Source organism: Entelurus aequoreus, linkage group LG02 (assembly GCF_033978785.1).
Source record: "Entelurus aequoreus isolate RoL-2023_Sb linkage group LG02, RoL_Eaeq_v1.1, whole genome shotgun sequence".
Lineage (NCBI taxonomy): Eukaryota > Metazoa > Chordata > Actinopteri > Syngnathiformes > Syngnathidae > Entelurus > Entelurus aequoreus.
This window is the reverse complement of record NC_084732.1, coordinates 45,075,626-45,219,804: the sequence shown is the minus strand read 5'-3', so window position 1 is coordinate 45,219,804 and position 144,179 is coordinate 45,075,626. Positions and strand designations below refer to the sequence as shown.

The 144,179-nt window shown below is 40.2% G+C and overlaps 7 protein-coding genes across 19 annotated transcripts in view; 5 read left to right on the top strand and 2 right to left on the bottom strand.

Moving 5' to 3' along the window:
- prtga (protogenin homolog a (Gallus gallus)) overlaps window positions 1-35,761 on the top strand; it is a 65,478-nt gene extending 29,717 nt beyond the window's left edge. Inside the window, exons 8-18 of the mRNA XM_062027574.1 lie at window positions 5,697-5,861; window positions 6,479-6,784; window positions 7,347-7,535; window positions 16,884-16,979; window positions 17,052-17,238; window positions 17,327-17,454; window positions 18,361-18,531; window positions 28,563-28,742; window positions 28,821-28,944; window positions 29,024-29,165; window positions 30,370-35,761. Of these exons, the coding sequence (XP_061883558.1) occupies window positions 5,697-5,861; window positions 6,479-6,784; window positions 7,347-7,535; window positions 16,884-16,979; window positions 17,052-17,238; window positions 17,327-17,454; window positions 18,361-18,531; window positions 28,563-28,742; window positions 28,821-28,944; window positions 29,024-29,165; window positions 30,370-30,885 (2,204 nt within the window). The 3' untranslated portion in view covers window positions 30,886-35,761. The remainder of the gene's footprint in view (window positions 1-5,696; window positions 5,862-6,478; window positions 6,785-7,346; window positions 7,536-16,883; window positions 16,980-17,051; window positions 17,239-17,326; window positions 17,455-18,360; window positions 18,532-28,562; window positions 28,743-28,820; window positions 28,945-29,023; window positions 29,166-30,369) is intronic.
- Window positions 35,762-52,064: 16,303 nt separating this feature from the next.
- On the top strand, window positions 52,065-70,255 carry ccpg1 (cell cycle progression 1). Of its 2 annotated transcripts, none has more exons than XM_062027542.1 (10): window positions 52,065-52,208; window positions 52,666-52,737; window positions 57,301-57,421; window positions 57,550-57,632; window positions 57,701-57,875; window positions 63,448-63,765; window positions 63,830-63,906; window positions 64,410-64,535; window positions 67,081-68,300; window positions 68,594-70,255. In XM_062027542.1, exons 2-10 carry the CDS (start codon window positions 52,678-52,680, stop codon window positions 68,772-68,774), a joined length of 2,361 nt encoding a protein of 786 aa, XP_061883526.1. In that variant the 5' UTR covers window positions 52,065-52,208; window positions 52,666-52,677; the 3' UTR covers window positions 68,775-70,255. The 2 variants fall into 2 exon arrangements, with proteins under 2 accessions (XP_061883526.1, XP_061883519.1); XM_062027535.1 differs by lacking the exon at window positions 52,065-52,208 and adding an exon at window positions 52,469-52,488.
- On the bottom strand, window positions 69,498-74,184 carry pigb (phosphatidylinositol glycan anchor biosynthesis, class B). Of its 2 annotated transcripts, XM_062027555.1 has the most exons (13): window positions 74,112-74,156; window positions 73,807-73,904; window positions 73,595-73,718; window positions 72,381-72,497; window positions 72,193-72,298; window positions 71,997-72,127; window positions 71,783-71,923; window positions 71,655-71,706; window positions 71,290-71,501; window positions 71,126-71,190; window positions 70,851-71,061; window positions 70,613-70,790; window positions 69,498-70,533 (listed from the first exon to the last, which is right to left on the bottom strand). In XM_062027555.1, the coding sequence occupies exons 3-13, from the start codon at window positions 73,603-73,605 to the stop codon at window positions 70,420-70,422; spliced, it is 1,338 nt and encodes a 445-aa protein (XP_061883539.1). In that variant the 5' UTR covers window positions 73,606-73,718; window positions 73,807-73,904; window positions 74,112-74,156; the 3' UTR covers window positions 69,498-70,419. The 2 variants fall into 2 exon arrangements, with proteins under 2 accessions (XP_061883539.1, XP_061883532.1); XM_062027548.1 differs by having other exon boundaries at window positions 69,499-70,533; window positions 73,807-74,184.
- A 421-nt stretch (window positions 74,185-74,605) lies between these two features.
- LOC133634907 (uncharacterized) lies at window positions 74,606-75,348 on the top strand. The gene is made up of 2 exons (XM_062027564.1): window positions 74,606-74,759; window positions 75,078-75,348. The coding sequence occupies exon 2, from the start codon at window positions 75,128-75,130 to the stop codon at window positions 75,302-75,304; it is 177 nt and encodes a 58-aa protein (XP_061883548.1). The 5' UTR covers window positions 74,606-74,759; window positions 75,078-75,127; the 3' UTR covers window positions 75,305-75,348.
- A 2,738-nt stretch (window positions 75,349-78,086) lies between these two features.
- rab27a (RAB27A, member RAS oncogene family) lies at window positions 78,087-107,694 on the top strand. Of its 3 annotated transcripts, none has more exons than XM_062027518.1 (6): window positions 78,087-78,199; window positions 97,287-97,455; window positions 101,899-101,984; window positions 102,074-102,177; window positions 103,919-104,042; window positions 104,453-107,694. In XM_062027518.1, the coding sequence occupies exons 2-6, from the start codon at window positions 97,303-97,305 to the stop codon at window positions 104,646-104,648; spliced, it is 663 nt and encodes a 220-aa protein (XP_061883502.1). In that variant the 5' UTR covers window positions 78,087-78,199; window positions 97,287-97,302; the 3' UTR covers window positions 104,649-107,694. The 3 variants fall into 3 exon arrangements, with proteins under 3 accessions (XP_061883502.1, XP_061883496.1, XP_061883509.1); XM_062027512.1 differs by lacking the exon at window positions 78,087-78,199 and adding an exon at window positions 78,540-78,717; XM_062027525.1 differs by lacking the exon at window positions 78,087-78,199 and adding an exon at window positions 91,156-91,237.
- Window positions 107,695-107,881: 187 nt separating this feature from the next.
- On the top strand, window positions 107,882-121,826 carry vrk3 (VRK serine/threonine kinase 3). Of its 6 annotated transcripts, none has more exons than XM_062027467.1 (16): window positions 107,882-107,990; window positions 110,545-110,717; window positions 110,866-110,991; window positions 111,903-112,001; window positions 112,071-112,223; window positions 113,320-113,472; window positions 114,143-114,289; window positions 116,747-116,796; window positions 117,179-117,245; window positions 117,403-117,487; window positions 117,830-117,929; window positions 118,002-118,094; window positions 118,174-118,306; window positions 120,791-120,908; window positions 120,997-121,055; window positions 121,127-121,826. In XM_062027467.1, exons 1-16 carry the CDS (start codon window positions 107,971-107,973, stop codon window positions 121,261-121,263), a joined length of 1,713 nt encoding a protein of 570 aa, XP_061883451.1. In that variant the 5' UTR covers window positions 107,882-107,970; the 3' UTR covers window positions 121,264-121,826. The 6 variants fall into 6 exon arrangements, with proteins under 6 accessions (XP_061883451.1, XP_061883483.1, XP_061883489.1 ...); XM_062027505.1 differs by having other exon boundaries at window positions 107,898-107,990; window positions 110,570-110,717; XM_062027491.1 differs by having other exon boundaries at window positions 107,973-108,105.
- Window positions 121,827-121,928: 102 nt separating this feature from the next.
- LOC133634793 (rho family-interacting cell polarization regulator 1-like) lies at window positions 121,929-141,694 on the bottom strand. 4 transcript variants are annotated; one of them, XM_062027455.1, is made up of 18 exons: window positions 141,538-141,693; window positions 137,307-137,394; window positions 137,079-137,212; window positions 136,923-137,001; window positions 136,793-136,816; window positions 135,888-135,941; window positions 135,645-135,794; window positions 135,472-135,535; window positions 135,352-135,395; window positions 132,764-132,889; window positions 132,477-132,625; window positions 131,315-131,423; window positions 127,812-128,375; window positions 127,219-127,733; window positions 123,317-123,407; window positions 123,149-123,239; window positions 122,961-123,067; window positions 121,929-122,926 (listed from the first exon to the last, which is right to left on the bottom strand). In XM_062027455.1, exons 3-17 carry the CDS (start codon window positions 137,168-137,170, stop codon window positions 122,991-122,993), a joined length of 2,229 nt encoding a protein of 742 aa, XP_061883439.1. In that variant the 5' UTR covers window positions 137,171-137,212; window positions 137,307-137,394; window positions 141,538-141,693; the 3' UTR covers window positions 121,929-122,926; window positions 122,961-122,990. The 4 variants fall into 4 exon arrangements, with proteins under 4 accessions (XP_061883439.1, XP_061883433.1, XP_061883432.1 ...); XM_062027449.1 differs by having other exon boundaries at window positions 121,930-123,067; window positions 137,307-137,370; window positions 141,538-141,694; XM_062027448.1 differs by having other exon boundaries at window positions 121,930-123,067.
- Between the last annotated feature and the right edge of the window lie 2,485 nt (window positions 141,695-144,179).

Below are 144,179 nucleotides of genomic sequence, written 5' to 3'. Positions count from 1 at the left end.
GATTGTGAACGATAGGCAACATTTTTAAAAAGTGCAGTTCTCCTTTAAGAACGGCAGACTTTATATGAAGTACAGTATACACTTTTAATAATAGGGATGTTAAACGTTATTCAAGTCTGTCTGCTTGTCTGTAGCATCATCGCCATCAGTCAACAAAACAAGAATGGCGGATAGCTACGGTGGTTAAGAAAGGTCACAGCAAATGTAAACGCGACAAGACATTATCAAAAATTACAACACAACAACTTATTTTTATATTAATATTATATTATTTCATGTTGGAAAAACAAAAGCAGAAGTAGCAGGTAAATCTACTGTTAAAATGTTGGTTACTGTACTTTAATTGAACATTTCTTGAAGAAAAAAAATGAGAGCAGAAAGAGTTTCCTCTTGTCAATTCAATCTAAAGTGTTGGTTGCACTTTATTCAAATAAGATGTGAATGCATTGGCCCTTAATTGTTTTTTAATATATTGTTTGTGTCCATATTTCATTTATACCTAATTCCTTTACAACAGGAATATAGGAAACTTCACTTGTTATGTCTAGTATCCAGTATTTATTTCACAGTCACACTGTTTGATTTTTTTTTCTATTGCTAAAAAGTTACTGAACCATTTACAACTAACTGAATTGTTTCGGATCGTATTGTTCTAAAAAAAATTATATCATACATGAATCGTATCGGCAACCACAGATTCTGAATGGAATCAAATCATTTTTAAAACAAATTGTTACACCCCTTTTGATAATGCTATGGATGATATCCACTCGGTGCAATGGATGCGGTCCCTTCCAAGGTTTCTTGTTGTTCCCATTGGAATTATTTTTTTCTTGCCCTGATGCGGGATAAGAGCTGAGGATATTGTTGTGGTTTTGTGCAGCCCTTTGAGGGATTAGTGATTAAAGGCTATATAAATAAACTTTGATTGATTGATGATACTTAACATACTAAGCTGCAATGGAGGTTATTATTATTAGTTTGAGTGATCGGCTCCACACTGTGTATGAAGACACATAATTTGCTGTTAACTTATCAGCCGTAGGTCTAAAAATTAATACAACTTAAAGGCCTACTGAAATGAATTTTTTTTATTTAAACGGGGATAGCAGATCTATTCTATGTGTCATACTTGATCATTTCGCGATATTGCCATATTTTTGCTGAAAGGATTTAGTATAGAACAACGACGATAAAGATTGCAACTTTTGGTATCTGATAAAAAAAAGGCTTGCCCCTACCGGAAGTAGCGTGACGTAGTCAGTTGAACAAATACGCAAAGTTCCCTATTGTTTACAATGATGGCCGCATGAAGTGAGAGAGATTCGGACCGAGAAAGCGACAATTTCCCCATTAATTTGAGCGAGGATGAAAGATTTGTGGATGAGTAAAGTGCAAGTGAAGGACTAGTGGGGAGTTGAAGCTATTCAGATAGGGAAGATGCTGTGAGAGCCGGGGGTGACCTGATATTCAGCTGGGAATGACTACAACAGTAAATAAACACAAGACATATATATACTCTATTAGCCACAACACAACCAGGCTTATATTTAATATGCCACAAATTAATCCTGCATAAAAACACCTGCGTGTTTGTTACGCTAGCTCCTAGCTCCTCTGCTAGCTCCTAGCTCCATAGAACACGCCAATACAATTCAAACACCTGATCAACACACACAATCACTCAGCCCAAAAGACCGTTCACCTAACCCAAGGTTCATAAAGCTTATATATTTTTAAAAAGTTACGTACGTGACGCGCACATACGGTCAAGCTATCAAATGTTTAGCAGCCAAGGCTGCATACTCACGGTACCTGATATTCAGCTGGGAATGACTACAACAGTAAATAAACACAAGACATATATATACTCTATTAGCCACAACACAACCAGGCTTATATTTAATATGCCACAAATTAATCCTGCATAAAAACACCTGCGTGTTTGTTATGCTAGCTCCTAGCTCCTATGCTAGCTCCTAGCTCCATAGAACACGCCAATACAATTCAAACACCTGATCAACACACACAATCACTCAGCCCAAAAGACCGTTCACCTAACCCAAGGTTCATAAAGCTTATGTATTTAAAAAAAGTTACGTACATCCGCAAAAAAAAGTTGCGCACATACGGTCAAGCGATCAAATGTTTAGAAGCCAAAGCTGCATACTCACAGTAGCACGTCTGCGTCTTTGTCATCCAAATCAAAGTAATCCTGGTAAGAGTCTGTGTTGTCCCAGTTCTCTACAGACGTCTGTGTATCGAAGTCAAAAGTCCTCCTGGTTAGAGTCTCTGTTATCCGAGTTATTCCATCTTGACTGCATCTTTCGGGAATGTAAACAAAGAAGCGCCGGCTGTGTACTGTTGTTGCTGACTACGTTCGAAAAATACGTCCATTTCGCACCGACAACTTTCTTCTTTGCTTGCTCAGCTTCCTTCTCCATAATGCAATGAACATGATTGCAACAGATTCACGAACACAGATGTCCAGAATACTGTGGAATTATGAAATGAAAACAGAGCTTTTTCTTATTGGCTTCAATGTGGAAGGCATACCCGTGTTCGCCGGGCTACGTCACGCGGATACGTCATCCTCAGAGGCGTTTCGAACCGGAAGTTTAGCGGCAAATTTAAAATGTCACTTTATAAGTTAACCCGGCCGTATTGGCATGTGTTATAATGTTAAGATTTCATCATTGATATATAAACTATCAGACTGCGTGGTCGGTAGTAGTGGGTTTCAGTAGGCCTTTCAGGCAGATGGGATTTGTGTTTGTCATTGGCATTAAAAACTATTAATTGGTCACATACCTTTTTAATGAAAATTGGCTAATTGATTGGCACATCCCCAAAGGGAATATTAGACTAGAATGGACAGCGTGGCGCAGTTGGGAGAGTGGCTGTGCCAGCAATCTGAGGGTTATTGGTTCAATCCCCACCTTCTACCATCCTAGTCACGTCCGTTGTCTCCTTGAGGAAGACACTTCACCCTTGCTCCTGATGGATCCTGGTTAGCGCCTTGCATGGCAGCACCCGCCATCAGTGTGTGAATGTGTGTGTGAATGTGGAAATAGTGTCAAAGCACTTTGAGTTCCTTAAAAAAGGTAGAAAAGCACTATACAAGTATATACCATTTACCATTTTAGAATATCATATTCTTCTTCATCTACGACATAATGAATATGAGGCAGCTGAGTAATTTCCGTTACTGCTGTCCTGTCAGGCAGAGGTCACATAAAGAAAAAATAAAGAGGAAAAACCTCTTTATCTAGACAAACAGGATTAGTCCTATTTAGCTGTGGACTTTCAAGAATCAGGGCCCCTTCCTTTGGCTGATAACATTAAGAATGCATAGAAAACTATTCAAAAACTTGTATGGCAGCAGAAAAAGCCTTCTGGACTTCCAGCCTTCCTTAAAACTATTTCTATTGACAGCAAGAGTCACAGTGGAACAATGCTGCATCTCAGGGAACGAGAATCCACTTCCTCGTTCAAGAGCTGCACTTAATTAGAATTCAACTAACTTCAGTTGGCAAGGTGAACTGGGAAAAAAGAAACACCTGCTAGTTGTAGTTGATGAGGAAGTCAAAATAAAGTGTTTTATTGTTAAATCTGTCAGGGATTTTACTACTTCAGATTAATATTCGCTGACAACTTCACAGTCTTTGTGTGAGAATAGCTGTGAGAGAACAGCAAGCAGTCTGTTCTGCACCTGAGGCTGCAAAGCCTCGCACTAAATAGAGGCTTTATAATAAGAGGAGAAACTAATTAGTCTACTTAAAGGAGTTTCCAAAAGTGCATGTCCTGGGAAGCCAGTCAGAGTGTGTGAATTGAGAAGGAAAGCAGACTTTGTTACTCTCTTCCTAGGAGTCATATGTTTTGTCCTCCTACTGAATGCCTATTTCATATGAAATAGGCATTCAGTAGGAGGACAAAACATATTAAGTACCATGAATTGATTAACGTGGACCCCGACTTAAGCACGTTCAAAAACTTATTTGGGTGTTACCATTTAGTGCTCAATTGTACGGAATATGTACTGTACTGTACAATCTACTAATAAAAGTTTCAATCAATCAATCAATCAAAGTGCTCAGTTTCGAAAATCAAATAACATTTTCCTAAGAAGACAAATGCATCCATTCTGTAGCTTTGCTCATTGGCTAATAATGATTTAACCTATCAAGCATTAGCTTCACAAATACAGACAAAACTGCAGAAGGTGTATGATTTACACAGTAGAATGGACACATTTCTCTGTACTGGTGATTTGATTATCATGTTGTGAACTAGAGACACTTACACACCATTATGGATGGATTCCTTTCACATTTGAAGCAATAATGTACCAATTTCCAGTTCCTGGGAATCAATACCAGTACTCAACAGTACCAATTGTTGGTACTTTTGTTTGTGTCAATAAATGTTAATTGTCTAATATTGAAAAAAATATATTTTAAAGGAATTTCAAAAAATTAGCTGATTACAATGACTGTGCTGTCCAGTTGTAGCGATGTAACGATATAAAAATTTCGTATTACAGTTATCGCGACCAAAATGATCACAGTTACAATTATTATTACTATATATGATTATTGAATGTGCTCAAAAAGCGCTTATACACCCCCTAAAATTGTTTGACCATGTTTTTTTGTTTTTTTTAAATAAATAGACACAGTTAGAAAACCCACTATTTTGTACGTTGGTATTTATTTTGATTCACTGAAAATGTGCACAATTGAATATCTTAGTTGCTTGGACAGTAATGTGTTTATATGAGGTTTATCTCAAGGAATTCAATTGAATGACCTGGATGAATGAGAGCATTCATAGACATATATAAGTTTAGATTCTTAAAGACGTTAATGTATCTTGTTTTAATGTTAGCATTTAAGCTAGCGAGCTGGCACCAGTCAGTCCGTGAGTTTATCAAAGTGCAGGTATCAATCACTGTTTTTTGATCATTTTAACTTAAAATGGTAATACTAACTGTCAAGAGTTTTACCGCGGTTATCATTATTACACTTTATCATTACATACGTATCTATTTCTTATCTTTTGTTTTCTTTCTACATTTCCGAGTCGCATTTGCAAGTTTTATGTATTAGACTTCACATGCAGTTGCACTTCTAAGACGTTAGATTGCAGAAGGGTTCCGTATAAGTAGGCTTCGGTGTGTTGCCGAGCTACTGTAAGAAGGAGTCTTTGTCATGAAGCTGAATGTGCCGGTCTAGTCTTATGTTGCGTGCTATGAAGTCGTCAATACTGTAAGTGTTGTATTTACTGTATGTAACGTGCATCTTAATTGTGGTTTTCATTACCAAATTTGGAGGTGTTTAAGTTGCAATATAAAATTTCTAATGCTAATCAGTAGCATGTATATGGCAAAGTCAATGTAAATTAGTGTCAATCTAGCGCGTCTTGAAAAAGTGGATACTTTGGCATTGAAAATTGTAACATCACCTAGAGGCAGTTTGACTAAGTGCTGCTTGAATGTTTGAGCCAGTGTTTAGTCTGCAACCAAACATGATGTCACACGTGCAAAAAAGTTATCGAAATATGACACCGTTTGATTTTACACAAATCAATCCCACGTGGTACTGGCAGAATTATTTTGGTGCCTATAAAAGTACTGAATTGGGTACGCATCCCTACACATCATTCTAACTCATTTCACTATCCCCTAATTTGTCCAGGATTAAACAACGAGGAATACCAGGTTGTTATTGGAAACGATACCACTCGGTATATTATTGATGACCTGGAGCCAGCTCGCAACTACACCTTCTACGTTGTGGCCTACATGCCCATGGGAGCCAGTCGCATGTCAGATCACATGTTCCAACACACGCTTGAGGACGGTGAGGAATATAATGATAATGTCCTTCAACATGAGTGATACCTTTTCATGCAGAAACATAACCATGAGAACAGAAATGCCATGGTGTTTGACTTTCATGTTTGTTTACAAGATGTTTTACTGCAGTTAATGAGTGTTGGTGTTGTTGACATAAAAGGGGGGATGGAGGGCTGCAAATATCCTTGTGCTTTTGTGTTTCTCAGATTTGTGCACACAAGCTAATTTATAGGTGTGTTTGTGTTTAAGCCTAATTCTCCTGCTGTGTTTTTCGATTCCGAAAGAACCTCATATCAGCTCAGTCTTGGCCTGTCTATTTAAAATTTTCACAAAACCATCCATACAGTAGCTATGTATATGTATGTATAATGCCACGGGTGTGTGGATATTTCTTTCATGAGCCAAAGTTCATGTTTTGTATTCAAAACCATTACAGGTCAGGATTTTAGCAACAACTTTAGCTTTGGCGCACTTAACTTGCAAATGTAGTCTCCTGTCCATGCACTAAGAACTAAAAAACAATGCCTATTAATAATCAGCTTTTCAAATGAATTCATTTTATTAGTTGATTTATAAATTGTGTGATCTGTTGTTAATCTCTTATGTCTCGTCCCTTCCCAGTTCCCCTGCGTGCCCCTGAGCTCAGCCTGACCAGTCGCAGCCCCACGGACATCCAGGTGTCGTGGCAACCCCTCCCTGACAAGCTGAGTCGGGGTCGGGTCTCTGCCTATCGTTTGTCCCACCGTACCAGCACTGAGAGCTCAGTCTCTCAAATGGAGTTACCTGGAGAGATGACAAAGTACCTCCTAGAAAACCTGAAGCCTGACACCAACTATCTCCTGCGAATCGCTGCCGCCACCAGCATAGGGTGGGGTGAGCAGTCGGCCTGGACCTCTCACCGCACGCCAAAGGCAACTAGTGGTCAAGGTACAACATAAGGAAAACATGGCCCACAATACATATCACACAAAAATATGTATTCCAAACTATTAAAGCAACACTGAATTCCTCATTTCTGTCCAACGCTCAGTTTGGACAGTGTAATCTTGTTAAGGCATTGCATTTGTTCCTCTGAAACCTTTGCACTGTACTGTAAGGGGTCATGTAGGGAGCTATTCAGGCCTCTGGATGGAAAAAGGCTAGGTACACATTTAGAGCTAAAGCTTTAAGGTGGAGTAGTGGGTGTGATTTGTTTTTTCCTGCCTATCTCACTTTTGTTTAAAATCAGGTGTCTTTCGATTCTTTCAATCGTCTTTCCTAAAATAGAGACATTGCTCCTGTGCCCTCAGTGTGGTCGTGCATGCTGTGTATTAAGTGTGAAACAGCTGGTAAACATCAAATGAGAGTTTCACATTTCAAAGACTCTAAAAAGGAACAGCTTCCTGCAGAGAAAAAGATTATGTCATTGTGCTCATAAAACAACATATTTGCTCTCATGTTGAATGAAATGTAATCATTATTTTTTTTGGGGTGATTTTCATCTACACAGTTCCTTTGTCTCCTGAGCTGCATTTGGAGCCCTTGAACTGCACCACTATTTTGGTGCGCTGGCGACTGGCACAGAGGAATTCGGCCAGTGTGCAAGGCTACAAACTGTTCTACCATGAGGAGAGCCAGTCTGAGAGTGCCCCGGTTCAGCTGCGCGCCTCAGATCATTCACACACCATCGGAGGCCTCGGTGAGTTGGGCTGCTAAAGTACTTCGACTGAATTTACTACATGGTTGCAGTGACACAATTTGGATATACATTATCCATCCATCCATTTTCTACCGCTTGTCCCTTTTGGGGTCACGGGGGGTGCTGGAGCCTATCTCAGCTGCATTCGGGCGGAAGGCGGGGTACACCCTAGACAAGTTGCCACCTCATCGCAGGGCCAACACAGATAGACAGACAACATTCACACTCACATTCACACACTAGGACCAATTTAGTGCTGCCAATCAACCTATCCCCAGGTGTAGGGCTGGGCGATATGGCCTTTTTTTAATATCTCGATATTTTTAGGCCATATCGCGATACACGATATATATCTCGATATTTTGCCTTAGCCTTGAATGAACACTTGATGCATATAATCATAGCAGTATGATAATTCTATGTGTCTACATTAAAACATTCTTGTTCATACTGCATTAATATATGCTTATTTTAAACTTTCATGCAGAGAGGGAAATCACAACTAAGTCAATTTAGCAAAAGTGTATTTATTAAACAGTTATTAAGCAGTGGCACAAACATTAATGTCATTTCCAAACAGAAAGTGCAAGATTGTCAGAGACATTTTAAAACAAGCTATAAGTGCACTTTTGTGCATGATGACACACAAGATATTTCAATAAGTGTCACAAAAAATGAGCTGCATATCAAATAGTATATGTCCTACGGTGTTGATGTGGAAATAGCTGCTTCGGCATTTAGTTGGTGTGGTACCGAACAGAGATGTTGACATGATGTAAAGACATATTCCCGCTTGAAGCCAAACCACCGTCAGACGATGGACTCCGTGCTGTTTTTCTTGGGAATTAATTATTCCTCCATTTGTTACCAGATTTGCACCTTCTTTCTCTCGTATTACCACTCAAACCACACCGTTAGCTGTTAGCATCACAGCTAACGTTACCATGTCACTACCTCTCGCTCCGCGGGAGCGTGTGACGTTGCTCACGTGACAGTATGTGACGTATGTAAGAAAGTGCGCTTGTTTTAAAGTCTCTGTGAGAAGGAGAGACAGGAAAGAGTGAGAAACGCGTGCAGTTTAATGCCCCGCAGCTAAAAGCAACTGCGTGAGAACGTATACTCGAATATCACGATATAGTCATTTTCTATATCGCACAGAGACAAACCCGCAATAACCCGCAATATATCGAGTACGGTATATCGATATATCGCCCAGCCCTACCCAGGTGCATGTTTTTGGCGGTGGGAGGAAGCCGGAGTACCCGGAGGGAACCCACGCAGTAACAGGGAGAACATGCAAACTCCACACAGAAAGATCCCGAGCCCGGGATTGAACTCAGGACTACTCAGGACCTTCGTATGTCAGCATGAAATAATGAAAATGCATGATGCAGGATATGCTCAGATCACAACCAGGCCTATTCCCAAATGTGAATACAAATCTGACATGTATTGTATATTATTTATGAAATATTCCCTGTCAATTCAACCTGTGGTCAGCAAAACACAGGGATCAGTGACAAACACATATAGTTGCCCATACAACACAAATATACACACCGGCTTTAAATCTACATTATATCGAAAATAAGCACCTAAACCTGTAGTGCAAATCCAGCCTTAATTTCTCTTGGGAACATTGAGCTTTGGGTGATACTCTGACTCACTGTTTTGAGTTTGGTGGGGCACTAACCTGTGTACTGTACATACATACCACAAGAACTATACTGTTGGGTAACACAGACGGAGAATTCATTAAATTCTGTTTGTGTCATACAGTCCAATAATTTTGTTTCAGCTACACTGCTACTGTTCTTATTTCACTACAGTAAAATAATGCAGTGAGTAAATGTCCCCCCTTCCCTCCAGACACACGCACATATGTCAGGTATGGGGCTATATGAATCCCCTTCCTACCGTATAACTGCACCCCATCATACAGCATGACATTTCTTAAATTTGGCCACTTTTTGAGCTATGTGATATGTCATAAGGGGTAAATGACAATGTGCCTAACCTTGCGGCGAGAGAGTGAATGCCCATGGAGCTGGATTTTATGTGGCTGGCAGCTTTATGGGGGATTAATTGGCAGAAGACTTGTCCCGTGTCAAACAGAGGTTTGTTAGGAATGGGACAGAACAGCATTGCTTCCCATTTTCATGAACGCTGTGCCGGATTGTGTGTGTGTGTGTGTATGTATGTGTGTGTGTGTGTGTGTGTGTGTGTGCGCGCGCGCGCGCGTCTTTTCAGCAGTTGCTGGATAGTGTTGGGAGCATGTCACAGCTCCTCTGGCCCTTGAGGTCACACATTCATTTAGGCTTTTTTTTTCTTTTTTGAGAGAGGGGGTAAAAGTCTCAGGCGATGCAGTGGACAACTGACCATCTGTGGCCACAGGGGGTCAACCAGGTGGTTAGCAGCTGACTTGTAAATCAGACCGCTTGATGCTTGAACAGCATCCGAAAGAAAGACGAGTAGGCACTATAAATTACTTACGGTGTTAAGCCAAACTGTTGCTGACATTTCATTTAGTTCTTTGGTTTTAAGATATTATTATTTTTAGTGGAGTTGCGAGTCATGTTTTACTAGCCACATTCATCCATGTAAGCAAAGCAAAAGACGTAACTAAGGAGTTCCTTTCATCTGATGTATTTTTGTAATTTTCCTACACGGCGCTCACATGATTGCTTTGAATGATTATTGCACGCATGTATGAAAAGCTCTTCATTGCCACTTTTGTGACATCAAACCGAAGTTGCTAAAAAAAAAATTCCTCTTTGGTGGCATTTTAAAGTACGGCGTTTAGCTCAAGCCGATTTACTGTGTTTTATGAGCGCTGTGAGCAGAGTTGCTGACATCAAAGCCTCTCATTGTGTTTGGCTTTCAGAGTCTCAAAGCTGCTTTATTGGCCAAGACTTTAAGGCAGTGCAAGCCTATCACTGGCCAAGCTGTAGGCAAAACAATGAGCATGTCTTGTGGGCTATCTTGTGCTTCTGAGGGGTTGTTTCTCGTGATTCAGCTGCAAGTGTGGTGCAAAGGAGAGAAGGTGTAAAAACAAAGCATCTGCTCTGCTGTGAGGCAACAACACAAACTGTGCTAGTGAAAGTCCTACTGTGTTGGGGTACTCTACTAACAAATTTTAGAGTTTTTCTAGTTATTACCAGTTGTGGGGGAAATAATCGATTTTAAGATGCATCGCAATTCGGACATGGGCGATTGTAAAATCGTTTAGTACATAATCGATTATTTATTCATTGTAATTTTGCCACACCTAGTGTGTGTGTGACAATCATGGGTACTTTAACTTTAAATAAAGTATGGCAGACAGTTCTAAAATTTGGCTGACCGCAGCGGCCACCTCACCGAAAGATCCGACCAGCTCCTTATTTTAGGGCACTTTTGTTCCAGTTTCGCACACATTTTTTTAAATAAAAAAAATGTTTTAAATAAAGAAATGTAATGGTAATTAATTCAACTGTTTCTTATTACAAATGCACTGTTTTTAAAAGTTGCAAGTGATGAATGCTTATTCAGTGAAACGAAACGAAAAAAAACTGCATCAACATACATGAATTAAAGATGCATCAATAATCGATTTTCTAATTAAATCGTAACTCTTGAATCGTAATCGAATCGCAACGTTCCGAAAGATTCCCACCTCTGGTTATTACTTTGATTTAATGATGATTAGTGTTAATTAGTAATATTATACTTTATGTAATAGTATTCTCCTTATGAAGAATTTCAATGATATTATACTGTTTTTATATATATTGCCCAAAATGAGTAAAGGTTATTGTGTTTTCCCAAGACTGATTTACAAATGGTTTAAAGATATTGTAGCATATATGACTTTGGCAAAATAAAAACAGCTGGAAGCCATGCATGTTGTATTGTACAGTAGTATGTCAACTTACGAGCGTAATTGGTTCTGTGACGGAGCTGTTAAGTTAAAACACTTGTGTCTAATATCAATGCCACAAAATGACATTTTAAATTATTTTAAATAATTTTAATCAATGCTTGCCTCCCCAACAGCACAAACAACTGCAGTAGTTTTATGAACTGTAATTATAAGGTGCAGCATGTGGTCTTCTACGGTATCTCTTTCCAGCTGTTTGTCTGTCAAACGCATGATCAGCAGCTTCTCCATATTTTTATTGATATATATCACGTTTAGATATTATTTTAACATCCTTGGTTGACGTTAGACTCCTCCTGCTTTAGCATGGTGCAGACTAGCAGAGATACGCCGTAATTGTTTCGCCATGTTAGGGACACGCTCTGTCATTCTTTTGATAGATGAATGGATGGAAGGATGGATGGATGGATGGATGGATACTTTTTTCATCTCCAAGAGATTATTATTTTTTTCTACTTCTCAGCACCGTCCTTCACACTCACTTCTTTCTTCCCATGGTTGTAAAACAAAGCTATGTCGATCTCTAGGTACAAGCAAATGCTAGCGACAAAGACCAGATGTTTTCTAGTCGGCTCTCACAGGTTTCACTGTGGCATTCACAGTAACTACTCCAACTAATGACAGGGATGCAACTTAAAGCATAACAATTAGCCGAGAGACAGCACTTATCTCAAAACACTCTTAAGTTGAGGTACTACTGTATAGGATCTGCACATACTGTATTTTATTGTTTCCAACTAAAGTTGGCTGAACACACAGACTTTTCAAAATGGTCTCGGGGAAAGTCTATTCCAGAGTGCCGTAGAGAGGGGTATAACCGTTAGCCAAACCTCAACAACAGGAGGTTCAATGTGTTTTTAGTTCTGATCGTGGAACACTGCACCAGCTCTACACCCTTACCATGCACAGGTGCTTTGGGAACATGGACAAGGGATTCGACCATGTACCTCTCACGGTGGTGCTCAGGGAGTATGAGGTTCCTAGCTCACCACTGCATGCCATTCTGTCCTTGTACAACCAGAGCAGGAGCCTGCTCTTCATTGCCAGTTTAGCCTGTTGACGGTAAATGTTGGTGTCCGCCAAGGCTGCCATAAGGCATCGCTGCCCTTTGTCATTGGCTCTGTTCATTATTTTTATGGACATAATTTATAGGCACAGCCAAGGTGTTAGGATTTCAACTCAGCTATTTCTGGATATTGTGGTCTGGATGGCTTAATCAAGCTGTCCTTTTATGTGAAGATACCAAAGTACGTATTTTGTACATATTTTTTTACCCTTTGGTGAGCTACTCAAGCTACTCGTTTGAGGCCCCTGTTGTAGCGTGAGCAGATGTATAGTACATTGTGTCTGTGGCTACCAAATGTTGCATTTTAATTTGCTAATTTGAATGTCCTTGCTTGTACTGTAAATAGGATTTTCCAATACATCTAGCCGGGGTTGTTTATTCTGGCCGTCTCTTTGCTGTCACTGCCATTGATTTCTAAATGATCAGCTACAGTAAAATCAAAGTGGATGCTGCTGAGTCATCTCAGCTCTGTGTGTTCAGCTGTACAAGGACACTGGCTCTGAACTACCTGGTAAAGGATCACTTTTGACAATCCCAGTGATTGAAAGCACACCCCGATGGAGAGGAATGTACTCCACAGGCTCCGCTCGGGTGTAAATTTGACCCTAACTTGTATGTCTCTCCTTTAGCTGGCCTGTGAGAAAAGTTCTTGTACCTCTTATGTACCAGGCAGCGCTGTGTACACATACTGTATGTAGGCATTTATCTCACAACAACTCATCTTCCGATATACCCATTATACATACCTTGATTGTTACTTACTGAAAATGCTTGCATTTGAGTGTTTGTTTTGTGTGTGAGAGAGAGTGGGGGTGGATGCTGGGCCGTGGACTCATGTGGGGAGTTGATATTTACGGCCCCTGTTCAGGTCAGGCTTGCTACGGCCTGGGGGGGCCTTTCGCCGGGCATAACAAAACCTCAGGGGCCAATGGGATCAGCATTTTGGCCGTTAAAAAAAAGAAAAGAGGGTGACCAGTAATGGCCCGAATATGCCCTTAAATACAAACACCGTGATTTATGAAAGTCAACCCTTGAGAGATTTACACCAGTGGGAAGGACAGGAAAATTCTTCACTCAAGGAATGTCAACGAACTGAAGAATGCAGCATTCTTAGAATACAATCTGTTCTAACCTAGCCATATTAATTATTTAACCTGTGTCCAACACTCCATTACAGCAGCACTGAAGTTTATTGGACTGATAGCCAATTACTTCTTTGTTGCATTAACAGTTGTGAAAAGGAAGCCCAAATGCCTCACTAGTAGTCATTTGATTTAGCCATGATCATTAGTGGAAAAATACAGTTAATTTTAAATCTGTAATGTTATACTATTATCGCAATTAAATATAATCACAGTAAAATATAATTACAACATTTTTGAAAATGTTCCAAATACGTTTTTTCAAGGTTTTAACAAGTAACCTTTAAAAAAATGTGGGGGAAAAAAAACTATTGTTTGTTTCTTATTAGATTTTCATCTAATGATTAGAAATAGATTTAGTTAAGTTGATTAAAAATGTGGTTCATCCCCAGGCCTCAAACTTGCATAATGACATAAAATTATGGTGTAATTAATTGCAAATGCAAAGTTTTGGAAACGTGTAGTAGTTAGCGATAAACTTTCCATCCATTGATCCATGCATTTTCTATACCGCTTACTAGGGTCGCGGGTAAGCTGGAGCCTATCCCAGCTGACTTTGAGTGAGAGGTGGGGCACAACTTAGACTGGTCACCAGCCACATGCTAACCACTAGGCCACCGTGCGGCCCTAGTTAACTATTTAAACTATTTGAATAGCTTTAAATTACAGTCTATTTTTAAAGGGGTCATATCATGATTATTTTTCCATTTTTTTAAACATTTAATTTTGGTCTACATAACATGTAATAATGGTTCTATGGTCAAAATTTTGCACAGATTTTGTTTTACAGACCTATCCTCAAGCCAATTTTTGGCTGCCTTCCAAAACGATTCGTTTTGAAAGGTTGAGTTGTTAGATTCAAATGAGGCCCTTCTTACCACACTCCCTCACGCTGACTAGCCTTTTGTCCCCGCCTTGGCAGCCTTGTTTACTATAGTAGCCTAGTTGTTTTTTGTTTTGTTTTGCTAAGACTGTATGCAATATGGACACTGATGATCGCCAACCCACCTAATTTTTATTTGTTCGTTGTCGGCTGAAGGAGACGACACGGCGTACACAAAGTAATGAAGGCTGGTTGGATTCTTCTGGTACGAAACGCTGGCTAAGGTTAACCTTCTACCGTGTCATTATCTCTCCAGTGCTATATCCTGGACGTATACATGTGTATATTGACAATAAAATGCTTTTCTATTCTACATCATATTAATACTTTTCCTTCACTGCTGCTTCGAAAACCTGTTAAACAGTGGAGGCCCGAGTCGGCTAATACAGTTAACTATGCTACGGGCTACATAAACGTTCGCATGGCTCTTTTTGTGAAGGTCTGTGGTTGAAGCCGGACTAATCTTTGCACACTCTGAGCAACTTTTTGACACTTGAAAGTACATTATCACGAATCATAAAAGTTAAAGTAAGGCCCTTTTTCATTTAGATGAGGCTGAAAGTTTGTGAAATGTCTTGTGCTGGTTAAAGCCAACCAACAACATAGCATTTTCCTTCATTGGGTTTCATCGTGGACATGATGTTGTGACACAGCCGGTTTTACATAAATTAAAATAGGCTGAAGTGCGCAAGGATGTTTGAGTAAATTTCTACCAAATATGGATCTCTGCTGATGTCACATATGGCAACAGCGTCACAAAAAGTGCAAATTCCAAAAGAACAGTTTAGAAGAAGTAGGAAGGAAGGCAAGATTGTTTTATAAATATCTCTGCAATGCCTCCACAATTTGATTTAAAGTTTTTGGAACTTACGCTGATCCCAAATATACATAAGCAGGTACCAATAAGTAAGAAATATTGGTTTTGCATGAAAGGGCCTCTATGAACTTTCCATTTATTGAAACTTAACATACATTGAAAAATTGTGTACTTTAATGATTTTGAGTTGAACTCTATAAACTAATGACATTATTTTATTACAGCAAACTTTAATCAAAAAGCTGTTTGGCAAGACACAGTGTGCCTGTTCCATGTTTATATAGTAAAAAGCATCTTACCACAACCCAATGAAAACTGACCCACAACACATTTGAAGTTGCGACCCTAAGTTTTGGAAGCTCAAGTATAACAGCAGATTTCTTTGGTACTGTAGGTTCAGGGTACGCTGACATACATCACTGTAAGTTTAGCATATATTTAGACTCTCAGTAATGTTGCCCTGTTTTTCCACTCACTTCCTGTGCTTGACCCTCCCCCCATTCCAAGAGAGCACTACATCCCCTCCTTTTGCAGGATTTAGCTTGCCCAGATTCCATGTCAAAGGTCATGGCCCAGATGTCACCGCTCAGCCCCCTCTGCAACCCTCTGTCGTAGATCCTCTCTCGAATAATAATGGCAGGTCCATTGTATTGTGGGCCTTGACTTGAGATACACGCTATAAGCTTCTTCTCTTTAGGGGTGGACAATGGATCCCAAAGAGCTTTGGATAACAAAAGTTAACTTTTTACTCTACTTTTTTTTTATATACTCCAAATATGCACGTGTTCTACTCAAACACATTTGCTGTTGTCTCCATCATTGTGTCAAATAGACATTTAAGGGGACGTAAAAAGAATCCTGAGAGTTGATTATTAAACATTATTCAGTGTGATGCACTGCCTTTCACCACCACTGCCAGCCACAAAAATAAACAATAAGTGTCTCAATTAAGCAGTTGAGCTTGCTGATGTACCTAATGAAGTGTCTAATGCTTGTTGTACGGTAAATCCGCAAAGGATGTTAGTTTCCATGTTCTACGTAAGTCGGACCCTTATCCACATATTTAAACTATAAGGGACATTTGGCGATCTGACCTTTTATTTTAGACTATGGTCTAAAAGGTCACAATGGCCTGGTGTTGACCTCCACCGATGTCCTTCCCAGGGGATTTAGTTGGCCTACTTCACCCTCCAAAACCTTAGCTCTGAATAGAAGTGGTTGCTGACCACTGAGCAGCAGAGCTTGACCTGGGCTGGGGAAAGAACCTTCTTTTTTTGCACTCTAAAGACGGGTGTCAGAGTGATGGATCTGACCCAAGGTCTTATAGGGCTGAGCATCTGTCACCCACACACCCAATCATCACATCCAAACCCACGCTGACCATAGACCCACACGCGCAGGATGAAACATAATTAATCTTTAGTGATGACAAGCAAAAATCTTTGTGGATCTTTATTGACATGTGAACCACCAGGTGGAGTGACTATGACATTATGCCATCTTCCCTCCCTTTAAATGTAGACCCAAGAAAAAAGTACCATGTAAAACTTCTGGCTTACAACTTCATTGGAGATGGCTACCAAGCAGACCAAACCATCAGCACTCCTGGATGTGTCTGTGAGTTGTCTCCCCTTGTGTTGATTCAAAAAGTTGGGGAAACCAAACTTTACCTTTTTAATGCATCCTCAGCCGTTCGAGATCGCCTTGTGCCGCCTCCACCACCTCCACACAATGTGTACGCAAAGACCAACAGTTCGTCTTCTGTCTTTCTTCACTGGGGCCGACCAGCCTTCACGTCCAGCAATGCGGTCAACTACACCATCCGCTGCAACCCTGTCGGTCTACAGAACGCCTCCCTGGTGCTCTACCTGCAGACGTAAATGACAACTCTAATTATTTTGCCACAAATACTACACATATAAAAGGCTACATTATGTTTATTTTTTCATCTATCTTTTATTCAGGAATGAGCAGAGCCTTTTGGTACGAGATCTAGAGCCCAACACCAAGTATGAATTTGCAATCCGGCTTCATATTGACCAACTGTCCAGCCCCTGGAGCCCTGTGGTCTATCAGACTACCTTCCATGAGGGTGAGTCTAGCCTTGCTATTTACAAATCATTGTTATTTTTTATATGAGGGATTGCGTGACTTTAGTTTTAAGTTTGATTAGTCACGGCTAATAGTCAATTTGAAATCTCCTGTTGGGTGTTCTGCCCATTTTAAAAATGTATCCAACATGCTAGTTATCTCGCGGGCATGTGCGCCATTTACCACGCCACTTCTGCTGTCTGGTGAGTGTCAGGGACCATGCAGCAGGCTGCATAAACTTGCATCATAGCCGCAACGCATTGCAAATGCTCTCAGTGGAATCTTGTGGGGGCTACTTCTCCCAAATCAATGCAAAAGAAATTAGGCCTACTGTGTACTGCCAAAATCACGTGATTGACGACAAGTCGATGTAAAAAAAAAAAAACGACATTGTGGCTTTTAAAATTTACTGTCTGTGCAACCCTTACTGTATATCAGGTGTCAAAATCCAGCCCTGCGGGACTGATCCAGCCTGGAATTTCTGCAAGTTACAGCAAATGTGCAATAGACGTTCTGCATATTTAAATCCTGAAGACAGTACATTTTACTAAACGCTAAGTATATGTAATACAACAGTCAGGAGATTTGGGTTCAAATCTACGTTTGGGCATCTCTTTGTGGAGTTTGCATGTTCTTCCCATGCAACATTTCTTCAAGTACTCCAGCTTCTTCCTGCAACCCAAAAACATGCGTTGTAGACTCTAAATTATCCATATGTGTGAATGTAAGTGTGAATTGTCGTTTGTCTACATGTGTTCTGTAATTGACAGAATTCAGCTAATGAGGACAAGGGATATAGAAAATTAGTGAATAATTTAGTTAAACAGCCCTAGCCCTTGGCGTGAGCTACAGTAGCCTGATCGTTTGCTGTAACTGTAGGATTGACCCTGTCACTGATCTATTCTAGCTCCCACGTTGCCTCCCACCAACGTGAAGGTGACGCTGATCGAGGAGAACACAGCCCTGGTGTCATGGAAACCTCCGGAGGAAGCGAATCTGGCTGTCACACGCTACACAATCCTTTACGCCTCCAGAAATGAATGGCTGGCAGGGGAATGGCAGGTGCTGCAAAGAGAGGGTAAGGATGTGTGTGTAGCGAGAGAAAGAGGTGACCCAGGCAGACAAATACATGAATCCATTCACACAAGCTCTTCTCCAGTGATAGACAAATAGTCCATTGGAAATCACTAACTCATTTCTCTTTCTTTACACCCCCCCCCCCCCCCCACCACGTGACCGGTTTAGTTAGCTGTATTTGCTGATGTAATTACAGCTGCTTTACTTTACTTTTCAGTTTATTTACACCAAAGCTTTTGAGCCATAGCAACAAGTAGTGTAACTCCATGGCTGCAAAACATGAAATGACAATGATGTAATTACTTCATATTAAGTCCAACTAGTTCAGAGAGAATAAACAAAAATGTGAACATAGAATGTTGTTGAGCTCAGAATACATATAAGTAGATACCCACCTGTACTCTTCTGGGTAATAGTTTAAAAGTGAAGTGGGTCACAATGCCCCTCCAGCTCCTCACATCAATCTAAACAGCTGCACATCCCCTCTTTTTTTTGTGGTGACATCTTATTAGTGTGGTGGGTTTCTTTTTTTTTGCGTGTTTTTTTCTCTTGCAGACACCCAAAGGTCAGCTAAAAGGTGGAGAATAATACTTGTGATGGGTAAATGACACCTCAGAGAGTTTATGGCACTCTCACTACTTGTATCACACTACCATGATACTGTGTTAGTGTTTCATAATGGTCTTCCGCCTTCTGCTTTATTGTAAAAGTCACTATATTTGACTTTAACTTTGACATTAATTGATTGTTTATAACTAGGATCCCCATTAGGTGCTGTAATAGTAGTAGTAGGGATGTAACAACATGAACATTTTATATCATAGTTATTGTGACCAAAATCATCACGGTTATTGTAGAGGCAAGGATTTGTTTCTCACTTGTCACCTGGGATAGTGGGTGTGGCTACAAGTGTGTGTGGGGCTGATTGCTGAATATATAACACCTGCACCTCTCTGTGAATGGTTTTGGCCTGTATGGAGAGAGTGTGAACCTGGGTGCCGTTACTTCTGTTGACCGCAAAGGGAACGCAAAGGGATCACAAAGGGACTACAAACCATCAGAAAGTAATTAGTCACTGAGAGTGGAAAGCAGGGCTCTTGTCTGACACGCTGGGTCCAAAGATGCAACATGAAGTCATTACTGCTGTTTTGAGGGTGATTTATTTTCCCTTTGAGTAAAAATACAATACATTACATTCAGATGGTTTGTGGTCCCTTTGTGATCCCTTTGCGTTCCCTTTGCGGTCAACAGAAGTAACGGCACCCAGGTTCACACTCTCTCCATACAAGCCAAAACCATTCACAGAGAGGTGCAGGTGTTATATATTCAGCAATCAGCCCCACACACACTCCGCCCACACACTTGTAGCCACACCCACTATCCCAGGTGACAAGTAAGAAACAAATCCCTGCCTCTACATTCCGGCCCCTAATTATTATAACATAATAATTACTGAACAATAGTAGCAGCACGGAAATATTAAATGTAACATACTTTAAGTCAAACAAGAACATTAGATTTTCCTTTTTTGCAGTTATAACAATAGTTCATTTTCAATGTCCTTGAACGAGCAGGTTCTTCACGTATATGTAAGTGTCACTAGTCATTTTGAAAGTCAAGTCCTGTCAACAATTAATCCCATCAGATGTCCTCAGCTTCCTGAAGCAGACACATCTTAGTGACAGGCCTGTCCAAAAAGCTTGTCCTGGTCTTGATCTTGGCTTGTCGAACAAGTCCTCTTTTATCTTGAACAACCTTGACAACTCTCCCCATAATCCAAGAGTTGCGAGGTGCAGACTCATCCACAACAAGCACAATGTCTCCTGGAACAAAATTGCGCTTGATTTTATTCCATGTTTGGCGCTCCTGAAGCTGCGGTAGGTATTTCTTTGTCCATCTTTTCCAGAACACGTTGGACATATACTCAATTTTTTTCCATCTACGCATAGCATACAAGTCATCCTTTTGGAAAACACCAGGTGGAAAATATGGCTGACCCTTGAGGATGAGAAGATGGTTAGGAGTTAGAGCCTCTAGGTCATTAGGATCTGTGGATGCCTTTGTTATTGGTCTGCTATTGAAAATAGCTTCGAGTTTGCACAGCACAGTGTGGAGGCCGTCTTCATCCAAAGTTTGTTCTTTCAAAGTGGAGTTAAGGACTTTACTGATTCTGGCTATGACTCCGATCAATGAACATGTAAGATCAGGTCCCTGCAGCAGCTGTGTGTTCAGTGATGTACCTTTGAATGACGCAGCACAATCAAACACCACTCTGATTTTCTTCTTATGCGGATGGTATACACCATGATGTGGAATATACCAGGTTTTTCCATGGTTACATGCCAGATCTTCCACAGGCACTCTTTCAGCATAACCGCAGATAATGATGTTGTGCATGAACATGGTGTAGTCCACATGGAATAAGGCATCCCTTTGGAACCTTCTTTTCAAATTCAAGGTGCGTTGCTCTGCTAACTTGCGTTTATCAGGCATGCACACATTTCCCTTTTTTAAAGGCAAACCAATGGTGTAGTGACCATCCACCAGCTCAACAGACCTTTTCACCATTTCCATAAACTGGCCATCTTCTCTTGATGGACCCAGTTGCTCTTCATGGCTTTGTTCAGGGAAGTCGAATTGAAACTGCTGCTTCCACAGTTCATCCAATTTCACCACAGAGAAGCGGTTAGCAATGATGTTAGGTTGTTCCAAGTCTGCTTCACCAAACATTGGCCCGTTGACAGGCCATCCCAACATGGTCTGAACAGCTTACGCCCCTCCTTCTTCGCTTGGAATCACCTTTGTTGGCTCAAGAGCTCTTGGTGCATTTAAGCCGATCAACAGTTCAATGTCTGCATCAATTTCAGGTAGGTGTACTCCACGCAAATATGGCCATCTGACCAGAACCTGCTCCCGTGGTATGTTGCTCCTGCACACAGGCATTTTCTTCCGTGTAAATATATCTGGCAAGTCACAGTAGACATCACTTTCCAGACCGGCTACCTCCAGATCTGACACAATGCAACATCCTACAATCTTTTCTTGGCCCAAAGTGCGTAAGAGAATTTTAGTTCCTCTTCCTGAAACATTCAACTTGCTCATCAGACTTGATGTACAAAAGGAGCCAGAGCTGCCTTGGTCCAGAAAGGCATACGTTTCCACGACTTGCTGACCCTTTTTGGACTTGACCTTTACTGGCACGATAGAGAGCTTACAGCCATGGTCATCGGCCCCAGTGAGACCACTACTTTGCACTGTTACCACAGAGCTGCCCACCGCTGTGTTTGTACCTGCTGCAACTGCTAGATCCTTCTCTTGCTCCTTGTTCTTTGGATGAATATGAAGCATGCTAGGGTGTTTAGCTCCACATGTTTTACATGACAGTCGCCTCCTGCAGTCCTTACTTATGTGCCCTATGCACAGACAGACTCCATGTTCTTTCAAAAAAGTGATCTTGTCATTATGTGCCCTCTTTACATATAGAGAGCACACCTCCAACGCGTGTTCACCCTTGCAGTACAAGCAGGTCCTTTTGTCCAGTGGGGCTCCGACCTTTTTCACATGGGCCTTTCCATTAACTGATGTTACTGTAGTAGCAAAACTTCCTTGGTTTCGTGTGTGATGCTGATAGCCATCTTTGCTGCCATTTTTGATTTGCATTGTCTTTGGAGTATCCTGTATATTTCCAAATATAGGGTCTGATGCAATTTTTACCTGACGTTCAATAAAACTGACAATGTCAGGGAAAGTAGCTCTTCGAGAACGGGTCTCTTGAATATCACAAGCTACCGTCCTCCATTGGTCTCTCAGCTTATACGGTAACTTCTCGATCACCATCAGCATGTTCGCAGGCATGTTAAGCTCAGACATGTACTGTATGTCATCCATCGCATTACAACATCCTCTTAAGAAGAGACCATATGCTTGAAGAGATTTTGCATCCTTTGCTTTAACCAAAGGCCATGATAGTGCTTTGTCCAAATAAGCAGAAGCAATCTTTTGCTCATTCCCAAAATGCTCTTCCAATAAAGCCTTAGCCCTTTGATATGCTCTGTCTGGAAGCATTCGCTGACAGCTTTGAACAAGCTCATGTGGTTGTCCCCTTGTGTATTGTGCCAGGAAGTGCAAGCAGTCTCCAGCGTCACCTGTCCTTTCTTCAACATTGTGCTCAAAAGATCTCATAAAGGCATGATATTGAAGAGGATCTCCATCAAACACCTGGATCTCTCTCCTTGGCAAATGAGAGATGTTCTGTTGTCGCGCCAGTAGAGCAGAAATTTCATTTTGCCTTACCATTATGGATAGCAAATTGTTATTGTCATTAATGACTGGCATCTGAACATGTGAATTTGTTGTAAATTGAGAAGCTGGAGCATTACTGTTCACATTAGTAGCCATTGGTAGTCCAGGCAGCTTTTGCTGGACTATTTGAGATCCAACATCAACAGTAACTTTCCTTTCATTCGGCTTTGGAGAATGAGACTTAGATGTACTTTGACTGTCATACACTACATGGCCACCAGGCACAAATGAATCAGTCTCAACATTAAGAGCAGCATGTGCTCCTTTGGCCATATAAAATTCCATACCATCTGATTTGTTATATCTGGTGCCTTTCACACTGCTTCCTGAGACTCTTAGGACCTCCATCCGAGCCTGAGCGGCTGCTATCTCGACTTCAAGCTCAAATCTCTCTTTCCTTTTCCTTATTTCCTCCTCTTGCTGATCCAGCTCTTGCTTTTGTTTGAGCAATTTTTGACGAGCGAGAAGAGCAGCCATTTCAGCCTCTGCTTTGACACGTGAAGAGGAAATATAGGAGTTTGAAGTTCTTGAAGTCCCAGTTTTTGATCCATGATTGTTGCTTCCAACATTTGAGATGCTGTCGTCTGGCTGAATGTCATCATGTACTACTTCACATTTGGCCTTCTCCTCCACATTGTCATTTGGTGCATATCCTGAGACTGGTCTCTTAGTTTCAGAAAGCCACTGTGTCATATCCTCAATAAATCCTTCGTTGTATTTATTGATGCTTGCAAACCACACTTTTTGTTTATCCTTTTCCATCTCAGGTACTATTTCCACCAATGACTCATGCAGGGAAGTTGTTTCCTTATGTAATTGCATCAAAATGTCCAGTTGAGTTTTCACCTGTGAAACATTTTCATCATTCTCCACAAGCTTCTTTAAAACAATGATGATACATTTCATTTTATTCACTTTTACTTGGCGTTCTTTTTGAAGCTTCTCCATTTTGCACACCAAGGCCTTTTCAGTGAGAATGATTTTTCTTTTTACAATTTCATTGAAATCAATTTCATTTGCATTTGAACCAGCTTTTGATCCATTCACTTGTGAACCAGCTTTTGATCCACGCATCTTGACATCCAGCAATATGTGCACCACAAAAGTTCAGAGAGCATATGTCACAATCCACATTTGCATCATGAATCCACATCCAACTTTGCTGCTTTGTTTTGGCACAAATATGACTGCATACATGAATCCACTGTTGCTTCCAAATCCACACTTTATTTCAGGCTTGACCATCAGCAATAAATGCATCAAACTTCCACATCCAACATCACTCCTTTAATGTGCACAAATAAGCGATCCACTTTTCCACAGGTTAATTCAATCCCAAGCAATAATGACATCAAAATGAGCCACAGCTATCCAATGTGCAGCAGTATTCAGCATCAACTGTGTCCAGGCAAATATACTTCACAGTATGAATGAACTGAGTTTCACATACCATGAGTTGTGCTGCGCTCCTTCGTTTCATTCAGTTGCTTGAGTGGTTGAGTGGTCCAAAGTGCACGATTTCAGCGAAATATCAGAAGGTCGGTGTCGCATCTGTAGCCTTTTCTGTTGACAATGTAGTGTGACTATCAGACTACAGTTATGTTTATTATAGTGGTGTTGTTGAATGTGCTCAAAAAGTACTTATTCACACACTGTAATCTTTTGACCAAGTTTTTTTGATCTGTTTAATTGGCTAAGCTTTTATTGTGTTACATATCGGTTTGTACGGTAGGACTTTAAGATTTATTAAAATGAAAAGTGCATACAAAATAAAATGTATTATTATTATTTATTATTTCTGTTAGACATTTTGTCCCACTCTGTTCAGAACGCACTGTAAAAACACGTTTCTTTTCGTCTGAGTATAGAACAATCATTCTGTTCTAAGACAGCACAGCTTGTAGGTTCAATGTGCACAATTGAATATTTTAGTTGCTTCGACAGCAATGTGTTTATGTAAGTTTAGATTGGGGAATGTTGTTTCTTAATGGGGAAAGACCTCTCTTGTTTTCATGTTACCATTTAAACTCACAAGCTGGCGCCAGTCAGTCCGTGAGGTTATCAAAAATACAGTTATCAATCTTGTTTTTTTGATAATTTCAATTTCAAGTTATATACAGTATATATATATATATATATATATATATATATATATATATATATATATATATATATATATATATATATATATATATATATATATATATATATATATATATATATATATATATATATATGTTTACATATATATACATACAGATGTATACCTGTATATATGTGTATACATATAAATACTTCAGTAATGCTGACGCTGTATCGATTCGTTGTGGTGAAGAAGGAGCTGAGCTGGAAGGCAAAGCTCTCAATTTACCGGTCGATCTACGTTCCCATCCTCACCTATGGTCATGAGCTTTGGGTTATGACCGAAAGGACAAGATCACGGGTACAAGCGGCCGAAATGAGTTTCCTCCGCCGGGTGGCGGGGCTCTCCCTTAGAGATAGGGTGAGAAGCTCTGTCATCCGGGAGGAGCTCAAAGTAAAGCCGCTGCTCCCCCACATCGCGAGGAGCCAGATGAGGTGGTTCGGGCATCTGGTCAGGATGCCACCCAAACGCCTCCCAAGGGAGGTGTTTCGGGCACGTCCGACCGGTAGGAGGCCACAGGGAAGACCCAGGACACGTTGGGAAGTCCATGTCTCCCGGCTGGCCTGGGAACGCCTCGGGATTCCCCCGAGAGGAGCTTGACGGAGTGGCTGGGGAGAGGGAATTCTGGGCTTCCCTACTTAGGCTGCTGCCCCCGCTACCCGACTTGGGATAAGCGGAAGAAGATGGACGGATGGATGAATATAAATACGTGTGTGTGTGTGTATATATATATATATACACACGTATTTTTATATATATATGTATATGTACATATACATACATATATATATATATATATATATATACTGTATATATATATATATATATATATATATATATATATATATATATATATATATATATATATATATATATATATATATATATATATATATATATATATATATATATATATATATATATATACTACCGTTCAAAAGTTTGGGGTCACCCAAACAATTTTGTGTTTTCCATGAAAAGTCACACTTATTCACCACCATACGTTGTGAAATGAATAGAAAATAGAGTCAAGACATTGACAAGGTTAGAATTAATGATTTGTATTTGAAATAAGATTTTTTTTACATCAAACTTTGCTTTCGTCAAAGAAACCTCCATTTGCAGCAATTACAGCATTGCAGACCTTTGGCATTCAAGCTGTTAATTTGTTGAGGTAATCTGGAGAAATTGCACCCCACGCTTCTAGAAGCAGCTCCCACAAGTTGGATTGGTTGGATGGGCACTTTTTGCGTACCATACGGTCAAGCTGCTCCCACAACAGCTCAATGGGGTTCAGACCTGGTGACTGCGCTGGCCACTCCATTACCGATAGAATACCAGCTGCCTGCTTCTTCTCTAAATAGTTCTTGCACAATTTGGAGGTGTGTTTTGGGTCATTGTCCTGTTGTAGGATGAAATTGGCTCCAATCAAGCGCTGTCCACTGCGTATGGCATGGCGTTGCAAAATGGAGTGATAGCCTTCCTTATTCAGAATCCCTTTCACCCTGTACAAATCTCCCACCTTACCAGCACCAAAGCAACCCCAGACCATCACATTACCTCCACCATGCTTAACAGATGGCGTCAGGCATTCTTCCAGCATCGTTTCAGTTGTTCTGCGTCTCACAAACGTTCTTCTTTGTGATCCAAACACCTCAAACTTGGATTCATCCGTCCACAACACTTTTTTACAGTCTTCCTCTGTCGAATGTCTGTGTTCTTTTGCCCATCTTAATCTTTTTCTTTTATTGGCCAGTCTCAGATGTGGCTTTTTCTTTGCCACTCTGCCATGAAGCCCAGAATCCCGCACCCGCCTCTTCACTGTAGATGTTGACACTGGTGTTTTACGGGTACTATTTAATGAAGATGCCAGTTGAGGCGTCTGTTTCTCAAACTAGAGACTAGATACTAGAGACTTTAATGTACTTATCTTCTTGCTCAGTTGTGCAACGCGGCCTCCCACTTCTTTTTCTACTCTGGTTAGAGCCTGTTTGTGCTGTCCTCTGAAGGGAGTAGTACTCACCGTTGTAGGAAATCTTCAATTTCTTAGCAATTTGTCGCATGGAATAGCCTTCATTTTTAAGAACAAGAATAGACTGTCGAGTTTCAGATGAAAGTTCTCTTTTTCTGGCCATTTTGAGCGTTTAATTGACCCCACAAATTTGATGCTCCAGAAACGCAATCTGCTCAAAGGAAGGTCAGTTTTGTAGCTTCTGTAACGAGCTAAACTGTTTTCAGATGTGTGAACATGATTGCACAAGGGTTTTCTAATCATCAATTAGCCTTCTGAGCCAATGAGCAAACACATTGTACCATTAGAACGCTGGAGTGATATTTGCTGGAAATGGGCCTCTATACACCTATGTAGATATTGCACCAAAAACCAGACATTTGCAGCTAGAATAGTCATTTACCACATTAGCAATGTATAGAGTGTATTTCTTTAAAGTTAAGACTAGTTAAAAGTTATCTTCATTGAAAAGTACAGTGCTTTTCCTTCAAAAATAAGGACATTTCAATGTGACCCCAAACTTTTGAACGGTAGTATATATATATATATATATATATATATATATATATATATATATATATATATATATATATATATATATATATATATATATATATATATATATATATATATATATATATATATATATATATATATATATATATATATATACAGAGTATATATATATATATATATATATATATATACAGAGTATATATATATATATATATATATATATATATATAATATATATATATATATATATATATATATATATATATATATATATATATATATATATATATATATATATATATATGTATGTGTGTATATCAATCAATGTTTAACTATGTATTCATATATCACTATAAAATATTAAAATCTAATGCAAACGCAACTAAAGGATTTGTTAATCCCAGAATAATTTGTACTTTATCTATTATTGTTGTATTGTCTCTGTCAGTGCAGTGTGCTACCACAAAGTGGCAGCATTTAGGTAAAACATTCGCTTGACAGTCGGTCAACATCAAGACACCTAAAAAACTATTTTTATTCTTTTAAATAAAATCATTATATATAATTTATCATACATCACTCTAATATTTTTGCGTTTTATTATGTCAAATCAAACTATTTGCAGTCCCCTATTACATTTAGGAAACTTTTTTTATATTTATACATTTTATCATGCATTTTAAAGTGATAAAGCAATTAATGCGGTTTTAAGTAATAAAGCTTTAAAGACTGTTCAGATCTGTATTTAAGAATACTGTACTTCTGTATGAAAGCAAACATACATGCAAACTTGAAAGTAGTGAAGAAATTGTAAGAGATAATTTAAATTTTTAATAATGTTTTCTAGGGAAAAGTATGTGTTTTTACTACCTCCTGATATGGTTAAGTTAAAATATATGTTATTCCTTGCCCTATATAGATTTAACTAATTGCATTTTCTTTGTAATGGCATTCTGTGTTGATACTGAAGATGTATGATCCAGTCCAGGTATCTAAATAGATTCCAAAAAATCCTGCAGAGTTTTTGTAGTGACAACAATGTGATGGTTTTCTGTTAAAGGGAGCATCACCATGGCGCTACTGGAGAACCTGAAACTTGGCCAGTTCTACCTAGTGAAAGTGTCTGCTTCCAACAAAATGGGTGACGGTCCTTTCTCTCACATGGTGGAACTGACAGTGCGAGCAGATCATTCCTCTGGTCACGATCCTCGACTGTCACATGACCCCACACACTCCACAGGTCTCTAATGTCTACAATTGTTTTCACCTAATCTTTTTAAAAATCACATCAATTATTTTAATGTGTTATTCTTCACAGGCTTTTCCAGTGGCTTCTATCACCTGGACCAAACTTCCATGACAGGCATCACGGTGGGAGCCTCCATTGCTCTCATGTGCATCATCATCTGTGCTTTCATTATTGTGTGCAGACGCAAACACAGGTATACTGTTTGCTTGCCCCCCTCCCCTAAGTTTGTGTTTATGTTTGTTAAGTGATGGTACATTTTGGTTTCGCTGCAGGAAATCAACAGCTGCTAAAGTGAACAGTGATGGAAGGGGCCTGCCAAACTCTGCTGCTGGACAAATGGACTCACAGGGCCCAGCCGAGGGTGCAAACATAAGTGTCTCCACAATGAGCCAGAACCATTTCATTGATACCAAGGTGCTTAATTAACACTGAACTTTTTTTTAATCACTGCGGTCATTTTGACATAGTAGCAACAAATACTCAACAGATAAATTGGCCCTAGTGTGTGAATGTGAATGTTGTCTGTCTGTCTGTGTTGGCCCTGCGATGAGGTGGCGACTTGTCCTGGGTGTACCCTGCCTCCCGCCCGAATGCGGCTGAGATAGGCTCCGGCACCCCCCGCGACTCCGAAAGGGACAAGCAGTAGAAAATGGATAGATGGATGGATTCTATAGAGGGGAACCATGGGCAAAGAATACAGGAGTTTATTTTCCCAGTTTGTGTCACTATCACGATGGAACAGTTCCACAAAAACAACACTTTTGTGAACAGTTTAGCCTTGGTGGAGGTAATATTGTAGTTATATACAGTATTCCCTCGTTTATTGCGGCTAAATGTATTCTCGTCTTACATAGGGATTGTAAATGATAGGCAAAATTTCCAAAAAAGGGCAATTCCTATTTAACATACATCCCGTTTTATGTCCTTTTTCCCCGGCATCTCCCACATCCCGTTTTTTTCCCGGATTTTGCTCTCCATAAAGAACAATCCTCACCAGTACTGCTGCTACTCCAGCGATTGGGTCTCAGACTCGGCATGACTCGGGAAAACACTCACTTGTAACAGCAGATCGCTGACTCAATCTGCTGACTCAATCAAATCAACAACGCAACAGAATCAGAATAGTTTTATTGCCAGAGATAGAAGCACATTTATGCCTTAAATCCTAACTTTGTGTAAATATCTTTGTATTTAAAAGTTATTGTCTTTACCTGAAGTAGAGCTTCCAGCTGGTCACACTTCCTCATACTTTATGTAACATCGAGGAAGATATTCCATGAGCCAGCTTGAAAAACGTGTAAATATAAACACCATGAAGGAACCTAGAATTGGTTTTATTTTCATTTGCGCAATATTACAGAGTTCCTCACTAGAATTCAATGTGTGTGACTGAGTGGATGGTGCAATGGTTAGTGACACAAGTGACTTGAGATTGAGGCCCCATTCTATTTTATTTTTTTATTGATTTAACTGTGATTTGTGATGAAAATGAGCATCCCGTATTTTTACCCATTTTCCCTGGAAATGTCCCATATTTTGAAATGCAAGTGTTGGCAGGTATGTCTCTTAATACTTACAGTAAGTCATGGCTTTGTTTAATACATGTTGGCTCTTACAGGGTGGAACCAATCTCATTATCAATTCTCTGGGCCCACTTCATCCTAATGCAGAGAAGAAAAACAAATGGTTCTTCACGAGCAATGGCAACAAGGGTGTAAAAGATGTACACAAGCTAGGATGCAGCACCGCCTCCTACAAGCCAGGCTCCACCGTCTTGACCTACGAAGAGGAGCTCTCTGTCGCTGCGGATCAGCCCGCATCCCTGCAGGCTTTGCTTGGACGTCCCGGAGACTCTGAGGCTTCTTCCAGCAGCGAGGGCAGCAGCGAGGGCAGCAACGCCACCGGCGACTCTGGCCGCTTCTCGCACGACGAGATGGAGATGACCAACCTGTCGTCCGGTCCGAGCAGCCGGCAGCCGTCTGTGTCAGCGGAGGACAGTGGTGGAGGTGAAGATGAAGTAGAAGATGCGGGTCAGATGGTGCAAGAGAGTGATTTGAGGTTGGTGGAGAACCTCAGGTGTCATCAGGAAGCTCAGAGAAGTCCGCTTTTGCTCTCAGTGTGTGAGGTTGTGTGAGTGTGTCTGTGTGTGTGCGTGGGAGTGGTGGTACACTTGCAACAAACTTTATCCCAAACTTCCACTAGAGGCTTTTATTGAAATCCTTTTGAGTAGCAAGTGTAGCATGTGCGACTGCAGTATGAATGTTTTTTTTTACTTTAAAGCCTTTATTCTCTTTTGTTTGAAGCCTGCTCGTTTACCTAAAACCAGTTGTCAGGCTTTTTCTTTTCAGTCCTTTTTATTTGTCTTTTGAAAAGAAAAAAAAACCTCACCCACCATGAATGTTTAAAAAAATACCTTATTTAAGAGTTTATCACTGGAGTGGAAAGGAAAGTGGAACCCTTTCTCACTGATTATCTACCTCGGTTTGCCCCGTAAGTCAAACCATATTTAAGAACTACCTCGTTATGTGGCGTTACATAACTGTGATACTTCCTGAATGTCATCCCATTTCATCCCTTTTTTTACTGGAATTGAAGGGCGCTGCTGCTTCCATTCCCTACTCGCTGGATGGAAAACACACATTTGTCTCCTCAGATGTCGCTGGGGATCATGAGCCAGTATTAATTTGAGTTTTCTATTCCATTATTGAGTAATGGCATGCGACGCAAAAAATGTTTGTTTGGGTGTTGTCGGTGGGCAGCTGTCCTGGCTCTTCCTGTTTTTATACTACCTCCGAATGATTTGATTGTCTTTGTTGGCTCTCCTAACCTCAGGGAACAAGGTTTAGTACATTTGAAAACGTCATGTAGTGTTACATGGTGAACTGACAGGGTATCTTCTAAGTACTAAGCTATGTGTGTAATTGCCGAATAGATTTGCTATGAATGTATTTCTGTGCCAGTAGCTCAGACCTCCCTTTTGCCTTTTTTTTGTATTGTTTACCTTCTACCTCTACCTCCACACATGCATGCAGTGTTACATAGGTTCAGAAAAGCTTTAAAATTGGCCTTAATGTGGTTGTGTCTCTCTGGGGGCCTCGTCTTTCTCAGGTAGAATGACAATCATACTGCATGAAGTATGATTGTAGTGAACCAATACAATGTTTAAAAATACCTATAATAATTAGGGATGAAAGTGAAGAATCAACATAATGTCCTGAAAATCTATATTTTTCTTAGAAGCTTTGTACTATTGAGTACACATTGTAGTGAAATCTATTTCCAGGTATCCTTTTTTTATTGTTTCTTCCAGAGTAGATCAAATTAGCACTTGTCTGCCAAGTAGTTTTTGTATTAGCAGGCTAATGTGCAGCGGTGACTGACGCTATTTACCCAAAGACCTTGTTTGCTTACCTGTTTTTATTTGAATTATAATCACTCAGCTGACAGGGAGAAATGTGGAATAATCAAACACATCATTAGACCAAAGATGATCAGCTGAGGCGATACTCCTCACAACAAAGCCTTGCACATTAGTGGCCTTGAAGTACGATATTGTTGCGAATAAAAGTTCTCCAGGGAGGTGCCTGCAGCATTCACAGGCAACCTGACCCATGATGGAGGGGCAATAACTAATCAAGTCTTATTATGCACACAAAACAAATGATCCTCATGCAGAGCTTCTCCAAAACTGCTGCAACCAGATGTTTGTATATTGTAGGTGAAAGGCTATTTGTTATTAGGGATCTGTGTTGCAGCACGGCGGCCATGTACTTGCAAATGGGCACCCACTCATATTTCATTTAAATAGGTTGTCTTTGAAAGGGATGGGCATTCATCGATTGTTAGGAATTATGTTGATTTTGTGAAATTCATTGTTGATTACAGGCACCTTCGAATACATTAGAATATTTTTTAAGCTAATTAGTTTATTTTTAAAAAGTAAAATTCTTAAAGTGAAGTATTTCTAGAATGTATTTCTTCATGATGTTGCTTGCAGCGAATAAAAGTCCTAATGCAGTATCTTGTAAAACAAAATAGAAAACATCAAAAAGTTCAATATTCTAAACGACTGGTGTACGCTCTAATCAAAAAATCTTCCTGAGTATTTAATTGGGCTCTTTCTTAATTGAATTCCTAAAATTAAATACATTTTGCACCATATTCTAATTTAGGATATGTCCACACAAATACGAATACTTTCTATGGTAGTTTGTGTAATTTTTTTTTCTCATTCCACATAACATATTCACCTGTTGTCATGTACTTTTTGTTCAATCGCAAGCCAAAAGAAGCAACTACAGCTGACTTGGGGGCTCTATACGCCTTTGTTTATGAATGTAGAGACACAAAGTATGTTCGTCATGTACATTATCTTTAAAATCAGCACACACTTAAACTAGCCCTGGAAACCTGACATATGTTTCATTAGTGCTGTCAAGCGAATACATTTTTTATCAAATTAATAACATTTTTGCATCTTGATTAATTGTGATTGATCGCAGTAAATTACTTGCCTGCATAATTTAAATTAACTTTAAGAAAGACTGTGATATTGTGACACAAATGCATTTCTATTATCAGAATGTCATTCATTTTTTAAATGTTTTAATTGAATGTACGTCATGTATTTGCTCAAAACTCAGTGACATTTTTATCTAAAAAACCATCGGGTGTGTTTATTTTGAAGTGTCTAAGTGTCCTCACTCATCTTTGCATTGACGTATGCATTGACCTGATCACTGACCATATAACCTGATGCACGTTTCAGGTCACCATCTGCAGTTAAGGTAAAGGAATATGCACTGTGTAAATGCAAACAATCTGTGTTTGTACATGATTAAAAAGATAATATTTTGGGATTAATCGCATTAATTAAAGCGGAACTTTGGCAGCACTAGTTGTTTTCAAAATGCCCATGCATTGAAACCAACACTGGGGAGTCAAAAAACGTCATGTTTTGTTGGTAAGAAACATGAGATCATGTCGCAAGTTTCAAACCAAAAAGCTATGTTTCACCCGTCCACACACAAACACTGAAGCTGGAGTTTTTTTAAACTCTCCACTCCTGCACATTAGTGGACAAGAGGCCAGAATATCGTATTTGTGTGGGCATGACCTGAAATGCGCCTGTAATTGCGTCTTGAAGCAACAGCGTGTACTGCTTGGCTGCATCCAGCAGGTAACTAGTTTATGTCAGAACGTAGTGAGATTATCCCATTCTAAAATGAATGGTTCCATTCATTTTAATCAAGCAACATAGTTGAATGCTCATCCCTAATCAATGAAAATCATTTATCATTTTGTTCAAATGGAGATGTTGGCAGTTTTATTGAGGAATGACTGCAGTGATGAGGTGAGTGGGTGCACAAATGTTCTTCCATTGCTGTTTATAATCAGAGGATTCTGAAGAGGATTCAATCAAGGGGGGGATTTTGAGTGGAAAGTGACACAATCAGTTATTTTGTTTTCAGGGGCAAACAGAATAAACCAAAGATGATTTTTAAAAGGTCGCCGCTGCATATTGGCAAGAAGAGATCAGTAGAAATACATCCTGTTTATGTGTACATTGTTGTCATTTTCAGTCTCCTCATGTTACGATCACGTCTACTATAATATGTTTTTGCTGCTTTTCATCAGTGGAATTTGAAGCATGACCCGCTGCACTAAACTTAAAAGTATTGTAATGTAATCTTAACCTCTTAGAACTACAAATTTACTTTGTTGTACCTCCAGACATTTTCATCTTTCCTTAAATTGTGCAGCTAAAGTGTATTTTGTTGAGTGATGTTTGTGAGAGTCTGGTCAAAATGTCACTTGTTCACATAAGAGAACATCCTCGGATGTCGTCCTGGTCTCCTCATGTCTTCCTATCCGATCATGTGAATTCAAAGGGATTTGAACTTTTAGTCTGCCAGTGGACTGACTTACTTGTGGTCTCTCTTTCGGCAGTAATGTTGTGTGATGAATGACAAAATCAAGTGTCGAGCGCCGTGGGTTATTTTCTTTTACTTATTAAACTCAGGTGAACCCCGAGCTGCTCCTCCTCAAAAGAGAAAGTAATGAAAATTGAATGTATCGCTTGTAATTAAGATGCTTTTTTTTTGTACATGCTTTATGTTTTGTCTGTTTGTCTTTGTCATTAAGAATTATTTGAAATATTTTTTTTGCTTTAAATGTTTTTTTTGGGCGGTTTTACACTGTGGTTACTTATGAAAAGTCTGATTTTCAGTTTAATTAATAATAAAAATATAAGAAACGTTTGTTCAGTGTCAAGCTTTTGTGTAATGATGTGTTTTGTTCATTTTATCCAAATTAGCTCCTTTTTCAGCATATTAAATTGGTAAATAGGAGCATAAAACAGTGACAGTGTGAATGTGGGTGGTTACCTGTTTGTAAGTGCACTGTGATTTACTTTTACCCAAAATTTGTTAAAATAGGCTCCAGTTCCCCGAACCGTATTCTGTAAGTGGTAGAAAATGAATGGATGGTTGTACCGATGGAAACTTCAAGCACAATAATAAATTATATTGTAAATGGATAAAAAATATTGTTAAACGACTACCTCTCTCACTCTGACAATGTCGATTAAAACTGAGCTTTGGTAATTGCAAATATTGAGTTCAAACCCCGGCCGAGTCATACCAAAGACTATAAAAATGGGACCCATTGCCTCCCTGCTTGGCACTCAGCATCAAGGGTTGGAAATTGGGGTTGAATCACCAAATGTTTCGTGAGCATGGTGCTGCTCACTGCTCCTCTCACCTCCCCCGGGTGCTGAACATGGGTATGCGTCAAATGCAGAGGACACATTTCACCACACCCAGTGTGTGTGACGATCGTTGGGACTTTAACTTTAACTTTAACTTGCAATTTGGCCACTATGATGCATGAAACAGAATGAGATAGACCATCATATAAAACACACTGTATGCTTCTGAAGTTGAATATGAAAGAAATATGTGCTTTACCATGTGTTCATATATTAGTCATGTAACAATTATTTTTTTATTTTCTACCAAAGTGTTAAAAATGTGTCATTGTTCATTTGTTTTGTTGTAGAGCAGTGATTCTCAAACTGTGGTACATGTACCCCTATATTCAAACACAGTGTTACTGTTCAAACTATGTGTAATGTTCATGGCCAAAAATATTAAATATACTTGTTAAATAAAACCTCTGCCTTGTTTTCAATGCAACTCTACATGCCCCTAAAGCTGACCAACACGCCGGATTGTAGTCAGCTGGAGGCGTGTCTTAATGAAATTAAACAATGGATGTCCACTAACTTTTTGCAATTCAATGCTAAGAAAACGGAAATGCTGAATATCGGTCCTGCTCAACACCGATATCTATTTAATAATACCACCTTAACATTTGACAACCAAACAATTACACAAGGCGACTCGGTAAAGAATCTGGGTATTATCTTCGACCCAACTCTCTCGTTTGAGTCACACATTAAGAGTGTTACTAAAACGGCCTTCTTTCATCTCCGTAATATCGCTAAAATTCGTTCCATTTTGTCCACAAGCGACGCTGAGATCATTATCCATGCGTTCGTTACATCTCGTCTTGATTACTGTAACGTATTATTTTCGGGCCTCCCTATGTCTAGCATTAAAAGATTACAGTTGGTACAAAATGCGGCTGCTAGACTTTTGACAAAAACAAGAAATTTTGATCATATTACGCCTATATTGGCTCACCTGCACTGGCTTCCTGTGCACTTAAGATGTGACTTTAAAGTTTTACTACTTACGTATAAAATACTACACGGTCTAGCTCCTGCCTATCTTGCCGATTGTATTGTACCATATGTCCCGGCAAGAAATCTGCGTTCAAAGAACTCCGGCTTATTAGTGATTCCCAGAGACCAAAAAAAGTCTGCGGGCTATAGAGCGTTTTCTATTCGGGTTCCAATATTATGGAATGCCCTCCCGGTAAAAGTTAGAGATGCTACCTCAGTAGAAGCATTTAAGTCTCATCTTAAAACTCATTTGTATACTCTAGCCTTTAAATAGACTCCCTTTTTAGACCAGTTGATCTGCCGTTTCTTTTCTTTTCTTTTCTACTCTGCTCCAGGGTGGACCGCTAGCCTGTTCATCGGATGGGGACATCTCTACGCTGCTGACCCGTCTCCGCTCGGGATGGTTCCTGCTGGCCCCACCATGGACTGGACTTTCGCTGATGTGTTGGACTTTCACAATATTATGTCAGACCCACTCGACATCCATTGCTTTCGGTCTCCCCTAGAGGGGGGGGGGTTACCCACATATGCGGTCCTCTCCAAGGTTTCTCATAGTCATTCACATTGACGTCCCACTGGGGTGAGTTTTTCCTTGCCCGTATGTGGGATCTGTACCGAGGATGACGTTGTGGCTTGTGCAGCCCTTTGAGACACTTGTGATTTAGGGCTATATAAATAAACATTGATTGATTGATTGAATGAATATTTAGGCCTACTACGCTACTGTATTTTAATGTTGGTCATTATAGTGATGCATGGAGAGTCAAAGGTTTTCTGAGGTGGTACTCAGTGGAAAAATGAAGAATGTACTCACCATCATATACCGGGGGTATCCAAATGAGTGCAGCACAAAGAAAAATAAAAGGATGCAGTGTGTGGAGGGTCAAATGGGACAAAATTAAATAACTAAATCTTTAAATAATTACTTAAATGAGTCAAACATTAGAATTGGGTTTACAAACAAAAGTTAAATCCTTAATTTATTAAAAAAATTGAATCAATATTTAATTAAACCATGAAATAAATTAATAATTTAAAACGAGAAATGATACAAAGAGGGGACAGAGATTCTGCGGAGCTGGCATTGAGCGTCGTGCCATGTTTGAAGGAGGATGGCATGGGCGAGTACAGTGCGAGCATTTCACTCGCAAATGCGCCTAAAAAAATATGTTCCACTTCTATTGATATTTGTTGGTACTAGTTGTTTTCATTTGAATTTCACTGATTTATTTAGGTGTTTATGTTACAAATGTTATTTTATATGAATAGTGTATGCCATGCCCACATGACAGTTGTCTTTTCAGATTTGGAGATTTGTTTCATTTCAGATACATTTTTAATATACATTCAAGTAATACCATACCACCACCAAGGGAATTCAATACATTTTTACAAAAATAATATAAGAACTAAAGTTCAAGTTAAAGTACCAATGATTGTCACACACACACTAGGTGTGGTGAAACTTGTCCTCTGCATTTGACCCATCCCCTTGTTCACCCCCTGGGGGGTGAGGGGAGCAGTGAGCAGCAGCGGTGGCCGCGCCCAGCAATAATTTTTGGTGATTTAACCCCCAATTCCAACCCTTGATGCTGAGTGCCAAGCAGGGAGGTAATGGGTCCCGTTTTTATAGTCTTTGGTATGACAACCTACTGATCTCAGGACGGACACTCTAACCACAAGGCCACTGAGCTAGAAGGAAATAAATATTTTTAAAGGGGCTCGGCTATTTGCAGCTGTTTGTAACTTGCTCTCAGATGCAACAAAAATATGACAAGAACACCACCAGCCAGCTCATATTATCATTAGTTCTTTAAGAACACATTTTGTCTATATATATTTTCACAATTACTAATTATATTGAATACAAATGCTCATTGGCTGGAGGAACTCGTTTGGCGTTCATGTTTGTCACTCACATGTCTCGTCCACACATACAGGCAGGAAGCGCCTGCACGTACATAAAAGCTGTCCAAGAAAAGCAACTAACAATTTGCAGTCATGTTTTTGTTATGATAGATATACATTCAATTATAGTTACCTTTAGCTATCCAGATCTATATCAGCTAACCACACACAAAGCTAATGCGCGGGAACATGTTTCGTGAGGGCGTGGTCATGTCATTACGTGCTGAAAGCGTAAGTGTGTGGGATATAATGCTTGAAATACTTGTAGAAGGCCTTATAATGGCAATGTGTTTTATACTCATGTATGAGTGCACGTGTGTTACTGCGTATGTTGTTTGAGGTACAAAATGCGGCTGCTAGATTTTTGACAAGAACAAGAAAGTTTGATCATATTACGCCTATACTGGCTCACCTGCACTGGCTTCCTGTGCACTTAAGATGCGACTTTAAGGTTTTACTACTTACGTATAAAATACTACACAGTCTAGCTCCATCCTATCTTGCTGATTGTATTGTACCATATGTCCCGGCAAGAAATCTGCGTTCAAAGAACTCCGGCTTATTAGTGATTCCCAGAGCCCAAAAAAAGTCTGCGGGCTATAGAGCGTTTTCTATTCGGGCTCCAATACTATGGAATGCCCTCCCAGTAACAGTTAGAGATGCTACCTCAGTAGAAGCATTTAAGTCCCATCTTAAAACTCATTTGTATACTCTAGCCTTTAAATAGACCCCCTTTTAGACCAGTTGATCTGCCGTTTCTTTTCTTTTCTCCTCTGCCCCCCTCTCGCTTGTAGGGGTGTGGGGGGGGGGGGCATAGGCCTGGTGACCATGGATGAAGTGCTGGCTGTCCAGGGTCGGCACCCGGGGTGGACCGCTAGTCTGTGCTTTGGTTGGGGACATCTCTGCGCTGCTGACCCGTCTCCGCTCGGGATGATCTCCTGCTGGCTCCACTATGTTAAAGTTAAGTTAAAGTTAAAGTTAAAGTTAAGTTAAGTTAAAGTTAACGTACCAATGATTGTCACACACACACTAGGTGTGGTGAAATTTGTCCTCTGCATTTGACCCATCCCCTTGTTCACCCCATGGGAGGTGAGGGGAGCAGTGGGCAGCAGCGGTGCCGCGCCCGGGAATCATTTTTGGTGATTTAACCCCCAATTCCAACCCTTGATGCTGAGTGCCAAGCAGGGAGGTAATGGGTCCCGTTTTTATAGTCTTTGGTATGACTTGGCCGGGGTTTGAACTCACAACCTACTGATCTCAGGACGGACACTCTAACCACAAGGCCACTGAGCTAGAAGGAAATAAATATTTTTAAAGGGGCTCGGCTGTTTGCAGCTGTTTGTAACTTGCTCTCAGATGCAACAAAAATATGACAAGAACACCACCAGCCAGCTCATGTTATCATTAGTTGTTTAAGAACACATTTTGTCTATATATATTTTCACAATTACTAATTATATTGAATACAAATGCTCATTGGCTGGAGGAACTGGGCATAGGGGAATTTTGCTCTCTCTTTGACGGGACCGACATGCTTTGCAGTCACGGGGAGAACATGCAAACTCCACACAGAAAGATCCCGAGCACAGGATCGAACCCAGGACCTTCGTATTGTGAGGCAGACGCACTAACCCCTCTGCCACCATGCTGCCTATTTAAGAAACATATACATTATTATTTATTATTAGTGTGTGAATGTAAGCATAAATATTGTCTATCTGTGTTGGCCCTGTGATGAGGTGGCGAGTTGTCCAGAGTGAACCCTTCCGCCCGAATGCAGCTGGGATAGGCTCCAGCACTCCCAGTGACTCCTAAAGGGACAAGGGGTAGAAAATGGATGGATGGATTAATTTAGTAAGAATGTATTTATTTTAGCACTGTGTAAATATTTTCATCATCAGTTTTTATGAGTCCCATCCTTTGTAGTATATTTGATTAGTATTTATTTGTAATCGGCCTGACCTAAGCCTTGATAATAATCTTCTTGATTAAAGCATTCAAACTGTAAGTAGGTTAGATATAAATATTGAATACAATTAAAATCAAGAGTTAGATTACTAATTTTGTGTTGTTATTTGAGTGGGCCACAGGCCCTCTGTAGTGGAAGAGTTGGGCCCCGAGGTCAAAAAGGTTAAGAACCCCTGTGCTAAACTATATGAACGTCAACATATTAGCTTTGCATTATGGGTGACAAAGCAAATGATTGTAAAAATGAATACCATTAACGACTAATTAATTATATTACTGTTTGAATATATATTTGTAATCCTTTTACTGTAGACGTTTTCACTCAGCCATAAATGTCAGTTGGGGTCCTCTTGATCAGTGGTCCCCAACCACCGATTGGTACCGGGCCGCGGCCGCACAAGAAGTTAAAAAAAATAAAATTAAAATAAATAAATAAATAAATTATTAAATCAACATAAAAAAACACAATATATACATTATATATCAATATAAATCAATACAGTCTGCAGGGATACAGTCCGTAAGCACACATGATTGTATTTATTTATGACAAAAAAAAAAAAAATTTTTTTTTTTACTACCCCTCCCCTACCCCGGTCCGTGGGACACATTTTCAAGCATTGACCGGTCCGCAAGTACAAAAAGGTTGAGGACCACTGCTCTTGATGATACAACATCCTGTTCACGGCTTTGTTTTTTCACAATAAAAGTTCCAGATTTTTCAAGAGTGCCACCCTGACGTTTAGCAAAATAGGAATTGTTATTGACAGGCCTGTTTGTTAAATCTCAAACTATTTTTAAAGAGTAAAGTTGCACATGTCATGAATGTTGTTGACAGTTGTTGATGTCATGAATTGATGTCCTGATTTGATTACACAATGTAAAAATTAAACAATGCACGTAGACATGTCATGATCATGTAGTTAACCCAGTGGCGGGCTGTGCGTTTACCACCTACGCCTTTAGTGATGTCCGACTTCAATGATTACCTCTCAAAATACCATAATTTATGTCCCCACATGACCATTGCTGGACAAATACTATACAGGAACACATTTACTGGGAATTAAACCACATCAACAGTATACAAAACGGGTTATTTTCTGGCGCATTTAAAAATCAATCAACCCGCATCAGCAACTAAAACATATCTTAAGTGGTACTGTCAAACTTAAAATTGCAAAAAACATGTTAAACGTGAAAAACTAAAGAAATAAAATAAATGAACTCACAATTTGTAGAACTCATAAGCCGTCTCACAAGATGTAGTTTGTCTTTAAATATCCTTCTTGAAAATGGCCCCGCAAATATATGTCTTGTCTTGTCTAAAAGATGCAGACGAGTCGTGTTGGCTGAGTTCTTAAAGTTTACTCCACAGCGTGCTATGTTCCATAGCTCATAACATCACAATATATATCTGCTTTAGGCCAGTTAGAAGGCCTTACTGACTACTCATGATCTAATTGGCTATCGCAACTGTCTGTCAACTGAATGCATCTGTTCAGTTACTGTGCACGGATGCCTGCATTGTTGATTCTGAAGGCGTCTGGCAGATTTGGTACAGCATGGTAACATAAGCTAGATTAATTCTGATTGGATAAAAAATCAACAACCTGAAAACAGGGCTGGAAGGAGCATAATATGACATGAAGAGAATATGAATACTCTTGCGCTGCTCAGCTAACTGGGATCCTGCACTCCATCTTCAACCTGATTCTGAAGCCAGAACAGATACCAGTGCTATGGAAAACATCCTGCATAGTGCCGGTGCCCAAGAAGCCCATCCCATCGGGCTCAAATGACTTCAGACCAGTTGCCCTGACGTCCCAGGTCATGAAGGTCCTCGAGAGACTTGTGCTGGATCAGCTGAGGCCACTGGTGGCTCCTTCCCTGGATCCTCTACAGTTTGCATATCAGCCCCATGGAGGAGTGGACGATGCTGTTATCTACCTGCTGCATCATGCTCACTCACCTGGATGGTGGGAGGGGCACTGTGAGGATCATGTTTTTTGATTTCTCCAGTGCCTTTAACACCATTCAGCCAATTCTGATGAGTGACAAGTTGCTCAGGATGGGTGTCAGTTCATCCATTGTCTCCTGTATCACTGATTACTTGTCTGACAGGCCCCAGTTTGTGCGACTGGGGAGCTCCCTGTCGGATACTGTGGTCAGTGGTGTAGGTGCTCCACAGGGGACCGTCCTGTCTCCTTTCCTGTTCACCCTGTACACCTCAGACTTCCAGTATAGTTCCAGGTCCTGCCACCTGCAGAAATACTCTGACGACTCTGCTGTGGTCGGGTGTATCAGAGAGGGACGGGAATTGGAGTACAGGACACTGATCGCTGACTTTGTGGAGTGGTCTCAGGCGAACCATCTGGTCCTTAATGTGGACAAGACCAAAGAGCTGGTCATGGACTTCAGGAAGAGTGACCCCGGTGGAGCCCATCAAGATCCAGGGCCGGGAGGTGGCAGTAGTGGAGCAGTATAAGTACCTGGGAGTCCACTTGAACAGCAGACTGGACTGGAAGGACAACTGCAAAGCTGTTTACAAGAAGGGCATGAGCAGACTCTTTTTCCTGAGGAAGCTTAGGTCCTTTAATGTGTGCAGCAAGCTGTTGGAGATCTTTTATCAGTCTGTTGTGGCCAGTGCACTGTACTTTGCAGTGGTTGGTTGGGGGAGCAGCACCAACAAAAGGGACTCAAACCGGATTGATAAACTGATCCGGAAAGCCGGCCAAACTATTGGCACGCAGTTGGAGGCGTTTGTGTCAGTGAGGGATAGGAGGACACTGGACAAACTGCTGGCCATCATGGACAATCCTACCCACCCACTCCACCTGACAATTAAGGGACAGCGGAGTTCATACTCCAACAGACTCCTTCAACTTCCTTCCCGCACTGTGCGATTCAAGAACTCCTTCATTCCACACTCCATCCAGCTGTATAATCACTCGCCATACAGCAATAGATGACATCTGCCTATTACCTGACACCTGACATGTTAGCTACTTCTCTTTGTTTATAATGTCTATTTTCTATTTCCTGCTGGATCTACTCTCTATTTTATGCTGCTGCTGTCACATATACTGTAATATTGTACATGGTCACTGGTATATATTGTATGTATGTTATAGACATAATATAATATATCTGTATATATATTCCGTACACATATTATGTATATATTCTTATGTAACCGGTGGTCTTTTCCTCTGCGTTGTGTGGCTTTAATGGAACACGACCAACACCATGGATTGCTCAGCTGCACTTTACTGACAATACACAACATACAATTGTCGTCAATAACTTTGTTTCCATCGTCAAGTCCCTCTCCAGTTATCGTGGACAAAAGGGGTACAACAGTGAAATAAACATACCTGACAATACACAACATACAATTGTCGTCAATAACTTTGTTTCCATCGTCAAGTCCCTACACAAATATAATACAGAAAAAGATAGTGAACTTAAATTCTTAACATGACAATATTTCTGTCGTCGCATGCACGCCTACCTCTCCCGTTATCGTGGACAAAAGGGAAGTTGGAAGGCGTGTCCAACGCATATAAAAAGACAGGTGTCACAGTAATTATTGCAGTAGGAGGGACGAGACAATGGTTCCACATAGACAAAACATCGAACAATATCCAGGTATTTACATGTAACTTACACATTTTGTGTAATTATAACAATAATAAAGCATTATAAAATACATTATTTACAAGACATAATTGACCCTGTTACACTCACCCCCCAAGAATTACACAAAAGTCTGGTTTGCAAGAACAGTACACATGTGTAAACACAATGGCCATGAAAATCACAAATTTGCATTAAACAGCAATACACGCTTCCTATTTAAAGGATAAGAGAACAAGAGACTTGCTTGGCGCCTACCAAGAACTCATAGTACTCTATAGACAAGGTGAGGTGCCTTATACACCACACATACACAGGCCAAACATTTTGGGTGAGTAGGGAAAAATTAGTTTTTCAGAACATTGAGTCCACACAAAGAGCAGCATAAAACAGCTTTATGGTCATATCTCACACATTAATAACAGTATGGGAGCCTGGCTCGACCCCTAGTATGGTCTCAAGTTGAACCATGGACTCTATTAAACGGTAAACAGGTTTAATGACTCTGCCAAACCGCGAGGCAAATTGGTTCTCAGCACCAGATGCTTGAGGTGGACCAACTGGGACTAATTGCAGTGAGGGAGCAGGTAGAGCTATCGGGGGATCCAGAGCAGCAATATGGCCACTGTCTGTAGGGGAGACTACTTCAGCGGACTCTGAACACTGAGGCTCATCAAAGGAAGACTGCTCATGGACCCATGAGGCAGTACGGCTATCATCACAAGCATCAGCACTCAAGAGGGAACCAGCATGGGATGTCCCAACAGTTGCAGCTGCCGTATCAGACACCTCTGACTCACACCCATCAAATAATGCTGTGGCAGGCATGACCACTGGTCCAGCATCATCATCCAAAGCTCCGTCTAACGGCAGAAAGTTAACCTGGAGCAACAGGTTACGGTGAACAACCCGTTCATTCCCCCCTGGATCCTTGATCCGGTAGATGTGCAGGTTGGGTTTTGAGGCCACCAGTGTGTATAACAGGCAACCACTTGTCAGAAAGTTTACGCTTCCCTTTGACACCTTTGTTTGCCAACAGCACCTGGTCGCCAAGTGTAAAGAGGCTGACCTTTGACCTTTCTGTTGTACTGGTTGCTCTGATGCTTCTGCTCAGCAGAGCAGTTCTTCTGGGCAAGCGTCATGGCACAATGCAGGTCCTCTAAAAGGGACTTTACATATATGTTATAGTCACACACAGTCTCATCCCAAAACACATTCTTAAAGAGGAGATCTACCGGCAATCTCGGGGTTCTCCCAAACATCAAATAAAAAGGCGCAAACCCAGTCGTCTCATGCACAGTGCAATTATACACAAAAGTCATTGTCTGGATCATTTGGGGCCATTTCTGCTTGGAGCGAGGGGGCAATGATCTCAACATGTTGCCCAAGGTGCGGTTAAACCGCTCCGTCCCACCATTTCCCATAGGATGGTAGGGGGAAGTGTGAGACTTGTCAACTCCTGACAACATCAAGAGTTCAGCAATCAGTTCGCTTTCAAAATTTGCACCCTGGTCTGAATGAAGGCGCTGGGGGAAGCCGTAAATGCAGAAGAAGCTGTCCCATAATTTCCTAGCAACCCTCTTTGCAGTCTGGTCCTGACAAGGTTAAAAGCATGTGCCAATTTCGTAAAGTGATCAGTGACTACAAGAACATCCACAGATTTGTTGTGGCTGTCTTCAGCTGTCCAAAAGTCAACACACACAAGCTCTAGGGGAGCAGAGGTCTTGATGCTTTGTAGCGAGGCCCTTGCTGAAGGCTCGGGGGTCTTGCTAAGGACACACCTGTGGCAATGTTTCAAGTAACTGCGGACATCCTTCTCCATGTCATACCAGAAAAAGTGGTGGCGAGTTAAAGCAAGAGTGCGGGGCTGACCTTGATGACCAGCTTGGTCGTGAACGCCAGACAGTGCGTCTGCCTTCAAGGACTCTGGCACAACAAACTGGTACCTCTTCTTCTTGGTCAAAGGGTCCTTTGTGACTCTATAGAGGATGCCATCCAGAAGCATCAGTCTATCCCACTGTTTCAATACTCTCAGAGTTAGCTGATTTTCATTACAACGTTCGCGTCTGGAGGGCCTGCGTTTTCTGTCAACATAATAAGTAGCTCTTAAGATGACTGGGTCTCTTTGTTGGTGAGACTGAAGGTCAGCAAGTGATAGGGAAGGCAAAGTGTCTTGGCCAGGAGGTTCTAATGTTGTGAGGTGATCAGCTAGTGAGGTAGCACGCTGGCGAGGAGCACTGTCCCATTCATCCAAAGAAGAAAGGATGGAAGAGACATCTTCTTCAGACATTGAACTTTCAATGGTGTCAATGTGAGGATGACACCTCAGTGATTGTGGCTGGCAAGTGAAGCGGAACGCATCCTGCACACATCCATCACTGACATCACAGACCCGATTCAGCAGCTTAGCATAGGGCTCACCTAGCAGCCGCTCCCTCAAAGGAGTCACAAATGGGTCTCTACTGAGTGCATCTGCCACTACATTCTGCCTGCCAGGGATGTGCTTAATCTCAAAATTATATGGAGCCAACTTGGAGACCCACCGCTGCTCACAGGCATCCAGTTTTGGCTTAGTCAGGATGTGAGTGAGGGGGTTGTTATCCGACCAGACAGTAAACCTGTGACCCTCGAGCCAGTGGCTGAATTTATCACAAACTGCCCATTTAAGGGCTAAGAACTCCAGTCTGTGAGCAGGGTAGTTGACTTGGCTGCGGCTGAGAGTTTTGCTTGCAAAAGCAATGGGTCTCGCTCGTTCTTCGCCATCAGGGACCTGGGACAGGACTGCACCCAGACCATCAAGGGATGCATCGGTGCAGAGGATGAAGGGCCTTTCAAAGTCTGGGTGTGCCAGCACCACACTATTAAGAAGTGCACTCTTCAGATCCTCAAACGCCTTCTCACAAGCAGAAGTCCAGTCCTGAGGAGTCAGTTTTCTGAAGGTGCCTGCTCTTCTCCGCCCAAAGGAGCTCTTGGCACTCCTCTTCTGTCCTGCAGTCAATGTGTAAAGTAGCTTTGCAAGAGAAGAACAGCCAGGGATGAAATGCTGGTAGTACAGCACCATGCCCAGGAAGGACTTGACTTTCCGCTGTGATGGGGTGCAGCCGTCATCCTCCATAAGATCTTTTTTTTCAAAAGCGGAGATCACTTTGACTTTCTCCTGGTCGACTGCAACACCACCGCTGTTCACTACATGACCCAGAAACTTCACGATCCTACGCAAGAAGTAGCACTTCCTCCGCGCCAGTTTCAGGTTGTTGGCTCTGAGACGCAGGAAGACACTCTCCAGCCGCTTCAGGGCTTCCTCTTCGGTTGGAGCAAACACAAGCAGGGCATCCAAATAGCAGAAGAGGCTGGAAAAGTTCAAGTCCCCAAAGATGCTGATCATCCTCCGCATAAAGGATGCAGGGCTGTTGCACAAGCCCTGGGGAAGTCTGTTGTACTCGTATAGGCCTAAGGGTGTTGTGAAGGCCGTATACCGCCTGTCAGACTCATGGAGGGGGACGTTGTAAAACCCCGATGTGAGATCCATGGTACTGAAAAAGGCATTTCCACCAAGGGCGGCAAGACAGTCAGCCTGGTGGGGTAGCGGGTGTGCATCCTTCACGGTCTTGGCATTAAGCCAGCGGAAGTCCGTGCAGATCCTCAACTCCCCTGACTTCTTCCAGACTAGAACAAGGGGTGAGGCATACTCACTGACTGACTTGCTAATGATTCCTTTAAACTCCATCTCAGACAGCACCTCTCTCAGCTTATGATAGTGAGCTGGAGGGACACGGCGATAGGGGAGTCTAAAAGGGCGATCATCAGTGAGGTGGATTCGGTGGACAAAATCCTTTGCTTCGCCACAGTCCAGCTTATCTTTAGAAAATACATCTTCATAGGTGAGGACCAATTCAGCCAGTCGCTGTTTCCATTCCTCTGATACTTCACAGCCTTCAAGATCAACATCCGCCAATCCGCAGTCGTTAAGCTGCTGAAGGGGATTAGAGGTGGTACCTGACTTGGAGGCTGGGTCACTTCCCTCACAGGTCTGCGGTATACACACACTCTGTGACAAAGGAAGGTCTTCCATTGCAATACAAGGAAAAACATCTGCTACCTTGGCGTTACGGCGCAGTGTCACAGGTCTCTTTGTTGGGTTCAAGATCTTCATTGGGACCCAACGATCACCCCACATGGGTGTCACGACCCGCCCAACAATGATGTCTCTAGGGGTTGAACGGGAAGAGGTGGGCTCCACAATGACAGTGCTCCCAGGTGACACAGGAGCACTGCTGGGCAGCTTCTCCCATACTAGAGACTCTCCCTGAGGTGGAAGAGTGACAGATTGTCTTAGCTTGACAGTACCAACTTTTTCAGGCATTTCGGGACCAGACCAGCGTGTAATGCAGCTGAGTAGTCCAAGAAACTGTTCACAATTGGGGTCAGAAGTATTGGAGCAGACCAGCTGCCAGTACTTATTATCAGACTTCATTGCCTGTATAATGGGTCTTATGACATTGGTCCCAATGATCATCTCATCTTTCTGCCCTGGAACAAGTAAAGTTGGCACAATGAACTTAGACCCATAAACTTCAATTTCAAGGTCATAAATGCACCTGGGTTGTGTCATAAGGCCACCACAGCCAACAAGGACCACCTTCTCCGGCACAGGCCGAGGGCTAGGGAGTAGCCCAACAGCTCTAAGCTTTGACTCCGCCTCCACATTTAGCGTGCATGACATGCTACCTGAATCAAGCATCCCTCTTAAAACAGACTGGCCCCCCAGACACTGGAGCATAAAACAACTCACTAGCTCCTTCCACTCTATGGGAACCCACAACAATCACTGTTTTGTCATCAGAAAGGCTACTACAACAGTTCACATAGGTCAATTGCACATCTTCATTTTCACTGAGGGTGCTACTAGCTTCGCCCATGCTACCCCTCTCAATACACAGGCGGGTTAGTTTAAATCAGCATTGGGTGGAAAAGATGGCGGTATAGCCAGGGAATGTGAGGCCTGTGGGCACTCACGCTTCATGTGACCAGGTCTCAAACAGTTGAGGCACAATCTGTAGAGCTTACAGTGTGCATGAGTTGAATGTTCACTGGAAGTACATACTCGACACGTGACTGCCACAGAACTTTGATAGTTTCTGGGTTGACCAGTCTGACGGGTGCCTGACCTTTGGCCTCTTGGTCTTTATTGTTAGCCAAAGATGCATTGCACAAGGACAGAACCTTATCAAACATGGCCACAACTTGAGCACCAGGGTCGTTAGCTGGTGGGTCAAAAGCGGCCGGCGCCACATTGACAGCAGAAGATGGGTGGAATGGGGAGGTGGACTGATGTGCGACAGCCACAAGTGCATCAGAAGGAGGCTGACTGCAGGAAAGGCCAGGGGAAGGTTGAGGAACAGAAAGCAACGACTGTTGGCGTGCTACCGAGACGGCCTGCGGCGAAGAATAATCAGTCACTGGGCTTTGATTGTAAGCTGACAAGCCCATCACACATTGAGACTGGGCTGCTGCCGTTTTAACCTTTCTTATGTGAGCATCCAGACGTTCCTGAACCTCAGCTGCAGTCCACTGCTCAGGCGTCTTTAGTTGAAACAACAAGGCAAGATGAGGGTCAGGACAGTGGTTAATAAACATCATGACAACTTCAGCACTGGGGTCCTCAACAGATTTGCCCCGCCTATGGAGACACTCATAAGCAGCATCAATGGACTTGTTAAGACGGATCCAGTAGTCCATAGCACTCTCACCAGAATGGGGAATAGTGCAGTAAAAGTCTTTCATAGGCAAGTTAGAATATGATAGCTCACTGAAGTTACCTTTCAAAATGTCAAACACTGCAGTGGGCTGGTCAGCTGTATTCAGTTCAGGGCGGCTGCGCAGCGACACCTTTACAACATCCCTCGCTTTGCCTGTTAGTCTGGACATAATTAGCTCAAACATTTCAGGAGGACTGTCACATTTTACTCTATTTAGGTAACACTTCATCATGTCTACCCATTCATGAATTGAGAACACATCAGCATTATCGCCCCTAAAGTAAGGTGGTGTTTTGACGTCAGGCTGCACAACAACTTTCACTTGTGGTGAACCATCATGCCTTGTGTGGGTTCACGCACTGCTTGAGTAACTGGCGTAGAGCTAGAGATGGGGGTCAGTAGCGGGTTAAAAACTGGTTGGTCTATCATGAAGCTAGGACTGCTTGACACCAACCTACCCCTCCCCATTCCAAATGTGACACTATGCCCACGACCAGCCATTGTAGGAATCTTGAATACTATGCAAATATTTCACTATAACAACAAAGAGAAATCCCCACGAAGGCAGTATAGCAAAACAAGGGCAATAGTGACACAAGTTGACACAAAAAAAAAAACTCACTGTAAAGCCCACCGTAAATAGCCCGACAAATCAATACATAGCACAGCACTGTAGCATGAGGGGGAAAAATAAAATTCCCCCCCTGTGCTATTAGGGCGTATCAAGCCTCTCATAAGCCCACACCGATTAATAGATGAACAGAAAATAAAACACCATCAAAAGGCTTCAATAAACACTCATACAAACAGGCTTGCCCATTCACCACTTTTTTTTCTGCTATGACAGGACTATCTGTCACAAAAATGTTCATAAAATGTACCAGCTGGAAACGAGCTTAAATCACGCGCACACACTTTAAAACAGCGTGATATGTCAGCACACCTCGCGCGCACCGTTGTCCTCGGCGAAGAGGCAGGGAGAGGGAGGGAGGAGCAGCAGACAGGCAGGGAGAGGGAGGGAGGAGCAGCAGAGTGCAGCGGGCGGGAACTCCAGCAGACTTCCCGGTCACCAGACGAGCGCTGGTCGGCGATGCAACGGGTCGTACGGCACCAAGTGTAACCGGTGGTCTTTTCCTCTGCGTTGTGTGTCTTTAATGGAACACGACCAACACCATGGATTGCTCAGCTGCACTTTACTGACAATACAGAACATGCAATTGTCGTCAATAACTTTGTTTCCATCGTCAAGTCCCTCTCCCGTTATCGTGGACAAAAGGGGTACAACAGTGAAATAAACATACCTGACAATACACAACATACAATTGTCGTCAATAACTTTGTTTCCATCGTCAAGTCCCTACACAAATATAATACAGAAAAAGATAGTGAACTTAAATTCTTAACATGACAATATTTCTGTCGTCGCGTGCACGCATACCTCTCCCGTTATCGTGGACAAAAGGGAAGTTGGAAGGCGTGTCCAACGCATATAAAAAGACAGGTGTCACAGTAATTATTGCAGTAGGAGGGACAACGAGACAATGGTTCCACATAGACAAAACATCGAACAATATCCAGGTATTTACATGTAACTTACACATTTTCTGTAATTATAACAATAATAAAGTATTATAGAATACATTGTTTACGAGACATAATTGACCCTGTTACACTTATATATGTTAGATTTTTTTATCGCTGTATTAGTCTATTTATACCTGCATTGTCCTTTCCATCCTTACACTTTCCATCATTGTAACTGAGCTACTGTGTTGAACAATTTCCCTTGTAGATCATTAAAGTTTATTAAAGTCTAATATTAAGGGAAAGTAAATTAAAAATTACTTTTATATTTAATTATGATCATGATTTCTGGTTATGTTAGGCCAGCAGAGAAGGCCTGGCTGGCCCTGACGGCGCACCACTGAGTTAACCCATTATTAAAGTGTATCGCTGTGTGTTCAACTTGTTTCCTTGGCTACGAGTCACGTGATCCAAGCTCTTGGGCCAAAACAAAACAAAACAAAGCACGTGCTCCCGCCTGGAAGCTTTGACCTTTTTAGTATTTCAAATCGTCTTTTGACGATAAAAACCCATTGGCGAGCCTGCTAAACGAATCCATCTGATCGTTTTAGTAACACAGTGTGCTGTCTTTTTCGCCACGCTTCCTTGTTTTTGTTTTCAAAGTTGCATACTTCGATGGTTTAGTCCCCACCCGCGCTCAACTCGTTTTGCCACCGAGAGGACTTGTGGGAAATGATGTTCTGGCCGTTTGGCGTGTTGGTGGCTCTATTGGAGCTTTTGTCCGATGTGAACTACATTTCCCAAAGAATCGCGGCTCTGTGTTGACGTTGGCGAACAACCTAGGTCCGCCATACCACAATAACTATCTGCCTGCTTGCAAACAGCTGCATCATCGTATGGCACAACACAAAGGTGACTTGACTAGTTCTCATTTTCGCTTTTTATTGACTTTGTCGCTGTGGTAGATAAACGTTGTCGTGATATTTGCGAGGGTAAGCACTACGCGATAACGTGTCGTTATTACCGCGTTAGAACCAAGGTAAAATCAGCGTCACAAACAAAACACGTCAACTGTTCGTCTGTGTCCCCATTTTCTGCTGCTTATTTAATGTTACATTTAGTTTGTGTATTTCGACTGGATGAGCTGGAACCGCATGAACAAGTGACTTTGGGGTTACTGTAACATTGCATGGTACTCTACAAAGTTTATACTATAGAGCTAATCTCCACTGTGATGATTTTATGACAAACACATCAAGCCAGGGCACGTGCTCAGTCAAACTTGGTTCCAAACAATTCCGACCAGTGTTGTTGTTGCTATTATGTAACGTTTCTGTTTGGTAGTAATTAAACTTTTCTCTCCTGTCAGACAACTGAAATAATGTCAGATACGGGAAGTGATACAGAGTCGTCCTGTGGCTGGAGCATCATCAGTTTTGAGGTAATAGAAATCATCTTACTCCACTAAAATATTGACACTCAAGGGCCAATGACGTGACGTGGAAATGTTGTGTCCATTTGTATCATGTTACTAAATAATGTAATCATTTAATGTCACTTTAATCTTACATTTGAATAAGGGTTTTTGCATCAAAATAATTCCCTCAACCCCCCCCCCCCAAAAAAGTCTAACTTGCTGGAATATAAAGACAGTATAACATACATCCATAAATGTGGAAGCATATGAAAAAGTGCTATATATTTATCTGTACAGTAATCTATTCATTTATATCTGCACCTTATTGCTCTTTTATCCTGCACTACAATGAGCTAATGCAACAACATTTCAGTCTTATCTGTACTGTAAAGTTCAAATTTGAATGACAATAAAAGGAAGTCTAAGCCTACATAATGATGAGCTTGTTCCATGACGGCGCACGTAACTCAAAATGTATACTCAAATGCAAACAATTATTTCTGGGCCTGCCAAAAAATTAAGTAACACTGATGAACAGCATATCCCATTAGGGGTAGACTTATTTGCTGATTTTTGTCATTTTCCTTCATGTCTTTTTCACTTCAAAGCTCTTGACTGGCGATTAAAATAGCTTTTAGCGACTCCTGCTTCTTCAATACTGTATATCAGTTTTTGGAGTTAGATGGTAGAACAAGGTCAGTGATGAGTTGAAGACATGTAATTCTTTGTTAAGGTTTAAGAAAGCCTTGAAAGGTGAAATAATGGACAATTATATAAAATGTAGCAACGATTACTTTGATCCCTTTGATATTTTGAACCTTGATGTTCCAGGCAATCTACTTTTCAGTGAATGTATAGGATAGGCAAATATAAACCATGGCTTCAGCCTATTCCTTTTTCGGCAATTTTATTTTTTTGTGTGTGTGTATGATTGTTAATATGCATGTATGTATGTGCTGTTAATTTGATCACACAAAACGGTTGATTATATGACCGAAATTAACTCATTTAATTTCAATATGGTACAGATTATAGAAATTCTATGGAGTGGAATTAGTGCCAAAAATCCACAAACATTTCCCACAAACACACAAAAGGATTTCCAAGTGGAGAAGCAATTTTCAAGTTAAGAACAATTTGCAACAACAACAAAAATATTCTTCAAGTAAAACATTTTTTCAAATAAATCCACAAACACACAAACATACAAAATAATTTCCAAGTGGAAAAGGAATTTTCAAGTTAAAAAACAATTTGCAAGTAAAAAAAATAATATTCCAAGAAAAAAAACTTTCAAATAGAAAAACATTTTTCTTTAAGTTAAGAACAATTTTCTTCAAGTTAATACTTTTGGCACTGTTTTCCAGTTTTTGTTCCACACGCGCGATTCTTCGTTTCTCACTAGCAGTATCCGTAATTCTCACTCTACAATGACAGGTGGTGCTGCTGAGTCAATTTAAGGCCAATGAAGCTACTGATTTGCTACAGTGCCATCAGCCAAAAATAACAGAACAAGAAAAATAAGGACAAAAAGAAGGGTCCATGTACTTTGCGGCCATTAGTTTTTTGTTTGTAATAGAAAAAATATTTTACTTAATAGAAAAAATATTTTACTTAAAAATCAGTTTCCCCTGTTTTTTGATATGATAATAAAACGGAAAATAGATCTTTTCCCACTATCTGTTATCCGAAATTATTAATGTGTTTGAAAATCGAAAATAGGAATTAAAGTACAATTAGCAGGATGTTTTTCCACTCTATTGGTACTTTATCAATCATCATCAATCAAATTTTATTTATATAACCCTTAATCACAAGTGTCTCAAAGGACTGCACAGGCCACAACGACATCCTCGGCTCAGATCCCACACCAGGGCAAGAAAAAACTCAACCCAATGGGAGACAATGAGAAACCTCGGAGGGGACCGCAGATGCCTAACCAGGGACGGTTGCAAATTAGCCTGGGGCTAGAAGTCTTATGTACTTAGACATCGGTTACCTATGGGTAGCAATGTTTAATAATACTGTCCCTGTCAAATAGTTTGTCTATGTTAGCGCTTGTAATAACAACATTGCTAATATTTGGTTAATATTCAGGTCACGGTATGTATATAGAGTATTGTTGGCGGGTTTTGGATGGTTATTTAGAGTGTTTGTGGTCGGAATAGAGAGTCACATGCTGTACAATGTCTGCTATCATTAGGATGCAGACTGATAATCTTGTTATAAGCCCCATATAGATGAAGAATAACTCATAATCCTTGCAAGGAATTTTCGTGTCTTTCTCACCATATTCTAAATTGGCTATGTAGGCTCTCAACCGAGGATGTCTTTGTGGCTTGTGCAGCCCTTTGAGACACTTGTGATTTAGGGCTATATAAATAAACATTGATTGATTGATTGACTGTCAAAGTGTACCAACTACTTTTGAAGTGAGAGGCATGATTTATGATCTAGAATACATTTTCACGAGCACCAAAGTGAGGAAGCAGTTCACTAGCCAATGATGTGAATATAGACACCTAAGCTGGTGATCACAGCACCGCTATAAGTAGTTTGTCTGCATAGCGCTTATAATAACAATATCAGTAATTAGGTTATAAGTTAATAATCAATTCGCAAAATGTAAATGGAGCATTGTTGGCAGTTTTTGGTTGGTAAATTATTTGGTTTCATCGTCAGAATAGTGGACCTCCCATTAGCTCCATTGTAAGCGGACATTTATTTACGAGTTAAAATTCATTAAAAAAAAAAAAAAAACATCCGTCGTCATGTCTTTCATAATGATCGCGAACGATAGGCAAAATTCCAAAAAAAGAGCAGCTCCCCTTTACATTACCTATCTGATAATACTAGTTTCATTTGAATCAATACATTTTTTAAATTTTACACTCATACCTATTAACTGGCTGTCCAGCTTTGCACAAGTTAAGACGCTGCAGGACTGCTTGTATCAAACACTTATATTGGAGATCATTAGATTTAGACCTAAACAAACTATTGATCAACAAGGGGAAATTGTACTGCTTGTATTAAACACTTATATTGGAGATTATTCGACTTAGACTTAGACAAATATTGGTCCACAAGGGGAAACTGTTTGACACACAGCTCTATGGTAAAATTATAAAAATCTTACGATATACTGTGATCTGCGGCCACTCTTTCAAGCGCACATCAAAACCATTTTGTGTCAGTCCAGACTCAAGTCCACGAACAAAGCAACAACATGAAAACAAAAGGGAAACTTTAAAGAACATAAGAGACATTAAAAATAACAGAACATACGCAACCTGCTGCTACCTCAGCGGTGCAATTTCTACATACAGCCACAAAAGTGAAACGCAACAAAAAAACATAAATTAGAAACAATTCAAATTAGCAAAAAAATAATAAATTATACACATTGCACAAATGTGCACATAGGATTACACCATAGCATTGATTGTATTGGATTGCATAGGCAAACGACAAATGAACAAAAACACAATCTTAACGCCCACATACATCGCAGCGGCCTCCGCAATGATCAACACCGTTGTCCGCTGGGCAGCCAGAGACCGACTGACTGAGTCCTAGGCTGCCCACCAGTCGCAGGCCAAATTCCGATTGGCGAGGATGAGCGAAAACCCATCTAGGGAGACTCAAATGTCTAACACATCCTCATCCAGCCGGACCCCGCAAAGCCAGTCTTTCCCACCGGAGACAGAGTGTATTCCTCCATTTCAACCTACGGCAAACACGGCTCGATGCTTAACGCCAGCTCCGCAGCTCATCACCTCCGCAGCTCGTCAACTCCGCATCTCCACTGGAACCTCCGGTCTCTCCACGCGGAGTCCGGTGTAGAGAGTGTCTTCAGTGCAAACAACGGAGCCATGGCCAAAAGGCTCCCACGAAGCAGATCCAAAAGTCCATAAAAAGCAAAAAAAAAGAGGCATAAACACATGAAAACAAGAGGAAAACTTCAGAAGACACAGGGGTTTGACATAAGCACAGAGCTGATATTAGACCGTTATACAATATCAAAATTGGATCGGGACACCCCTAATTACTACTTCTTGATGCAAGAAAGCCAAATATCTCTAAACTTTTTGTGAGGAGTATACTGTAATTTCACATTTGGTGTTTTTACAAGTCTTTAATTCTAAACATTGAACAAAAATGGCATAACCTTAAATTTCATGACTCTTTTTTGAGGTGGTGTTGCTCAGTTGGTAAGAGCGGCCGTGCCAGCAATTTAAGGGTTCCAGGTTCGATCCCGCTTCCGCCATCCGGCAAGATACTTTACCCACCTGTTCCCAGTGCCACCCTCACTGGTTTAAATGTAACTTAGATAATGGGTTTCACTAAGTAAAGCACTTTGAGTCATTAGAGAAGAGTGCTATATAAATATAAATATCTTCAGACTTCACTTTTTCAAAAAAGCTGAAAAGTAGATCAAAATAAAAAATCATGGAGCAACTACACTTAAATTGTACTTTTTACTTTTTTATTAAGAAATCTATAATAGGTTTTTGGGATACCTTGCATCTGTAGTTTATAGTTTTACTAATAAGTTTGTTGTTTATTGTACTGTTATGATCACAGGGTTCCTCCGACATAGAGACTTTAGTGTCAGAGGCGGTTGAACAACATGGAGACAATCCTGTCGAGGGCCTTCCTGTGGTGAAAGCAGAACTGCAGGACTCTCTCGCCTCAGCTTCTGCTTGTATGTATCGTCACATTGAATAACGTTTTAGTATCTCTATTAAAAAAAAAAGTTTTGTGATATTAACACGTAGGTTTTTCTGTAAAGATGGTTAACAAGTGGAGTGAAAACCTTTCTCGTCTTTGCAGCTGAATACAATGAAGACAAACTCGATGGCTCACTCGATGACACAGTAGAACAAACTATAGATGAAACACTGTACGCTTCAGAGGTGAGCATGCCATTCTCAAACCTCACTAGTAGTCAGTATATCAATTGTTTTGAACTTTTCACAAACAGACTGTAGTTGACGCTGCAGTGGAGGAACATGGCACTGTGTTGTCCTCCAGCGACCACTCCGACATTGTGACGCTACAGTGTATAGAAGAGGAGGCGGCGGTGAAGGCTGCCAATGAGGAATCTTATCTGGGGATGTCGTGCAGCAGCCAGTATTCTTTCACAGCTTCAGAGCCTGGTAGGACTTTGCAGCCTCCTCACTCTCTCTACCATCATTTTGTATTTTCTCGCTCCAGTCAAACTGCCTAATTTTGACACAAAGTGACAAAGAATCATGTCTTCCCCATTGTTTGTCACCAAAGAAGGTCTGAGGTCGAATTACTGGAAACTTAAGCAGGGTCTTGTGAACTTAGGCTGGCAGCTGCGAAGTCACCTTACAAGAGGTCACACTTTTACAGATGTCTTGGTTTGAAGTGACATGCAAAACTTGTTCAACAACTAACAGATAAAAGAACAACGCATGTTCAACAAAGGAGTAGTCAGGCCGCACTAGAAAAAAAAGGACAAAACTGGAAGAAAAAAGTTGCTCTGGTAATGATAATAGAGTTGTTTTATATAACCCTTGTGAAACCTTCTACCGCATATTTTCACCAGATGGTTAACAAACACAGAACGGCACCCCGCTAAAAAATGACTTAAGAGCTTAGAGGTGCTGTTTGCAACTTGCTCACAGTAACACTTTTCAAAACAAAAAATAAAAAAACACCACCGAGCTAGCTTATGTTACCATAAGTGGTTTAACAGAACACATCTGTTTAACAATCGTCTATATTTTTCATAATTACTAAGTTTCATGTAATAAACATTTTTGCCATCCCATATAAAATGATTGGTGTTTACGGTGGTCACTCACCGTGTCTTGTACGTGTATGCACACATACAAAAGCAGTACAAGAGAATCAACTAACAATTTGCAGTCAGGTTGTTGTTATGATAGAATATACAGTCAACATCAGCTAACACTAGCTCTCCAAATCGCTATGATGAGCTGACAACACCCTAAGCTAATGCGTATGGACTTGTTAAGTATGTTAGTAATCATCATTACGACCTCAAAGCCGTGCGGGTGCGGGATGTACTGTGTAAAATACATTGGAAATGAGCTCCCTCTAGGCTTGTATGTAAATGTTGCAAACAGCACCTTTAAAGGGGCCTTATTATGCAAAACCAACTTTTAAAACCTGATGGTATTTGCTTATGTGTATTTGGGATCCCAATAAATGCCGAAAATTTGAAATCAAACTGTGGAGGCTTTGCAGAGTTATTTGAAAAATAATCTCGCCTTCCTTAGTACTTTCGCCAAACGAGCCGTTTGGAATTTGCTCTGTCCTGTGACGTTTTCCGCCCTATCTTGTCAGCAGATATGTCCATATTTGGTTAAGTTTTACACACAGAGCTTTGCGCGAGTCTGCCTGTAGCGGTAAAGTCCTATACTCTACTGCTACATGGTTGCCGAATATAAATGAAGCTAGTTCCGACGTGTGCAGCCGGCTAATAATCGATGTCCAGAATGATTTCCGTGTTTAACCAAAATATTTATTAACAGACAGTCATGTAAATTATACTCACTTTGTAACAAAAATGGAAAATAAACGTGAGCAAACAAATCATAGCCTGACACAGTCAAAAACTGTTGCGCCTCCACTCAGCAACACCTGAGCAAGCTCCCAGCCCCTCCCTAAGTAGACTGGCACTTGGCCTTGAGCCAACCCCTCTAGCGACGTCATGAGTTTGACGGACAGAAAAAGTAAATGGCTCTAACACTGCCATTGTAGTCTGCGCTTTAGTCGATAAGCTCCTTTTTCGCTATTCTCTTGTTGTGGGGAAGGCTGGCTCATACATGCACATGCATTCTTTCCTGTTGCCATTTTTAATACAAATTAGCCAATAGTTTGAACTTACATCTGTCAGTGGACTAACAATAAAAAGCGCAAAAAACTGCAACAAAGATTGCAGTCGTAGTGGAGGCACATTAATAAGATCGCCCCCAAAATGGCACAGTCTAAAGAGAGGGTCAGAAAAGAGCTTAAACGATCTGTAAAACATAATCTAATCAAATAGACCACAGGGAAGTTTACATTTTTTGTCTTTTCCATGTAGCCTTATACTCCTTTGTAGAAAGTAGTTTGGTAGTTACTCTTTGATGTGTTTTTCTTTTCATCACTTTGTGGTTTTGCGTTAACGTTAGTACTTTTCCCAATTTAACACCATTTCTGTACTGTTTTTCATGTAATGTTTTCAAGCAGACAGAAAAGAATAGACATGTTCAAGTTGCTAGCAACGATTTGTTAGAAGCATGTTTTGCTGTTTACTCTTGTTTGGTTGTTGTCTGACTTTTTTAATCCAAACAAAAGAGTTCCTCTTTTTGGTACCCATTCCTCTGCTGGATTTGTTGGTTTAGCTTCTGTTGTGCTCTCTGTCTCTGCTACATTGTTGACGTCAAAGCTTCAGCCATAAATTTATTTGAAGAGATGCAAAAATGGTCCCTCAAAGCTTGCATCAGCTGCATTAGTTAAACTACATTAGATGCAGGCCAGATGTTAAAATGACGATATAAACAATATAGAGTTAATATTATATGATACAGTTTTGTGTCATACAACGATATATATCGTAATCGCACAGCAGAAGCTTGTTGTGTGGATGTATCTTGTGTTCATGTGGCTGAAATTCTTTTTTTTGTCACAAAGTATCAAAAATGCACACGTTTTGAATATATTTTGCTGAAATACCGTATATTACCAAATAAACGCCCTTGGGCAAATAACCGGCCATGTCCTAATAGCCGCCCGGGTCTGACCCCATTTTGGGAATTCACCGCCTCTTCCTAACAGTGGCGTGCCGTCACTAGAGGCAGGGGAGGCACGGCCTCACCTGCCATCATGGAAAGAAAGAAAAAAGTAAAAAGAAAAAAAAATTGATTACATTGTTAAATGTATCCAGTGATTATACTAAAGTTATTTTCCATTTAACTTCACCAGTTTTAGATTATTTTTATTTTTATTTTCACATTTGCCGTTCAAATACTGAGAAGAGACGGTGCGGTGATCAGCAGCCAGTTGAGGCACGTCACTGCGTTGTGCCTCAACATGGATTGTGCGCAATGACTCGGCTAACTGCTGGCCTGCTGTGCAGTGAGACCGTATTGCTATATGAATTATATTATACATTTCCATAGTTTAGTTAGCTGAGGTATATAATGTACAGTGTATTTTGTCAACAACTGTATGTGTGTAACGTATTTTTAGTGCTGAGCATTCATAAAACTCTGCTGCGAAGACACACTGTGTGAGGCTCGTTTCATAACCCCACCTCCTGGTGCCAAGCACCTCCGCCGCAGAATGCACCGCCCGACGGGAGCGCCGCAGCCACACCAACCAAAGCCCACACCCAAACCCTCCACGTGCAAGACCGAATCCACCCAAAAAAAGTCACTTAACAAGAAGCCAAAAGGTGCAAAAACAACAATGCTCGCGCTGCAGGAGCCGCGAACGACCGCAGGGACACAACATTAGGTACACCTGCACTGCAGGTTCATATTTTTGTAAATCTGACTGATGATGCAGTCGTGCCTCACCAGACATTAACCTCACCGCACGCCACTGCTTCCTAATAAACGCCTATTTTCCAAATAGCCGCCCATGGGCTGTTATTTGCATAATTTAGATTAAAATCATATTGATTTCATTAAGCCCAATTTATAAGCTAAAAGGAAAAGCAAAGGTGCAGTAATTCTGGTAATTACGGTAACAGCAGACGCGTGGAGTCCAGAGAGTTACATGACAATCAAAGGCTTAACGAAATCTGTGCTGTGATGGCTTACGTTACGTGGGGATTCTGGGTAATCAACATATTGAAATGGGTCACCGCATATAGCGTAACACACACTCAACGACAACAACAAACCCACGAGGAAAAGTTTCAACATGGCAAGCAACAGTAGCAGTGAGTTGAATGAACAGGATACCGGTACACCACAACTGATGGACGGGAATACTTTAAGGGGGAAGAAGAACAGAAAGTTTGACTTAAAGTTTGAGCTAGCGGTTGTGAAGTATGCGGAGCCGAATTCTGGTTTGGCAGCTGCCAGGCAGTTTAACGTTGACCCAAAACGTGTACGAGAATGGAAACAAAAAAAGGGAGAACTACTATCTCAGTCGGCAATCGATGGAAAACGGACTCGCTTATCTGGTGGAGGTGGAGGAAGAAAGTGAGCGACGAGCTTGATGCTAATTTGTGTCAATGGATACACCACGTTCGTGGACTGAACCACCGTGTGTCCCGCAAAATGATCCGCATTAAGGCCAAGGAGTTGTATGCCACCGCGAGTGACACGAGAGACACAGGGGTGGTGTTTGGTGCAACGAGTGGCTGGCTTAATCGATTCCTGCATCGGAACAACATTACCCTCAGGAGGAGAACAACTGTTGCACAGAAGGACGCTCCCATCGAGAAGAACTTGTGATTGAAGAAGAGGATGATGATGAGGGGGGTGAGGGAGAGGAGGAGGAGGAAGGGGAGGAGGAGGAGGATGATTAGTGGGGTTGAGTTGCATTTGGGGTTGCGTTTGTGGCAAAATTATTGTTTTGATGGTTTTATAGAGTACTTTGTACCATAATTTTATTTTTCCTGTATGCTGCTTTATTTAAAACTTGGAGTACTGTAGCCTTTATTTTATTTAAGTGACAGTATTATTGTTCTGTTTTGATGGTGGGTTTTATACTTGAGTACTTGGTACCATAATTTAATTTTTCCCGGTAGGCTGCTTTATTTAAAAAGTGTATTTATTTTTAGTATTGGTATTCTATTTGACAATTGTTGCACTACTGCCATGTTGAGGCCTTGTTGATCTCTTGTCTTTTGATAGCCTACCTCATGTTGATCTCTTGTTTTTTTGTTTGTATGTTTACAATAGCTTTTACATTTAAAGTTTTTTGTACGAAAAAAAAATACTGGACAGTAACCATTGTAACCAAATAATGGCCTGGTGCAGGGTGGTGCAAAAATAAATAAAAGCCTTGTGCAAATAACCGCCTGCTTCTTTTAAACGCCTGTCTCCAAAATCGATTTTGTGAAATAAACGCCCGGGCTACTATTTGGTAATACACGGTATTGTGCAAATACGAAAGTGAATCATATGAAGTTAAACAATTCTTTATGAGCATTTTTTTAAAGTTTTGTGGTAGAAATTATAAATATTGTACTTATTGTTATATGGTGTTATATTTCACTACATAAAGCCAGAAGAATAATTTGCAATGTAATGGTACAAATGTTTGCCTTTCATGTCAGAGGGCATGGGTTTAATTTCTGGCCAGAGTTGTTGCATCAAAAAGGGCATCCGCTGTAAAAACTTAAGCAAAACCATTCATGCGATTAACCTGCATGAGTTTTGCGATTGTCTTGCATGAAAACTGTCAGAAGGCATGCGTCTCTAATTTAAAAATGCAGTGACAGCAATGAAGAAATTACTAACTATTGGATCCATCCATCCATTTTCTACCGCTTGTCCCTTTTGGTGTAGCAGGGGGTGCTGGAGCCTATCTTTTGGATGTCGGTTAAAAAAAGTTACAGGAAAAAAAGCAACTATTGCTTACATTTTTTCTTACTTTATATGTTGTCCTGAAATCTGTAGCAACCATTTTAACCATTTAACTATTTTTTAACCTTGTGCATGCATGCTTTGGGAAACTGCTTATATCAATATCTATTATTTCTACCACTTTAAATCTACATATTCTCCTGCAAAGCTTTCCCAGCTCAACCTCCGCCCGCTAACACAATCTCCAGCAGCAGCAGTGAGGACGAAGAGGATCAGTGTACGTTGGTGCGAAGACTCAGGCTGAGGAAGAATGCGACTAGCATGGCCGAGTCCTTTGAGGAAGAGGAAACAACAGTGGAGTCGGGTCGTAGCGAAGAGGAAGAGGAGGTCGAAGAGGCAAAACAGGTGGCCAAGCAAAGTGAAAGTAGAACTGCGGCACTGCAAAGCCAGGGCAGTGGGACGCTCAACACGTGCATCCTGCTCGCCCTCGTCATAGCCATCAGCATGGGCCTTGGGCACTTCTATGGTAATCATTTATTAGTGGTATCTTTTTATGTGTACTTGCTAGCATCATATTGTCTCATTTGCAGGCAGCGTGCAAGAGAAGCTAAAGACAGCAGACAGACTTAATGACATGGACAGTGTGAGGGATGTGCTTCAATATCATGTAAGTCAAATCAAATCACGGCCCAGCCATCACACAAGTTCAACACAGGGCGCTATAACTGATGTGCAAATGCTTCAAAGGTAATTTGCAACTTTTCAGACTTGCGTATGTTTCAATGTACTCTTGTTCTACACGATGAAGTTCTAATCATATGGTTAGTGTTATTTTGGGTTTCATTTTTAAGCCACTCCTAAATCACAAGATTTCTACAAAGGTTTTGAATTTCTCACGCCACAACTAAAATCTTTCCTATTCTATATTATTAAAAGAAACCTCCTGTAGTGACCCAGTAAGATGCAATTTCATTTTTTTTAAAGCTCCTGACATTAAAGTACATGTCATTGTTCCTCCCACAGTCCAAAAAACATGAATGTTCTTCTATTGTAGACTCTAAATTGTCAAAGGGTGTGAATGTGAGTGTAAATAGTTATTTGTCTATGTGGAACTGTTAACCTTGTTGAGATGAAGTCTTTCTCTGAACGTGTTATTGTTTTCACGTGAAGGTCAAGAGCACAAACCTTGGCCTGGACGACTTGGATGATCAGAATGTCATTTCATTGCTGGCGAACGTTGTCGAGAAGATAAGCAAAGACAACAAAGACCTCAGCATCCAACGGAGACATGTTAAGGTAATTTATGTTTTCTTTACCTCAATACATTACAAGATGACAGAAACAGGCCAACAAACAGTAATTACTCATATAGTGGCCAGCAACTTTTATTTACTCAACTGCAGACAGTACTGGGTGTTTATTATAGATAGTTCCCTATTTTCCAGACTATAAGTCGTACTTAATTTTGTAATTAGGCTGGTCCTGCGGCTTAAGTCAGGTGCATATAGTCGTATATAAAACTATATAATTTAACATGTTTTTAAACGTTACATCATGCTGACCAACATGAACGAAGGTGACAACCAGAGCAATGTATAGACAGGGTATGGCCAACTTGATTTCAGAGTTGGTGTCCAACATAGCTCACTGTAGTCATGTGAGGGGCTTTTGACATATCAGAGAGAGTATGGCCAGACGATCTCCCAAATGATTAGTCAATTGCTCCTCCCGTAACTACAGAGCGCCATGTTGGGCACCAAGTTGGCCATCTATACATGGCTCTAGCGACAATTATATGCTGCTCCTGTGCAACACTGAGGAAGAAGAATTAAATGGATTCAATGACGTAGAACGAGAACACTAGCATGGTGAACTGGCTTACCAGTAACTTGCTTTTTGGACTCGCTGACTTGTTTGTTAATTTAGCCTATTCAGCCTCCCATGTATTTTCCTTATGCTTTTGTGTATGAATAACTGTTAAAAAGATACCTTTCTAAATAAATGCGACGTATATACAGTTTTTTATGGAGTATTTTTTTACTGGCACGTCTTATACTCAGTACTCGGAGCGGCTTGTACTCCTGAGAATACGGTATATCTATTAGAGAAGAGGCCGTAAATCATTTTCAACAGTTCTCATCCTTAAAACACCTGTTTCCCACGGCTCTTTATACAAGTCAAACCAAGCAAATAGCCTTCAAGAACACATCCATGACAGAATCAAGAAACTCAAAAAGAAGCAGGATAGTTGCAAATATAAAAAAACTGGATAATATGAAAATAATAATTGATATTATGATACGTTTACGAAGAAGACGCTCATCAAAAATATAAGTATATGTCGAAGTGACCAGCTGTTATTTGAGGGGAAAAACATATTTTTTTGTTCTTGTGGACATACTACACTTTGCAATTAAAGCGCAACTGCACTTTATTCAGAATTTTGCTTGTATTTCACAATCTTTGTGAGACAAGCACATTTATGTTTTTATTTTTTAATGCATTCTAACTCGTAAATAAATGCTTGCAAAAGTCAGTCAACAATGGAGGTAATATAATTCGCTTTATTCCAACTATAAACATACTTGCCAACCCTCCCGATTTTTCCGGGAGACTCCCAAATTTCAGTGCCCCTCCCGAAAATCTCCCGGGGCAACCATTCTCCCGAATTTCTCCCAAATTCCACCCGGACAACAATATTAAGGGCGTGCCGTGATGGCACTGCCTTTAGCGTCCTTTACAACCTGTCGGCGCGTCCGCTTTTTCACCATACAAACAGCATGCCAGCCCAGTCACATGTTGTATGCGGCTTCTACCGACATACGTAAGTGACTGCAAGACATACTTAACCAACAGCCATACAGGTCACAATGAGGGTTGCCGTATAAACAACTTTAACACTTACATATATGTGCCACACTGTGCACCCACACCAAACAAGAATGACAAACACATTTCGGGAGAACATCCGCACCGTAACACAACATAAACACAACAGAACAAATACCCAGAATCCCTTGCAGCACTGACTCTTCCGGGCTACAAAATACACCCCCACTACCACCAAACCCCGCCCCCCTCCACACCTCAACCTTGCCCCCCACCCCCCCCCCCCCCCCCCAATCTCCCGAATTCCGAGGTCTCAAGGTTGACAAGTATGCATATAAAGCGCTCTAATATACCTCCATCAACATTTTAAATACATGCTGTAGTATATATGTACTATAGTAACAGGAACATTCATAATTACATGTACTATTTACATATTTTGCTCATTTTTAAGCATAAGGTGGCGTATTAATTTCAGAAATACATTACAACGTTCGCTTTGCCCTTTGACAAAAAGAACTACTAATCTTGGGAGAGTTTGTGAGTGCCAACAAATATTACTTTGGGACAAATGATGATCCAGTACCTTATATTTTTAGTCTGAATATACAGATGATGAACTAAGTTTTAGAAGCTCTGTGATAAACAGATGCAGATTTAATTAAATTTAAGCATATTGTAGCACTAATGCTAAGTGCTAAAAAAAAAACAATCACTTACTGTACAATTTCTGCTCTCACATATTCCCGTTTGAATAAAGAATTAATCACAATCCTTCGGCAGGTAAAAAAAATAATAGTGTTTGCCGTGTTTTACAAATTACAATGCATAAGGAAAAAAAAACATACCAGTATGTTCCTGTCTTACATAAGAATTGTGAAAAATAGGCAAAATTCCATAACAAGTGCAGTTCCCCTTTAAAGTTAGGAACAGTGTTAAAAGTAAATATGATATATTTCATAATGGAAAAATATTTCAAAAGTATATTTTTATTGATTTCCTTTACAATCAGGCCCAGCGAGATGGCTTGGCAATGTTACTGAGACAGAAGGAGGAGAAGAGCAACATTTTGACAGCCACTAACCAGCAGCTGAAGAGCTCCTTACAGCGGGAAGAAAAGACCCTTTCCAGCCTACGAGAGGAGCTGAGCAGCCTGCGCTCCAGAGTACAAGATCTCGAGGCAAAGGGAGCCGGCGCTGACTCGCTGCTGTCTGAAAACCAGAGACTGAAGGACGAGCTGGAAGGGGAGAAAGAGCTGGTCCGAAACTTTCAAAGCAACATGGTGGGGATTGTGGCGGAGGAACTGGCGCTGAAAAACAAACTGAAGAAGGAGAGGAAGCTTACAGAGAAACTGCGCAGGAAAATCAGTGAGCTGAGGAGCAGCAGTGAATTGGGAAAAGCAGGAGACGCGGAGGCCGTGGAACTTCAGTCCCGCCTGAAGGAAGCAGAGAAAAAGCTGGGCTTTGAGCAGCAGCGCTCTGACCTCTGGGAGAGGCTCTACCTGGAAACCAAGGAAGGCCAGGCCAAAGGAGACTCAGAACCTACAGTAACGAGGCCAAAACTGGTCATATCAAAGAAAGTGAAAGAGACTTTTGATGCGGTCAAGAACTCCACCAAGAAGTTTGTACATCACCACAAAGAGCAGCTGAAGAAAGCCAAGGAAGCTGTGAAGGAAAACCTGCGCAAAATCTCAGATTCTGTCAAATCTACTTTTCGTCACTTCAAGGATTCTGCCTCGACCTTCATCAACAAGGCCAAAGCATTCTATGAGTGCAACAAGAATAAAAAGTGTCAACACAAACACGACCACAGCAACCAAAATACGCGGAAACAAGGTGACCGTGTTCACAAAGAGCGAGGCGGCCAGAATGCCAACCTGAAAGGATGCCAAGGAGTGCTTGACTGTGCCTACCAGGAGTCCATGGGCCTCTTTAACATGCCCACTGAGCCCATACGAGCGGACGAATTCCACCAGCTTCTCTGGAGCTACTTGCAGCAGGAAGTGGACCACTTCCACCACTGGGAGGAGCTGGGGAGCTTCATCAACAACTTCTTTCACAACGGGTACTTTATCCACGATCGCATGCGCTTCACTGACTTTGTCAGCAAGTTGGAGGCCTACCTGGTGGACTCACATGAATACCACGGGCTTGACGACGTCTTTGGAAACCTTGATGACTTCATTTACAGACACTTCTTTGGAGAGGGTTATATTGAGAACTACGGGCCCAGGTGAGCAGCATGCACTTGGTAAACTATTTTTTTTTTAGTTCTTAGGGTGTTGCAATATAATGTCCGTGTCACTCTTTGGGAAAAATACATCAGGGATCAAGAATTACAGCACCTAAAAACTGCTGTTGTTGAAAGGGCGGTCCTATGCAAATTAGCCCATATTATGTCTGAACGTCTTGAAAAAACATTATCTGATACCGCCACTGCAAATTTACTTGATTATCTAACTCTCACACCAGATGGGTAGACAAATAATCCAAGTGTACAATTTTTTATGCTCGCCCATCTCCCAGCGGGCCGCTTGAACGACCAGACTCCAGAGAGGAGTCGAAGGCGACCCACCAAGCTCGTAAGCAGCAGAGAGACCGAGCTCGGCCCCACAGCGAGCGCAAGTGGAGCAGGACGGGCAAAAACGGACACATGGCTGATGTCAAAATAGAACTGGGCCCTATGCCGTTTGACCCCAAATACTAACAACAAGAGTACACAGGTTTGGTTTGAAAATGACAACTGTTAAGTCCTTTTCTTGTTTGTCAGTTTTCATGTTTGTTTTGATGCTACTGAATGTCCTTTTGCTGGTGTCCGTTTGACGATGGAATCTCGATTGTGGTTTTGCTATTTATATAATGAGTACTTCTGTTTAAAGCCATTGAACTACAAAACATATTGCTGTAAAGGTAGTGAGGGCAATTTGATTTGAACTTTTAAACCCATTGAGTGCTGACAAAATTATGTAGTGATTTAACCTTTGACCCCAAACTACCTCAAGCATCTACCATTCAAAATAAACAGGGTTTGTTCACTAATCATGGAGCAACCAACCATGATTTCCATTGAAATTGCACATAATTGGCCCTAGTGTGTGAATGTTAGTGTGAATGTTGTCTACCTGTTGGCCCTGCGATGAGGTGGCGACTTCTCCATGGTGTACCCCACCTTCAGCCCGAATGCAGCTGGGATAGGCTCCAGCACCCCCGCAACCGAGAGGGACAAGTAGTAAAAAATGGATGACACGATGCTGAGAGAGGCTGTCTGTGAGCCAAAATGTACATCACAGCATATAACAATCCCCATATACCAGAGGTGACAAAACTTTTTCAAGGAAGAGCATCATACAGAAAGATTAAGGGAATGTGACGGCCCACTTTGATACATTTGTTGCATTAAATGCTAAAACTAGGAGTGATGAGATCTGTCAGCTCAAAACGTGACAATATTTTAAGAAAATCTGTCCCACAGACAAAACAATCACAAATTGTTCATTCGCTAAAACCGACTCAGTCTTAGCCTTTAAGTGTAATATGTAATAATCCATCTTATTTTAGAAAATCATTTTTTAATGTGGCAAAGGCCAAAAAAACAAAATATCCCTGGGCTGTACTTTTACACCCGTGACATATGCAATGCAAACATGCCCGCTCGGGGGTGCTAGAAGAACATTAGAGTTATTTGATCAGAGCTGTGGTGTGCTGGCAATACCATGATATTGCTTTGTTATTGTGTCAATGATCTTTCCTACTGAGTAAGTGTTTCTAAAAATATTAGATCAACGATGAGGCACATTTTGAATGACTATTATTGACAATGCTATTGCACACTTTGAAAGTTGAACACTGCAATCTTTATAATTGGTGACAAGTACAATGTTCATCTTGACGCCAGATAGCTTGAAGCCTCTTGTAACATTTGTAACAACTGAACTGAGACGTAGCCTTAGCCCAGGACAAACAATTTTAACCAGGAATGTATATTTTACTTTTGGCAGCACAAGCGGGTGTGGAAAGTCAAAAACAAAACAGGGAGGCGTTGCCCAGTGTGTTTTATAGAATTGTCAGCTTCTTTAAGCTTGTGTGAGGTGTGATGCTGTTCTAACATTCCACCTCTTGTTTTTGTTTCATCTCAACTGGAACATTTTTGTTTTTTTATTAGTGATTTAGGGAGGGGAAATTTTTTTTTTTTTTTTAAAGTTCACACCAAACTTTAGTGCATCATTAATTTGGTGGGTTTATTTCATAGGAAAGAAGTGAAGTTGTATCACAAGCATGGCGTTTAAAGTGTATTTTCAGCAGCTAATGCACATTATCAGACATAGTGGCTAAAAGATGTGTTCCAGTGGTTGTCAGTGCCTTTCATAAATAAAAATACTTCCTCCAACTCTTCCCGAGGGAAAATGAGTGTGAAACATCTCTGTGGTCTTTGTGAAGTTATTCTCGAGTAAAAATGCGGAGATTTCCTACAACATAAAACAGATCAATGTGAAGTAAGGCATCAAGTTTTTTTTCAACCCACACAGATTTGTCAGCAATGTTTACCTTTTCTAAAACGTCAAACAGAACCAAGTGAGTAGGGCCTGAGGACTTGTGTGGAAAGGAAGTTGTGAGCCAGCGAAGAGGGTCACTATAGAATCCATCTGCTTCGTCCATATAAGCCCCTTCACCAAGATCAGGTGGGCACTCCAGGAACCTCATCCTTAGTGGACAGTGGATGTGACTGCATGGAGAAAGAACCATTAGCTGCTTGTAGAGACCGCCACATCACACCAAGCAGTACCTGTGGAAAGGCGTGGAGTGGCAGGGCATAAGGAAGAGAATGTACGGCTGTGGCTGCTCTGAGATGTGGCAAAGTGTCTGTAGGTGGCTCATCACGTCCAGAGCGCCGCGCTGGTGAATGAGCCCCGTGTAGAGAGCAGCGAGCAGGTTGGTCACTACCAAAACACATGCAGCTGTTCGTCGCCACGCTCTTAAATGAGCCATCGATAATCCTGAGGGCACATCATAGGGCTAAAAACGCGTTATTTATATATTGTTTTTATGTGTGCAACTTACCACAAAATATCATACAGAAGGGAAGCACAGGGTAGATGAATCTAAACTCCTTGTGAGGAAGCACACTGAAAATAACAAGCAAGCTATCAGCAAACAAATGGAGTAAATGGGTGTTTTTCCTCCGTTGCTCTTCTGTGGCCTTAATTTGCCCAGGTCTGCTTTACCTGTACACGCCAATAGTCCATGAAATTGCCACTAGCAAGATTCTGTATCTTCTGAAAGCCAGGCAGCATCCGTGAAGAAAGAACGGGAGATGTGGGCCCATCACGACCACGAAGCCCTGCGTGAAGTACCAGTGCCAGGGGTGGGAGCCATAGAAGTCTGCCACGCCGTGGAAGACATTAAACTTCAGGAAGTTGAACTGCACAAAGGTCCACTACAAGACAAAGTCGCAATTTTTGGTATTTTAACCAAATTTTTACCCTTTGCTGTTAAATGTCATTGAGTGTTTACAGAGAAAATATTCACCACTGCAAATTGCAACTATAATAACAGTGTTACATTTGCAGTGTCAAGCAAAAAGGTTCACCTTTCCGTAGAAGATGCAGTCGATTACGATTGAGATCACAACAGCTGAGGCCCTGGAGAGGTGAAAAGAAAACGTTAACGCAGAAAAAACGACAAAAGTATATGAGTATGAAAATTAAAAGCACAAACCCAATAGGGATGTAGTCATGAGCAATTAGTCTCAGTTTGTTTTCCTCCTGCCAGAAATGGTAAATCAACAGCGGAAGCCAGACAATCAGGGCCGTGGGGCGAACAATGATCGCTAGGGCAACAAGGGTCAAATATTTTTTGCTGGAGAGGAAAAAAAGCCAGGTGTCAGCCTGGAGTCTATTACACAGAGACATGTTTATCATGGTCGTCAGACCTGCTGTGTGCTTGGGATGCAGACAGAGGGAAGTAGGACAGCGCCATGCAAGTGATGCTGGTCTCCATGCTGTTGCTCAGCGTCCTGGTGCAGCAGAACCATGTGAACCACGAGCACAGCTGGCAGAAGGCCTGAAGAAACACAACAACATGCAACCCACTTTGTACCAATGCATCCATGTACCGCTGGTATTTACCGTCCATTTTGCAACTTGTCTACCCTCCAGTGTTCTCATGAGGAAGAAGAACTTGAGGTCTGCAAATGCAGCGAGGAGCGCTTGAAAGACTCTAGGCAGCCATATCTGCAGGAGGAAACAAACCAGCTTGAATAACGCTTAATGGTAAATACATGACGAAAATAGAGATTAAAAAAATAAAACTTTCCAAGAGATAAACAGAGTCACAGTTTATGAAGTATAGTAGTTTGTAGATGAAGGCAAAGATGAGAGGATAGGTGAAGCCTCTAAGGCCTGCTTTCCATTCCCAGGTCAGATGGCCATAAGTCACATTATTAAGGTTATATACAATTATATGAAACCACATTACTGTAAAATCTTAGCTGCTGTAAAATTAAATACATTACTAACTCAACTGTATATCAAATCAACGTTTCACAAATTAATTGAAATCGATTTAATTGGTGCTTTGCTACCCTCAAAAACAGCACCATTTTAAAATGTAACATGCCTTTTAAAAGAAAATGTTACTTTTAGATATGATGTATTGCATGATAAACAATACAAGACAATATACCACTAACAATTACAGTACTTGTATAAAGTAATGTAATAGTTATAAAATGTAGTTACAAGCATCCCTCCTCTGTGGGAAGTGGACTTCTACGGTATCTCCATATTTTCATGTATAAATGTCTGTTGTTTAGATATTACTTTAACAATATTGGCTGGCATTAGGCTCATTCTGCTTCAGGATGGTGCAGACTAGCAGTAACACATTCTGACATGTTTTTGATGTTTTCTTTCTTTAATTCAATGAATATCATGCACTTCTTCTCAGTACTGTTCTTCACACTCACTTACTTCCTTACCATGGTTAGAAAACAAAATGATGTCCATCTCTAGGTACAAGCTAATGCCAGCGAGTAAGAGCAGATGTTTTGGGCGGATATTATGTGGTTCACTGTGACATTTGCTATGTCAACTAATGGTGGGCATGCTTGTAACTCAAATATTTATTTGCAACTTAAAGCATAACAATTAACTGAGGGACAGCTCTTATCTCAAAACACTCCTAAACTGAGGTAGCTCTGTAATTAGAGTTAGTTTTCACAATTAATTCAAATGAGAGCAATTCAGAATGCTGTTACATCTGACCTATTGTCAAATGTAATATTTGTTGGTGCTGGTATGTGTCATACACTATTTAAATGAGTATAGCCAAACATCTAAATTAAAAAAATAACATAATAAATAATACTAAGGCCAACAAAAATAAAGCATGATATAATTACGGTGAGGCATTTGGAATAAAACAAATATTCAAAATATTAACAATTCAAAAAAACTATAGAAAAATAAAAGGTGGATATCCGTCCATCCATCTATTTTCTACCGCTTGTCTTTTTTAGTGAAAGGATATTTGAAGACCATGTGATGGGCGACCTCCAGAGACTGCCAGTACTCATCTGGAACAAAGCTGCTCTGAACTAGGAAGCAGTTAATGATCCGGAACGTCACAGAAAATGCTGCAACTCTCAGCACATCTGCATGGAGCAAGAATAATGACTTCATTATTAAGTAGGTCGTCACTAGGATATTGCATGGTGACGTCACAGCAACCAGGAAACCCACCATTTCTAAGAGGAGCATGATCTTCTTTTAAGTAAAGCAGCGACTTTCTTGTCCTTAGTTTCACATCCACATCGTTCTTCTCGAACCTCAAACGTTGTCTAAAAGTGTCCATATGGGCATTGTTTCTTTAGACGTACAACTATCTGACCGGAATACAATCACGACAGTCGTTCATTCAACAGTATTCCAAAACATAAAACTTTAGCAACAGAGATTAACTAGTGTTGCCATTACACAAAACTGACACGATACAAACGCCTACTCAATAACAATATATTTAATAATATTCAGGAACTCCAACTTACAATGTTTACAACTTTTCCTTTTAGAAAGGCCGCTGTATACGGCACTTCCGCAATTATTTGTACTTCCGGTGAAGTCTTATATGTAGCTTTCAAATTAAAAATGTAAAACTGTGTAACTATTTTTGCCAAACCAGATAGACAGCAAGTCAAAGCTAAAATGGGATTTCCTTACATAAGTGGATGGAATATGTGAACGTGCATTGCTTAGCTTTAGAAGACTTTTCGAAGCAATGTATGCTTCTCTCCAGCAGACGGCGACATTGACGTATTGTCGTTAGCCCAAGCAGAGAATAAAACACTCTGCATCATGGCGGTCATAAAAAAAAATTCGGTCAATGAATGTATCCAGACTCTAATTGGAACCATTAAGACCATATGTTTTAATACAAAATGTATGTTTTAGTTTTTTTGTAAATACATGCTTGTATATAGTCCGGTATTCAAAGTACTGACCCTAATGATACACACTCCAATGCAGTAGGTGGCGCTAAGCACTTAATAACGTTGGTTGTGATTCGCCGTATAATATAGAAGAAGATTGCGTTCAACGTTCCTTCTATGTCCTCCCCGTTGAGTTTGTCCTCGCATCGGTTTTTTGGTCTCTCGTTGGTCAGTAACATACTGTGATACGCTACAAAAAGTATCTCGGTGAGTTCACAATTACCATGTAATCACCATTAACCTGGTGACAACATGTCCAATTCTGAAAGCAAAAAGCCTTCTCATGTAGCGATTAAGCTAACAAGCAACAACAAAAACATTCTGTCGGAATATCCGGTGTGATCTTTCAGTATAAAATGTATTCATAAATATTTAATATCAACCAGTTTTGACAAAGCAGGTAAATGTTAAATTATGTGATATTAAGAATATTTATTTCGATGCCATGGATAGGCATAACGTGTTAGGTGGTAATCGTGAATACATTTGGAAAGTATTCTAACACCATTTTTGCTGCTCTTTTAGGAACACCTCTCTTGTTCTCTCAATACTGGATCTGCCTATTGCGAGGAACCATGTTTCGAAAGAAACTACCCTTTTCACAGATGGCCCTTGCCGCAGTACTTGGGGTTGCGGGTGGTTTCTACATCTACAGACCCTACTATGACACAACGACAAAGATCACAACACAGCAGCCAAACCAGGATACGGCACAAAAAGACAAAGGAACTGATGGAAATAAATCATGCTAAATGTAATAAGGGACACAGATAAACAAATATTTTATTTACGATAACACTACTCGGTCATGCATACTTTTTAATCAATATTTACAAAAAACTGACAAATCAATGGTAAATAAGCTGCCATATATGTGCTTCTGGCTAAGAATGTCTTTATACTGTTTATTTTCAATCTAAACCTCACTGTAAATTTACATAACTCCCAACTGTGTGGCGTGAAACACTTTCTGATATCATGTGCAATGAATATACAGTATAACACATGCATCACCCATCATATGCACGTCATGTTCCATACACTGGTCATACTTTTTAGCAAAACATTGGAATTGCAACAACAACAAAAAATAACAACTCTATGCTATACTATGTTATGTATTCAAATTGTTGGGTGTACAATATACTGTATGTAATGAATAGCCATTCTGTATCTAAATTGTTCATTTGGCTCCTCCAGGCCACCTTAATAGTTTTATTTGCCCACAAAATTGTTACGTACGGCGGGGGAAGGAGACGACATAACAGTAGGAATCAGTTCAATAAGTTTATTGAAACTGACTAGATGTTGGGGTGTGTATGCTACTCTATGTGAATGATGCAAGACGATGTGAAGAATTAACAATGTGAATGTTACCAGAGGTTGTTGTTTGTGCGTGTTGGATGAATCCTTCGACAGACCAGAGGGGCAAGGTAAGAAAACAGTCCGTGGGCAAGCAAGAGGTCGGGGGCTGGAGAGAGACGACAAGGTCTGTGTCCAAGCTGGGGTTGAAGATCGAGGCAACCAGTCCAAAATCCGGTGGGAAGTCGAGGCACAAAGCTCGATCACGGGCAACAGAGAGAACACCGCGGGGAACACAGAGGACATAAGACACGGGCAGAGGGGAAGCACAGAGAGAGCAGGTACAAGGAGGGAAGCAAGAGACGGGATGCTCACTACGAGGAGTGAACTACATTCCGGCACTGGATCTTCGGGACCGCTGGTCTTTATGCCGTCTGCCCTCATCAGACCCAGGTGCGCTGATTGATGATTGTCTGCGAGCAGGGGCGTGTCCTGGCGCGCTCCTAGCGGAGCTGCCGGCTGCACTTGCATCAAATGACATGCGGGATTGCGCATGCGCCGTGACAAACATTTTCAAACCTTTTAAGTATACATAGCCTTATCAATGTTGAATATGAAAAATGTGTGTTAATTTGTAGCAGAAACATGTTCTTGTATCCATCTAGTGTCCAAAGTTAGGACCAGCTTTACTTGCACAATCAAAACCTTTTAGATAACCACATGTACATAATTTCAACATAATTATGAATATGTGGAGTTTGCATGTTCTCCGGGTCCTCCGGCTTCCTCCTACCTCCAAAGACATGCACCTGGGAATAGGTTGATTGGCAACAAATTGGCCCTAGTGCCTGTCTACGTGTGTTGGCCATGCAATAAGGTTGCGAGGAGTGGGGGACTTGTCTGGGATGTACCCTGCCTTCTCGACCCCGAAAGGAACACGCTGTAGTAAATAGACAGACAGATAATTGATTGTTCATTGTGGCAGGAAAACATGTATTGGCTCTCTCTAGTGTCCAGATTTGGTACCAGCTTTATCTGCCTACATATTACCTCCCTTATTTTGGGGGGGAAATTATATATTCCACAAATCAACAAACACCCCTTTCATAATTATGTTATATTCAATCATCACCCATTGTCAATTACTGAATGCTACTGTGCAGGGCAACGCTGGTTTTGTTCCTAAATTGGCTATGTCTAATTTCTGGAATGTCTGTTTAGTTTGTATCAGTCACTAATTTGTGCATGATCCAGTTTCTCTAATGCAGTGACTTGTGATTATTTTCCAGCATGGTTTAAGTCACTACAGTTACTAAAATGTTCCTTAGGTTGGTTTAGCCATGTTCATTATTCTGTTTAGTTGAGTCCATATATGTTGGTACAATATACTCGGTGTGAACTTGGTCCCCTCCACGTTGTCCGAATCTCCCCAAACTTGTTCCACTCGTTTGTTCTACGTTTATGCTAGTATGTGCTGCAACAATCTTTGTTTGTGCAGTTACGGTTTTTAAGTTATATGTTTTTATGTTATTAACATGTAATAAACGTGTTATTATACATAACTAACCCCCCCAACTATGTCAACATTTCCACAAGCGTGTCCTATTCGTTTGTGCTGCAAAAACTATTACAGATTTTAAATGACTAACGTTTTGTGATCCAGCTGTAATAAATTGCCCCCCACTCCCTGTCCAAATCTTCCCAAACGTGTCCCTATGGTTTGTGCTACGTTTGTGCTGCAGAAATCTTTGGTCAAACTGGTATAGTTTCTATGTTATTATCAAAGTATACTTCACAGTCAGACGTGCCACCTTCTCAAAAGTGCTCCGTTTGTGCTGCAATAAAATTGTCTCACTATTATAGTTTTTATTTTTTTAACGTTTTACGGAGCTAATTATTAATCTATACCATCTATAACACCATAATAGACCAACAATTCTTGCAGCACAAACGATTGGGATAAGTTTAGGGAGATTTGGTCAAAGTGTACGTGCGTGTGGGGGGTGGTCAAAAGTTACTGCTTGATGTTTTTCTTCTCTTAACTAAGTCTAATTACTACGTCAGTCACTCCAACAGGTTTATAATGGCTGCTAGCCAGAAATGTTTCTCTTCAGCATGTTAGGAAATGTTTGAGTCTTTGGTGATGAAACGTCAAGTTGAAGCCGGAGGCAGGGAGGAGGAGGAGGAGGAGGAAGAGGAGGGGGAGGAGCTGCCATTGCTCTCCTTTCTAAACCAGTGATGGGTCGTTTGCAAAGGATACGACTGTTTGAAGTAAGAGAGCCAGGTTTTTCCGTCTCCTGAGACAGGGGAGAGGGAGAGAACATTACCGCATAATTAGATATCAGGTAAGGAAAATGAGCAAAACCTGAAGAGCTTTGTGTCTCTGAATGACAATCTTTGCCGAAAACCTGCAAAAACCTGGGTGCGTTTGATGCTGGTGCATTTTTTTTTACGTTTTGTTTTATGTTTTGTTAATAATGTCGTTTACTATAACAGCTCGGCATTTTACAAGTATGTTTTACCTTGGAATATTTTTAATCAGAAAATTTGTTTATTTTACCTTATTTTGGTAATTAATCAATTTAAGCAATTCATGCGGATCCAAAAGAGTTGACTATATGAAGAGCCGAGACAAAACTGCCGACTCCCTTGAGAATGTCAACTCAGCGGCAGCTCGTAGACGAAAAGTCTTAAAGGTGCAGAAGTAAAGTCGCCTCATGACATCTAATGGACCGGAGGACACAGGGGACATAAAACAACTTTATTCACCTTCGTAGGAGTCAGTTTAACTTTAATTTTTTTCATCTGGTTCAGCTTTGTTTTCCCCCTGCAAAGCAACAAGTGGCAGCAACGCCCCGGGCTGGTGAGTGAAATAAGTCAGCTATCAGGAAACGTAAGCAAGTTGTAGCATCTGTTAGGACGGAGCTAGTTTAAACTTCGTTTTTAGCTTTTTCACTTTTGTTGTAGTGACAAAACAGATACTTTTGGCTTTTAACGCCCACTAATGTCACTTAGGAAAATATTTTACGGCACTTTGAGAAAATTAGGTTCTCCTCCTGCTTCTGTTTGAAAATAGTGGATAAGTTGAGGTAAGGGTAGTCCACACCAACATGTCAATGACTACTTCAATGATATAAACATGATATAATTACCACATTACCTGCTGGGAACCATTACTTATTCTACTTAATTAACTTTTCTTTCACTCATTCTGCTGGGAATTAACCTGTTATGTAGTTCCTTCAAAGTTTGGTGCCTATTTACACGTTTTGTTATTATTTCCTATTTACTAAGTAGTGGTAATGGTGCATACAGTGCATCCGGAAAGTATACACAGAACTTCACTTTTGCCACATTTTCTTAAGTGACAGCCCAAAAATTAACACATTCATTTTTGTCTTCAAAATTCTACACACGATACACTTTAATAAAAATGTAACCTAACATTTTTTTAAAATTCCTTTTTCAAATTTATTAAAACAAACAAATTACACGTACATAAGCATTCACAGCTTTCGCTCAATACTTTGTTGATGCATCTATGGCAACCAGTGGCGTGCGGTGACGTTCATGTCAGGTGAGGCACTGACTTCATCACAGTCAGATTTACAAACATATGAACCCTAAAGAGTATCTTATTCACAATTTGATTGGCAGCAGTTAACGGGTTATGTTTAAAAGCTCATACCAGCATTCTTCCCTGCTTGGCACTCAGCATCAAGGGTTGGAATTGGGGGTTAAATCACCAAAAATTATTCCCAGGCACGGCGCCGCTGCTGCCCACTGCTCCCCTCACCTCCCAGGGGGTGAACAAGGGGATGGGTCAAATGCAGAGGACACATTTCACCACACCTAGTGTGTGTGTGACAATCATTGGTACTTTAACCTAACTTTAACTTTACACTTACAAACTGTAGCACACAATAAAGCACATTTAATTAAAAAAACGTTATTATGGTCTTACCTTTACTTATAAATGCGGGAGCGTGTGAATGAATGAAATATGAAATCCGCGCTGCATTCTGCAGGTGTACCTAATGTTGTGTCCCTGTTCACGGCTCCCCCGGCGCGCCGCGCGAGCATTGTTGTTTTTGCACTTTTTGGCTTCTTGTTAAGTGACTTTTTTTGGGTGGATTCGGTCTTGTACGTGGAGGGTTTGGGTGTGGGCTTTGGTTGGTGTGGCGCTCCCGTCGGGCGATGCATTCTGCGGCGGGAGTGTTAACCGGCACCAGGAGTCGGGGTTATGAGACGAGCCTCACACAGTGTGTCTTCGCAGCAGAGTTTTATGATCGCTCAGCACTAAAAATACGTTACACACATACAGATGTTGACAAAATACACTGTACATTATATACCTCAGCTAACTAAACTATGGAAATGTATAATATAATTCATATAGCAATACAGTCTCACTGCACAGCAGGCCAGCAGTTAGCCGAGTCATTGTGCACAATCCATGGTGAGGCACAAATCAGTGACGTGCCTCAACTGGCTGCTGATCACCGCACCTTCTCTTCTCAGTATTTGAACGGCAAATGTGAAAATAAAAATAAAAATAATCTAAAACTGGTGAAGTTAAATGGAAAATAACTTTAGTATAATCACTGGATACATATAACAATTTAATGGTTTTTTTTTTTTCTTTTTACTTTTTTTTTCTTTCAATGATGGCAGGTGAGGCCGTGCCTCCCCTGCCTCTAGTGACTGCACGCCACTGATGGCAACAATTACAACTTCAAGTCTTTTTCAATAAGATGCCACAAACTTGGCACAGCATATCTTTGGGCAGTTTCGTCAGGATAAAGGGAAAGATGAATACAGCAATGTACAGAGATATCCTGGATGGAAACCCACGCTTCCCAACCAGTTTCAGAGGTTCTGCAAAAAGGAATGGACAAAGAGGAATGGCCATAACTGCCCAAAGATAGGTGGGCCAAGCTTGTGGCATCGTATTCAAAGAGACTTGAGGCTGTAATGGCTGCCAAAGGTGCATCAACTAAGTATTGAGCAAAGGCTGTGAATACTTATGTATATGTGATTTTTTACAGGTTTTTTTTTATTTTAATACATTTGCCAATTAAAAAAAAAAAACATTTAACCTTGTCATTATGGGGTATTGTCTGTAGAATTTTGAGAACAAAACTGAATTTATTGCCTTCTGGAATAAGGCTGTAACATAAAAAAACATGTGGAAAAATTTAAGCGCTGTGAATACTTTCCAGAAATATATAACATGTATATATTTTTTTAAATAAACATTTTTTGGAAATAACTACATTGAATAGGCTCCAGCTTGCCCGTGACCCTAATGATGATAAGAGGTATAATAAAGGGATTGATAGAGCTACATTGAATTCATTATAATTAAAAATAATAATTATAATCAATTATAATAATTAATCCCTCCGGGTACTCCGGCTTCCTCCCACCTCCAAAGACATGCACCTGGGGATAGGTTGATTGGCAACACTAAAATTGGCCCTTGTGTGTGAATGTGAGTGTGAATGTTGTCTGTCTATCTGTGTTGACCCTGTGATGAGGTGGCGACTTGTCCAGGGTGTACCCTGCCTTCCGACCGAATGCAGCTGAGATAGGCTCCAGCACCCCCCGCGAACCCGAAAGGGACAAGCGGTAGAAAATGGATGGATATAATAATTAATATAAATGTATTATCATTTTTATTTTTTTAAATTTGTATTGTGTTATCTTCGATTTTATTTATTGCAATTATTACTACTAATATGCTCTGATGTGTTTTCTTCTCTTATTTCTTTTTTTGTGTAAAGCACTCTGTGTTTGCCACTTGCCCGTGTATGATAAGTGCAATATATAAAAAGTTTGAACTGATTTAATTTGATTGAAAAAAAATGTATAGAGATAGGTACAATTAACGTAAAATCAAACAGTGCCATATTTCGATACCTTTGATACTCGTGACGCCACGTCCAGTTGCAGACTAGACACCGGCTCAAACACCTCGCGAGGAAACAATCACTCAAACAGACTGCTTCTCGGTAATGTTGTACTTTTTAATACCAACAAAGCAAATATGCATAATAGAAGACATTCAAACTTAAAGTAAGGCTCCACCTTTCTAAAATATGGTAGCTTAATGCAAATTTACATTGGCTTTATCGTATACATGCTACCAGTTAGCATTTTACTTAGAGAATTCAACACCTGTAAATTTGGTAGTGAAAACTACAACTAAGGTGCACTTTACAATCAAACACATGGTGTGTAATAAATACAATACTTACAGTATAAACACTTTTTAGGGCATAACAATAGAAAGACTGGCACATTCAGCTTCATGGCAGAGGCTACTCTCGAGCTAGGTAACTGCCATCTAATGTCCTGGAATTGCATTTTCATGCCAAGTCTACTATACCTATATCCAATTGCAAATGGGATGAAGTGTAATTAAACATGCAAGAAATAACAATTGGACAGCACAGTTATTATAATTAGCTAATTTTAAATCTTAAAATTCGATTTTATTGGTAAACAATTTATAACACATACAAAAGTACTGCAAATTGTTAGTTTATTACTGGTATTGGTTCTCAGGTAACAGGAATTGGTACGGTTAAATTTTTTTCAAATTCTAATTTGTTGTATATCATTTTTAATAATGGTACATGTTCAATTTATTGTACTCTAGTATCACCTCGGGGTCAAAGTTGGACCCTGTGGCGATCTTTACTGGCCTGGTATACAAAGATTAAAAAAAAGACATCTTTTTTACTGGGGCTACGGTAAAACAAAACATCCCGAGCCAGAGACTGAGGCAAGAAAGCAAAATTCAAACAGAGTTCTGACAGCATACTTGCCAACCTTAAGACCTCCAAATTCGGGAGATGGGGGGGCGGGGGGGGGTTGTGGTGCAGGCAGCATACCCCTTCCCTTTCGAGCTGTCCTGGATGAAATTATATTCTTTTTTCCAATCATTTTGGATCTTGCAAGCGTATTTTTTCTTCTTACTCGTCGTCGCCATGTCTCTTCCTCGTACTTCTGCTTCGTCTCCTTCTTGTTGTGTGTGCAGTTGTGCACTGAGCTCCAAAAACCGTAGATGTTATTGTAGCGTCCCGGAAGAGTTAGTGCTGCAAGGGTTTCTGGGTATTTGTTCTGTTGGGTTTATGTTGTGTTACGGTGCGGATGTTCTCCCGAAATGTGTTTGTCATTCTTGTTTGGTGTGGGTTGACAGTGTGGCGCATATTAGTAACAGTGTTAAAGTTGTTTATACGGCCACCCTCAGTGTGACCTGTATGGCTGTTGATCAAGTATGCTTGCATTCACTTGTGTGTGTGCTTAAAATGAACGTTATCATTAAACAAGTTAAAAGTTCATACAACGTGTCAGCATTTCTTGACATCTTCGAGTAAAGACCATTGTTAAACCCGTCCAACGCTACATTATTATGTGACTGTGCCGGCACGCTGTTTATATGGAGGGAAAGCGGACGCCTGGACAGCATGCGGCTGTTAAGGGGTGAAGGTTTCAGGTGAGAGAGGACGCTAAAGGCAGTGCCTTTAAGGTACGCCCCCAATATTGTTGTCCGGGTGGAAATCGGGAGAAATTCGGGATAATGGTTGCCCCGGGAGATTTTCGGGAGGGCCACTGAAATTCAGGAGTCTCCCGGGAAAATCGGGAGGGTTGGCAAGTTGTCTGACAGCAACATGTGTTCTTGTCTTACATAAGGGTTGGGAATGATGGACAACATTCCAAAAAAGTGCAGTTCCCCTTTAAAGGCCTACTGAAACCCACTACTACCGACCACGCAGTCTGATAGTTTATATATCAATGATGAAATCTTAACATTGCAACACATGCCAATACGGCCGGGTTAACTTAATAAGTGCAATTTTAAATTTCCCGGCAAACTTCCGGCTGAAAACGTTTCGATATGATGACGTTTGCGCGTGACGTCAACGGTTGAAGCGGAAGTATTCGGAGCCCATTGAATCCAATACAAAAAGCCCTGTTTTCATCTCAAAATTCCACAGTATTCTGGACATCTGTGTTGGTGAATCTTTTGCAATTTGTTTAATGACCAATGGAGACTGCAAAGAAGAAAGTTGTAGGTGGGATCGGGGTATGAGCGGCGGACTACAGCAACACAACCAGGAGGACTTTGAGGATAGCAGACGTGCTAGCCGAACGACCTCACCTTGACTTCCTCCGTCTCCGGGCCGCCGACCGCATCGGTGATCGGGTGAAGTCCTTCGTCGTACCGTCGATCGCTAGAACGCAGGTGAGCACGGGTCGTGATGAGCAGATGAGAGCTGGCGTAGGTGCAGAGCTAATGTTTTTAGCATAGCTCTGTCGAGGTTCCGTAGCTAAGTTAGCTTCAATGGCGTCGTTAGCAACAGCATTGCTAAGCTTCGCCAAGCTGGAAAGCATTAACCGTGTAGTTACATGTCCAGAGTTTAGTAGTATTGTTGATCTTCTGTCTATCCTTCTAGTCAGGGACTTATTTGTTTTGTTTCTATCTGCATTTAAGCACGATGCTATCACGTTAGCTCAGTAGCTAAAGTGCTTCACCGATGTATTGTCGTGGAGATAAAAGTCACTGTGAATGTCCATTTCGCGTTCTCGACTCTCATTTTCAAGAGGATATAGTATCCGAGGTGGTTTAAAATACAAATCTGTGACCCACAATAGAAAAAGGAGAAAGTGTGGAATCCAATGAGCCAGCTTGTACCTAAGTTACGGTCAGAGCGAAAAAAGATACGTTCTGCACTGCACGCTAGTCCTTCACTTTCTTGTTCCTCATCCACAAATCTTTCATCCTCGCTCAAATTAATGGGGTAATCGTCGCTTCCTCGGTCCGAATCTCTCTCGCTGCTGGTGTAAACAATAGGAAAATGTGAGCAGCCCTTCCTCCGGTGTCGTCACGCTACTTCCGGTAGGGGCAAGGCTTTTTTTTATCAGAGACCAAAAGTTGCGAACTTTATCGTCGTTGTTCTATACTAAATCCTTTCAGCAAAAATATGGCAATATCGCGAAATGATCAAGTATGACACATAGAATGGATCTGCTATCCCCGTTTAAATAAAAACAATTCATTTCAGTAGGCCTTTAAAGTTAAAGGCCTACTGAAACCCACTACATACGACCACGCAGTCTGATAGTTTATATATCAATGATGAAATCTTAACATTGCAACACATGCCAATACGGCCGGTAACTTATAAAGTGCAATTTTAAATTTCCCGCTAAACTTCCGGTTGAAAACGTCTATGTATGATGACGTATGCGCGTGACGTCAATCGTTGAAACGGAAGTATTGGTACCCCATTGAATCCAATACAAAAAAGCTCTGTTTTCATCTCAAAATTCCACAGTATTCTGGACATCTGTGTTGGTGAATCTTTTGCAATTTGTTGAATGAACAATGAAGACTGCAAAGAAGAAAGTTGTAGGTGGGATCGGTGTATTAGCGGCTGGCTGTAGCAACACAACCAGGAGGATTTTGACTTGGATAGCAAACGCGCTAGCCGACGCTAGCCGCCGACCGCACAGATGATCAGGTGAAGTCCTTCGTCCTTCAGTCGATCGCTGGAACGCAGGTGAGCACGGGTGTTGATGAGCAGATGAGGGCTGGCTGGCGTAGGTGGAGCGCTAATATTTTTATCATAGCTCTGTGAGGTCCCGTTGCTAAGTTAGCTTCAATGGCGTCGTTAGCAACAGCATTGTTAAGCTTCGCCAAGCTGGGAATTATTACCGTATGTCCATGGTTTAATAGTATTGTTGATCTTCTGTCTATCCTTCCAGTCAGGGATTTATTTATTTTGTTTCTATCTGCATTTGAGCCCGATGCTATCACGTTAGCTCAGTAGCTAAAGAGCTTCGCCGATGTATTGTCGTGGAGATAAAAGTCACTGTGAATGTCCATTTCGTGTTCTCGACTCTCATTTTCAAGAGGATATAGTATCCGCGGTGGTTGAAAATACAAATCCGTGATCCACAATAGAAAAAGGAGAACGTGTGGAATCCAATGAACCCTTGCACCTAAGTTACGGTCAGAGCGAAAAAAAGATACGTCCTGCACTGCACTGTAGTCCTTCACTGCACTGTAGTCCTTCACTCTCACTTTCCTCATCCATGACTCTTTCATCCTCGCTCAAATTAATGGGGTAATCGTTGCTCTCTTGGTCCAAATCTCTCTCGCTGCATTGTAAACAATGGGAAAATGTGAGGAGTCTTTCCTCCGGTGACGTCACGCTACTTCCGGTATAGGCAAGGCTTTTTTTTATCAGCGACCAAAAGTTGCGACCTTTATCGTCGTTGTTCCCTACTAAATCCTTTCAGCAAAAATATGGCAATATCGCGAAATGATCAAGACACATAGAATGGATCTGCTATCCCCGTTTAAATCAATCAATCAATCAATGTTTATTTATATAGCCCTAAATCACAAAATAAAAAAAATTCATTTCAGTAGGCCTTTAAAGATAAACTATCTTTATTTAAATGCATTGAAGACGTTGTCATCCAAATACTTATAGGGTTTTGCTGTGCCTTTCTCTCACGTTTATCAAATCATCCTCATTCTGACATCTGAAAAACCACCAATCATGAGTCAGTATTCATTTGATGTGTTTTGTACAGTGATAGTTTGCTTTGCTATGTTTTATACATTGGTTATAAAGCCTTTGCAACCAGCACCTCATTTTATAATGGTCCGTGACATATTCTAAATACAAAATTAACATGTACCACATTAGAATACTCACACAAAAAACAAAATAAAAAAACGGACCTGAAAACCAAAACGACCACCAACGTCTTACTGTATATGGTCTTGATGTTTTCAAGGCGTCCTGTAGTAAAGTAGGGTTTTTGTCAAATGTCCACTTTTTTGTGTATAGCAGTTCAGTAGTAAAATACACTGTTTGGGTGCCCTCATTTGTTCTAATATCCGTGTTATAGCTTCCAAGTTAGACAGCTGCCCAGGATGGATCCTCTGCTTCTTCCTGACAAAATGATTAGAACTGCCCTTTCGTGGCTGCTCTGCTTGGAAAACATAACTTAGCTTGTACTTGCTCGAAGGCTGAGCGAACAATACGTAGTAAGATGTCCTTAAAAGCTATTTTAGCCATACTAGTACCCATCTTTGGGTACTAGTATTAATCAAGTTGTTTAATGTTATTTTTAATTGGAGAACGTTTCTCAATGTTCTCAACTTCTGTTTCCGTGCCATGATAAGTAGTTGACTAGTCAATGTAGATTGAATCAGTAGGTCCTCTTCTTTTAACCTATATTGTGTCAAAATGCATACGATTATTGACTTTAACACAACAGACAAATTTCTATAGCTCAATTAATACATTGATATTATAATTGGTGAATTTTTAATGTCCTTCAAGTTTAACTGGATCTGTCATAAACAATTGTACAATGCCCAGTGGGAAACATTTCTGATATATCCTGTGTGAGGTGTGCAAGGCAGCATGGTTGCACATTGGAGAGGAAATGTGTGTGTGTATTTTTGTGTCTCATCCCTGAGGCAACTCGTTACCTGTCAAGAAAATATGAATACAACGTGCGCGCAATAAACAAAATAAACTGCTGCGACTGTGACAAGACATTAGCGCGTATCTTCATGAGTATGAGCGTTGTAACACGTTTCATTAACCTTTCTTGAAGAAATATGTGTATTTTGCTGATAAACACAACATCTAAAAGAAACATCTGGTTAGCTTGAATTGCGCAAGGCGTATGTGTCAATCGAGACAAGTTGGTAATTGCAATAATGACCCAAGAGAGAACGACAGCAATTATTTGCTTCCAGTGAAGGACTACATCACACACAATAAATAAAATACTAATTACCCTGTTCGCGAGCTCTGATGTTCTAAGTTCATTCCGATTGGTGGAGTTTCCTAACGCAGCAGAAAGTTTGCCTCTTTGCTTCCTCCTCAGTGCCATGGAAGTGTTGCATACTTTTCTTTTTTTTCTCCATTTCACCATGTTACATAAATGTTGCCCTACTCTTCATTGTTATATTCACTTGCGATTACAATGTTATGGCATCTTCAAGTAGTTCTGGTTCACCTTGATGATTTTTTCTCAAGGATTTTGCTTGACTCTGTCACTTAGTGAGCTGTGTTAGTTAGTCTCACAAAAAATGACAGGAAACATGCACAAGAGTGTGTTGCGTCACTTTGATCCCATACTGTGGTTCTCGGGGACGGCGTGGCGAAGTTGGTAGAGTGGCTGTGCCAGCAATCGGAGGGTTGCTGGTTACTGGGGTTCAATCCCCACCTTCTACCATCCTAGTCACGTCCGTTGTGTCCTTGGGCAAGACACTTCACCCTTTGCCTCTGATGGCTGCTGGTTAGCGCCTTGCATGGCAGCTCCCGCCATCAGTGTGTGAATGTGTGTGTGAATGGGTAAATGTGGAAATACTGTCAAAGCGCTTTGAGTACCTTGAAGGTAGAAAACAGCTATACAAGTATAACCCATTTATCATTTATTCTCCCATGAGTGAGTCTCCATTGTAGTTAGTCCTTTATCACAGCTGATTCTTTTTTTAATTGTACTAGTGTGTGCAAGCCTTCACTAAGTTATACATAATTTTTGAATTGCAATTTCTGACCGAGGATTGGATAAAAAAGCATGGAAAACTGTCAAAGGCTGAACTCGTTGCAGTGGATTACAGTGAGGCAATTCGGATCCAATGAAGGTGAAGTAAAAAGCAACAAGGATGTGGTGAGATAAAGCCAGTGTTTTTCAATTATTTTGTGTTACGCCCCCCCTAGGAAGAAGAAAATATTTCGTTTCACTCTCCACCTTGACTATAAATAGTATGATTTGTCTGTAAAATTGTGATAAAAATACCTCTGCATAACATAGTAAGTTTATTAACATTAAAGGAAACAACACACCGGCCTTTCCTCGTCGCCCACCGAGGTCCCAGTGAAGCCAAGTGCTACATGCGCTTCGTCATATTCTGATACGGAATATGACAAAGGAGGGCCAGCCCCACTATTTGAGAAGGACTGGATTAAGCTACTTAGCTCATACTGTATGCTCGCTTGTATATACAAGAATGAACAATGTGCTTGTCACACAGCTGAAGTCAACTGATCAAAAGTTATACTGACAATTAGAAATGCATGATTGTGTCTCACCAGACATTCCTTAATTGATTATGGCATGTACTGTCCATGTACCATAAATTATTCACTTAAACTGCAAAAGGACATGGCGTTAACTGGAAGCAAACCATAATTGGTTAGCGGTTGTAATGTTCATTGCCAAATAGTGAAAAATCATTATGTGTAACAACTGCATTTTATAACCTGAATAATAATTTGGAGTGCTTGAAAGAGTGTTATTATTGTAAACAACAGTACAGCAAGGGTCTGATCTACTAAAGTTCTGCTTGTATTAAAACATGCAAACTTGATAGCGCACGCAAAGCGATCTACTAAGCTTGTGTGTAGAGGATTGAGTCTCTTAATTGAGCAAAATTGAGAGTGCAATCCATTTAGTGTACTTGCCTTCATTTATATGCAGAACATATGCTGATTATTAGAACACCCACAATACTTGGAGAAGAAGAGCCTAATGTAATCTTTTAGCACTCGCAATGTGATTTTTTTTTCAAAGCTAAAACTATTTTGAGTCTATATTGAGCACTTTTCAAATTTGTGTGGAGGCTGGCACAGTTACGCACAAATGGAAGTGTGAGAAAGGAGGGGATTGCGCTGCAAAGACAGACTATGGACAGAGAATCCTCCGTCTTACGTGTGCGTGTCAAAAGATTATGACTGTCAGAAATAAAAGATAATAGACATGTTGTCTACTCAGCAATGTAATTGTATAATCATATATGACTTAAGGCATTGACAAAGACTATTCAAATGATTTGTTTTGATGTCCACTAGCATTTTGCTGTTAGATTTATTTCATATAGGAGATGTATTATCAACAGTTATGGGCAGTATCAAGCTACATGTTGCGAAGGTACATAGCTTAACTACATTTCCCAATAGCTTGGTGATAGCTAAACTACTTTTTGAACAAGTAGAGATTCCTGTAGCTTAGCTATTTTTAGCCCCATGTAGCGAGGCAGCTTACATCATAGGTACAAGTTACAAAGAGAGAAAAATGACTGCAAATACAGCTAAAAAAAATACGGAGAAAATACAATGACCTGGGTGAATGAAAACATCCATACATACGGAGAAAACTCATGATGATGTAAGTGTTCATTTGATGAGTCACAATTGGCTAAGGTTAGGGCGAAACATTACAGACTGGCCAATCATAGGCAAAATAAGGCGGGTGATCGAAACCAGGAAGCAAAATCATATCAGACACATGACGACAAGGGAGTAGGCGACAGAGGGACGCTTCAAGCTGACGACTCAAAAAAATACTTGAAATTGGCAGAGGGATTCTATCCCGCAGATAAGTTTTTTCCTTTAGTGATTAAGACGACGTCCAGAAACCCCACAATAATGTGTGTCCTTAGCCATATTTACACAAACGTATGTGTGTATGTTTAGAGCAGGGGTCACCAACCTTTTTGAAACCAAGAGCTACTTCTTGGGTACTGATTAATGCGAAGGGCTACCAGTTTGATACACACTTAAATAAATTGCCAGAAATAGCCAATTTGCTCAATTTACCTTTAACGCTATGTTATTATTAATAATTAATGATATTTATCTTTGTGGAAACACTGATCATCTTAATGATTTCTCACAATAAATATATATAGAAACAGATAAATATCAATATGCAACACTTTATTTTTATATTTTCTCTAAGTGCACATTTTTCAAATTGAACATTTTCAAATGATCACTTCTAAGACAGTCTTGTGAAATCACAATATCCCATTTTAACTAGCTAGCCACTAACATTTTTTAACAAATCATGAATTACTTTGCACCATGTTTGTACAAATAACTCATGTAAAATACAAAAGTCAACTCTCAAATTTTTAAATAAATCATGTCACACTTTGAACTGGACATCAAATCTGTTATCTGTTTCTTTGTCAGTTAGTGAAGACCAAGTCTTTAAAATATTTTCTAGGATTTTCAAATTCTATTTGAGTTTTGTCTCTCTTAGAATTAAAAATGTCGAGCAAAGCGAGACCAGCTTGCTAGTAAATAAATACAATTTAAAAAATAGAGGCAGCTCACTGGTAAGTGCTGCTATTTGAGTTTTTTTTAGAACAGGCCAGCGGGCTACTCATCTGGTCCTTACGGGCTACCTTGTGCCCGCGGGCACCGCGTTGGTGACCCCTGGTTTAGAGAAAACAATGCCCAAAACCTTAGTTTTTAGTTGTTTACTCTGCAAACCAAAATCATAACTACTCTCTTCATCTAAAACGTCCACACAAATTTAGGAACACACAGGTGAGTTGAGATCATGAAAAGTTTAACAACACACTATTCTTTTTTTTTTGTCAAGCAATAGATAAATGCTGTTTTCTTACTGAAGGCAGAAAAAATGAATAACATTATCAGAATCAGAATCAGAATAGTTTTATTGCCATTGTTTGAGAACGGGTTCACAAACTAGGAATTTTTCTTGGTGCAATCGTGCAACATAAAACACATATAACACATATTTGGTAATAAAAAGAGCTGTAACTGAGCTATCAGATAGACTTAGAAGGAATTCAAGGAATTCAAGGAGCTGCTGTTAGGAGTTATTGTTCATGTGCCTGATGGCCGAGGGGAAAACACTGTTCAGGTGGCGGGAGGTGTGGGTCTGGATGGAGCGTAGTCTCCTGCCTGAGGGGAGAGGGGAGAATAGTTTGTGTCCAGGGTGAGAAGAGTCAGCTGTGATCCGACCCACACGCCTCCTGGTCCTGGAGGAGAACAAGTCCTGGAGGGATGGGAGCTTGCAGCCAATCACCTTCTCAGCAGCACGTACGATGCGCTGCAGTCGATGCTTATCCTGGACTGTGGCGCCGGGGAACCACACGGTGATGGAGGAGGTCAGGATGGACTCTATGATGTCTGAGTAAAACTGCACCAGCATCTCGGTCGGCACCTTAAGTTTCCTCAGCTGCCGCAGGAAGTACATCCTCTGCTGCGCCTTCTTGATGAGGGAGCTGATGGTCGGCTCCCACTTGAGGTCTTGGGTGATGGTGGTGCCCCAAAAACGGAAGGAGTCCACAATGAAGACAGGGGTGGAAGAGTCAATCAGGGTGAGGGGGGATGTTGGGGCTGTGACTTTCCTGAAGTCCATGATCATCGCCACTGTTTTCTGGGCATTCAGCTCTAGGTTGTTGAGGCTGCACCAGGACGCCAGCCGGTCCACCTCTCTCTTGTAGGCGGACTCATCGCCATCCGAGATGAACCCGATGAGGGTGGTGTCATCCACAAACTTGAGCAGTTTTACGGACTGGTGACTGGAGGTGCAGCAGTTTGTATACAGGGAGAAGAGCCAGGGGGATAGTACACAGCCCTGAGGAGTACCAGTGTTTGTGGTTCGACTGTCCGAGATAATCTTCCCCAGCCGCACGTGCTGTCTTCGGTCTGTCAGGAAGTCATTGATTCAACTGCAGAGGGAGTCGGGCACGCTGAGCTGGTAGAGCTTGTCTCGTAGCAGTCCAGGGAGGATGGTGTTGAAGGCAGAGCTGAAGTCCACAAACAGGATCCTAGCGTAGGTTCCTGGGGAGTCCAGATGCTCCAGGATGAAGTGGAGGGCCAGGTTCACTGCATCATCCACAGACCTGTTGGCTCTATAGGCGAACTGCAGTGGGTCCAGGAGGGGGGCGGTGATGTCCTTGAGGTGGGGCAGGACCAAGCGCTCAAAGGACTTCATGACCACAGACGTCAGCGCAACCGGCCTGTAGTCATTTAGTCCTGTGATCCGTGCTTTCTTGGGAACAGGGACAATGGTGGAGGTCTTAAAGCAGGACGGCACGCGGCATAGCTCCAGAGAGGTGTTAAAAATGTCAGTGAAGACAGGAGCCAGCTGATCCGCACAGTGTCTGAGAGTGAAGGGGGAGACACCATCCGGCCCGGGTGTTCCGCGTATTCAGATTCAAGAACTGCTGGCGTACATCCTCTTCTCGGATGGAGAGGGCCTTTACAGTCCTATGATGTTCTTGGAGTCCTGTGATGTCCTTGGAGTCCTTTGAGTCCTTTAACTCCTTTAATGAAGTGCTGCCATTGGTGGGGAGGGTGATGGTGGGGGGAGCAGGGCTTTGATGAGCTGAAGACCGTTCATGACGACAGTAATGTGTGTTGAGGCCCTGAATGGAGTCCGGTCATTCAGGGCCTGGGGGGTTTTGGGCTTATAGTTCGTGAGGGCCCTTAGCCCTCTCCAAACAGCCGCAGAATCATTGGAGCGGAACTGTTCTGGTAGACGGTTAGAGTACACAGATTTAGCTTTGTCCACTTTCCTGTTGAAGTGGTACTTCGCTTCTCTGCAGGTACTCCGGTCCCCGCTTCTCCATGCAGCCTCCTTCTTCTTGCGCAGCTGTCAGAGCTTGGGTGTGAACCAGGGCTTGTCGTTGTTATAACAAGCCCTGGTGCGCGTTGGAATGATTATATGGGTGGGCCAAAGAAAAGGCAAACTAAAATAAATATATTGGGTCCATTTGTACACTCTCAGTTACATCAACATTGATATTATACATGTGGGCCTGTAAATATAAATTCCGTTAAATGGGGGTCTGTAGCTTAATGCATGTCATACTGGGGTTCATATATGTTTATGTAGCTGTGATGTCGCAAGCTACTTTTGCCGTGTAGCTTGTAGTGTAACTTGCTACAATTCTCTGGGACGAGCTTCCCATGTACCTTAGCTACATTTAATCTAGAGTAACTTTTAGCTGAGCTTATTATGTTTTCCAAGTAGCTTGCCCATCACTGATTATCAGTCAGTATATGTGAAAAACTATCTTATAACATGCATTTTCATGCATTCTTGCATGCATTTCTGGCAGGCCGCCCTGGGCTGAATTGGTCCCTAAGCAGAAATGTATTTTTATGTAACTATGTGAAATGTATATTATACTTCTTTAATCAAACTTGAATTTAATTCGATGCATGTTTTATACTGAAACTAATTAATGTGACTTAAATTATATATAAAAAATAGTAGTTAGTATAATAATTATGGTGTGTGCCCACCTCCAAAAACATGCACCTGGGGATAGGTTGATTGGCAACACTAAATTGGCCCTTGTGTGTGAATGTGAGTGTGAATGTTGTCTGTCTATCTGTGTTGGCCCTGTGATGAGGTGGCGACTTGTCCAGGGTGTAAACCGCCTTCTGCCCGAGTGCAGCTGGGATAGGTTCCAGCACTCCTTGCGACCCCGAGAGGGACAAGCGGTAGAAAATGGATGGATGGATGGATTTTTTTGTGCAAAATAAAAATTGTAACATTATTAAAACATATATTTATAGACCTTGTTGCGACAGCATTCCTAGTGGTCGCTGAGAGGTGGGCATGGATTAGTTATAAATTTGAATGACATGCTATTCCTGATGAAATACTCTGAGATCCAGAGTGCAGTTGAGGTGATTTTAAAAAGGTTGTTGGTAAAGTAAGAAGATGTGATAAATGTTATGATCAAAATTGAAGTGTTCAACAAAGGTATGGCAAGTCCATTCCTTCCTTTCTCCTATTTCTTATTTCCTCCATGACAGGCGAATGGACACTGCCCAAATACTTCCTAAATTACGTTATGTCACAGCCATTCCCATGTCCAAGTGACGAGCACCTTCCCTGACCTGACAGACACCCCCTCTCACACACTGCACCAAAAAACCCTAATTCTGTCTCCTACAGACTTTGCTATCTCACCTCCGACTGCAGAATGGCTTCCCCCTCGAATTGCGAGGCCCTTTGGTCAACGTGTGCTGTGTTTAGAGCGGGGTGGCCCTGATTTCTTGATCATTCCAGGCACACCATCACAACACCGGCGCCTTCCTCAAGGGACCTTCTGTTTGCTAAAAATAGATTGTGTTGTCTAGATCGCACTTCTAAATGAAAGTGCGATGAAACAGCACAGGTTGGACCGCTGGAGCATATGATGTCATGAATGTGGAGGTGATTGAGTATCTCCATGGTGACAGTCAGTATACATGCAAAATCCTCATCTAAATAGGGTCATCTGCATATTGTACTTGTTATCAATTGCGCACGCAGGCTCACCCCGGATTTGCACATGCATAACGGCAGCTGAACGGCACAGCCACGGAAAGGGGCCACCGTCCGCAGTCTGGCAATCTCCTGTTCTGTTGCGGCTCTGTAAAGCAGCGAATAGCGTAGACTTTTACGAGATCTCGCAAAACCGCGGGTAATCAAGTGATAAGGGGAGTTGTAGTAAGGCGAACCACCAACACCAACAACTCCTCTGCTTTACCGGCCCCAGTATCAGCTTGCATTTGACACAAGCCCCCATACCCCTGTATAACTTCCCTGGATATGCCTATAAATTATGTTTTAATTTTGGACCTCCAGAATCAGCATGTTCTCATCCATTTGTGTCAACAAGGTGAAAATGTGTCTGAAAACCTTTGACAAGTTGAGTTCATGCCTGTCGCTGCCCAAAAGTGTAAAAATACGATCCGCCTTGAAAACTAAGTATTTTATTTTGAAAGTAAACCGGATAATTTATTTAGTTTTTTGTCCATAACTTCCTGTCCAACACTAGTAGATTTTTAGCTAACTTGTACAGATGTATTGCGGCGACCGGATAATACAGAAGCTTTGCGTATATTTAGCACAGGAATGCGTAACGCAGTGGTCGAAACTGAACACATTGACTTAGAAAAAAACGAAACGGGTTCTGCTGCAGTTAAGAATCCAGTGGAAATCCGGGCCCGCCCACTAGTAGTACTCGCAATTTTATAGTTTTCTTACGCTGTTTAGCACGTGGTATTTGGATCTTAGTTTAGCTCAGTATAACTGCGGGATTTTCGCACTGACAACTGAGCCAACATTTTAAACCTCATCCAGAGGTAAATAAAGCTGCTGTATGCTGACTACTAATAATACTTTAAATGTGTCCCCTGCATCTATTTACTTGTAGAGTTACTCAAATCTATATTAGAAGCTGGCCTACAGTCACAGCTGTTGATGCTTATGTTTGTTGACTCTGTTGGTTATTCAGTTTGGTAGACCAAACACACCATAAAAGTGTTAATTGAATTGCGGCGCTATATTGAGTATTTATGGAATGTTCCAAATAAGACTGTGACCAGTTTTCTGAACATAAGTCATTTGAAATCCCCTCAGTGAAATGTAGTTAATTTATTAAGCCAATATGAGATCACAATGTTGATTACATTATTGTAAAATATGCAACAGATTTTTGCAAAAGTTACATCATGGCTTGCAGTGGCTCAGTTGAATTATAAGTAAGTAAGTCATTAGATTAGGACCAAGCAATTGGTTCTTAGCATTCAAGAAGATTAAAGTGGCTCATTTCCCTGAATAGAAGCACGTTAAATAGAAAAATCTTAAAGTTTGTGCAGTGTAAAAGCACCTAATCTCTCAGCTGTACTTGAAAACAGCATTGGTGGTTAGATACTAGCGTATGGACACTCAGATGCGGGTATGAGCTGTTAGCATCATTGTGAGTGAGTTCATCATGAATCTTGGTTTCGCGAAAGGACTTTAAGCTGCCTTTGGCTCCAGATGAAAGGATCAATGGGGGTAACAGTGAAAGAATGTGAGGCTTGTTTGAATGCTCTTCCTGCACACTAGTCATATGATGCATCCGCGCCTTCTTTTGGCTGGAATTAGTTGACCATGTGAAGTGAAAAAATGGGCCGTTGAGTAAATCTAATTATTGTGCGTCCTTGTGGAGCCATGAGTACTATGTAGAGTACTTTCCATCATAAATGTAGTGAAGAGTATGTCTTACATGAAGCCTCTCTATGAAGATGTGCAATGTTCTTAATATGTAAATGTTTAATTTAATTGTGCAAAAACATATTTTTGCAGAATTGAGGGTATGCAAGAACATGGTTAGTGTGTATTTTTAGGCCTGGTCCAAAAAAGGCACCAAGACAAGTGGCCTATTTTAGCATTTATCAGTAGAAAGGAAATGCCCTCATTTTGTGACGGTCACAATGTCAAATGGAGACTAAAGCAATGAAGATGGGAGCCAAGTGTAGACGTTCAGCTTTACTTTAGGAGGTTTCACTAAAATGTTAGTGAATACGTCGTTCTAATAGCAGCGTTTATGCCCATGTTTGTCTCTACATGATGTGGTATGCTTTGGAACATGAGGCGTTCTGCTGGTTTAACTGTTATTCATTCCAGTCTTTTTACTGATAGGACTGATCTGTGTTTATACTACAGCTGTAACATGTTTTGTTATTAATGTTGTTATTTTATTTTTTGTAAGTAATTTTGGGCAAATGAAACAATATTCTGTATTTTTATTTTGTAACTTTTTTTAAAAAGTGTTCTATTTTGTGTGTGTTTTAGGAATCAAGCTCTCACTATGTCTGATGGAGAATATGATTACCTCATCAAGTTCTTAGCCCTGGGCGACTCTGGTGTGGGAAAGACCAGTTTTCTCTACCAATACACTGATGGCAAATTTAACTCTAAGTTCATCACCACTGTTGGAATTGACTTCAGAGAAAGACGAGTGGTAAGCTAGGGCTATTTTCCTCGGTAATGAAAGAATAAGCTAGGGCGCTTTTCCTCAGGAAGTCCATTTAAAATACTGCTGGGGTAGAGTTTATTAATATTTACTCTTTTTTATTACTTCGTGTTCTGTTGTTTGTTCCCTTTTTTGGACCAATGAGGGAGGCCATAAAACCAAATGTTGTTATGATTAACCCCCTCTTCCTGTTCAGTGTCTGTCTATCTAGCAATCTGGCCATCCACAGCTATCCATGGGACTCTTGTTATACATGCAGTACATTCCAACACACAAGTCAATTGGAGTACTGACTAATAATGTTTAACAGCAGGCGGCAACCTCCTACCATCAGCAAACACCTGAGTAGAACTAATATTTACTTTCTTAAACCCCTCCAATCCTTGAACTTCCACAATCAATCAATGACATGTCCATCATTTACCATCTTTTTAAATATGTTTTTTGGACCACTGTAATTTTTAATAACACTGACTGAAGTTCAACCCAAATTACATAAATGTTAACTCCAATAATTGTAAAGTTCAAGGTAACTAAGAGCAAAGAAACATAGGGCCTGATTTAATAAAAGTTTGTGTGTACTTAAATACGTGCAAACCTGATAGCACACGCAAAGCTGATCTACTAAACATGTGCAAAGGGGATTGCCTCTGTTAAGGTGTGCAATCCATTTTGTGTCTCTGTCTTATTAATATGCAAAATATATGCTGATCATCAAAACGGCCACAACACTGGGAGGAGAAGATGCAAATATAATTACTTAGCACGCACAATGTGATTTATCAACACTCATCACCGTTTAGCGAGCACTATTTAGTTTAGTTGTAGTTTAGTTTTCTTTAATTTGACACAACACTGGGAACCTCACCAGGCCCGGACACGAAAAGGATTGATATCTCCATCACCATCGCCACACACGGCTGCAGATGGCCTGACGAGAATCGTCCGTCCTACGTCTGTGTGTTAAAAATTTGGACGGACATTAATAAAAAATATTAGACATAATCATCTATTCAGCAACATATTTTATAATTTCATAGCTGCTGGTGGATTTAAGGGGCTGATTAAAACAGATTCAATTGATGCACTTTGGTGTCTGCTTACGTTTTTTTATATTGTTAATTTTTTGTATTCAGAAAATATATTATTGTAATATATCTCCCACATCAAATTACATCTTTTATTGTGCATTTTCTTGCGTTTGAGTTCAGATGCACGAATGCACTGGTGATGCGATCTACAGCCTCACGCACAGAATTAAGTGTGAATGTGTATATGTTTCTGTTGTATAAATTGCGATTCAGAAAAGGTGTTATAGATTATTAATGTGTGCTGCTGGTTCAAATCATCGCACACAGGTAGGAGCAAGATAACATGAATGTGCAGAAAAATTATGAAATAGCCACGTGCACATGGACAAATGTATTTAATCTGATCATCATTCGGATTAGAATGTTACTGTGTACATGGACCATGAAAAAATGATCTGGTTATGACGTGCAATTTCATGTGTCACACTTTAAATCGGAATACTTTATTTTGACATCCGCAGAACGTAACATAAACGGAAACTTCCACTGTAAACAAACATGGATTTGTGCATTTCTGCTTGTCCGATGTTATCGCGGTATTTATTTATCATTTTTATCACTCCATGATTACATCCCTGAGGCCGGTACATCACCACCGGGAATATGCTTTCCCAAGCCTGCTTGGGTCAGGCTTAATCGCCTTTGTACTGGCGTCGGCCTCTTCCGCTCAACTATGTGCAAATGGGGAATGGCTTCATCTGCGGCACGTGAGTGTGGTGCAGAGGAGCAGACTGCAGACCACATCATAACATCCTGTCCCATATACCGCCATCCTGATGTTAATCGTGGTCTGGCAGCTGTGGACGAGAGCTTGGTCAGCTGGCTGTTAAACACTTGCCCAGCTGTACAGTGGTTACACCTCTAATCAACATCTTTATCCAAACGAAGAAGAGGACATGCTGTTTTATTTTTTGCGCACGCTGCCTAGCGGGTAGTATATGCATCTTAGTAAACCAGGCCCTTAGTCTATCGCACGCAACACACCCAATAATAGTACACTTTATTTTATTTTTTGCACACGCTGTTTAGTGCAAGGTTTTTGGTTCTTAGGCCCAAAATGTAGTACACTGATCACATTTCAGCAACCAAGGAACAATGCTATAGAAACGAAACTTGGATGTATTTTAGAGTAGTCAGTGTTAGGGATGTGAATCTTACAACAACTTAGGGTTCAATTGGATTCCGATTCTTGGGGCGACAATTCAATTAAAAATGTATTCTCCGGTCAACACGATTCTGGATTCAAACCGTTTCTCGCAATTTATTATTTAGTACATAAATGATACAAAAAACTTTACAAAACAGGTTACAAGTTAAAAGCTCTTTTTGGCTGCTGATGTATGACATGAACATGGAGTTGGCCAATAAAATGTTTTTTTTTTTTTTTTAATCAATTCTTGAATATTTTGAATCAATTTAGAAATGTAATAAAAAAGAATCACGATTAAAATGTTAAAAAAAAATGACAGCTCGTATGATTGTATAGATTTCTATACACTGAGGATGACGCTGCTCACAGCCATTTTTGTCGAAATAGATGGCAACACAAGTGAGTAGCAAGATCATTTTGTCTTGCCTACAGCGTCTGCTAGTATAAAATGGAAGTGTTAAAGTGTATATTATGAAATATGTATTGTATCTGTTGTTTTATGTATTTGTGTAATGTATAATTTGTGGCAATGAGTGGTCTACTAAGCTTAGGCCTATAAAAAATATTGCTGGACGATATATTGTCCCACAAATTATACTGACAGCATTATTTTGGGACCAAATTAAGCACAAACAATATATAATATTAATAATGCGAGTAACCCTTTAAAGGCCTACTGAAACCCACTACTACCGACCACGCAGTCTGATAGTTTATATATCAATGATGAAATCTTAACATTGCAACACATGCCAATACGGCCGGGTTGACTTATAAAGTGCAATTTTAAATTTCCCGGGGAACTTCCGGTTCAAAACGCCTTTGGAGGATGACGTATGCGCGTGACGTAGCCAATTTAACAGAGGTATGGCTTCCCCATTGTGGCTAATAGAGTGTATATATGTCTTGTGTTTATTTACTGTTGTAGTCATTCCCAGCTGAATATCAGGTCCCACCCGCGCGATTCCAAACATTTGATTGCTTGCCCGTACGTGCGTGTCATGTACGTAACTTTGGTTAAATATATAAGCTTTATGAACCTTGGGTTAGGTGAACGGTTCTTTGGGCTGAGTGAGTGTGTGTGTTGTGCAGGTGTTTGAATTGTATTTGCGGGTTATATATACGGGATCCCGTCCATATTACCCGCTCGAGCTATAACTAGCTTGAGCTAGTAGCTAGTAGCTAGGCGCTAGCATAACAAACACCTAGGTGTTTTTATGTGGGATTAATTTGTGGCATATTAAATATAAGCCTGGTTGTGTTGTGGCTAATAGAGTATATATATGTCTTGTGTTTATTTACTGTTTTAGTCATTACCAGCTGAATATCAGGTCACCAACGGCTCTCACAGCATCTTCCCTATCTGAATCGCTTCCACTCCCCACTAGTCCTTCACTTGCACTTTCCTCATCCACAAATCTTTCATCCTCGCTCAAATTAATGGGGAAATCGTCGCTTTCTCGGTCCGAATCTCTCTCACTTCATGCGGCCATCATTGTAAACAATAGGGAACTTTGCGTATATGTTCAACTGACTACGTCACGCTACTTCCGGTAGGGGCAAGCCTTTTTTTATCAGATACCAAAAGTTGCGATCTTTATCGTCGTTGTTCTATACTAAATCCTTTCAGCAAAAATATGGCAATATCGCAAAATGATCAAGTATGACACATAGAATAGATCTGCTATCCCCGTTTAAATTTAAAAAATTCTTTTCAGTAGGCCTTTAAAACACAATAAATGTTTATTTCTAATTAGTATTTTTTACTATTGTAAATGGAATTTCAATGACTTTTAATTATCCTAAATAAGTAAACAATCAATCAATCTCTGTTAGCAAAAATTGCACTTCAATAAATATTGAACATACTGAAGTGCAGATTTTTCCCAGTTGGAAATGGTGGGTTGGGTGGTTTGTTAAGTCGTCTTTTTTTGCTGCCATCACTTTCGGCATACTGTGCTGATGAACTTATCTTTCTCATTTGGTTTGAAGCCCCAAAAAATATAAATATGATATAGTTCATTTGAAACTATGCTCAACCAAAACAAAACAGCCAGGCTCTTTGATACAATGGAGATGCTCGTCCGCTTTATGCTAGAGTGTAGCTCAGTGTACTTCATTAAACTGCACTCGTGACGGGAGATTGTGGCTTAATGGTGAAAAGTTAGCAGTAAACATGTCTTCTAACAGACGTACAATTCCACCGGTCCTGATGGCTCATCAGGTCGAAAACAAAAGATCCACATGCAGCTGTGGGACACGGCAGGACAGGAGAGGTGTGTCCCCCTAACACTTTTTCAGTTTTCATAATGGTAAATTACATTAAGTTGTCTTTCGATTATTACATCTTTTTTTCTATTGTCAGGTTTCGGAGTTTGACCACTGCCTTCTTTAGGGATGCCATGGGTTTCCTCCTGCTATTTGACCTCACCAATGAACAAAGTTTCCTCAATGTCCGGAACTGGATGAGTAGGTTGACACGCACATAATAAATTTAAATGCTAGTTAAAAATAAAAAAGTCTTTCCACATATATTCACCCTTACTTAAGAATAAACTGTGCTCAGTTTCCTATTTCCTTAAACTTATAAATACAAATGGAGAAACAACTACAAAGCTGAATGTTGCTGATGATCCTGTGTCACCTTTGTATATATATTCGTTTACAGTTTCCAGGTCTTTTTATTTACCGTATTTACATGTACCGCAGTACCTCAACTTACAAACATAATTGGTTCTGGGACAGAGCTCCTAACTCAAAACACTTGTATCTAAAAATTAGGGATGTCCGATAATGTTTTTTTGCCGATATCCGATATTCTGATATTGTCCAACTCTTTAATTACCGATACCGATATCAACCGATATCAACCGATACCGATATATACAGTCGTGGAATTAACACATTATTATGCCTAATTTGGACAACCAAGTATGGTGAAGATAAGGTCATTTAAAAAAAATAACAAATAAGATAAATAAATTAAAAACATTTTCTTGAATAAAAAAGAAAGTAAAACAATAGAAAAACAGTTACATAGAAACTAGTAATTAATGAAAATGAGTCAAATTAACTGTTAAAGGTTAGTACTATTAGTGGACCAGCAGCACGCACAATCATGTGTGCTTACGGACTGTATCCCTTGCAGACTGTATTGATATATATTGATATATAAAGGAACCAGAATATTAATAACAGAAAGAAACAACCCTTTTGTGTGAATGAGTGTAAATGGGGGAGGGAGGTTTTTTGGGTTGGTGCACTAATTGTAAGTGTATCTTGTGTTTTTTATGTTGATTTAATAAAAAATAAAAAAAAATAAACGATACCGATAATAAAAAACAGATACCGATAATTTCCGATATTACATTTTAAAGCATTTATCGGCATCGACATCTCTACTAAAAATCCACGTCTCCCATTTAAATTAATTGAAATCAATTGGTGCTGAGCCTCCCAAATTGTAATTTAACATGTAACATGCCTTTTGAAAAGAAAAAAATAACTTTTTTATAATTTTGTCAGAAAAAAATCAATAGAATGTTAATAACTAAACAATTACAGTAGTTTTATAGCTAGATAGATAGATAGATAGATAGATAGATAGTACTTTATTAATTCCTTCAGGAGAGTTCCCTCAGAAAAATAAAGAAATAATATATATTATGTTATAAAATAACATAATATGTTATAAAGTAACATAATAATAATGTACAGCATTTACCTTGGAGAGTGGATTTCTGCGGTATCTCCTTTGAGCTGCTTCTCCATATTTTCATCGATAAATGTTAGCAGTTTAGATATCATGCTAACATCCTTGGCTGGCATTAGATTCACTCTGCTTCAGTATGGTGCCGACTACTTATGCTACTCTCCAACTGCTTCATCAAGTTAGCTAGCTACATGCTCTGTCATGCTTCACGCTCTGTCACGCTTTTGATGATTTCTTTCTTTAATTCATTGGATATCGTCCACGTCTTCATAGCACTGTTTTTCACACTCACTTTCTTCCTTCCCATGCTTGAAAAACAAAGTTATGTCCATCTCTAGCTATAAGCTAATGCAAGTGAGAAAGACCAGATGTTTTGGTTCGAATCTCACGGGGTTCACCAAAGCATTTGCTACGCCAGAGCACCCATAAATTGAGGTGACACTGTAATCTAAGTGAGTCTACTATGTCACGCAAAGTAAATACTATTGTTTCTGTCAGGCCAGTTACAGGTTAATGCTTACTGCGAAAATCCAGACGTGATTCTGTGTGGCAACAAATGTGACCTGTCTGAACAGAGAGCCGTGAGGGAGGATGAAGCCCGAGACCTGGCAGAGAAGTACGGGTAGGTCTCTCATTCCCTCATTCGCACACAAAAACCTCTCCCAGGAACATTTGTCAAGGAGGCAGTGGCCAACATGTTTGCTAAAGTCAGTGAGAGAAGAACGTCAAACTCTATAGGCTCTCCTGGAAAAGTCAATATTTGTCCACATGTGTAAAGTATCCTGCTCAGGCACACCTGTACTGAAAAGTAAATAGTGTAATGGATGAGAACGGCATCAAGTGTTTTAAAAGGCTTCTTGAGGAGATTAAACACAAGCCTGGTTATCTTTGTTAGACTGTGGCACAGCACACATCATTCACAAATAAGGTTTTGTTTGTATTTTTAGTCATGGTTGGTTCTAAGACGACTGCACGTTTTTCCTATTTATCCACAAGTTCAATGCAGGTAACATTCCTTGTGATGTTCAACAGAATCCCTTACTTTGAGACCAGTGCGGCAAACGGCCAGAACGTCACTGAGGCGGTGGACGTCCTGCTCGACCTCATCATGAAGAGGATGGAACGATGCGTGGACAAGTCCTGGATCCCCGACGGCACTTTCAAAACGAATGGAACCAACACTGCAGACTTGGCAGAGAGCTCCAACAGTAGCAAATGTGCATGTTAAGAGTGTGGACAAATAGGAATGTCTGTTTTAGGCTTCACATGCAAATGATACACCATTAATAACATGCTGTGTAGTATGTCACTATGTGCCTTTGTAGTAATAGTTGGACTTTTGTGACTTTATTGCTTGGGGTGGGGATATTTATTTAATGCTAAAAGGTCCAATCATGAACATTATACAAACCCCGTTTCCATATGAGTTGGGAAATTGTGTTAGATGTAAATATAAACGGAATACAATGATTTGCAAATCCTTTTCAACCCATATTCAATTGAATGCACTACAAAGACAAGATATTTCATGTTCAAACTCGTAAATTTTTTATTTTTTTTTGCAAATAATAATTAACTTAAAATTTCATGGCTGCAACACGTGCCAAAGTAGTTGGGAAAGGGCATGTTCACCACTGTGTTACATGGCCTTTCCTTTTAACAACACTCAGTAAACGTTTGGGATCTGAAGAGACACATTTTTTAAGCTTCTCAGGTGGAATTCTTTCCCATTCTTGCTTGATGTGCAGCTTAAGTTGTTCAACAGTCCGGGGGTCTCCGTTGTGGTATTTTAGGCTTAATAATGCGCCACACATTTTCAATGGGAGACAGGTCTGGACTACAGGCAGGCCAGTCTAGTACCCGCACTCTTTTACTATGAAGCCACGTCGATGTAACACGCGGCTTGGCATTGTCTTGCTGAAATAAGCAGGGGCGTCCATGGTAACGTTGCTTGGATGGCAACATATGTTGCTCCAAAACCTGTATGTACCTTTCAGCATTAATGGTGCCTTCACAGATGTGTAAGTTACCCATGTCTTGGGCACTAATACACCCCCAAACCATCACAGATGCTGGCTTTTCAACTTTGCGCCTATAACAATTCGGATGGTTCTTTACCTCTTTGGTCCGGAGGACACAACGTCCACAGTTTCCAAAAACAATTTGAAATGTGGACTCGTCAGACCACAGAACACTTTTCCACTTTGTATCAGTCCATCTTAGATGAGCTCAGCGAAGCCGACTGCGTTTCTGGGTGTTGTTGATAAACTGTTTTCGCCTTGCATAGGAGAGTTTTAACTTGCACTTACAGATGTAGCGACCAACAGTAGTTACTGACAGTGGGTTTCTGAAGTGTTCCTGAGCCCATGTGGTGATATCCTTTACACACTGATGTCGCTTGTTGATGCAGTACAGCCTGAGGGATCGAAGGTCACGGGCTTAGCTGCTTACGTGCAGTGATTTCTCCAGATTCTCTGAACCCTTTGATGATATTACGGACCGTAGATGGTAAAATCTCTAAATTCCTTGCAATAGCTGGTTGAGAAAGGTTTTTCTTAAACTGTTCGACAATTTGCTAACACATTTGTTGACAAAGTGGTGACCCTCTCCCCCTCCTTGTTTGTGAATGACTGAGCATTTTATGGAATCTATTTTTATACCCAATCATGGCACCCACCTGTTCCCAATTTGCCTGTTCACCTGTGGGATGTTCCAAATACCGGTAAGTGTTTGATGAGCATTCCTCAACTTTATCAGTATTTATTGCCACCTTTCCCAACTTCTTTGTCACGTGTTGCTGGCATCAAATTCTAAAGTTAATGATTATTTGCAAATAAAAAATGTTTATCAGTTTGAACATCAAATATGTTGTCTTTGTAGCATATTCAACTGAATATGGGTTGAAATTGATTTGCAAATCATTGTATTACGTTTATAATTACATCTAACACAATTTCCCAACTCATATGGAAACGGGGTTTGTACATAACACAGTTTCATTATGCAACAAAGTATGTTGCCATAAATATGTGGGTGATCGTATTAATTACTAAAACGTTATTAGTATTTCCTGCAGATGTACTCAATTGTATTGCCGCATTTCATTCCATCCATCCATCCATCCATTTTCTACCGCTTGTCCCTTTCGGGGTCGCGGGAGGTGCTGGAGCCTATCTCAGCTGCATTCGGGCGGAAGGCAGGGTACACCCTGGACAAGTCGCCACTTCATCACAGGGCCAACACAGATAGACAACATTCACACTCGCATTCACACACTAGGGCCAATTTTGTGTTGCCAATCATTCCAATGCTGCAATATTCATTTTCACAGCCAAAAAGTATTCTTGACTAAAAGATGAAAACACAAGGCAAGTTGTTTACGCTTCAATAAATACAGTTAGTGTTCAATTAAATTCATTGATTGACATTGTTTAAGATAACATAACATCAGTCATAAACTGTATGTGCTAATTGATTATTTGGCAGAATATTCCACAACAATAAGCAGCAATTGTGTGCCTTTTAAGTAATAAAGAACAACTGTGCTATATTGGTCACAAAATAAGAGAATCCATCCATCCATCCATTTCCTACCGCTTGTCCCTTTTGAGGTCGCGGGGGGTCCTGGAGTCTATCTCGGCTACATTTGAGCGGAAGGCGGGGTACACCCTGGACAAGTCGCCATCTCATCGCGGGGCCAACACAATCCATATAATTTAACTTTAACATTTTTATTTACATTCTGATTGAAAATAATGTTATAATAAAAATATTTAAATGAGAAAAATTGTCATTGAGAAGCAATTTAATGCTTCAAATACTTCTCATCTGTTTTTGTATTCTGGTTTATCATTTGCAGGAGTTATATTTACATTCACCATGTAGTTAAACACTGAAATGCAATTGTTGTCCAAAAGTTTTCTTTTGAAAGTCTATTAACTGTTACTTTGATACTGTATGTAACAACTAGCAGAAAATATTTGTTTCCTCAAAACATTTCAGTCAACTAATTCAGCAAATACAGTAGAAATTTGGAATTGATCTGTTGAATAAATCACAATTTGTTCCATACACTTGAAAAAAATATTTTATTTAAATAAACATTTGAATTTATTTGTAATGCACCATGTCTTGGTTAATATGAGCATGAATGCATGTTTTTCTCTTCGGAATGATTCACGAAACATGAATTGATTAACGTGGACCCCGACTTAAACAAGTTGAAAAACTTATTCGGGTGTTCATTTAGTGGTCAATTGTACGGAATATGTATTGTACTGTGCAATCTACTAATAAAAGTTTCAATCAATCAAAAAAAAAAGCAGTAACAAAAATCAAAAATTGGGTTAATTATGTCTACATTCACCCTTATCGCACATTTAATATTTAAAGAACCGATAATGAAGATTGCCATACCGCACCAAATTAATATTGCAATGCAGTAACAGCTCGGTTGTAGTTCTACTAGATCCCTAAAGGGGCAGCACTTTCTGTAAAGTCAATTACAATACACCAACGAAGAAGAAAGACGAACAGAAACATCCTGTTTGATGAAGGAGGTCTTGGAAAGGCGAGTTAAACAAATATACAGCCATCCATTTTCTACCTTTGAATTATTTTGTGACCTTAAATGTTTTCATTTCCAACCAAAACTAGTTATGTTTCTTTCAGACGCAACGTATTCGGTAATATATAACATTCAAACAGTTGTTCTGCGTAAGGGTATTGTCATTTAGCTAACTAGTTTAGTTTTACAACAGACAAATATATAATATCTGTATAACTTTCACTACATTACCATTGGCTGTGTTTTCAAGCGAGTGTTATGTTCCTTTACTCGGCGTAGATGAACTGTAGTTTAATGACAGTGTTGTCTTTCATGACAGCAGAATCGTTTCGGTGCTAGCCATATATTATATTACGCAATTTCGTACTTATATATTGCGTAGGGTATTTCGTTTTTATAGTCTAGATTACATGTATGTAAACAATCATATTCGCACATTACAAAGAGAAGAAATCCATACAATTATTGGAAACACATCAATGTGTATATATAGTACATGTTTTAGATAAGAGCTGTCTCTCGGTTAATTCCATCCATCCATCAATTTTCACTGCTTGTCCCTTGTTATGCTTTAATTTGCAAGCACCCCTGCCATTAGTTGGTGTCACAAATACTATATACTACAGACTACTATACACTGTGTTCCAAATTATTATGGAAAGTACATTTTACTCATCCATCCATCCATTTCCTACCGCTTGTCCCTTTTGGGATCGCGGGGGGTGCTGGAGCCTATCTCAGCAGCATTCGGGCGGAAGGCGGGGTACACCCTGGACAAGTCGCAACCTCATCACAGGGCCAACACAGATAGACAGACAACATTCACACTCACATTCACACACTAGGGCCAATTTAGTGTTGCCAATCAACCTATCCCCAGGTGCATGTCTTTGGAGGTGGGAGGAAGCCGGAGTACCCGGAGGGAACCCACGCAGTCACGGGGAGAACATGCAAACTCCACACAGAAAGATCCAGAGTCCGGGATTGAACTCAGGACTACTCAGGACCTTCATATTGTGAGGCACATGCACTAACCCCTGTTCCACCGTGCTGCCCCTTGATGCAAATATCAGTCAGTATAATTTTCAAGTCATCAGCCATTAGAGTTTAATTCAAATTTCATTGAACAAATCTCAAAATTATAACAGTATTTTTACAATAAATAAATACAATAAATAACTCAAAAAGTCCACTGTTACAAAAACACAACAGTGTTTCAAGACAATTATAGGCTGTAAAGAACTCAAAATTGTCACATGTTGAATTTGTAGCATTATAAGACCATATAAATGAAAGTTTTATGCTTGAAATAACTTTTGATCAAACAGGCTGAGTTACATGTTAATATAGTACCCCTTGCTTGATATCACCCTTGCATCCATTGAAATTGTGAGTTGTTGGACATCCATACATCCATCCATCTTCTTCCGCTTATCCGAGTTGTTGGACAGTTTCAGCTTTAATATTTTTGCAGGATGTTAGAATAGCGTCCCAGAGCTGCTGCTTGGATATGAACTGTCTCCCACCCTCACAGATCTTTTGCTTGATGATGCTCCAGAGGTTCTTAATAGGGTTGAGGTCAGGAGAAGATGGTGGCCATACCATCAGTTTCTTTCCTCTTATGCCCACAGCAGCCAGTGACTCAGTGGTGTTCTTTGCAGCATGAGATGGGGCATTGTCATGAATGAAGATTATTTTTTTATTCTGAAGGTACGGTTCCCTTTTTTTGTACCATGGAAGAAAGTGGTCAATCAGAAACTCTACATACTTTGTAGAGGTCATTTTCACACCTTCAGGGACCCTAAAAGGACCTAGCAGCTCTTTCCCCATGATTTCAGCCCAAAACATGACACCCTAAACCCCTTGCTGCCGTCTCAGCCTTGTTGGCACATTGTGGCCATTCACCAATCATCCGTTGCTCCAGCCATCTGGGCCATCTAGGGTTGCACAGCACTCATCGGTAAACAAAACTGTTTGAAAATGAGTCTTCATGTATTCCTGAGCACACTGCAACCGTTTCGGCTTGTGAGCATTGTTTAGGGGTGCCCGAATATTAACTTTAAGCACACTTGCAAACTTGTCCTACCCTGAGTAAGGTAGTGTACTATCTCACGCTTTTCAGCAGCAGAGAGGTCGTTTTTCTTCCCCATATCGCTTGAAACCTGTGGCCTGCTTAATAATGTGGAACATCACTTTTAAGCAGTTTTCCTTTGATTGGGCTCACCTGGGAGACTATTTATCACAGGTGTCTGAGATTGATGTCAATGATTTTCAGAGCCTTGAGACACAATACCATCCACGGGTTTCATGGAAAAACAAAAAAATAAATGTATTTGACTTTTAAATCCAATTTGCATAATAATTTGGAACACAGTGTATACACTCTTGGGCTCTAATAATTTTTAAAGATGATGCTTTTAAATGTATAGTTTTATTGTATTAGATCTTGATGTTCCACTAATAATGTACAAACAATACATAATGGAACAACATCTGTTTAGGTTGCTTTAGCCATGGAAACACTATATTGTGTTGTAATATGTTTTTTCTCATGCAGGATGACTTTCCGTTTCTGCCCACAGTGTGGCACAAAGCTGCAGTGCGGTTTTAAATTTTGTCCTTCGTGCGGGGAGAAGATCCCTTGTGCCACTGATGTCGAAGACATCGTAACAACCATCTCGTCTCCTCCTAAAGTTGACGATTCCAGCTCAAGTTACGAGTCTGCAGAGGGTAAGATGGTCTTTGTGATAACACGTTTAACCTCTACCAAAATCCAATATGAGCCAACACAAGAGCTGTAAAACTTAAAAATGCTTACCATAATAAACTACTAGAGCGGGACAATCTAACTAAACATATCCTTTTTCTTGTTCTACAGTGCATGGATTTTTAAGTTCAAGTACGGTCTCTCCTCGTCCTGCACTGCGAACGACTCGTAAATCCTGCCATCTGGACAGAAAGCGCAAATTAAATGTGAAAGAATCCCCTCCCCACGTGACACAAGGTAACTCAATTTATGATCTTAATTGGTTCTGTGACGGAGCTCTTAACTCAAAACACTTGTATCTCAAATCAAAATCTCCCTCTGAAATTAAATTGGTTCATTCCCCCACCCCTGAAAATAGCACCTTTTTAACATGTAACATGCCTTTTACAAAAAAAACCTTTAGATAAAAAAAATATTGCATGAAAAACAATACAATAGGATGTACTACTAACAACTACATTAGTTTTATGAAGTCATGTAATAATAATGTATAGCGTTTATCTTGGAGAGTGAACTTCTATGGTATCTCCTTCTTGCTGCTTTTCAGTCAAACACACAATCAGCAGATGTTCTATATTTCCATGTATAAATGTTCACCATTTCGATATTATTTTAACAACCATGGCTGGCGTTAGACTCATTCTTCTTCAGTATGGTGCAGATAAGATAGATGGATAGTACTTTATTGATTCCTTCAGGAATTTTTTTTTAGCAGTGATACGCTCAAATTTTGCCAAATTTGTAATTTTTTTTGATTATTTCTTTCTTTAATTTAAATAATATCATCCACTTCTTAGCACTCTTCACCATAGTTGGAAAACAAGGTTATGTCCATCTTTAGCTATATGTTAATGCTAGTGAATAAGAACAGATGTTTTGGGCGGATCCTACAGGGTTCACTGTGACTTATTTTTGTTTGCAACTAAGAGCATAATAATTAGCCAAGAGACAGCTCTTATCTCAAAAGACTCTTAAGTTGAAGTACCACTGTAATCCCTAAATATTTTAGTGACATTCAAATTTCAATTTACTTAGAATATTTGATACAGACCTTGTGTTGGATCTCTTTGGACTTGCCAAACGTGCTAATTCTGAGTGGCCTGTGATTGTATAGTTATGTTTGATTAATTTGGCATTTGTCCTGATAGGTGACAATGCTGAATGCCCAACATCTTCACCTGAACAAAACCCAGTCAAGCGTGGCGTGAAGCAGGCGAGGACAGTCGGGTCCCCTTCCTCTCGATCTGGTACACAAAGTATAAAAAACACAATTGCAAGCAATTATTTGATCTCTTATCCACCTACTTTTTCTTCAGTGAGAAGAAAGGCGACACTCGTTCAGACTGCGGCGGAAGGAGAGAAAGGCACTAATGAAGCAACGAAGACAGCACAAGAATCCACGATGGACGTCTCAGCTCTGGCTATCTCCTCTCCTGGTTCTTCACCGACCTCTAAATCTCTTTCCAAGGGTAAACAAACAAAACTGCAACTTATTTGCACCTTCCATCCATCCATTTTCTACCGCTTATTCCCTTCGGGGTCGCGGGGGGCGCTGGAGCCTATCTCAGCTACAATCGGGCGGAAGGCGGGGTACACTATGAAATTCTAAACTATAATAACCATATAGAAATACCTCTAAAGTGGGCATTGTTATCTTTGTTTATCAGCGGTGGGTAGTAACATGCTACATTTACTCCGTTAAAATTACTTAAGTAACTTTTTGGATAAATTGTACTTGTCAGTGTCATTTTAATGCAACATAATTTTTACTTTTGCTTCAGTATTTTTGTGAAGAAGAAACACTGCTTTTAGTTTGTTACATTGACTTTCATTCCGTTCGGCTCAGTTGTTTATATCATCATTATATTTATTCATAACCTATTGATTACTGCTTGCAAAGATGAATTCATTTGGCTCATACAGAGACTTCTTCCAGCCGGCACGGTCACATGACTCTGTTTCACCAATCAAACATAGCCTGACAGTCACATGACTGCACTCATTCTGTACTGCAAAAAAGGGACATGCCGACAGACAGGGCAGCACAACTCTTCAATGTTTCCTTACAAACTAGAAAACATAACATTTATATCATGCTCTGTCATCTGTCAGTAGAAATGTTCAGGATTCCACCTCCAACTAAAGAAAACATGTTGCTGTAATATGTAGATGTTTTTTTATGTTTTAGCTGCACATATGCTAACATTAGCCCTGTTATAACATCACAAGTGACTGCAAAATGTGCATCTTTTGTAGTACACGCTGTAGTAGTGTCTCTCTGTCTCTCCCACACAAACTACAGTTGTAGTGCAAGTACTATTTAAAAATAGTTACTAAATAAATCAGAAGTGTAGTTTTGAGTAGTTTTTTTCACTGAATACTTACTTGAATAACTATTTGGAAGACGACTTTTTTTTTTAATTTGAGTCGTATTACTGTAAAGTTTTAAAGTTTGTCGATAACTAACTGGACTGAATGGATGTGCAGGCAGAGAACACAGCAAAGCCAAGAACGCAAGCAATGTAAAGCATTATTTGATCTCTCATCCACATACTTTTTCCTCAGTGAGAAGAAAGGCGACACTCGTTCAGACTGCGGCGGAAGGAGAGAGAGGCACTAATGAAGCAACGAAGACAGCACAAGAATCCACAATGGACGTCTCTGCCCCAGCTATCTCCTCTCCTGGTTCTTCACCGACCTCTAAATCTCTCTCCAAGGGTAAACAAACAAAACTACAACTTATTTGCACCTGCACTATGAAATGATAAACAATAATAACCATATAGTTAAATGCATGTCCCAAATTCCAAGCTGCTGTTTTGAGGCATGTTAAAAAAATAATGCACTTTGTGACTTCAATAATAAATATGGCAGTGACATGTTGGCACTTTTTTCCATAACTTGAGTTGATTTATTTTGGAAAACCTTGTTACATTGTTTAATGCATCCAGCGGGGCATCACAACAAAATAAGGCATAATAATGTGTTGATTCCACGATTCTATATATCGGTATCGGTTGATATCGGAATCTGTAATTAAGAGTTGGACAATATCGGAATATCGGATATCGGCAAAAAAGCCATTATCGGACATCTCTAATTATAACATCATAAGTGACTGTAAAATGTGCATCTTTTGTAGTACATGCTGTAGTAGTGTCTCTCTGTCTCTCCCACACAAACCACAGTTGTAGTGCAAGTACTATTTAAAAATAGTTACTAAATAAATCAGAAGTTACTTACCAGTACTTGAGTAGTTTTTTCCACTGAATACTTACCTAAATAACTATTTGGATGACGACTTTTTACTTTTACTTGAGTCATATTACTCTAAACTTTTAAAGTTTTAAGGTTTGTCGATAACTAACTGGACTTAATGGATGTGCAGGCAGAGAACACGGCAAAGCCAAGAAGGCGAAGAACACGCCTGCTTTGGAGCCACTCGAGGACGGCATGGAGGTGACGGACACGACGGGCAGGAAGTGGACGTTGGAGCGGCTGCTCTATCAGAGCAAGAAGGAGCTCATGTATGAAGGTGACGTTTCATGAGCTAATTTAGCAAGGACCGTAAATTACATTTGTGGCGCCCCCTGTGGATTGTGCTCAAAATGTTCCGGAAGACATGCTGGTATACATGTAATTCAAATACAGGTAAAAGCCAGTAAATTAGAATATTTTGAAAAACTTGATTTATTTCAGTAATTGCATTCAAAAGGTGTAACTTGTACATTATATTTATTCATTGCACACAGACTGATGCATTCAAATGTTTATTTCATTTAATTTTGATGATTTGAAGTGGCAACAAATGAAAATCCAAAATTCCGTGTGTCACAAAATTAGAATATTACTTAAGGCTAATACAAAAAAGGGATTTTTAGAAATGTTGGCCAACTGAAAAGTATGAAAATGAAAAATATGAGCATGTACAATACTCAATACTTGGTTGGAGCTCCTTTTGCCTCAATTACTGCGTTAATGCGGCGTGGCATGGAGTCGATGAGTTTCTGGCACTGCTCAGGTGTTATGAGAGCCCAGGTTGCTCTGATAGTGGCCTTCAACTGTTCTGCGTTTTTGGGTCTGGCATTCTGCATCTTCCTTTTCACAATACCCCACAGATTTTCTATGGGGCTAAGGTCAGGGGAGTTGGCGGGCCAATTTAGAACAGAAATACCATGGTCCGTAAACCAGGCACGGGTAGATTTTGCGCTGTGTGCAGGCGCCAAGTCCTGTTGGAACTTGAAATCTCCATCTCCATAGAGCAGGTCAGCAGCAGGAAGCATGAAGTGCTCTAAAACTTGCTGGTAGATGGCTGCGTTGACCCTGGAAAAAAGAGCTGGACTGCTGCTGAGTGGTCCAAAGTCATGTTTTCTGACGAAAGCAAATTTTGCATTTCCTTTGGAAATCGAGGTCCCAGAGTCTGGAGGAAGACAGGAGAGGCACAGGATCCACGTTGCCTGAAGTCTAGTGTAAAGTTTCCACCATCAGTGATGGTTTGGTGTGCCATGTCATCTGCTGGTGTCGGTCCACTCTGTTTCCTGAGATCCAGGGTCAACGCAGCAGTCTACCAGCAAGTTTTAGAGCACTTCATGCTTCCTGCTGCTGACCTGCTCTATGGAGATGGAGATTTCAAGTTCCAACAGGACTTGGCGCCCGCACACAGCGCAAAATCTACCCGTGCCTGGTTTACGGACCATGGTATTTCTGTTCTAAATTGGCCCGCCAACTCCCCTGACCTTAGCCCCATAGAAAATCTGTGGGGTATTGTGAAAAGGAAGATGCAGAATGCCAGACCCAAAAACGCAGAACAGTTGAAGGCCACTATCAGAGCAACCTGGGCTCTCATAACACCTGAGCAGTGCCAGAAACTCATCGACTCCATGCCACGCCGCATTAACGCAGTAATTGAGGCAAAAGGAGCTCCAACCAAGTATTGAGTATTGTACATGCTCATATTTTTCATTTTCATACTTTTCAGTTGGGCAACATTTCTAAAAATCCCTTTTTTGTATTAGCCTTAAGTAATATTCTAATTTTGTGACACACGGAATTTTGGATTTTCATTTGTTGCCACTTCAAATCATCAAAATTAAATGAAATAAACATTTGAATGCATCAGTCTGTGTGCAATGAATAAATATAATGTACAAGTTACACCTTTCGAATGCAATTACTGAAATAAATCAAGTTTTTCAAAATATTCTAATTTACTGGCTTTTACCTGTATATTCAGTATATAGTGCTTGTCAAATGATTAAGTTTTTTATCTGATTAATCACTCTTTTTAACTGTCATTAATCATCATTAATCATTGCTGGCAAAATTTAAATTAACTTTAAAAAAAGACCCCAAAAATTTTACACAAAATATCATACACAAACAAAAATATATATTTTACTAATACACTTAATTAATTTGCTCAAAACTTGGTATCAGTTTTATGTAAAGTCCCATCGTGGTGTATTCTGAAACGAAATTTGTCACAGAGCACACCAGTCACACCAAATCTGAATTTCCCCCTTGGGGACTAATAAAGTATATGATTGATGATGATTAATTGATGATTTCCTCACTCATCTCCTCTCTGATGTATGCATTGTCCTGATCACTGACCGTACAACAATCTTTCAAGTAACCATCCACGGGTAAGGTAAAGGAGGGGTGAAAATAAATTGAGTGATTAATCTGGATTGATACATAAGTAATGCAATCGTTTTTTGTGATTAATTACGAGCGTTAACTCGTTAAATTTGCTTGTGCCCCTGTAACAGCGTTTTTCTAAAATTGTGTTAATCAAATTTCATGATGATTTTTGGCATTTTGAGTTCATCTTAACTCTGAGGTTCAACTTTTTGGACTGACAGCGCCACCGTGTGGTGTATTTGCTAGCAGTATAACAGTACAGGCACCCCAAATGATTTGACACCTTTTGTATATACGAGGGTCTTCATTTTTTCACATGACTGTCTCTTTATGTCCTTTTGTTTTTCAGTTGTTCAAAAAGGACCCGCCTCCAATGAATCCACTTACGTCCTCAAAATGGTGAGCTTTAGTCCTTTTGTTGTCTTGCCGAGCTTGTCAGGATGTTGATATAGATTATTAATGAAAGCAAGTCAACAAAATATGATTCCAATTAACATCTGACTGCTGCAAAAATAGTGTATAGCTGTCCATTTTTCATACACAATTCTTGGCCACAGCAATGAGTAATTATCTGCATAATCTAATGATTCCAATAAGAGTTTTGTCATATATTCTACATGTACAATATTAATGCACACCACTGTAGTGCCTCATACTGAGCTACTAATATTTTGCCCTGCTGTATGGCTAAATTATGGTCAGCAAAATGTTAGAAATGTTAGCCACAGTAATACATTTAATACCAGTGCATGATCAATGCAACACATATTTATTATTGTAGGGCGCAAAAGATGGAAGAATCTTTAATGAACAGAACTTTCTACAGAGGGCTGCAAAACCTTTATCTGGTGAGAAGTTTTACTTTTTTTTATTAGTGAATAACATATACACATATTTACATATATTGGAAGATTTTAACATTATTAACTGTTTGACTCAAAGTGCCGATGAGCAAGCGTGATAACTATGAACTGCCATGATAACACTACAGTTGTCTCTTTATAGTCAGCAAGTGGGCCAAGCAGCACAGTATGGACTTGCTTGGAATTCCTTCCTATGTCGGCTTTGGTTTCCACGCAGATGCTTACAGGTGTGGACGTTAAAATCATTTTTTTCCTTACCCCCACATTGGGATTATGATGGCTATGATGTATTTGTTTGGGGTTATAATTGCACATTTTAACACATCTGAAAAGGAGTTGGAAAAAGCACAGTTTACATTTAATCTTACCCCCTTCTCCTTGTCTTTTATTGATAGTTCATTCACAACATAACTTTTACCAGTTTAAATCATGTTCACTTCCTGTGTGAAAGAGAGGAAGGTGTTGAATGAAAAAAACTATGATATAATTGAACACTTCATACTTGATCAAGTAATAATCTAACAGTGACCTGTTTGTTGGCATTGATTTGTGTCAAAATGTTTTTTTAGGTTCTTGATTTTCTCCACCATAGGCCAGCCTCTGCAGTCCATCATGAAGGACAACAAGCTTCTTACAGAAAAGAATGTTCTCCATCTCACCTGCAGAATAGTGAGCATCCTGTCCTTTCTCCCTCACGGAGCGCTTTGTGCATCTCCTACCTGATGTCTTCTCCTGTCACAGCTGGATGCGCTTCACTATATCCACTCCAACGAGTATGTTCACGGTGACGTCAATGCTGAAAACATCTACATCAAGGCTGGACACTCCACTCAGGTCAGGAGTCTTTTTATTGACACAATGTGACTGAGTGAATTATTTTGTTGACCGTTTGCTGTGTTGTGTGCGTGTTCAGGTGTATTTGGTAGGCTACTGCCACGCCTTCAGGTACTGTCCCAGTGGACAACACGTGGAGTATCGCGAAGGCAGAAGAGCGCTACCCGAGAGCTCCCTGGAGTTGATCAGCTTGGACTGTCATAAAGGAGTTGGTAAGCTGACCGCTGTACTGTATAAAACAGGACATTACTGTATTCTACATTATTATAAAGTGATCCTTTTTACAGTCAGTCCCTCCAGGATTTTGCCATCGTGCCAATTCATGCAAATTCAACCAAACTTTGCAAATGATCAGTTCGGTCCATATTTTCCTGTACATTTTGGCAGCACGGTGGCACAGGGGTTAGTGCGTGTGCCTCCCCTGGTATTCTGGCTTCCTCTCACTTCCAAAGACATGCACCTGGGGATAGGTTGTGTGAATGTTGTCTGTCTATCTTGTTGGCCCTGCGATGAGGTGGCGACTTGTCCATGGTGTATCCTGCCTTCCGTCCGAAAGCTGAGATAGGCTCCAGCACCCCCCCATCTGTCTTGTTTACATTGACAGATTCATTCATTCACTCATTTACCAACAAAAATCACCACTGTAGATGGCTCTTAACAGTTACTCAATGATCTCAGCGGAAATGCAGACAAACAATGCGTTGGAGCATAAATTAAAGTTTATGATCGACTTTCAGCTGTAAAACATGTACAAATGTGCACGAGAAGTTTTGCAATTTGTGCACGACAGAGCAGACTTCAGACATAATAATAACAACAACAATAAGACAGAGCAGACATCAAACATAACAACAATAATAACATAACAACAATAAGACAGAGCAGACATCAGACATAAGACAGAGCAGACATCAGACATAATAATAACAACAACAACAAGACAGAGCAGACATCAGACATAAGACAGAGCAGACATCAGACATAATAATAACAACAACAATAAGACAGAGCAGACATCAGACATAATAATAACAACAACAATAAGACAGAGCAGACATCAAACATAACAACAACAATAATAACACAACAAAAATAAGACAGAGCAGACATCAGACATAAGACAGAGCAGACATCAGACATAATAATAACAACAACAAGACAGAGCAGACATCAGACATAAGACAGAGCAGACATCAGACATAATAATAACAACAAGACAGAGCAGACATCAGACATAACAACAATCATAACATAACAACAATAAGACAGAGCAGACATCAGACATAATAACAACAACAACAAGACAGAGCAGACATCAGGCATAATAATAACAACAACAACAAGACAGATCAGACATAAGACAGAGCAGACATCAGACATAATAACAACAACAATAAGACAGAGCAGACATCAGACATAACAACAATCATAACATAACAACAATTAGACAGAGCAGACATAATAATAATAATAACAACAACAATAAGGAGACAGCCTTTGGTTGATATAGATTGTTTTTTGCAAACTTAGCACGCATAAGTGTGAATTGGTCACATGTGTAGACAATAAGGACGCCAACAGACGGAGCACACGCTGTTGGTTGATATGTATTCATTATGCTAAGCCTACATTTACACTTTGACTAAAGAATATATTGAAAATAACTAATAACTATTACATTTAGGTACACTCTTCAAACATGTTTACAAAAGTACATCTTTTTAAGAGAGAATACTACAAAATGAAGCTTGAATATATTTTTCAGTAGGCAGTGTACAGCTGGCATACAAAGTGTAATTTTTATAATATTGTCCATTAAAATTATTTGTATTGTTTACTCGTCTTCAGCATACTGTAGATTATTTTCAAATGTGAAGGCTGAGATATCATTTTTAGTCTTGTCCTTGCAGCAATACACGTGTACTTTGTTGTGGCTGAGTAAAGCCTCTTTAACACATTTTTGTGTGCCATGTAAGACAGATGCTTTTCTCAGTCTTTTTTTTGTTGATAAATTACTTTTTCTTCAGCAAATTTCCATAATATGATTACAGAGGGAAAACCACAACAATTTATTGAAACTTTAAGTGTCTCCCACAATTTTATTGTGACAAACACCTAAAACAACTTGCACTTTCCATTGCATTTTTTTAGAAGAACTTATGAAATTTTAGGCATCCCCTGGGGGGACTTGATACATTTCTGTCAATGTTCAAAAATGTTTAAGATGCAAATTAAAGCATATTTTCTTAGATTTGATTAAATCACATGCTCTTTGGGGTCAGGGTTACAAAAAGCACTTAAGACACTACAAATTCATAAAATCAATTGCGGACATAATGTCATTGAAAGAAATAAAGCCTTAAAACATTGCAACTTTTTGGAAGTGATGCATTTTAGTCTGCGACGATCCCCAAAAAAGGCAGAGAAATCCTGGAGGGATTGTAATGATTTCAACAGTTGCGGATGGTGTGGAATATTTGATGGTGACACAATACTGTCCTGAAATTACAACTTGAAAGTTTACCATTATCAATATTTTAGTGTCCACTATGAAAAAATGTTTAAGTACGTTTTTGGCACAACTTCAACAATTCCACTTTAGTCCATCCCCCCAAAAAATCTGTACACTTCTTTCTTTGGACGCTTCCTGAACTGAGTTCCCGTAAGTTTTAAAGTTGAGTTTGAGCCTCTTTCAGCTCCGTCGCGGCGCAGTGACCTCCAGTCTCTGGGCTACTGCATGCTGCGCTGGCACACGGGGGCACTGCCATGGGGTGCCCTCGTTGAGCCGGACAAGGTGGCCGCCCTCAAACACAGGTGGGGGGAGAATAGAAACGTTGACCTGCAACATTTCCATATACATGCCCCATTTCTGAATGCAATGAATTGAACGTTGCTATTTTAGGTACATGGACGACGTTCCGGCACTGATGAGTCACTGCTTTGGGTGGAAGATAATTTCCAGTAAGTTTATTTTCAAAAAAATATTAACCAAGAGTAAGTGGTCACAGACTTATGTGTGTGTTTGTGATTAGATGCATTTCAGAGCTACCTGACCGCAGTTTCAGCTCTCCAGTATACAGAACAGCCGGACTATTCGGAGCTGAAAACCCCGCTCAGTGCTGCTTTGTCTCAGCTCGGCGGGTCGCTGAACGAACCTCTTGTCTTCTAGGACACAGAAAAAGGATACGTAGAACACTTTTATTTTATGTGCAGGAGAAATATTTCCCTGTGACTTGTGAATAATGACTGCAGAGTTAAATTCAAGGGTTTTAGATTTCATCTTGTATTTTTTTTTAAATTATATTTGTCACTGCTTTTATTGGTGCTGGTGCTTATAGACAAAGGCTGGTTGACTGCGGTGTTGCTGGAGCTCTGAGCCATAGCAAGTTTCATTGCTATGCTTGTAGGTAGTTAATAAGCTCAAGATGCCTCCTGGAGTTGTGCTCATAAAGAAATAAGTTGTCTGACGTTCATAATTATTCAAAAATGACAATGCTTTGTTTTTCAGCAAATCTCTTTTTTTGGAGTTTGCATAAAATTTGCAACACATTCTCACATTGAAAGCACTGGCAATAAATGCTTTCCACTATTAAGGTTTTAAATTTGTGCAGGGTGTTTTGTTTTCTGCTATACAAAATGTGAACAAATATCACTTTTACAGGTCTGCAAATGCTCCCAAAATTCTAAATGTGCATTGTAACAATTTGACAGAAATAAATAAAAGTTTCGCCCTTTTGGAAATTGTCTTCGCTTCTTAGTTAAAAGATTTTATCCAATTTGGATTTTACTCAAGAAGACCAGAAAGCAACGTTCATTTAAAAGAAATCTTTATAAAGTTTGAACATTTTTTAACATAAACATTTCAGGACATATACAATTCTTTATATGAAACAGTAAATATCTCTTATGGTGAACAATCCTAAAAGTAATTTCAAAATAAACAAACTTTTTGCCAGTTTTTTTTTGTTTTTTTTACAACCTTATACCCGCCGTCACTCGAGGCACTTTCTGAATAAAGAGGCTTTTTGTACGACGACAAAGCAATTTACCGCTGAACCACTACAACGCCCCCGAGGCTACTCTTGTAGAGACCTCGCTTGGACCAAAATATATATACATATATATTTTTTTTTTTTACAGATGAGCCTTTTACAGCGGACATGCTGGCAGTGTGAGGCGTCTACACATGCAGGTTTAAATATACCTTTACACCACTAATTGCATTAATATCAACTCCAATCCTGCAACCGTGTAAAATAAATCCCTAAAAAGGTGTGGTCGTAAGGCAGCTTAAGTCCTGGTGTAGCTTAAAAGACACGTTGTCACACAAGTGGAATACATTAGCGCTACACAGCTTTGTAGCAAAGACAAACATCACATGCTCTTGGAGTTCATCCCAAGAGCTTGGCTTGCTGGCAAACTTCCCCCAGTCCATCAATACTGCAAGTTTAGAAGCTTGGAACGCCTTTCTTTGTTTACCCCAGTGACTGATTGGATGCAGAGTAAGTAAGGAAACACATCCTCTTCAGCACGGTTTGATCACTTAAATAAATGGAACAAATTAAACCAAGCCTGCTCTCAATGGATTACTTCAAACAAAAGTGAAATAAATGGAACAAATTAAACCAAGCCTGCTCTCAATGGATTACTTCAACCAAAAGTGGTATTAATGCAGGCAACACAATGTCGTTGAAAGACACGGGACAAGGCGGACATGTGCACAAACTCTTTACGAACGAGAGCTTGTTTGTCGAGTGAGTGCGACTTGGCAATGAGCACATTAGACAAGAGTGGAAATGTTTGGACTGTGGTTCCACACTGCGTGCCCTTAGTACACAGTGGTGGTTCCACATTGCGTGCCCTTAGAACTCAGTGGTGGTTCCACACTGGGTGTCCTTAGAACACGGTGGTGGCCAAGTTGCTCGGAGTAGGAGGACGCTCCTCATCCTGAACATCTTGTGACCTCTCCTCCGCTATAAATGCAGAAAAAAAAAACATTTAAAAAAGTTGTTGCCAATGTGGTTATTTACAGTATATGTAGCAAACACACGCACTTTGTTGGTCGCCTCCCTTTTCCTCATTAAGCTCCTCCTCCTCGGGCAGTTGCACCGGAACCAAATCCTGCTCCTCTTCTACACTGGACTCCTGACAATATTTTATATCAGTACCAACGTCGCCTTCACAGGTTAGCTAATGGGTTAGCTCATCAGACAGCTGCTTACCTGCGATTCAGAGATGCCATCTTCATCAGAGTTTCTAAATCCCTCCGGCGCCTCCATAAGGAACTCCAAGCCGTCTCCTGCCTCTTCATCGCTGCAGGGACACAGAGGAAGCTGGTTTCACAGTAGTCTTTTCTTTTTCTTTTTTTTTAATAGTCCTATTATTTCTCATTATCTGGCACTGCTTCATCAACTTGTAATTATATTATACAGTAAAACTAGCGCAAAGAGATTTGTGGAAACTAGAGCTGCAGCTGTCAAACAAACTTATCCATAAATTACTTGTTTATTAAAATAATTAAGTTTATCACTTTATAGCCTTAATTTGTGTTTCCGGGAAAATAGTTTAAACAATTTTTTTGTTGATTTTTTTTCTAATAAATGCACATCATCAATACTGAAATTGCACTTTTAACATTTGTACATTTATTTAAAAAAATTAATGCACAAATGCATCAGGATTGTATACACTTGTATTAATTAGACTTAAACGATTAATCGAAGCAACAAAATATAAATCAAAGGTTTTTTTTTAATTAAAATGAATTGTTGCAGTCCTGTTTGAAACAAAAAAAGTTTCATATACAAACTTGGATGGTTTAAGGTGGAAATGTATTTGGGATTTCCCGCTTTGTTTCAAATAATAATGTTATTTTATATTAAATGCAGTCATAACATGAATGTAGCTCAGCTTCATCACTGACATTCTTTACATTTTCCCATGCTCATAATAAAACTCAATCAGAAAATATTCTACAAAACAGTAAACCCTGGTTGATTGCTGTTAATCAGTTGTAGGCCCATCCATCCATCCATTTTCTACCACTTGTCCCTTTCGGGGCCACGGGGGGTGCTGGAGCCTATCTCAGCTGCATTCGGGCGGTAGGCGGGGTACACCCTCATCTAACTGTGGCAAATTAATTTCCATGCAGTAGGAATTATTAATTAAAAATCAAATACAATTTAATTTTCATAGCGCATAAAAAACAGTTTAAAACCTTCTAAATACAGTTTTTAACATTAGGAGAGGCTTCTAAACATGAAAATAACACCCTTTAGTCACCTTTACACTCTTTTAATCCAATATTGTAATGCTGTCTAAGGCTGAGCCAATCATTGGTTTGGTCTCACCGGGTGGACAATACTACTGTAGTATTGACATTTTTAGTTTATTTAGCCATTTTTATGCTTGAAAATGCTTAACTTAGGCCAAAAATACATACATGTTTAAAAAAAAAAAAACTGTGATAGAGTGAAATTTCAAAGCCCGATTTGGCGAGGAACGACTGTCCAAAAGGACAAGATCACGGGTACAAGCGGCCGAAATGAGTTTCCTCCGCCGGGTGGCGGGGCTCTCCCTTAGAGATAGGGTGAGAAGCTCTGTCATCCAGGAGGAGCTTAAAGTAAATCCGCTGCTCCTCCACATTGAGAGGAGCCAGATGAGGTGGTTCGGGCATCTGGTCAGGATGCCACCCGAACGCCTCCCTAGGGAGGTGTTTGGGGCACGTCCGACCGGTAGGAGGCCACGGGGAAGACCCAGGACACGTTGGGAAGACTATGTCTCCCGGCTGGCCTGGGAACGCCTCAGGATCCCCCGGGAGGAGCTGGACGAAGTGGCTGGGGAGAGGGAAGTCTGGGCTTCTCTGCTTAGGCTGCTGCCCCCGCGACCCGACCTCGGATAAGCGGAAGAAGATGAATGGACGACTCTATGTCGTTTTTAAACATAACTATACATGCTTACTACAGTAGGGATGTAACGGTATGAATATTTCATATCATGGTTATTGTAACCAAAATGATCACAGTTATTAATCATCACATTATTGTTGAATGTGCTCAAACAGCACTTATACACACAGAAATATTTTAACGAAGTTTAATTTTTAAAACTTAAATGTGTCCTGTATTCATGCTAGCATTTAAGATAGCTAGAAATTAGCCAGCTAGTTGCTTCTGTAGGAATCACTAAGTTTTTCAACTTGTGTTTATCACTGTTTCAAGAATTTTATTGCGGTTTATCATTATACTGGTAATGGTTACATCGCATTGCTTGCACGTACAAAGTGCATTTCAGAGCACATCAGTTTAAAAAAGAGGAGGGACATGATGTACGTGTAAAAAGCTAATAATTAAGTGTATGTATGTAGATATAATATTTGGATGATGCATTTGAGTAGTGTTTGAACTTGCACTGTATTTATCATGCACTTTGTCCCTCCTCCTTAGGACTCCTGATGGAAATTAGCTACTAAGTTAGAGTCTGGTACAAGCATAAATAAATGAAATAAAATAAGAAGGGGTTTTTTCCCCAGACATTTTCTGAAAATGTCATCAAAATCTGTCCATAACGGTTTGAGTTTTGTTGCTAACAAACCCTAAAGAAAACATAACCTCTTTGGCGAAGGTAATTAAGTATGCGTGCTGCAAAGCAAAGCCTGCCACCTTCGTCTCAAGCATTTCCAAGCCGACAAAGAACCGGTAGTGGGGCACCGCGTGGGAGGAAAAAAGCTTGATGGGAGCGCAGACACGGCAATTCGAGAAATATGAGAAGCTACATAAACCATCACCCGGAAAATATATTTAGGGGCGGCATGGCGTAGTGGGTAGAGCAACCGTGCCAGAAACCTGAGGGTTGCAGGTTCGCTCCCCACCTCTTACCATCCAAAAAAATCGCTGCCTTTGTGTCCTTGGGCGGGACACTTCACCCTTGCCCCCGGTGCCACTCACACCGGTGAATTGAATGATGAATGATAGGTGGTGGTTGGAGGGGCCGTTGGCGCAAATTACAGCCACGCTTCCGTCAGTCTACCCCAGGGCAGCTGTGGCTATGAAAGTAGCTTACCACCACTAGGTGTGAATGAATGATGGGTTCTACATGTAAAGCGACTTTAGGTACTTAGAAAAGCGCTATATAAATCCCAGGTATTTTTATTATTATTATTATATTTGAAGCCAGCGAGGCTAAACATCAATTTGTGAGGAATTTGCATTAACAACAGTTAAATTGTCTAACTTTTCTGAGAAACAGCATTTTCCAAACTGATATAAAATGTCCACTGCAGAGGACACTGCTTCTCAGAAAGTGACATTTGAAAGACACTAAACTGTACATTATTGTTTTCCATTTGTTACACTTGATGCTTATATTGTCACTTCAAAAACACTCAACTATGTTCTTTAATATATTTGCTTGAAACAGTGGATGTTGCTGCACTATTCTTGGCACTTAAAAATGCATATTTGTAGTAATAATTCTGATTATAACATTTGAGTATTATGTTTGTGTTCAATTACAGTAAGTGTTTTGTCCTAAACATTCATTTCACACACTATGGCATTTTTACCAAGTCTTTTTTTTAGTGACATATACCACAATAATATCGTACCGTGGCCCAAATATCGTGATTGATATCGTTACATCCCTATTACAAATATGTCACATTTTCCTTTATTACAGAGTGTAAAGTCGAGCTTAGCTGATATACATAGTATCATCAGAGGGTAACACAAATTATAATAAATCATTAATATTATAATTATATTATTATTAGTACATCTCCTGGGAGTTAAGTCTCCCCGTCTTTAAAGACTAGTGTCAACTCTGTAACCTTGAACGCACCAGTTATGCGCTATGAGATGCAAAAGTGAAACTTGTACAGAACATTCTCTTATGCTGCCATCTATAGATTTATTATATTGTTTGTACCTTTTTTCTATCACTTTATCCTTATTCCAAAATGTTGCTTCTGTGTGTGAATGCTTAGTGGTGAGCTTTGATGACATTATAACGTCTGTGTTGACGTCACTTTGACATCTCTGGGTACATGAGCTCATTAGTCTGTGCAGGTGCACCTAAATAAGTGAATTTTTCCATTGCACCACTGTGTAGAATACAGTCCACATACCTTTTTTCAGAGTAGTTATCTTTGTCTTTCTCCCCCTCTGCTGCCTTCTCTTGCTCAGCCATATTGTCATCTTCATGCTGCTCCTCGTCTGCTTCTTTTTCTTCTTTGTTTTCCTTTTGCTGCTCGTCTTCCTCTTGGTTCTCAGACTCTTCTTGGTGCTCTACCACTTTTTCTTCCTCATCCTCCCGGTCAGAGCACTTGAAAAAGTCAAAGCTTTCCAGAGCCGTATCCACTTCTTGGTGTTCTACCACTTCTTGGTGCTCTACCACTTCTTGGGGCTTTACCACTTCTTGGGGCTTTACCACTTCTTGGTGCTCTACCACTTCTTGGTGCTCTACCACTTCTTGGTGCTTTACCACTTCTTGGTGCTCTACCACTTCTTGGTGCTCTACCACTTCTTGGTGCTCTACCACTTCTTCTGCCTCATCCTCCAGGTCAGAGCAGTTGAGAAAGTCAAAGCTCTCAAGAGCCGTCTCCACTTCCTGGGTGAAACTAGAAGACGTGGGAAAAGGGACCTGTGGAGATAAGTAGTCGTTGCTCGTCATCACAAGGTGAAATAGGGATTTAGTGAACAAACATAAGCATGAACTTACAGCTGGAGCTCCATCAGACTGTTTTAGAGCTGGATGACTTGGTCCTTCAGCCTTGATGGTTCCTGCTTTGGTGTGGACTATGGAGTCCTCCGGTGGATCGTTAGCATGCATGTTGCCACATTCCTCCATCCTCTCTATGGACTCGGCGACGGTGGAGGAAACGTCAGCATCAGAACACGAGCAGCTTAGTTCTTCCAAGGTTTCCAGAACCTCTGATTGGACTGACAGTCTGTCTGTTAAAGTACATCCCTGACCGGTGGCGCCGATTTGGCTCCCAGAGCAGGAAGTCTGCGGGTGGCCGTTGTGCACTGAATCTTTTGAAGAGAAAACATTGCCAGCTTCGCCCTCGTCTTCCTCCTGGTTAGATGAAAGCGACGGCGTCGATACGCTGGACTTGTGCGGCGTGAGCGACAGTAGCGCGGTGACGTTGCTTTGAGGTATGTTGGAGGCCGACAGCCTCTGAGCGTGATGGGCCAGCGCCGGGCTGGAGGAGTCGTCAGAGGATTCAGAGGAGTTGGACCAGACTGTGCCGTTGTCGAGCTCTCCTTGTCGTTTCAGCAGAGACTGAAGGGGAAAGAAGATGTTGAGATGACATACAAACAAAGACAGACCGGACATTGCATTAGGTGCACCTGTACAACCTCATGACAGTCAATGCAAGAGCTTTGTCAAGAAATCTGCTTTCACAAAAATAACCAGACCAAAAGGGCTTTTTCATTAATGTTAGAGCCTATTTTATTGTAAAATGTAGACCACATTAAATCCTACACATACTGTATATTCCATTGTGACAACAAAGAAACGTTGATTATTCAATTGATAATAAAATACTTAAATATCCCATTAGCCTGAGTATTCACCACCTTAGCCATGACACCTAAAATGTAACTCTGGTGCAACTTGTTTCCAATAATTATTCTTGGGTTAAGTCTACTTATGTTTAAGTCAATTAAGTGTAAACATTTATGCTCCTCTTGGGATATTTTTACTGTTTAATTGTAGAATATTTCCAAAAATATTTTCTCTACTTTGTCATTATAGATGCAACAATTTTGAGAGAAACACTAATTCAAAGACTTCAGTGTAACTAATAAATGGGGTAAAAGTGAAAGAAGGCGAATACTTGTATTAGGGATGTTCTGGTTAGGGTTTTGTGTTGCTGATTCTGCCCATCCGTAAGTGAGATTGGCCGATACCGATCTCTTATTAACAGTATTTTTTTTTTTTACTATCTATTAATCATTTAAAACTTTTAGGTTTTGCCCTCAAATTCCTGCTGTGTCCAGGGAATTATTCCCTGAGTTAATAAACAAAACAACAAAAAATTATTGAGAAAATTAAAAAAATCTATTCAATTATTCTTGTATCGATTAAAAACTGATACTACCCCTGGTGTTGACAACAGCAATTTTTAGATCTATCTGTAGCCTTACATGTCGTGTAGTGACTCCCGATACGGACACATTAACTGTTGTTGTTATATTATCCTCTCTCCAGGCTCGTAATAATCCTACTTGTCAATGCCTTTTCACTTTTTGCAATAATACGCTTCTGTCTGGACTTCTTATTTCTTGGTGTTGGTTTTGTTTAAAGCTAGCTGAGCAGTTCGCTTAGCTATTAGCATGCCTGCTCCTGGCTTGCTCTCGGTGTGTAACATGTTGAGCCTCCAGTGATAGTAATACTTGATAATGATACTTAGGAAACTAGAAAAAGCAGATTATTTGCTGTAATGGAGGTGATTAATAATTTTGGAGAACAGTTCCACACTGCATGGAGACACATAATTAGCTAGTGGCCGCTTGTCAGCCAGGGACCAAATATAAAGAGTGACAGTCAGATGGATCGATGTTTGTAATCAGCATTAAAAGATATAAATCATATCCGATCACATGGGGTTTTTTTCAGGAGATCGGCTCGATTGGCACATACCTTTTTCATGGGCAAATAAAAATTAAAACTGAGTATATCATCTTTGCAAAAGCAGAATTGTTGATACCCTATTCCACACTCACTAGACTGTGCAGGTGTACCTAATTTTTTGGCTGGTAATTCAAATCACCCATAAAGGGGCTTTCCAAAAAGTTGAAACTAAGAATAAACACAATGGTTATCAAAGCGCCCGGCGGGTTGCAAAGTTGCACATGATTGTCATGACTAGGGCTGGCATATGTGGCGTGCAAGTAAAGTCCAATGGATGTGTTCCATGCGGGACGTGGAACAAATGGGTGCTTTGAAACCCGCAAGGCCACAACGATTCAGGTCAGACCAATTTATTCAGGCAGCGCACAAATCGAGAACAATGGACACATTTTTGGGCAGGAGGTATGAAAAAAAAGGTGGAACCCACCAGGAAAATAATCCGTTGTAGCACTGCCGTTTACAAGCAAATGACACTTTTATTACTTATTTAATTGAGAACCACTGAATGAATACAATTGAGTACTGTTCCATAACAACTACAACTGTTTATCTAAGTCCAATGTAATACTACAAATATTTGTACCATTTCCTCCTTATTTCTATGTGTTACAATGTCGTAGGACGAAGTGAAGACACTGATTTCACAGCCCAAATGTAACACTATACATTATGTACATTATTCTCTTAATTGTGGATGCGTTCCAATGTGTAAAAATATATTTAAAAAATCACTCAACTGACATCTTGGTCAGAAATTATTTTCTTCCTTTATAATTTTCTCAACTGTTGCTGACAACATGTACCTGTGGCATACAAACTAAAAAAAAACCTTTCTAGCGCCCCTAGTGGCTATAACAGGGAATGATTCAACTCAGAGGGGTCAATCACTTACTAGTACTATCAAACTAACAAGGTGCACTACAACTAGTTCCCACACACCAACTGTAAACGGCTGCATGGGGCTCTCGCACGGCTCAGTTCGCACGGTAAGGAAGCCGTCCCGTCCGTCCCGCTCTCATGGGCCATCTCCGTCAGCCGGCGGTTCTGCGATGCGCCCTCGTGACGTGTGCTCTTCAGCGTGGTGAGGAAGAGGAGGATCATATTGGACGGCTACTCAACCACTATTAAACAGCTACAAGGGCCGCAGCTCCGCTCATACATGCTGCTGCTGTCACAGCGCCTTCTAGCGCCATCATTCGTCGCAGGACTACTCGCGTCAGGCACACCACTTCCACAACCACATGACCGGACACACAGTCCTGTGCCATTATCCTCACACACATCAGTGCTACCGCTACACACAAAGCAGTTGGGGAGCAGCTGAAACAGAACAAGCCAGTGAAATGAAAGTAATAGCAAGCCGTGAGTGAGGCAAACACATTACTGGATAAACTCACTGGCCACTTTATTGCATACACCCAAACAGATGTGTCGTTTCAACGCATTGATGGAATTGCTCAAAGGTTTTTTCACCTCTGTGTTAAACGCCGAGCTCCACAGTGTGGATCACATTGTGTGTACCAAATGAAGGGACCAGTGAGTAAACATACAGGTTAAATAGAAAATGTTGCCTGTGGACTCACATAAAACACTTGCTCCCGCATGGAGGGCGTGTCTGGAGGGCTCTGATTGGACAGAAGACGTTTGGAAACTGTACTGGTGGATGATGTCTGGTCGTCCTTATCAAATGGACTGGAATGAGATAAATAAAACAATTTGGTAAATAAACAAAGTATAAACCTAAGTGATATGAGTTGAATAAAGAATTTGAATACAAATTTTGAGTAACTCAGCAAAGGATCTAAGAATATGTGCATAAAATTAGTTTTTAAGGCAAATGAACACAAAATGGCCTGCTATGCAATAGGTTTGCAACTAACGATTCTTTCAGTAGTCCACTAGTCAGAAATTATTTTTTCGGTTAGTCGACTACTCAAACGATTATTGCCTATAATCTGCTGTATATTATTGAGTTTGACATTAAGTCCGCAACTTCATTTGAACTCTTTATAGTAAATTCATTTGTAACAAAATAAACAATCACTGAGAAAATAATGGTTTTACTTTATCACACAAAGTAAATAACCAAAGTGAAAAATAAATCAACAGAATTAGGTGCAAGATGTCCTGCAAACATGAATTCAGTACAAAAATATTTGTATCCAGTATTGTTACAGTTGATTTACTTAAAGCAACAAAAATGCAAACATGAACATATCAGGCTTTTAATCAACAAACAACAAAAACATTTTGTATATTATTTATTTAGTCGATGATGTCAAATAATAGTAGCAGCCCTACTATGCTATATTAACAGTGCAAGGAGACATTACTATTAAATGAAATAAATAGGCAGCAGCTCCTTCAGCTTTTTCTTCTTATAGTCTGTAACTTTTTAGAGAAGGCTATCCCAAACTTGTTAGCTTAAGGCCAAAATTAGAAATGTGATTCCCCTAATCAATGGACCCAAACCAACATTCATTTATTCCAAAATATGAAAGAAAAAGTCCTTACCATTAAATATCTATTAGAATCTGGCTGAATATTAGTAGCAGTGTTTGGACTAACCTTGTGATAGTCCATGGCCAGTTTGGCATATACTTATATTCATCTCTTTAAGTAATTCAACTTCTATTATTGAATTTAGTGTTTCAGGCACACTGTGCGAAAAGTGTTTTATTTTTTTATAACAGGGACATTTTGAGGACTGTGGCAAAGAAGGTGTATTGCTGCATGTTTCCATACCTCCAAGTCACCTCCAAGTTGAGCTTCACTGTTCCAAGGTCATTGATATCCACAGCAAGGGTCTGCGGGAGGGGGCAGAACAGGTCCAGCATTTCACAGGACACGCTACCCACCACCACGTGATTGGCCAAACTCTTCAGCTCTGTCACCTGAAAAGAGTAAGACTTAGAATATCCTTGGAACAACTCCTACCTAATCAAGGTACATATATTAGGGTATTATAGAATAAATCGATGAAACCACACCTCCTTGGTGGAGCTGAGCATCAAAACTCATTCATTGCTTACCTTAATGGACAGGAGTTCTGTGACAAGAGGCAGAAAAATGTACTCTTCGCTGTCCCATATCTGCTTGTTGCTGACTTCAACACGGCCCCGCAGCCTCCAGCGTTGCCGCCCATAGCGCATTAGCACCTGGACAGTGGGTGAATATGAATATAATGCTTCCCATTAAACAAAATATTTGGAACATCAAATATAAATAGCTCAACATTAGTCTTCGAACCCCTTCAACTGGTAAAAAACAACGACAACTATTTGGTCAATTAAATTGATGACAATAAATGTATTACAGTAATTCTTTGGGGTTAAAATTCATAATTTCCACATGCATGTTTAAATTAACGTGTTTTATAGTTGTTGTTTTTTTTTTTAAAGGGGACCAATGATAAATGATAAATGATAAATGGGTTATACTTGTATAGCGCTTTTCTACCTTCAAGGTACTCAAAGCGCTTTGACAGTATTTCCACATTTACCCATTCACACACACATTCACACACTGATGGCGGGAGCTGCCATGCAAGGCGCTAACCAGCAGCCATCAGAGGCAAAGGGTGAAGTGTCAATGATGATTTTAATCTACATTTAAAACACTTCCCTGTGGTCTAAATAATATGTATTGGATATGTTTGATGCAGATTTTGCGTAAATGTTGCTCTACTGTCACTTTTATAACCTACTTTCTGCAAATGTCTGCATAATGTACAAAACCCTGTTGTGTAATTCGTAAATAAAAACAGAATACAATGATTTGCAAATACTTTTCAACTTACATTCAATTAAATAAACTGCAAAGACAAGATTTAATGTTCGAATTGAGAATCGTAATTTTTTTTTTGCAAATAATCATTAACTTAGAATTTAATTGCGGCAAGACGTTGCAAAAAAGTTGGCACAAGAATTTTAACCACTGTGTTACATGGCCTTTCCTTTTAACAACCCTCAGTAAACATTTGGAAACTGAGAAGACCAATTTTTGAAACTTTTTAGGTGTAATTCTTTCCCATTCATACTTGATGTACAGCTTAAGTTGTTCCGACAGTCCGGGGTCTCTGTTGTCGTATTTTAGGCTTCATAATGCGCCACACATTTTCAATGGGAGACAGGTCTGGACTACAGGCAGGCCAGTCTAGTACCCGCACTCTTTTACTACGAAGCCACGCTATTGTAATAATGAGAATGTTGCTTGGATGGCAACATATGTTGCTCCAAAACCTGTATGTACCTTTCAGCATTAATGGTGCCTTCACAGATGTGTAAGTTACCCATGCCTTGGGCACTAACACACACCCATACCATCACAGAAGCTGGCTTTTGAACTTTGTGCCTATAACAATTCGGATGGTTCTTTTCCTCTTTGGTCCGGAGGACACGACGTCCACATTTTTCAAAAACAATTTGAAATGTGGACTCGTCAGACCACAGAACACTTTTCCACTTTGCATCAGTCCATCTTAGATGAGCTCGGGCCCAGTGAAGCCGGCGGCGTTTCTGGGTGTTGTTGGTAAATGGCTTTGGCTTTGTATAGTAGAGTTTTAACTTGCACTTACAGATGTAGCGACGAAATGTAGTTACTGACAGTGGTTTTCTGAAGTGTTCCTGAGCCCATGTGGTGATATCCTTTACACACTGATGTCGCTTACGTGCAGTGATTTCTCCAGATACTCTGAACCTTTTGATGATATTACGAACCATAGATGGTAAAATCCCTAAATTCCTTGCAATAGCTCGTTGAGAAATGTTGTTCTTAAACTGTTGGAAAATTTGCTCACGCATTTGTTCACAAAGTGGTGACCCTCACCCCATCCTTGTTTGTGAATGACTGCACATTTCATGGAAGCTGCTTTTATACCCAATCATGGCACCCATCTGTTCCCAATTAGCCTATTCACCTGTGGGATGTTCTAAATAAGTGTTTGATGAGCATTCCTCAACTTTCTCAGTCTTTTTTGCCACTTTTGTGACAGCTTTTTTGAAACATGTTGCAGGCATCAAATTTCAAATGAGCTAATATTTGCAAAAAATAACAAAATTTTCCAGTTTGAACGTTAAGTATCTTGTCTTTGCAGTCCATTCAATTGAATATAGGTTGAAAAGAATTTGCAAATCATTGTATTCTGTTTTTATTCACGATTTACACAACGTGCCAACTTGACTGGTTTTGGGTTTTGTACTTTGTCATACCTACTCTTGTGTTTCTCAAACCAAATTGTAATGTCACCGCCTTTTTCCATCGTAGTTTAGCAGCTAATCCAATTTTCTACTGGTCCTGTGTAAAATGTCGTAAAGTCAAATAAAAGCGGCTAATCCAAATTTCTACTGGTCCCGTGTAAAATGTTGTAAAAGGAAATAAACATGGAAGTATTTATTTTATCGACATTAGGAGGAGGAGCTCCTCCCACTATACTTATGTACATTTAGGTAGCTCCTACCCAAAAAGCATGAATCTTATAATTTGTCGTTTTGGCATTTTTTAAACGCAAGTATCCAACATTGTAAGAACATTAAAAAGTCAGAAAAGTCAAATATGATCTTAGGAACCCCTTAAAAAAAGTGTTTGTGTGGACTTTTGCATGCATTTGTGTTTATGTCACCTCATACTGGTCACCAGCACATAGCCTGGCGAAGCCGGCAAGGCCTGTAAACATGAATAAGAAATGGTGAGTTGAGAAGAAAGGGGAAGAGAAAGTGATGAGTGTAGAAAAGTGACTCACCCTTCATCTTGACATGAAACTCTCCCATGTGGCCTTCCAGTTCACTCTCCAGTGAGCACATGCGCTGCACAGACATCAAGATATTAGTACAAACTCCTGCATCATCTCACTGATGTCAAGGTAATAACATAAAAAATTGAAGTCAACTTGTCGACTGTAGTTCAGCCTCTCACCTCTGTACATTCCCTGAAGCCTTTGTTTGCCTCACTCAGGCTCTCCCTGGCCTCCTTACTCCCACTGGCGGAGTTAAAGGCTGCCACCATTTTACTGGCGCCATCTCGAAGTCGGCGCTGTATGCAGTAAGCATCGTACAGCTCCTCTACCTACGAGAGAGACAGGTTTCAAATAACTTCATATAATCAATTACTGAACTGTAAATAACAGTTATTAGCTGATTGATCATTTTAAAAAAATACCTTGCTGAGGTGGAATTCCAAGCGACGCATAAATCTCTCTATGGCTTTCACTTGCTAAAATAAAAGAGGCCAAATTAGTCAAGCTTATATGTATTGTTGTTTAATACAGTTTATATTTGTGTCCCAGTCTCTGAGTCCATATATAGTGGTACCTCAACTTATGAGTAATTTGAGGTACATACTATCTCAGATTTTTCTTATGCTTTAAGTTGTGAGAATAATTGTGATATCATATTTGTGAGAATTGTGAGAATAATAATCACAAGCCCAACACGACGTCGGTTGAAGTAATACTTGTCACAGAGTTATCTGCATATACTGTACACTCATTCATCAACCAGAACTTAAATACAAAAACAATTCGAAATGTGTATCAAACATTCTACCTTTCCAGAAATAATAATACCACACATTTAAGTAACACTGTTGGTTAATAAAAATTAAAAAAAAGTACATACATACATACATAATATTGTGCAGATCAGAAAAAATATAATTGCTTAAGGAGCAGTACCCCTTCGGGTCATCGGATCAATTTGGAAAAAACTTGAAGGAAAAACCTGCGGTGTGGCAGCGTCAGGAAAATATAGCCTAACATCAAGATTTCTGTCAAATGACGAGGGTCTGGGCTCTACAACGTGCAATTTTAATTGTGTTTGTGTTTTTTTTTCATTGTATAGAATTGCACGCCACACTGCTAATTTGCAACATGGAAAGATAACAACCCAACTTTTCAGTGCCATGTAGTGCAGTTTATTACTTCTACTGCAAGCTACAACATAAAAGTAAACATTATTGTTAAACAAACACCTGCTGTACTTTTAGAAATGCAGTATTTTGGATTGTAAAGCTGTTCCTAATGTGGTCACCAGTGAGTGTATACAACAGCTGTCAGTGAAACTCACCTTATCCTGCTCATACAAAGAGCCCTGCGGAAGAAAAGAAAACATTTAGCATCATAAAGAGTCCAATGAGCATCCCGACTGGCACTGCTCGATACCAGTGAACCCAGTTTTTGAATAGACCGTCTCTCACCAGTCGCCCATTTCTCTTATTTTCTCTGATCTGCTGGCCCAGACTGTCCAGCTCCAGCTGGTGGACCTGTAAGTATGACCTAACAACAACAAAATGCAATGTTTCACTTTTAATGATTTTCCACCTGGCAGGCACCCACGTTGAGTGTCAACTCACTGTAAGCCCCGACGTAAGGCGGCGTAGACCTCGTCCAGACGCTCAGGCTGCGGGGTTTTGGCAGGGGGCAGCTTGGTGGAGCCTGTGAACATCCTGCTTCCTTACAAGGCACGTTTCTCTTGGATCAAACAGTGCTGGAGAGGCGGAGAGCCGCACAGTGACAAAAGTTCATTTCTGCGACGAGACAATCATAAAGAAAGCAGGCTAGAGGAAGCAGGATGGAGGTACCTGATGACTGGAGGGATCCTGTCACTACTGGAGCATGCTGGCAGGGCCAAATGGAGCACTGGGGCTTTAATAAACCAAAGGACATGTCCTGTAATTGTGCCCAAAAGACAGATGAGAGGCATTTTCCCACTCATGCTTCACTGAACCGGACAGGGATATTCCTCCCACCCGGCCATTTTTTAACAATCTTCATAATGACAGATGGTAAGGAGGCGATAGAGGACAGAAACCTGTTTCACTTCCACTCTGGGTAAATATTTTAAGTGTCTGAGTCACAGCATGATGCTCTCTATAGCTACGACCACAGCAGTCACCACACTTAAGCTTGTCTTCCTTTTTCTTCTTTGCTCCTGCCGCCACTCCCCCCATCTTTTCGCCCCCACTTCCCTGCACAGAGCAGGAAGTCTCATAGTGGCTTCCATACAGGAAATTCTACACAGACGCTTGGCCCGAGAATATAAAGCAATCCCTGCGACGTGGGCGAGTGTGTAAAATAATGGCTGCTTTTCAGAAAAAAAATGTTGAGATTTGCGTGATCAAGGTGACTATAGGAGGAGGGTCGTGCCTGTGCTAAGCTAGTCACAAAAGAGATTATGGTTTTAAACCAACTTAAATCTGTCATGTAAGAGCCAAACCCCTTATTAAGACATGGAATCTGTGAATGAACAAAGGATGGGAAGCTGTCTTGCATTTTTACTCTAACAAATGGCCCAAATTTCACCTATTTTTAAAAAAATACATCAACTTGTGCTTGTACAAAACACATACATTAATCATTTGATCAACATGCTGCCTTTATGTGTTACCCTGTCACAGAGTGATGACGCGGGGTGCGGGTGGGTGTCCCTCAATGGCCAAGGGCTAATCTAGGTGACATACTGTGAGGATTAACTGAAGGTTGTGGGGGGGGGGGGAGAAAAAGTGCTATACAGTGACACTGGTCACATTTCATACAAAAGTGCAACTGGATGATGTAAGTCAATGAAACAAGAGACTTTGTGAAGGAACACGCACATACTCTCCGAAACAACATGTACTAGCACACACACGCACACACACATTCAACAGCTAACTATGGGTTTTCCTTTCATTTCGATGAGCTTTTATCCCTTTCCCTACATTAGAGATCATTAGCTGCATTAATCCTCTCCTAGCGAGCGGAGCAAACAAAGACGACACTGTTTGAAAGCACCTCACAAGACTGGAGTTTTCTTTCCAAAAAAAGTATTTCATGCACAAGCCACATAATGTGTTGTGCTACTTATTCCCACACATAAACCACACATTTCATGTTAGAAAACATACAACCAGATGTGTCAATAAACAATCGAAAGGGTCACTCACAACAAACTTTACAGTTCCTGTAGTCCTTAACTGACCTATGACCTATGTATTGTACATACACTGGACTAATGATTCTCAAACTGTGGTATGTGTACCAGTAGTGGTATGCAGGCTCCATCTAGTGGTAAACTAGATTTGATTCATTATTTTCATTTTATTTTCCTATATTCAAGCACAGTGTTACTGTTCCAACTGTGTGTAATGTTACAGTGGCCAAAATATTAAATATACTTGTTAAATAAAACTTCTGCTTTATCTTTAATTAATATTTGGGCCTACTACGCAACTGTATTTTAAAAAGGGGTCATATTATGATTTTTTTTTCTACATTTAAAAAACGTCCTTGTGGTCTACATAACATGTGATGGTGGTTATTTTGTCAAAATGTTGCATAGATTATGTTTTACAGATTTTAAAGCAGCTTTCTGATCGACTCTTCAGGATGCGCTGTTTTGTCAGCGGTCTTATTTACCTGGCTCTACATCGACTGCGTCTTCTCCAGGCCCACTTTGATGTAGTTTTTAGCGCTTTCATATCGAGTCTACTTACAAATATAAGTTAGAACTATACACTACTTTGAATTAGAAATGGATATAGTGGAGGATGCATATCCATGCACAAGACAGTCTGCCCCACATCAAGAGGATAGAGAAAAAGAAGGAGCTTATTGACAACAACGTTGGACTGGTTGAACTGCAATGGCGGACCATGTATGGAAATATCCGCTGATGTCACATGTGGCACAACGTCCCAAAAAGAGCAAATTCAAAACGAGTCATTTGGCGGAAGTAGGAAAGAAGGCAAGAATATCTTACAAATATCTCCGTAATGCCTCTAATATTTGTTTTCAAATTTCAATGCAGCCCACATATACAGGTACAAATAAAAAAGAAAAGAAGGAAACTTAGTTTTGCATAAAAGGCCCCCTTAAAGTACAGTGTTTTCTTTTCCTATATTCAAACAGTGTCACTGTTCAAACTGTGTGTTATGTTACAGTGGCAAAAAGATTAAATATACTTGTTAAATAAAACTTCTACCTTGTTTTTAATGAATACTTTGGCCTATTCCACCATTGTATTTTAATGTTGGTCATTATGGTGATACTTGGAGAGCTAAGTTTTTCTGAGGTGATACTTGGTGAAAAAAGTTTAAGAACCACTGCACTGGACCATTATTCAAAATAATCAATTAGTAAAATAAATGATAGTAGGCAATGACATACATCAGGAAATCACATACATGAACCATTAAGTTAAACATGAATTCATTTGAAAACACACATAATGTTAACGTTCTAGTAGTAACCATCCTAAAAGGGCAAGTCAAACAATAACACTGACTGTTTTCATTACACGACTAGACGAAAATGTATGCTGCAGAGGTTGGGGTGTGTTTTGGAGAAATAAGACGCGATGAAGGGTAGTAGTCAGTGACGTGCTGTCAGGGAAGGAAAGTGAGGCAGTGCCTCACCTTGCCACCAGGGGGGTAAAAGGCTTAACCATGAGATGTTCAAAATCGAAGTAATAAAATAAAATAAGTTTGAATATTTCTCTTTTGGTCTATGCTTTCTATGTGATTTTGGTGTGGTACCTGTATATTTTGATAATTTTCATGGTCAAAATCGCGGCAATTCCTGATGAAAATAACACGACAGACAAGAAGTGAGGCAGACACAGGTGGTGCCTCCACGGCTACACACAAAGTGTATTGAGCGTGTGCGTGCAAGGGGTGCATGCTTGTTGCCACTGGGAAAAGGCAGGCCATGAGGCAGCAAGTACCTCTGCCTCAGGGTAGGGGGCGATACATTGTCTACTAGCAGTTCAATGCCTCAGCAGTACTCTGACTCGCCACACTGGGAGAAGTGGAGGCGCTCACGGTAGCAGACACATGTCTCTCCAGCGGAAGCCAGCCTTTTTTTTTTAAAACTGTATTTATAACAAACATGCCATTTTTATTAGAGTAAGCCAGCGTTTGTGGGTGTTTTTTGTCAGATGCTTTGAATTAAATTGAATTAAATGAATGTGTCTGCCAATATGGAGGATTATATACTGTATCCAAGATTAAATACTTCTCTAAACTGGACATTAAGACAAAATTAATGTGATCATACAAAGTAGGTTTTCATGGAGGATAGCTATTGCTGCTTCAGATACAAATACAGAAAGGTAAGACACACTCACAATACTTGATTTATTTTGTTAAAAGCAAATGGGACCAAAAAGTATTTCATAACAAATTTATGAAATACTTTTTGGATCAATTTCTCATATCATAATATCATTATGATAACGTTTTTATGAAAGCGAATTACTCCCTTCATTTTCGTGTTATTCCAAATGTGCAATTTAAATCAACAATGATTAGAGCTGCACATATGAATTTAAGTTTTTTTTTAAATAAATAAAATAAAAACTCCAAAAGTATCTATGTCTCACCAGGTGTATAGTTCACCGCACGTCACTGGTAGTAGTCACAATAAAAACACAACCGCTACGGTTCCAGATTAGTGGATTAGCTAACCCGGCGGCAGAAGGCCACTTAGTGGGATAAACAGTCGCATCACAGCCGGGGCCGCTTCACTTGGATGGACCTTCAACAGCAAAACTTGGGAGTCAAATGTAAAATCCAGCCAGGATTCTACGGAGTTCACAACTAACCACCAAATATAGACAATATGGATCAAAAAGTCGACTTGCCAGTTTATTACAAACATAAACACCGCTGGCGAGAGAGCCCCACAAAAAGGAGAAAAGCGAAATACAATGACGACGAGCGGGCGGATATCAAGCGGACTACATCCCAGCAAAGCTAATTTAGCGTCGCCAATAGTAAGAGAGATCTTAAAAACTGCCTTCTTATGACCTTGGTCGATTAAACAAGCTCTCACCTCTCTTTGGAAGTCCGACACACCGGAGACTTGGGCATAAATCCCATGGCCAACACGATGCTCCACACAGTTCGCTAGACTTCTTCGGGGCGCTGTCTTTCTCCTCGATTTCGCAGTTTTTTGTGTCCATACAGTGGAGCGGTCACCAATAGACGACTTCCGGTTGGTCATTTCCAAAATAAAAGCCCCTCATGTGAGTCAAGAGTTGGGTTGCAAATGTACACGCTTGGCATTATGTTCAAAAACGATTTGCTCTGTGCTAATATAACTAAAAGGTAACGTAGTTTTTATGTATGTTAAGACTATTCCAAATACACACAATGTTTAATTTGCAATTAGTGTGTATTTATGTACACCATGTTTAGTTATGTCGAATCACAATGCCATTGTCTCTCTGTGGCAACCCCAAACAGGAAAAAATATGTTAATTATTATTTCCCATAGAAAAAATAGTTATTGATAATGTGTTCTTATTACTCAAAAACATGAATGAGTCAAGTAGTGTAAAAAATGTTGAAGATTAAACATTTCTGTGCGTCACCCCCCCCCCCACACACACACACACCCCACACACACACACACACACACTCAACCGTGACAATAATAGTATAATAATAGTATATTTTTGTATAAAATTGTTATAAGTATATCTCTGCATGACATTGTATAATTTTTAACATTAAAGAAATAAATATATATTAATTTACAACAATAACTTTATTAACATTGTTATTAGCCTGTAACAGAAAATATAGTTTTTCCTGAAATAAAAAAAAAAGTATCCTCATTTAAACTATAAACATTTTTTGACCGGTTTGAACCTATTAATATGGACAAATAGAATTAAATAAACTCAATAAATGATAATAAACTCTAAATTATCAGCAACATTAACTCAGGAGCAAAATATATAAACTTTAACCTACAAAACAAAAATCAAAACAATTTGTGCTGATTTTTTTATCATCAAGATGAAGTCATAATTTATGCACGATTACAATGAGCACGTTTTGCAGTACACAGCTTTGTAAAGCGTGGTTCAAAGCATGATACTGATAAACCATGTTCACACACGTCCCACTGGCATTTCACCTTACATGGGGGCCGCCCCACTATTCGAAAAGGACTGCTTCATATAGCCAGTAGGATTTAAGACAATCTGGTCCACTGGCCCTACAAACAATTGTATTTTTATTTTATTTAGCCTCTATTTAACCAGGTAATATCCTATTGGGATCAAAGATCTCTTTTCCAAGGGAGACCTGGCCAAGAGGGCAGCAGCAAGGTTACATTAAAAAACAGTAAACAACACATAAAACATCACATTTACGACATTAAAACTTGCTCACATAACACATGTGCATACAGACAAGGTAAACTGCAATCCTTTCACAGAAGCTTTAAACTCATTCAATGTAACAAGGGTTTGAAGTTTAATATTCGATTGTAGGTTATTCCAAGCCTTCGGTGCTGAAAACCTAAATGCTTTCTTGTCCAGTTCAGTTCTTACTTTGGGGACGACAAATAGCAGAACATTCATTGAACGAAGATTGTGACTTCATTGTTTCTTTGTTAAAAGACAAGACAGATAAGATGGAGTGATACCCAGAATGGTTTTATAGATGAAAACATACCAATGATTGAGGCGTCGAGCACATAAAGATGTCCAGTTAACCATTGAGTATAATATGCAATGGTGAGTAAGGGGAGCGCAGTTGGTGATGAATCTCAGTGCACCGTGGTACACACTATCCAGCTTGTGGAGACAACCAGCAGTAGCATTCATGTACAACACATCTCCATAGTCAATAACAGGTAAAAAGGTTGTTTCAACCAATTTCTGTTTCACAGTAAAAGAAAAGCAAGACTTGTTTCTATCATAAAATCCCAGTAAAAGTTTCAGGTTTTTTTTACAACATACTGAATGTGCTCCTTAAAACTCAAGTGGTCATCAATTAAAAATCATAAATATATAGACGTCCCTTATTTATTTTTGAGGGAGTTGGCAACCCTAAGTAGATCCCCTCTATTTGCGGGCGGGGGTTACGTTCTGAGACCCTCCAAAGCCCCGGGCAAAATGATGATTATGGATGAATATAAACCAAACAAATGTTAAAGGAGCCATATGTATGAATATGGCCACAAATGGTACTGCAATCACGGTCAAAATGTTGTAGTCCCCTCCCCCTCTCCCTGACTGAGGTTGCCAGATAAGCAGCCAAATCCAACTGGGCTACTCCAAGGAACTTCAAACTTCCACTGCCTCTTACAAGGGGTTGAGGTGCTGGGACCATAATAGCTAAATATACAAGCTTTTTGTCAATAACAAATCTCTAACCAACACATTTTACACAGAAATTAGGCTATTTTCAGGATGAAGTACGTCATACTTGCATACAATATCACAACAAATGGCTATCATATGGTTATTGTCAGTACTATCAGAAAACAAAGACTAAAACCAACTAAAACCAACTACAACCAACGCTAGCAATGGTTATATTGGTGAAAATAAATAGAGCATGCTTAGCAGCCTAATGTATGCCCAAAACTAAAGAGGAGAAATTTTACCAAGGTATGCCTATAGGCTACTGTTTCAAACGTTTCAGATTGCCATATAACTTGGTATACATGGAGTCCAC

Coding starts and splice junctions, on each gene's coding strand:
- ccpg1 (XM_062027535.1), top strand. Junction 57,422..57,549: donor TCTCGCCTCAGCTTCTGCTT/GTATGTATCGTC, acceptor TCGTCTTTGCAG/CTGAATACAATGAAGACAAA. Junction 68,301..68,593: donor ATTGAGAACTACGGGCCCAG/GTGAGCAGCATG, acceptor CCCATCTCCCAG/CGGGCCGCTTGAACGACCAG.
- pigb (XM_062027548.1), bottom strand. CDS start 73,918: ATGGACACTTTTAGACAACGTTTGAGGTTCGAGAAGAACGATGTGGAT. Junction 72,299..72,380: donor TGTGACTCTGTTTATCTCTT/GGAAAGTTTTAT, acceptor TTTCCTCCTGCA/GATATGGCTGCCTAGAGTCT. Junction 71,707..71,782: donor CATGACTACATCCCTATTGG/GTTTGTGCTTTT, acceptor TCACCTCTCCAG/GGCCTCAGCTGTTGTGATCT.
- LOC133634907 (XM_062027564.1), top strand. CDS start 75,128: ATGTTTCGAAAGAAACTACCCTTTTCACAGATGGCCCTTGCCGCAGTA.
- rab27a (XM_062027518.1), top strand. CDS start 97,303: ATGTCTGATGGAGAATATGATTACCTCATCAAGTTCTTAGCCCTGGGC. Junction 97,456..101,898: donor ACTTCAGAGAAAGACGAGTG/GTAAGCTAGGGC, acceptor GTCTTCTAACAG/ACGTACAATTCCACCGGTCC. Junction 104,043..104,452: donor GACCTGGCAGAGAAGTACGG/GTAGGTCTCTCA, acceptor GATGTTCAACAG/AATCCCTTACTTTGAGACCA.
- vrk3 (XM_062027467.1), top strand. CDS start 107,971: ATGAAGGAGGTCTTGGAAAG. Junction 107,991..110,544: donor ATGAAGGAGGTCTTGGAAAG/GCGAGTTAAACA, acceptor TTTCTCATGCAG/GATGACTTTCCGTTTCTGCC. Junction 114,290..116,746: donor GAAGGAGCTCATGTATGAAG/GTGACGTTTCAT, acceptor TTTGTTTTTCAG/TTGTTCAAAAAGGACCCGCC.
- LOC133634793 (XM_062027449.1), bottom strand. CDS start 137,170: ATGTTCACAGGCTCCACCAAGCTGCCCCCTGCCAAAACCCCGCAGCCT. Junction 137,002..137,078: donor GCCTTACGTCGGGGCTTACA/GTGAGTTGACAC, acceptor TGTTGTTGTTAG/GTCATACTTACAGGTCCACC. Junction 135,396..135,471: donor GTTTCATGTCAAGATGAAGG/GTGAGTCACTTT, acceptor TCATGTTTACAG/GCCTTGCCGGCTTCGCCAGG.